At 34.8% G+C, this 114,550-nt stretch overlaps 6 protein-coding genes and 1 long non-coding RNA gene across 18 annotated transcripts; 2 read left to right on the top strand and 5 right to left on the bottom strand.

Annotated features, from left to right (window-relative positions):
* Positions 1 to 2,718: 2,718 nt before the first annotated feature.
* Positions 2,719 to 5,534, top strand: POLD4 (polymerase delta 4). Its single transcript, XM_086437428.1, has 2 exons — positions 2,719 to 2,955; positions 5,148 to 5,534. The coding sequence occupies exons 1-2, from the start codon at positions 2,790 to 2,792 to the stop codon at positions 5,339 to 5,341; spliced, it is 360 nt and encodes a 119-aa protein (XP_086293554.1). The 5' UTR covers positions 2,719 to 2,789; the 3' UTR covers positions 5,342 to 5,534.
* Positions 5,535 to 8,281: 2,747 nt separating this feature from the next.
* On the bottom strand, positions 8,282 to 14,030 carry LOC147408419 (cleavage and polyadenylation specificity factor subunit 3-I-like). 3 transcript variants are annotated; one of them, XM_086437425.1, is made up of 5 exons: positions 13,708 to 14,030; positions 13,496 to 13,593; positions 11,124 to 11,169; positions 10,898 to 11,047; positions 8,282 to 10,178 (listed from the first exon to the last, which is right to left on the bottom strand). In XM_086437425.1, exons 1-5 carry the CDS (start codon positions 13,870 to 13,872, stop codon positions 8,544 to 8,546), a joined length of 2,094 nt encoding a protein of 697 aa, XP_086293551.1. In that variant the 5' UTR covers positions 13,873 to 14,030; the 3' UTR covers positions 8,282 to 8,543. The 3 variants fall into 3 exon arrangements, with proteins under 3 accessions (XP_086293551.1, XP_086293552.1, XP_086293553.1); XM_086437426.1 differs by having other exon boundaries at positions 13,496 to 13,571; positions 13,708 to 13,849; XM_086437427.1 differs by lacking the exon at positions 13,708 to 14,030 and having other exon boundaries at positions 11,124 to 11,186; positions 13,496 to 13,568.
* A 3,558-nt stretch (positions 14,031 to 17,588) lies between these two features.
* On the bottom strand, positions 17,589 to 23,142 carry LOC147408418 (cleavage and polyadenylation specificity factor subunit 3-I-like). Of its 2 annotated transcripts, XM_086437423.1 has the most exons (5): positions 22,841 to 23,142; positions 22,635 to 22,732; positions 20,574 to 20,619; positions 20,348 to 20,497; positions 17,589 to 19,624 (listed from the first exon to the last, which is right to left on the bottom strand). In XM_086437423.1, exons 1-5 carry the CDS (start codon positions 23,003 to 23,005, stop codon positions 17,990 to 17,992), a joined length of 2,094 nt encoding a protein of 697 aa, XP_086293549.1. In that variant the 5' UTR covers positions 23,006 to 23,142; the 3' UTR covers positions 17,589 to 17,989. The 2 variants fall into 2 exon arrangements, with proteins under 2 accessions (XP_086293549.1, XP_086293550.1); XM_086437424.1 differs by lacking the exons at positions 20,574 to 20,619; positions 22,841 to 23,142 and having other exon boundaries at positions 20,348 to 20,539.
* Positions 23,143 to 26,203: 3,061 nt separating this feature from the next.
* Positions 26,204 to 31,352, bottom strand: LOC147408417 (pectin acetylesterase 8-like). Of its 3 annotated transcripts, XM_086437419.1 has the most exons (14): positions 31,057 to 31,346; positions 29,935 to 30,056; positions 29,689 to 29,771; positions 29,158 to 29,287; positions 28,982 to 29,061; positions 28,792 to 28,878; positions 28,580 to 28,704; positions 28,431 to 28,491; positions 28,229 to 28,282; positions 28,055 to 28,132; positions 27,432 to 27,537; positions 27,138 to 27,283; positions 26,915 to 27,037; positions 26,204 to 26,392 (listed from the first exon to the last, which is right to left on the bottom strand). In XM_086437419.1, exons 2-14 carry the CDS (start codon positions 30,053 to 30,055, stop codon positions 26,306 to 26,308), a joined length of 1,281 nt encoding a protein of 426 aa, XP_086293545.1. In that variant the 5' UTR covers position 30,056; positions 31,057 to 31,346; the 3' UTR covers positions 26,204 to 26,305. The 3 variants fall into 3 exon arrangements, with proteins under 3 accessions (XP_086293545.1, XP_086293546.1, XP_086293547.1); XM_086437420.1 differs by lacking the exon at positions 28,055 to 28,132 and having other exon boundaries at positions 31,057 to 31,352; XM_086437421.1 differs by lacking the exon at positions 26,204 to 26,392 and having other exon boundaries at positions 26,664 to 27,037; positions 31,057 to 31,341.
* Positions 31,353 to 32,220: 868 nt separating this feature from the next.
* LOC147408416 (uncharacterized) lies at positions 32,221 to 32,656 on the top strand. The gene is made up of 2 exons (XR_015177087.1): positions 32,221 to 32,367; positions 32,479 to 32,656. It is a non-coding gene; the product is annotated as an uncharacterized LOC147408416 (long non-coding RNA).
* Positions 32,657 to 47,806: 15,150 nt separating this feature from the next.
* LOC147408415 (Major facilitator superfamily protein) lies at positions 47,807 to 53,855 on the bottom strand. Its single transcript, XM_086437418.1, has 2 exons — positions 53,470 to 53,855; positions 47,807 to 49,080 (listed from the first exon to the last, which is right to left on the bottom strand). The coding sequence occupies exons 1-2, from the start codon at positions 53,717 to 53,719 to the stop codon at positions 48,026 to 48,028; spliced, it is 1,305 nt and encodes a 434-aa protein (XP_086293544.1). The 5' UTR covers positions 53,720 to 53,855; the 3' UTR covers positions 47,807 to 48,025.
* A 3,222-nt stretch (positions 53,856 to 57,077) lies between these two features.
* Positions 57,078 to 97,563, bottom strand: LOC147408414 (uncharacterized). Of its 7 annotated transcripts, XM_086437412.1 has the most exons (27): positions 97,249 to 97,297; positions 95,414 to 95,494; positions 89,676 to 94,543; positions 89,288 to 89,425; positions 87,370 to 87,480; positions 87,228 to 87,278; positions 87,021 to 87,121; positions 81,295 to 81,385; positions 72,090 to 72,227; positions 71,718 to 71,981; positions 71,481 to 71,559; positions 70,923 to 71,014; positions 70,740 to 70,823; positions 70,442 to 70,516; positions 70,324 to 70,371; positions 69,609 to 69,704; positions 69,101 to 69,321; positions 65,141 to 68,667; positions 64,962 to 65,041; positions 64,660 to 64,743; positions 64,036 to 64,107; positions 63,840 to 63,948; positions 63,652 to 63,706; positions 60,649 to 60,777; positions 59,964 to 60,081; positions 58,728 to 58,810; positions 57,078 to 58,172 (listed from the first exon to the last, which is right to left on the bottom strand). In XM_086437412.1, exons 4-27 carry the CDS (start codon positions 89,372 to 89,374, stop codon positions 57,734 to 57,736), a joined length of 6,234 nt encoding a protein of 2,077 aa, XP_086293538.1. In that variant the 5' UTR covers positions 89,375 to 89,425; positions 89,676 to 94,543; positions 95,414 to 95,494; positions 97,249 to 97,297; the 3' UTR covers positions 57,078 to 57,733. The 7 variants fall into 7 exon arrangements, with proteins under 7 accessions (XP_086293538.1, XP_086293536.1, XP_086293537.1 ...); XM_086437410.1 differs by lacking the exon at positions 89,676 to 94,543 and having other exon boundaries at positions 97,249 to 97,560; XM_086437411.1 differs by lacking the exon at positions 89,676 to 94,543 and having other exon boundaries at positions 57,078 to 58,169; positions 97,249 to 97,560.
* Between the last annotated feature and the right edge of the window lie 16,987 nt (positions 97,564 to 114,550).

Genomic DNA, 114,550 nt, shown 5'->3' with positions numbered 1-114,550 from the left:
TCACATACATTTTTTTAAAGTATGTCATAGTTACAAATATAACTATTGTTAAATAATTATGAGTTCCGTAGAAACAAAATATACACAACGATTTAAATCCTTTATCATATAAAAAAAGAGAAATTCTAATGTTGAATACTTCATGAAAACATTAGCATCCTCCACACCTTTTATCTTTTAGAAATGTTAGACGTAAAACATTCTCTTATAAATTAATGTAAAGAATATACTATTGCCACACCATTATTGTATAATTGAAATCTAAATTAATAATCTACGTATCAATTATAAAATCACACAATAAGTGAAATTACGTGTATACATATGTGCATGGAATGACGTTAACTTCCAATGCTTAATGGGATGGTAACATTTTTCACAACATCGATTTTTAAAAATATTATTATTTTAATTTTTAGTAAAAATTTAAAATATTTTAATATTCTTTAATAAAAAAATTCAATGACATTTTTCATATATATATATATATATATTTTAAAATATATATTATATTTTTAAAATAATATTATAGGTCATTTTTTAATCAATTTATACCAATAATTCCGTTGTCCCTCACGTGGGTTGTGATTCCCCCTACCCTAGGCAATTGTTGATAGAAGTTGTAGGAGGGTATCTATGTTTCATCATCAAATAAGTGCAAGACTAAGAGGGCCCACACTCTCTTTCCTCCACGTGGTATCGACATGCATTCTCTCCCTTCAAAAGTGCTACGTCAACACTACTATTCTCTTTTTTCCATCAACGTTAACTCTTTCAAAAAGTTAAAGTTGTCAAATAGATCCAAAATAATCCGCCACGTGTCAAGAAAAGAAGCATGGAATCGATTAATGTAACACGACAACTAGATTAAAGGAGGATCTACACCCTTGTCAGAAATTAGGAACACGGCAAAATTCGATTCGTGAAAAATCTTTGTTCTATTCAATGTTAGATTGCAAAAATCTAATGTAAAATTCGGTCAAAAATTCGATAAATACAAAATATACAATATGTGTTTCATACGTGTATTATTCGCTTAATTTCAAGATTTTAAAAATAAAAAATTTGACCATATGATGATAATGATAATGAGGACATTAAGATTATTATTTTATTGATTTTTAAAAGAAAATCAAAATTAAAAGACAAATCATCAATTTGAAAAAATTAAGTTGTAATTTCAAATACATGTAGAAGGTCATGTCATTAACTTTTTTTACAGATAAAATGAACATTTATCACATAAAAATATGGATTATTCTAAAATTTTGAAGCATAACCACTTCAAAGTCAACTTGTGTTACGTATCACAACTTACAAATTTATACTTTGCAACATACAACAAGTTATAAGAGGGGGTGTATTTTTTTTTACTGAGTTTTATAAAAATTCTAAAAATTTGTAAAAAAATTGCATTTAATTTTTTTAACTTAAAATCCATGAATTATTCAAATAATACAATAATCTAGAGAATAATACTTTCATTGAAAAAAAGAAAGAAAAATTCATGAATTTTTTCAAAAATTAAACAGGAGATTACTAACAAGGATTTACATTCTATTTGACTTACTTGCTCTACATTCAAATTCATTTACGATGATTTTGGCATTGCTTCCCACTTTTTGGTAAATATTAGAAATAATCCAACCTTTTCAAATTGATAACAAATCTCTTGTCCTGACTTACTCTATTTTGATAAACTAACATAAATGGCCTAAATATCTTCATCTTCCACTCTAGAACAATAACAAAAACAAAAAACCTATATCTCCTAAAAAATAACTCATTCTCAAGTTGTTTAACCTATTCAACATCATCCCCACCAATGATTTTTTTTTTAATTGAGATTTATGTGAAATTGTCAAATAACAAAATTTTCGAAAAATGAATAAGAAGGTGCCATGTGACATCTTTTTAAAATGATAAAAGATCCACAAGCCAAATTGATATACTTTTAAACTTTTCAAGATAAATCCCCAAAGCTCGTAAAAGGGGTTGAGATTTATATAATAAAACAAAATGGTGGTCTCTAGACTATTTGTCGCCCATAAAAAGGGTTGAGATTTAATATCACTATGAATTTCAAGTAAAACGTCTGCACATCACATGCATTAAGTAAGTGAATGAACATCTTCACGGGTGGCCTTGAGGAAATATTGTTCATATTGGATATCGAACACACAAACTACAAATTCTCATTGCTTATTGAATTTATAATTGACATTGAGCCATCTCTTTGAGATTTTATTACCTTTCGTTTTCCCCCTCTTTCAATAATATCCCTTCAACTTTATTATATTTTTCTCTTCTACATGCTTCCAAAAAAATTATTTAACTTTATATATTATCTTTCTCTTTCTGCCCCGTTAATAACAAAATGATTCCCAATAGGGAAAAACTTTAATTTTCTCATAATTGTCATTTTTTTATTCATCTGATCTAAATCACAATGCTAGCATAATCCAATAGATATTCTTAAAATCGGATTGATAACTGATTGTCGATTCAATTCTAAAACATCACTGTTTTACAAGAGCTTTATTGTCACGTCAACTTTTACTAAGAACACCCCAAGATGTGTGCTAATTAATTTCATATGAATTGGAGTGCTTTTAGAAAAAGTTGGTGTGGCAATAGAATCACTCTCATAAAAATACAACCGAACTACGGTTAAAATAAAGTAACTTAAGGTTAAATCCTGATTCCTTCCTTCCCACTATTTCCTCTTCCCAAATAAATAGCTATCTCGCATAGAAAGAAATTCAAATTTTGAAATTTAGAAAGTGAAGATGGCATCGAGAGGAGGCATCAAGGGTTTCTACAAACAGAGGAAGAGTGGTGGCATCTCCAAGTCTAAGTCCAAAGCCACTCCTTCTTCATCCAAGAAAGCAAGTGATGGCTCTGATCTTGCACAACCGACGGCTCTGATCTCTCATGGGTCTCTTGATCTCGAAGGTCATCTTCCCCTCTCTCTCTCATGTGCATCATACGGCTGATTGTTAGGGTTATTTTTGCTACAGTTTGTACTTGCGAGGTCTAGGGTTTGTTGTTTTTCAGGGTTGTTTTCTTATAGATTGCAAGATTCAAAATCTGATTGAAATTTCTTAACTTTTTATTTATTATTATTATTTACAATTGAAGCACTTTTTTCCTCGTTTTTTAATATCAATCTTGACTTCAATCGAAGTGTGAAATCTTAAGTTCAATGTCAGGTTCTTCTCGTTTCCTTCGTAGATGAGACCGAGATGTCTCCGACGAGATAAACCATTCAACACGGTTTACAATTATTTATTTCTCTCTCTATATATTTATAAATGAAGGTGGTATGTAGAAATGCACGTGTATCCGAAGGATTTATTTGTTACTTAAAATATTAATCAAAAGGGTGATTTTGAATAAGGGCGCCCATGAACTATTGAAAACTTAAGTTTTACCATAATTAGAGCACCCTAACCCATGTCGACATGCCTCTAAAAGATTTTTTTTTTGCCTATGTCGACATGTTCATGTTGAAAAAAACAAAAACAAGGTGCTTTGATCAGCTGAGGTGCCCTGATCCTCAAAAAATTTGTTGGGTGCCGTAATTAATAATTGGGTTGCGTATAACATGGGCCTGAGTTTAAATGTTATAGTAGGGGCATTTTTGGAATCCCAATTTTGGTGTTGAACCACTTCTATCACGCCTTCTCTCATTATATATTATAAAACAAGGTAGATTAGAAGATGTTTAGCCATAAAATTGTATTTTGTTTAGATAATAAATATTTAATTTAAAAAAAAAATTAATTATTTTAATATACAAAATCCCGGTGACTTGACTGAGTTTGATTGACTTGTTCAAGATTTTCAAAATAGCATCTGAGTCATTTTGTTTATCCCGTAAGATGGTGTGAAGCCTGAGACACGGGCGGATTTACAGTGGGGGCACTTGCCCCCACAAGATTTTTCAGAGTCTATGGATTGGTGAGGCCATGGTGACAAATTTTAGTGGCGGATAAAAATTCTGCCTCTATTGCCCCACAATTTTATGTTTTTCACTCTTAATTGCCCCCACAACTATTTTTTTCATCTCGTTGGTGAATGATATTGAGATGACTCGGTCTCGGACAAGGTTTGAAACCATGACTCATACTTCTTTTGAATAATCTATCAATACCCATTACTGTCCAGTTCTTGCTAATGCAGAAGATTGCAACATTTTTGTGTGTGTAGCCCATTTTTTGTTTTCTGAGATGCTTCTTTTTTATGCTCAGTCAAAAGAGAATGCACAGTATCGTAGTGTTAGTTTAGTTTTTTGATGTTTTCAATCTTCTACTTGTGTTAGCATCACACCTTGAAATTTGAATTGTCATAAAATTAATTACAGGAGTTAATATCATGAAAGCTATGGATTTTGGTTCAATGGAGTGGACTTTTCTCCATTTAATTGTTATGTTAAATATCACTTTTGTTGGTTGGGGGCAAGCACAGTGCTTGGAATTTAAGGAACTGAATGGTCTTTGAAATATGACCACAATGTTGTATCATTTTCATATATTGTTCACACTATCGTTGCATTCATAGATTGTTCACACTATCATTGCATCTCGTTCACATTCATCTTCTTTCGCTCTTTTTGTTCAAATTATATCGTTGCTTCTTGTTGTTGTAGTTGTCGTTACTATTATTTTATAGAAATAACATTGCTTTGTTTTGGAAATATGGTCAAAAGTATTATTTTATATCGGCCTCGGGGTGATCAGGACACTTTGGAGATTTATATTGATTTTGTTTTTGTTTTGAGTTGGGTTGTCTCACCATCATTTCAACAAACAAGGACATTTAGAGACTTGGATTTTAAACCATGTTTGGGATGATGGTTAGCTATGAAAATCAAGTTTCCCATATTGTTTGAGATTTTATGTGATGTTTAGATGATCCATATTTTCTCCCTTAAATTATAATTATATACTACTGACACTGTAGGTGCATTCTGTATTCGTTGTTTTTTGAAATGTTGCAAATTCTTACACTCTTAACTGAAAATCAGTCTGATCAAATGAGATTAACATTTGATGGCTAGACAATTGAATTGGGCTGATGTTGTGGGATCTATGATTGGTGTTCTCTTGATGATACCTGCTAATTTGATTTTTGATTCCTGGTAGGTGATTATGATGAACACGAGAACATGCTGAGACAATTTGACATGAACATGGCATATGGGCCATGCATCGGGATGACTAGGTTGGATCGATGGAAGCGTGCGAATCAGTTAGGTTTGAACCCACCAAAACATGTGGAAGATCTTTTGAAGGGAAGTAAGGTTGGATTGGAAAGCTTATGGGATGGCCGTATTTAGAACTTATGTTGACAAATTAGCAAATTTGGTATGTTTTGTGTTCATGACATGTACAGTCACTAGCTGTACTGCGCTTTGTATTTGAACTCTTGGACCTACTTTATGGTTCAACGACACTTCTAAATGTATGGTTGTTTGCTACTTCCTACCTACTAATCTTGTTAATCCAATAATTGAACTTGGTTTACATTAAGTTTTTATTGAATTAGAACTTTTAATTGAGTTATTCTAAAATGCTCATGTCCTTGCTTGATGCAGTTGAATTAGTTTATAACTTTAATTTTCTCACTGACAAAGTTTAAAGTTTACATCTTAAGGCAATGCTTTGATTGGAAGAGAAATCGAGATGGTTTTGACCTAAACATTCCGAGACATTTTGATAGTCTAAAACATTGAATGTTTTTGAGTCAATGATTCGGTTAGGTCTCATAAAAAAATATCAGAATGTTTTGCTGAAACATCTCAAAGTAAAACAGAACTTTAAATCTTGCACACTAATATCAACAAGAAGCCAAAGTGGGTATCATATTTATCTAGTTTCAAAGATTGTCGTGTGTGGCTTTTCTAACTCAAATCTTTGGTAGCATTGTCGATTTACATCTAAAACATCATCATTTTGCATCAAAGTTCATCAACGTAAGGAATAAGAAGGGTGTGTTGCGTTTGATTAGGTGGAAAATGGGTGGGAAATTCATTTTTCATGTGTTTAATTGGATTTTTACATGGAGATGAATTTTCACCCTCATCCCAGATCTAGAAAAGGTTGGATTTCATTTTCTCTTCTCCTATACATGTACCTGTGGAAAAATGACATCCACCCCCAATTCTCACCTCCCTAATTAAAACCCTAACTCTAACAATAATCTTCTCCTTATTCATCTTCCCAACCACTATTACCACTGCCACCGATCATCCACCCTCTCTCTCTCTTCTTCTTCTTCTTCTTCCCCCGCTGCTCTGTTGTTGTTGTCTCCCCTGCTCCGCCTCCTTCCTCAGCTACTCTGTCGTCGTCGTCTTCGTTGCTCCACCTCCCTCTTCTACTTCACCCCTCTCTCTCTCCTCCACTTTCTCTTTGATTTTTTTTCCAGGTTTTTTTTAGATGTAATCAAATACCATCTTTTTATTTTTTTAGATTATAAATGCTCATGGGAAAATGAATTCCACAATTCAATTACACCTAGGTAAATGTCATCATAAAAAGAGTTAGTTTTAGCTTAATTGATCAATTGACATGAAACTTGATGGATTTAACTCAACTTAATAAGATTTTGAGGTGATTTGACCTCAATTTAATGGAATCTACTTGATGAGTCAAATTATCAACTCGATTAAGTTAACTTAAATTGAATCAAGTTGAATTAGAAACTTAACTGAATTATTGAATAATGTATAATATTTTTTATAGAGAAATATAATATATTTCATCTATTCTAAAATACAAAAGAATATTTTTTTGAGTCTTTTCTAAGAAAAATATTTTTCACCATTTTTTTTTGGAAATGTGTAGTGGATGGAATCTGGTTGAAGAGTAAGGTTTTGCGTAGGGGTGGCAATGGGTCGGGTCTTGTCGTGTTGAGGTAAGGGTATTATGAAAATTTACCAAACCCAAACTCAACCCATTTAAACTGTTTGAAAATATAAACTGTTTGAAAAAATTCTTATCTTTATTAGAAAAAATAAGTTACATTTCCACCACCGAAAATGAAATACCATAACTAAAAATAAAGTCACACAATCGTAAACTAAGTTCAATGGTAAAAATAACTTTCCTTTGATTTTTTTTTTCAAACTTCATAAAGTTTGTCCTTTACAACCATGCGGCATCAGATCATGTTTCGACTGCCATAAGGTGATGTGGTTAGAAAACTTTCCTTACTAACTTAGTAAGGAAAGTGTTTTTCATTATTATTATGTTTTGCTAAGAAAAGTGTATTTCATTATCACATAGACATAATAGCCCTACTTAGTAAGGGTCATTTTGCTTACAGGCATCACCATATTAGAAATCAAACACTACATGCCTCTGTATGTCAATAAAAAAAACATATTAAAAAAAATATAAATAAATAACTTAGTAAGTAATTTTTTTCTCTCCCAAACTAAAAGCTTAATCATTAATTATTTAAAAAATATCTTAAAACAACCTATATATTTTATAGAATTAAAAAAAATAAAATGTACTATAAAAAAGTTCAAGGAAATTTATGTAAAAAAATGGATAAATTAAAAAATTCTTAAATAATTATTGATATATTTAAAACTACGTGTTAATGACAAAATAGCTAAAATAATTAAACGTATAAAAATGGGTTAAGCAGGTTGTGCCTCTAATCCAAATCCAACCATTTAATAATCATGTTAGACTCGTTGACACTAATCATGACCTAAACCCAATTAGACTTGACTCAAACCCACTAATTTCATGTTGTTCACAAATAGTGTTAAGATTGCCACCTCTAGTTTTGAGCACCTGAAAAAGTCCAACTAAATAATGATTTTAACAATATTATATATTGTGTTAAGAGTCTTTGTTACTTCGAAATTAGAAATGAATTAGAAATAAATAAAAATTAATTTGAAAGAAATCCTACCATTAATAGGAAGTATCCCAATTTATTAAAAACGAAAACAGCACACTTGGTGGCTTTTTCAATCTATCTAAAGGATGGTTGGTTTTTGTGGAAGAGAGTCCAGTAATTTCATTACTAATCCTCTTACCATACAAGGGCTGTAACAACAATTGGATTTCCGGGTTATGGAAATTGGTAAAGAGTATCTTACTCTGGATTGTCACGGTGGAACCACTCCCTAAGGCCTAAAAGATGTGAAATCCTTTTAGATCTTCTTGTCCAAAAATCCTACTCTCAAAGATTATGTTGCGATGAGATATGGAGAAACTGGCCTTTGTAGAGCAGGAGATAAGAAGTGGACTACCGCGCCTACGACAACATCATATATTATAATGGGCAATTCTATGCTGTTGATTGCCTTAGAGAAGTTTTTGTTCGTGATATTACAGATCCTTCACCAAAAATAATTACAATCAGTCTCTCTCTCTCTAAGATTGTCAACCGAATACTCCCAACATATATGCATATATACATTTTTTGCTGATAGCAGGGTTTGCTCTTGTCTATTAAAACAACAAATCCTCTTCCCTCCTGAAAATTTTGGCCCCAAAATTGAAGATAATAGAGCAAGGCTATGATGCAGAGAGTGGGATAGGATTCATGGCACTCTGGATACGCTGAAATGCTGTCTTCACCCTCTCCTTAAGACTATCGTTTTCACTTTCAATGTCTCCATTCTGAACATCAAGATATGCTACATTCCCATCGACACTGATCACAAGCTTACCATGCTCATTGATTTTAACATCACCGAATAGCGAAACCAACAATGAGTGGAGCACTTTCTTAGTTGTCTTTCCATTTTCTTCCTCTGTTTCGACTGCCTCTATTGTTACTTTAGGCATTTCTCGGCTGATGTTCAAAACCAAAGCAACAATGGAGTCTGAAACCATGTCACTAATTGGGTCCGAAGCCCACGTTACGGAAATGTGCTTCTCTGACTCCTGTTTCACCGTAGCCCGTTCGTGCACCAACAATGTAGGGACTTCCAAGTCAACAACCGGGGGAGACTCTACACTCTCATAGATCTGTCTAAGCTGATGCTTTATCACAGTGAAGGCACCAGAATAAGGGATAGAAATCTTCTGAGTGATGTTTCCTGTTGATAGCTGTGAGAAGACGGGGAGATCATCGGGTGCCATTGTCTGATAAGTGAAACCTTTCTTCACCAACAAGCCACTAACTGTATTCCCAACTTCGGGGGTCTTTTCGGCAAGTCTTCCAACTGTTTTGGCCATTTTCTCAGAGTTGAAGTACATTTCAACAGATTGACAATTCTTTGGAGTGATAATATTGGTGTTCCCATCAGCAAACAAGGTGATGAGCTTCTGTTTAAGCCTCCCCATTTCATTGGCTGCTCCGTGAACAAGGATTATGTTAGGGGGCATTAGCTCTTTCAAGAACGAACTCGTTTGTGAATAATCGGCATGGGCTGAGAAGGAAATGTAATGGACTTGCATGTTGAGAGGGGCAGTGAGGCCATTCATGAGTGTGACTTCCTTAGGTTCGCTGATGATGGTCTTAGCCAACGTTCCTTCAACTATGTACCCGGGTAGGACACATGAGTTCTTCTTATCAGAACACCACTTATCGAATAGTTGACGTGATAGCCCACTCTGGAGCCCACCTGGACTTGCCATAACAACCGATGGGCCTACATCATCAAAATTCTCGATGCTCTTCAGTGGTGAAATGTGCTTGAAGTCAAAGGGGTTTGAGTTTGCAAACTGATTCCGGATCCTATCGTTCATGGCATTGATGTAGGTTTGGTAGACCGCCATACACCTCTTGGCGAGAGGGGATGCATAGTAGATTGGGAAGTTGTGGAGCTCAGGGTGGTTTGACCAATATTCATCGAGAATGAGGAGGAGCTCTTGTGCCCGTCCGAGGGCGTATGCTGGGATGAGGACACGACCCCCTTGAGAGATGGTTGAGTGGATAACATCGGTGAATCGTTTCTCTCGAACGAGCCGGGGCTGATGGATTTGGACACCATAGGTGGATTCAATTATGCAGATATCAGGGGAAAACTGTGGAGTCTCCGCAGCACGAAGGTGTCGGTCTTCTTCACGAGAGTAGTCTCCTGTGTAGAGCACACGAACTCCAGCAATGTCAACCATGAACATGGCAGCACCAAGCACATGACCTGCGGTGTAACACCAGAAGCGTATTCCATTCACTTCTAATGTTTGGTGGAAGTCAATAACCTGCATAGGATAAATCACATGCAGTCAATTGTTTGGAGACAATAGAATACGAGAGCTGCTATTGGCACCCCAACTTTTACTTATTACACCCCCTGTTAAAAATTTAAAAAAATTAAGTGAATAATTGAGACTAAGTAAAAGTTGGGGTGCCAATAGTCTCTATCTCTTACATCACCAATTAAAATTAAGTGAATAATTGAGAATAAGTACAAGTTGGTGTGCCAATAGCCTACCTCCCTCTCTTTGTTAGATTTCTATTTTTAAGGTTTAGGGTCTTATATGATCCAAATCCTAATTGTAAACAACTACTGAAATTGTTTGAATACGTATTACAATGTTTTGTAATCTTGATTAATAACTTGAGTCAAATCTTTGTAATGTTTGAATATTGTGTTTTAATCTTTCATAGGGGTGTAATAAATAGAGTTGGGGTGCCAATAGCAGATCTCTAGAATAATGTTAAAGGGAAAAAAGGGACTTCAGATGTTTAGAGAAGGTAATAAACACAAATTTTAAAACCACATCCCCACGACTTCAAGTTACATATGTTATATGGTGCAATCCAATATTTGGCAGAGAAAAATGGAAAGAGAGAACCATTAGCATCATACTTGACATGACTGGCCACCAGCCATGTAGAAAAATTTAATGTATGCTGCACTAGTTAACTTAAATGGATAATTGTGCAAGATATATTAATGACAATAGCAAGCACACACCTCGATTTTGTCCATGGACCGAAGAATGTCTTGCTCATCGTATAACATATCTTCGACTGAAACTTTGCTCACTTTTACATAATCAGATAAAAGCAACTTGTAGATGGCCTTTGTCGCATGAGTCATAAAAACACGGCCTTTGAAGGTTGTCTGACATGCATTATCCATACATCAGTTTATGGGGCAAGGTCACTACCAAAAACATTCATTGAATGAAGTTACAAACCTTCTCCAGAAAATATGGAAGTGATGCAGCATGATCCAGGTGAAAGCTGCACATAAACAGGAACTTTTTTGCGATGAATCTCATAAACCAAAACATTGAGAAATTTTTTTTTTGATCAGTAAAGATAATTTTATTGAAAAGAAAAACGAGGGGGGTCGAGGGGACCAACCCAATACAAGAAAATTCTTTTGAATTAACATAAATATATTAGAATTATATATATAGTATATAATTAGGATAAAACAACCTTTCATATTCAAAAAAAAAAAAAAAAAACACGAAAAATACTGGTTTTGAAAAGAGTGGAAGGGCACTGTTACATATTCATCAGTACCATGAGTGAAGCCTTCGATCGAGGTTCAATTAACATATATCAATATTAAGCTGGCCCATTAATAATTCAAAAAAGAAAGGAAAAAAAAAAATCAAAGAATGTTGATTGCCTAAGTAAGCAGGAGCGCACTGGAGTTTTCTATACAAGTTAAAAGCATGGTCCCCTATGCTAGTTAGCGCCTATCAGTAGGGCTACTACAAAGCCGAAGCATGCATGTGACTATCTATTTTTATTGTGGCTGGTCCACTGTGTTGGAAATGCAGCGTAGATGATTTGAAATGGAGCTATGGGTCCTCGTGTTAATTGGCGGTACAAGTAAGGTTCATCAACAAATTACGGGCAAAATACAAATCATGCAAGTTGGAAGAAAAGTGTTAAACAATAAGAGATCCATTTCACACATTTCTGTCCCCAAAATGTATCAGAGACATCCAGTCGGATACCCATGTGGGCACCACAAGCAGAGTTACAAATATTCGTAACAAACTCATATATGGAATTAGACATTCTTGTACATTGTTCTTAGTTTTCCTCATCATAGAGATCATTGTGACAAAAGTGTCAGTCATCAATTTTGACATTACTAATTATGTAAAAAAATTTATCCCTAAGGGCCAAATTAAGTGAAAAGACTAAAATATTTCCATAATATTAGGAATGCTAGGATGAACTGACTTTTGCGATATGGCCCTTATGCTGGGAAGCTCTAGCAAGCCCTAATTAACGAAAGTATGAATGTGGATTAGGGCACCAAAAGCACCTATGTGTTAGCGGTGCGGAGCCCATATCATTTTGGGCGTCATTCTCTATGGCTGACATCTGCGGTGGTCCACTCTGTGCTGGCTTTCACTCATCTCTTACCCTTAAGTGCTCCCCCCCCCCTCCCGCAAACACATGCTCACTCTATGGCAGCTTTCACGGCTAAGGTATCCTTTTAGCCCTCCCCACCCAGCACATGTCCACTCTGTGGCAACTTTTACTCCTATGGTACCCTTTTGTCCCCCCCCCCCCCCCTTTTTTCATTTTGGGCATCATTCTCTGTAATCGATATCCGCAGTGGTCCACTCTGTGATGGCTTTCACTCATCTGTTACCCTTATGTTGCCCCCCTCCTGCAAACACATGCTCACTCTATGGCAGCTTTCATTGCACTGGTATCCTTTGCTCCTCCCCACCCAACAGATGTCCACTTTGTGGCAAACTTTCACTCCTATTGTACCCTTCTTTTGCTCCCCTCCCCTCCAAACACATGTCCACTCTGTGGGGGTTTTCACTCTTATGGTGCCCTTCTTCCCCAACCAGGAAAAAAAAAAACATATATGTCCACTCTGCTTTCACTCCTATTACCCTTCTTTTGGCCCCCTCCCCTCCAAACACATGACCACTCTGTAGCGGCTTTCCGTCCTATGGAACCCTTCTTTTTATCCACAACCCCCCCCCCCCCCCCCCAACCAACCAAAAAATAATAACAACAACAATAATAAATAAATACATGCCCACTCTATGTTGGCTTTCACTCTGATACCCTTATTTTGCCCCCCCTCCCTCCAAGAAAAAAAAACACATACCCACTCCATAGTGGTTTTCAATCCTCTGGCACCCTTCTTTCACACCCACCTTCCCAAACCCACCCACTCACCCCCACAGATGCCCCGTTAGCCCTTTCCCCAGGTAGCTTCTTCTAAGAGAACTTGAGCCGTAGTGCTGGCAATAACACCGAGTTACAAACCCAACCAATACATCAAAATCACCTAAGTGTTAGTGATGCGGAAAGTTAAAACCCATAGGCCATATCTCTTGGGGGTTGCAACAAGTAAGCTCTTCAAAAACATGCTCCCAGTTAGAACATTTCACCATATAGACTATCCAACCCACAATGCTCTAAATTTCAATTGCAATAAACACACACATATACATTTATATATATATATGAATATGTAATTGATTAATATATGCAAAAGGGCACCAAATAAAAAATAATAATAATTAAAAAAAGAAAAGAAAAAAGAGAAGTAATGAGAGTTAAAAAAGACACATACTGGGTAACAAGAAGGACATCAATGGTTGATGGATCGATCTCATCGAAGTACGGCAACGCAGACATACCCGAGTATGCTGGGTGTATCCCACAATCAAACTATCAAACCCAATAATAATAATAATAAAACACAGCAAATTAAATATAAAAAATCCAGCATAAAACCCTAAACCCTAATAATTGAATTATTAAGGAAAGAAAGAGAAAACAGACCAAAACAGTTTTGGCTTTATAAGACATGTAGACGCAAGAGCGACCCACTTCATTGCCAGCCCCCAACGGTGTGATGATGAGCTGATCCCCAACTTCTCTTGTTATAGAAGAATCCCTTCTCTTCAGTGTCTGTGACGATAGCGCTTCTTCTCCTTTCGAACCCATCTCTCTCTCACACACACACACACACACACCCCCCTCAACAATGGTGATTGGTTAGTTGAACTGATAACCGAACCCTAACTAGATTTCAAGACGTTTCCTCCACCCAGGCTCTGCTCTCCAGCAGTGTTTTAAAATCCAATGATACGTATCGGAAGAGTCAAACCATTTAAATCGATTTTAAATGAGTCTGACTAGTCTTTACTAAGATGGGGTTGGCCATGCGGGGCCTCCAAGGGAGATTAATCTGTCACGCTTACGTGAGAGTGTTGATGGGATACTCCCTCGGTTAAATAATAAAAAATAAAAAAAATAAAATAAAATAAAATAAAAAAGATGGTAAGAAGGATGGCGCATCTTGTAGGATCCAAAAACATGAATTTTGAAAAGATAAAAAATTTAAAAAAAGAAGAAAATATTTTTCACCCTTGGATTTTAATTTTAAGTTTGATACTTATGTGAAAGTTCTATAGTCATTAATTATAAAAACCTTGAATCAAACACAAAAGAAATTGTTCTTTTTAAAAAAAAATTTAGAAGATACTTAAAGAGATGCGGTGTTATTGAATTGTTGATGTGGTAATCCATTTTAGTAAAATGACCCTAGTAAGGTTTAAAATCTTACTATGTTAATAAGAGAAGTGTTTTTCAAAATGCGAAACACTTCCTTCACTAGGGGTCATTTTTTTCAAATGCATTACGACATTAACAATCCAACACCATAAACTTTTAAGTTTCATAAAAAAACTTAAATAAAAAAAATTACATTGAATTTAATCCAAGGTTTTGAAAATGAATGACTATATTTTTTGTTATGGTGGATTGCTCGTACCATTCCACTTAGCACGTATATAATATTAAATAACTATCATTTTGATGGAAGGACATGTAGAGATTTGAAAACATGATTTGGGAGTAAACCCAGTCAATTTTGTGATCTCAACTAATCTTAGGTGGTGAAAATGGTTGATTATCGAACTTGCATATAATTGACAAACTTAAAATTGAAATTCAACTTGCATATAATTGTCAAACTTAAAATTGAAATTCAACGTTAAAAAATAACTTTTTAATTTTTTTTATTTAAAGTTTATAAAAAATTTTCATCTACAACCTTGAAGCATCATATCAAATTTTTGGATGCCACAAGGTGAGCCCAAGGATCCTTTGTAAGGATGAAATTCTAACTAAATTAGTAAGGTTTGTGGGACTCTTTTAAATTAGGAGTGTCAATGGTTACCCATTGAATAGGAACCGAAAACCCTGTTTCTAGATCCTTATTTTCACTGTCGGATTAGAGTTGAGTCTAAAGGAAATAGAACTAAATAGGAACTAGGACCGATAGATTCTACCTGATGAGTACCCGCGGGCACTTGGAGTCAATTTGTTTTACCCTTCTTTTCATGTTATAAATGGTCGAAGGTTTTCATATCTTCTAAAGTTAATCGATATTACACTCTTATTTTAAATGGTTTATTAATTAATTAATATATTTAAATAATTATTATTATTTTATACCAAGGGGCATTACTAGAGTTCCATTATAAATCTTGTTATCCATAGAGAACAAACATTTAAATCATTAAAGAATTAATAATATTATTAAAAGAAACAGTTAATCTGCTTAACTCTACCAAAATTTTTAAAAAACTTGATCTATATTTTAATAATATCATACAAGTAATTTAATATCTTGGACAAGCCAATGTGATAGACCATTAACATTTTTTAACTCGCCCTTTGCAATCACGACTGGGATGACTTGCACGAATCATGTGGATCTCCGTTCTTGATGGTCCTAGGATTCTTTAACTATGGCTAATAGTTAGGGCTGCAACTCAGGCGGGTTAGGGATCAATCCGAGCCCAACTAAAACTTGACAAACATCAACCCGTTCCTCGTGCCCAACCCAACCTTGGGTATGAAATGCTCGACCGAACCCAACCTAAGCGGTTTGTTCGGGTTAATTCATTCTCCATTAATACTAGATAATTTAGTTACGATAAGCGGGCTTATATCAAGGTAAGTGATATGTAAAAGAACTTAAAATTTATAATTATTTTTTCTAAAAATGTGTTTCAAAATTTACACACATAAAAATTATAAGAAAATTTAACGAAGAAGAAAATAATGATTAACTAAACAAATATTTGAAGTTGTAACATAATCATTTAATGGAAATATAAAATTACATAAAAAAAAAGAAGAGCAAAATACTGAAATACAAAATGTAAACAGGAAAAATCAATATATAATAAATGTTTTTTAATTATAACCATATTAAGTTCGGGTTTGAGCAAATCAATTGCCTGATGCCTTTGCCCAAATCCAACCTGATTTAAGTCATGATTTTTTTTTTGTTGCTCAAATTGGAGACCGAACCCAAGCTAACTATGCCTAGACTTGTCCAAGAACTAGTTCCGGGGAACATGCAACGCCCACACATTACACCCAATAGGTAAGTGACATGTGCCCTCACTGGTGGCCTTTGAGGAATTAATGCTCATACTAGATATCGAACTCACGATCTACTGACATTAACTGCTTATTAGTCCAAAATTGCCATTGAGCCAACCTCTCGGGGTTCGAATTGAATGTTTATAGATATTACATCAATCATGATATAAATGGGTTGACACTATCAGGACCTAAACCCAATTAGACTTGACACAAACCCACTAATTTCGTGTTGTTAGTGAATAGTGTTAAGATTGCCACCTCTAATTTTGAGCATTTGAAAAAATCCAACTAAATCATGATTTTAACAATATTATATATTGTGTTAAGAGTCTTCGTTAATTAGAGAGGAATAAAAAAAAAAATTAATTTGAAAGAAATCCTACCATTAATAGGAAGCTTTGCAACGTTATCAATATCCCAATTTCATTGGTTAGAGTTACCCGAGGCTCGTGGCAAACACTGCTGCGGATCCTCTGAAGGATGGCTGGTTTTTGTGGAAGAGAGTCAAGTAATTTCATTACTAAATCCTCTTACAATACAGGGGCTGTGACAACAATTCCAAACATATTTTGTAGAGCAGGAGATACTGCCCTTAGCCTAAAAGATGTGAAATCCTTTTACATCTTCTTGTCCAAAAATCCTACTCTTAATGATTATATTGCAATGGCAATATTCGGAGATATGGAGAAATTGGCCTTCTGTAGAGCAGGAGATAAGAAGTGGACTACCGCGCCTATGATGACATCATATATTATAATGGGCAATTCTATGCCGTCGATTGCCTTAGAGGAGTTTTTGTTTGTGATATTACAGATCCTTCTCCAAAAATAATTACAATCACTCTTTCTCTAAGATTGTCAGCCGAACGCTCCCCATATGTATATATACATTTTTCCATGGATTTCAAATTCCATGAAATTTGAATTTTCATTAAATCAAACACCCTAAAGGGAAAAAGCAGTTATAGGATATTTCCTCATTCTCATTAATATCAATGTGTAGCCATCAAAATTTTAATTGAGCCAAGGTCCAATTGAAACCTAAGATTTTGACAGGAGAAAAGGCATCAACAATGTGCACCAAATCTGTTATCATTTGATATCAAAGCATCGATTAGCAGATCAAGCATCAAGACTACCATTGATCTCTCCACCCTTGTACAGGATTCTTATATGGTTTTTCACATCTTTTTTCCTTTTTTTTTAAGTGACAGGAAGCTAAACAATGTAGTGATCACCACAAAATTTCAGAACAAGTCATAGAGGATGATAAAATATCAGATTCAGAAAGAGTTTTGTTTCTAAAGATAATTTCCTCAAGGGAAGTGTTTTTCACATCTTTTATCCTATTTTAAGTGCATTGAGGAAAGACAAAGTTTGCTCTCATTGCAATGACCAACCAACGGTGAAGACATCCAGTTTCATTCACAAACCTGTCAACAATTTCCTCAAAAGAAAAGCTAAGAACCTCTTTAAGCTCAAACATGAAAAAAATAAAACATTTTACTTTCAAAACACTACACTGGAGAAATGTGGGGACTTCAGCCCACTGGAAGAGCCTACAAAGCCGATTGCAGGGTTTGCTCTTATCTATTAAAACTACAAATCCTCTTCCCTCTTTCTGAAGATTTGGCCCAAAAATTGAAGATAATAGAGCAATGCTATGATGCAGAGAGTGGGATAGGCTTCATGGCACTCTGGATCCGCCGAAATGCTGTCTTCACCCTCTCCTTAAGACTATCGTTTTCACTTTCAACATCTCCATTCTGAACATCAAGATATGCTACATTCCCATCGACATTGATCACAAGCTTACCGTGCTCATTGATTTTAACATCACCGAATAGCGAAACCAACAATGAGTGGAGCACTTTCTCAGTCGTCTTTCCATTTTCTTCCTCTGTTTTGATTGTCTCTATTGTTACTTTAGGCATTTCTCGGCTGATGTTCAAAACCAAAGCAACAATGGAGTCTGAAACCATGTCACTAATTGGGTCCGAAGCCCACGTTACGGAAATGTGCTTCTCTGACTCCTGTTTCACCGTAACCCGTTCGTGCACCAACAATGTAGGGCCTTCCAAGTCACCAACAGGGGGAGACTCTACACTCTCGTAGATCTGTCTAAGCCGGTGTTTTATCACGGTGAAGGCACCAGAATAAGGGATAGAAATCCTCTGGGTGATGTTTCCTGTTGATAGCTGTGAGAAGACAGGGAGATCATCGGGTGTCATTATCTGATAAGTGAAACCTTTCTTCACCAACAAGCCACTAACTGTATTCCCAACTTCGGGGGTCTTTTCGGCAAGTCTTCCAACTGTTTTGGCCATTTTCTCAGAGTTGAAGTACATTTCAACAGATTGACAATTCTTTGGAGTGATAATTTTGGTGTTACCATCAGCAAACAAGGTGATGAGCTTCTGTTTAAGCCTCCCCATTTCATTGGCTTCTCCATGAACAAGGATTATGTTAGGAGGCATTAACTCTTTCAAGAACGAACTCGTTTGTGAATAATCGGCATGGGCCGAGAAGGAAATGTAATGGACTTGCATGTTGAGAGGGGCAGTGAGGCCATTCATGAGTGTGACTTCCTTCGGTTCGTTGATGATGGTCTTAGCCAACGTTCCTTCAACTACATACCCGGGTATGACACATGCGTTCTTCTTATCAGAACACCACATATCGAATAGTTGACGTGATAGCCCACTCTGGAGCCCACTTGGACTTGCCATAACAACCGATGGGCCTACATCATCAAAATTCTCGATGCTCTTCAGTGGTGAAATGTGCTTGAAGTCAAAGGGGTTTGAGTTTGCAAACTGATTCCTGATCCTATCGTTCATGGCATTGATGTAGGTTTGGTAGACCGCCATACACCTCTTGGCAAGAGGGGACGCATAGTAGATTGGGATGTTGTGGAGCTCAGGGTGGTTTGACCAATATTCATCGAGAATGAGGAGGAGCTCTTGTGCCCGTCCGAGGGCGAATGCTGGGATGAGGACACGACCCCCTTGAGAGATGGTTGAATGGATAACATCGGTGAAGCGTTTCTCTCGAACGAGCCGGGGCTGATGGATTTGGACACCATAGGTGGATTCAATAATGCAGATATCAGGGGAAAACTGTGGAGTCTCCGCAGCACGAAGGTGTCGGTCTTCTTCACGAGAGTAGTCTCCTGTGTAGAGCACACGAACTCCAGCAATGTCAACCATGAACATGGCAGCACCAAGTACATGACCTGCTGTGTAACACCAGAAGCGTATTCCATTCACTTCTAATGTTTGGTGGAAGTCAATAACCTGCATAGGGTAATTCACATGCAGTCAATTGTTTGGAGACAATAGAATACGAGAGCTGCTATTGGCACCACCAACTTTTACTTATTACACCCCCTGTTAAAAATTAAAAAAAAATTAAGTGAATAATTGAGACTAAGTAAAAGTTGGGGTGCCGATAGTCTCTATCTCTTACATCACCAATTAAAATTAAGTGAATAATTGAGAATAAGTACAAGTTGGTGTGCCAATAGCCTACCTCCCTCTCTTTGTTAGATTTCTATTTTTAAGGTTTAGGGTCTTATATGAACCAAATCCTAATAGTAAACAACTACTGAAATTGTTTGAATACGTGTTACAATGTTTTGTAATCTTGATTAATAACTTGAGTCAAATCTTTGTAATGTTTGAATATTGTGTTTTAATCTTTGATAGGGGTGTAATAAATAAAGTTGGGGTGCCAATAGCAGATCTCTAGAATAATGTTAAAGGGAAAAAAGGGACTTGCAGATGTTTAGAGAAGTTAATAAACACAAATTTTAAAACCACATCCTCACGACTTCAAGTTACATATGTTATATGGTGCAATCCAAAATTTGGTAGAGAAAATATGGAAAGAGAGATCCATTAGCATCATACTTGACATGACTGGCTACCAGCCATGTAGAAAAATTTAATGTATGCTGCACTACTTAACTTAAAAGGATAATTGTGCAAGATATATTAATAAAATTAGCAAGCACACACCTCAATTTTGTCCATGGACCGAAGAATGTCTTGTTCATCGTATAACATGTCTTCGACTGAAACTTTGCTCACTTTAACATAATCAGATAAAAGCAACTTGTAGATGGCCTTTGTTGCATGAGTCATAAAAACACGGCCTTTGAAGGTTGTCTGACATGCATTATCCATACATCAGTTTATGGGGCAAGGTCACTACACAAAACATTCATTGAATGAAGTTACAAACCTTCTCCAGAAAATATGGAAGTGATGCAGCATGATCCAGGTGAAAGCTGCACATAAACAGAATTTTTTTTGCAATGAATCTCATAAACCAAAACATTGAGAAATTCTTTTGAATTAACATAAATATATTGGAATTATATACATAGTATATGATTAGGATAAAACTACCTTTTCATATTCAAAAAAAGAAAAACAACGAAAAATTAGAAAAATACTGGTTTTGAAAAGAGTGGAAGGGCACTGTTACATATTCATCAGTTCCATGAGTGAAGCCTTCGATCGAGGTTCAATTAACATATATCAATATTAAGCTGGCCCATTAATAATTCAAAAAAGAAAAAGAAAAAAAAAATCAAAGAATGTTGATTGCCTAAGAAAGGAGTGCACTGGAGTTTTCTACACAAGTTAAAAGCATGGTCCCCTATGCTAGTTAGCGCCTATCAATGGGCTACTACAAAGCCGAAGCATGCATGTGATTATCTATTTTTATTGTGGCTGGTCCATTGTGTTGCAAATGCAGTGTAGATGGTTTGAAATGGAGCTATGGGTACTCGTATTTATTGGCGGTACAAGTAAGGTTCATCAACAAATTACGGGCAAAATACAAATGATGCATGTTGGAAGAAAATTATTTAACAATAAGAGATCCATTTCACACATTTCTGTCCCCAAAATGTATCAGAGACATCCAATACCCATGTGGGCTCCACAAGCAGAATTACAAATATTCATAGACAGACTCATATAAGGAATTAGACATTCTTGTACATTGTTCTTAGTTTTCCTCATCATAGAGATCATTGTGACAAAAGTGACAGTCATCAATTTTGACATTACTAATTATGTAAAAAAATTATCCTGAAGGGACAAATTAAGTGGAAAGACTAAAATATTTCCATAATGTTGAATGCCAGGATGAACTGACTTTTGTGATATGGCCCTTATGCTAGGAAACTCTGTCAAGCCCCAATTAACGAAAGTATGAATGCGGATTAGGGCACAAAAAGCACCTCTTGTCAGTGGTGCGGAGCCCATATCATTTTGGGCGTCATTCTCTGTGGCCAACATCCGTGGTGGTCCACTCTGTGATGGCTTTCACTCATCTATTACCCTTATGTTGCTCCCCCTCCCGCAAACACATGCTCACTCTATCGCAGCTTTCACTGCTCTAGTATCCTTTTGGCCCTCCCCACCCAACACATGTCCACTCTGTGGCAACTTTCACTCCTATGGTACCGTTCTTTTGCGCCCCCCCCCCCCCCCCTCATTCTCTGTAGTCGACATCCGCGGTGGTCCACTCTGTGATGGCTTTCACTCATCTGTTACCCTTATGTTGCCCCCCTCCCGCAAACACATGCTCACTCTATGGAAGCTTTCACTGCTCTGGCATCCTTTGCCCCTCCCCACCCAACAGATGTCCACTTTGTGGCGACTTGCACTCCTATGGTACCCTTCTTTTGCTCCCCTCCCCCCTCCAAACACATGTCCACTCTGTGGCGGTTTTCGCTCCTATGGTGCCCCCCCTCCAAAATAATAATAATAATAATACTAACAATAAATAAATAAATGCCCACTCTATGGCAGCTTTCACTCCTCTGGTACCCTTATTTTGCCCCCCTCCGTCCAAGAAAAAAAAAACATATCCACTCCGTGGTGGCTTTCAATCCTCTGGCACCCTTCTTTCACACCCACCTCCCCAAACCCACCCACTCACCCCCACAGATGCCCTGTTAGCCCTTTCCCCAGGTAGCTTCTTCTAAGAGAACTTGAGACGTAGTGCTGGCAATAACACCGAATTACAAACCCAACCAATACATCAAAATCACCTAAGTGTTAGTGATGCGGAAAGTTAGGTTACAACAAGTAAGCTCTTCAAAAACAAGCTCCCAATTAGAACATTTCACCATATAGACTATCCAACCCACAATGCTCTAAATTTCAATTGAAACACACAGATATACATTTACATATATGAATATGTAATTGATTAATATATACAAAAGGGCACCAAATAAAAAATAAAATAAAAAGAGAAGTAATGAGAGTTAAAAAAGACACATACTGGGTAACAAGAAGGACATCAATGGTTGATGGATCGATCTCATCGAAGTACGGCAACGCAGACATACCCGAGTATGCTGGGTGTATCCCACAATCGAACTATCAAACCCAATAATATAAAAAAAAACGCAAATTAAGTATAAAAAATCCAGCATAAAACCCTAGACCCTAATAATTGAATTATTAAGGAAGAAAGAGAAAACAGACCAAAACAGTTTTGGCTTTATAAGACATGTAGACGCAGGAGCGACCCACTTCATTGCCAGCCCCCAACGGTGTGATGATGAGCTGATCCCCAACTTCTCTTGTTATAGAAGAATCCCTTCTCTTCAGTGTCTGTGACGATAGCGCTTCTTCTCCTTTCGAACCCATTTCTCTCTCTCTCTCTCACACAAACACCCCTCGACAATGGTGATTGGTTAGTTGAACTGAGAACCGAACCCTAACTAGATTTCAAGACGTTTCCCCCACCTCCACTCCAGTCTCCAGTCTCCAGCAGTGTTGGTTTTAAAATCCAATGATACATACTGAACCATCTCGTATCGGACGAGTCAAACCATTTAAATCGATTTTTAATGAGTCCGGCTAGTCTTACCAAGTTAGTAAGGATTTCACCCTCACTAAGGGTCCTTGGGCTCATCTTGTGGGATCCAAAAACATGATCTGATGCTTCAAGGTTGTAGAGGACGAACTTCTATGAACTTTGAAAAGATACAAAATTCTAAAAAGAAGAAAATATTTTTCACCCTTGAATTTCAATTTTAAGTTTGATGTTATGTCGAAGTTCTATAGCCACTCTTTTTCAAAACCTTGAATCAAAAACAAAAGAAATTGTATTTTTTTTTCCAGTTTTTAGAAGATACTTAAAGGGATGCGGTGTTGGATTGTTGATGTGGTAATCCATTTTTGCATAACAACCCTCAGCAAGGCTTAAAATCTTATTGAGTTAGTAAGGAAAATGTTTCTCATTTTGCAAAACACTTCCCTTACATAATAAGATTTTAAGCCTTACTAAGGGTCATTTTTATCAAATGCATTACTACATCGGCAATCTAACATCATAACCCCTTACGTTTCATAAAAAAATTCAGATAAAAGAAATTAAAAAAAAAATCTTTTGAATTTGATCAAGGTTTTGAAAATGGATGACTATTTTTTTGTTATAGTAGGCTGTTCATATCATCCCACTCGGCACGTGTACAACATTAAGTAACTATCTTTTTAGTAGAGGGACATATAGAGATTTAAAATAATGATCTACAGAATAAATCCAATCTAACCTTGGTGGTGAAAATGGATGATTATCAAACTTCTATATAACTCTCAAACTTAAAATTGAAATTTAACATTGAAAAATAACTTAAATTTTTATTTTTTTGAATTCATAGAATTTTGTCCTCTACAATTCTAAAGCCTCATATCAAGTTTTTGAATGCCACTAGGTGAGCCCAAGGACCTTGGGTGAAATCCTACTAAATTAGTAAGGTTTGTGGGACTCTTTTAAATTAGGAGTGTCAATGGATACCCATTGAATCGAATTGAAAACCCTGTTTCTAGATCCTTATTTTCACTGTCCGATTAGAGTCAAGTCTAAAGGGAACAAAATTGAATAGGAATTAGGACCGATAGATTCTTATTATAACCATATTAAGTTCGGGTTGAGCAAATCGATTGCCTGATGCCTGATGCCTTTGCCCAAATCCAACCCTATTTGAGTCAGGTTTTTTTTTTGTTACTCGAACCAGAGATTGAACCCAAGCTAACTATGTTTAGACTTGACACAAGGTCGGGTTCAACCCAACAAGTTCAGGTTTAGTCTACCCAAGTTGCAGCCCTATTGGCTAGATATGGACTATTCTAGATCTATATATAAAAAATGAACTTTATTGATAATTTTTTGGATGATTATTACACAATACCTACTTGGATTTTCTTTTTTTGATAATTGGGAATGCTTCTAGACAGCGGACTGGATTCATATATGGGATTTGCCCAATCCATGGACCATGGTCTTGTCCAAAAACTAGTCCCGAGGCACAGGTAACGCCCACACATCACACCTATTAGGTAAGTGAGGTGCGCCCTCACGGGTGGCCTTTGAGGAGTTAATGCACATATTGGGTATTGAACTCACGACCTATAGGCATTATCCATTTATTGGTCTAAAATTGCCATTGAGCCAATCCCTCGGGGTTCGAATTGGATGTTTATAGATATTACATCAATCAAGATATAGAAAGTAGTCTCATGTAAAGATGTTAATTATTAATGATAGTGCTAAATATATCATTCTCTTCGGGGTTCGAATTGGATGTTTATAGATATTACATCAATCAAGATATAGAAAGTAGTCTCATGTAAAGATGTTAATTATTAATGATAGTGCTAAATATATCATTCTCTACCACAACCTCTCATCTGTGATAAAATAAATTGACATGACGATACAATGTATCTCATGTACTTAATGGTTAATACAACGCATCTTATTCTCTAAAATTGTATGGCCAAGGAGCTGAGTTTAAGTGACTAAGATCTCTTTCTCGCGCTGGCATGGCATATTGTTTTGGGTCGACTGAGCCAATAATACTTGCTCCTGCCCAAAACTTGATTAGTCTAGGCGTTAAAAATTGGCCTCATTGGTGATATCTAATAGTTGGATTTAAGCATATTCACTAGAGACCATGAGCCCATGGTGGATTTCAAGATTTCAAATGTACACATCTACGCGATTAGGGGGGACGGGGGTGGTTCATTGTGATACATTGGTCAGGGCATCAAGGTCATCGATAAGATAGTAACACTTGATTTGGTCCGTTAGAACTGTAATTAATGAATAATCCAAAAATAATATGTTCATTGATAGAACGAAGCAGAGAAGAAGATGTTGGATAAATGGAAAGATTAAAAATGAATGTATTCCTAAAAAGTATAGGAGTTAGTCCCAAAGATGATAAATTAAGGAAAGTTGATTGAGATAATTTAGGCATGTGCAACAAGAATATTTTTGGTAAAGTGTACTTCAAAGGTTCTAAAAGAGTGAGACAAAAGATTGAAAAAGGAAGTAGATTTGGTATTTAGAGAGAAAAAGAACAAACTTGAACATTTGACACAATTTTCGACGTAATATAATACAAGAATGGGATTCAATCATCGGGACCAAACTTTTTGTGATTATGCTTTATGTGATTTGATTTAATGATGCGATAAACTCCAAAAGACCATTGACACTACATACATAAATGAGGAAACACATGAAACTTGCTCGTAGCTAAGTTCCGTACTAACAACTGCAAAGCTTTAACACAAACATTTGGGCTCGGCTAAATGAATCTTATTGCTTTTGTAACGGAGAGTGAGTTTATATTTGCTTTCACTATTTCTATCATCTTTCTTTTGAGTTCAGATTTGCTTTTACATAGGAATTCTTCACAGTATTTGAATCATCGATTTTGCCGTTGTTTTAGTGCACTTCAATTCATGATCTTTGGTGCAAAATAAATCCTTGATTTACATATAAACCTAAATGATCCGTTTTGGAACATTGGGCACTAGATTGGAGAGTGGCAATTGATAATAATCAGAAATTTGTATATTCGAGTTCTCTATCATTTACACCATTAAACAACTGAGACTGAGAATAATCAGAGCTTAGTATATCCGGAGTTCTTGCTAATTCACACCATTGAACAAGTATGTTACCGTATAGATGATGAGAAAGTGGGCAGAGATGGTTTTGAACGAACGTCGATTACATCCCTAGTAAAAAAGAAAAAGAAAAAAAGATTCAAGTTAAAAGTCCTAAAGAGCGAGGAGAGAGTCAAAATAACTTGGATGGAGACAGTGAAAGCAGATATGAACTCAGAATAACATAAAACTTGACTGGAGAGAGTGGAATGGAGGAACAAAATTCATTTAGCCGACCCCAAGTCTTCGGGATTAGGCTTTGTTGTTTGTTGTTACAATTGCTTGCATGATCACTCAACCCTGTTTTTTTCCTTGGATGAAGTAAAAGATGCTCAACCAACAATTCATAAAATAATATAATTTTATTGCGAGAATAATAATCGACTACAATAATATGATTTTATTGCGAGAATAATAATCAAATACATAACAGTAATGCAGAGACACCCAGCACATTATTCTAGTGCCGTGGTGGCCTTTGCTTATTTTGACAACTTGATCAATCATTGGTTGCTTCTCACTTGACTTTCAATAATCATATAATTATGAATCATGAATAATAAATATTGACCAATATATAAGAATTAGCTATACTTCGGATTGTTGTTGTGGGCTGAGGAGACGATTGCGACAAGATTTGTTGCAAGGGTAAGGACAATCGATCCTCTGGAAGGGACTTCTGTCGTAAAACCAATCACCAACTGCCCTTGCAATTGCCTGCCATTTTTTTTTTAATATGGACGATTAAAATTAGAGTTGTGTAATCTAGCAAAAAATTTATGTAAAAAAGAAAATTAAAAGAAACGGAGTTACTTACTGTCTTGTTCAGTACGGGAGAGTCATCCGTTAACCATGTCTCCTGCGTCTCGGATTGACAGTGTTGGTAGCATGAGTCAATGAACATGCCTCTTGCAGGATAGCGCCCTAGTGCTGACAAGGCACTTAGAAACTCCAACCTGAAACCTGTTTAAGTCACATTGCATAATTTTTTTTAATATTTTTTGATCTGTAAATCATTGATTAAAATTTTTTCTAATCCTTAAACCTTTTTCCTTTAAAGGTTACATCAAGATTCGTGAGACGGAGAGTGAGGGATCTTCAGAGTAGTAACCTTGTATGGTTTTGATTTGATTGAGAGAACAGTTATTGATATCGAGTTTGCAGTCGTTCCAGTAGCCATGGGGATCATTAACACCCGGTGCCAAAATATTCTTTATCTGAAAAAAAAAAAAACATAAGGACTTCCAACTCAACAATTCTTACATTTTCTAATTCTATTGAAGTAAAAGGGAGAGAAACCCATTACTGAATTGGAAGAAATGTACAAAAAGATGTTTGAACTTATATGTTGTGTTATTTATAATGTGCAAGGTCTAAGAAAACTCAATGAAAAACCCTAGATAATGTTATGTATTTCATGTCGTGATCATTGATAAGGGGTTTTTGATTGGCAAATATTAATTTTATGGTGAAATAAGATGCAGGGAGGGTCCCAAAACCAGCTTTAAACAACTTAGAAGACTCGGTAGGAATTGGTCCAATCATACTTGTTTTGGAGGCAATCAATTAGACTTCATGTATTGTGAGTCAATTAAAGTGAGGGAGAAGCCGGTGGTTCTCAATCCAAAATAACCTACCCCGTGTCTCGAAACCCTTGTATAAGAATATATTGGAAATGAATATATTGATGCATTGGGCATCAAAGCTTATGCATATAATGTTGGAAATGCTTACCTGCCACGAATCATAGGCCGAATTCAATATAAATAGTGGAGTGCGAATCAGTTGCATCAAGTATTGTGGGAAAAAGCACTGCAATGTTCAGATGTGTTGGTAGGAAGGTAGAGACAGTGCTCAAGTATGGATTTAAACAATGAACCAAAATAATATTAGAATCAATGTACTTACCATACTTGGTTTGATTCTTGAAGTGCAAGCCGCAGGCAAATTCTTTGCCGATCCCTGTATAGGATGTATAATGTATAAGCAAGGTTATAAGAGCAAAGTAAGGTCACTTGTCACACAAAATGAATAAATAATGAACATACAAAATTCATAGATATATAATTTTAATTTATGTTTTTTAGAAAAAAAGAAAAGAAAAACATACATGCAATGTCACCACATCATTAAAGTAGGTTTGAATGTGTTGTCCTCCATAAACATCCTTCCTGTCAAACCGTAGCAAATGATGTTAGCTATCCAAATAACAAAAGTAAGTCCAATTTGATTTAAAAATGGTCCTAATTAAGAGCTTACACATTTATAAAATAACCAGCATCTGAGAGACATTTTACTTTGGTACCCATTGGTAAGAGAGCACGGAAGCTATCACAGTGGAGAATGGAGGCTAAACCACCAGCCGAACAACCAGAAAGAAGAGCCTGTTAAAAAAAAAAATTGGGTTATCAAACATAAGAATACAACTTAAAAAAAGAAAAGGAAAAGATGGATATTTGAAAGGCCCATACATTTTCAGCATTTTTCATCCCTTTTGCTAATAAGTCCTCGATAACAGCAAGCCAAATCCTTGCTCCTCTGAAGTGAAGATTGGTAATCTGATCAGATTCATAGATACCCATATAGAAAATCATAGTAAATATTCATAGGTTTTTAGTTTTATTCATGAAATTAAGCTATAATAGTGATGGGAAAATTTACCGGATTTACAGCCTCCACATCTCCGGTAAATGATCCTCCATCACAGTACCGTATCTTCACCCTATTCCAATCATGGAAGTCTGCATATTGAAGTGTAGTTTTAGCTGCCTTGCAGAACATAGATTTGAAAACCAAGAACAAGAGGATAACCAATACGTTACAAGTCTCACTCTCACCCGGGTTAAATCTTCCCTTGCTGCTAAGAATCCCAGAGAAAGCAAGTTGCTTCGCCATTTGCTTAGAGGAACCTAAACGACTATTCTTGCGTGCAAGACAATTTGTGACATTGTTGCACCATCCTCCTCCCTAAAAAGGGAAAACGAAAAAATGAAAGAAAAAGGGTCCATCAAGCAACACCTTATACCCGTTGGCCGTTAAATAAATAGATCGTAGAAACATCAAGAAACATTTTATGTGTAAATGTAAAGGTCTAGATCAGTAAATATGTTTTCAACATTCACAAGTGACCAAATAGTGTCACAATTCATAATTTTAGTACTTTTAATGGGGTAAACGGTTAAGGTGATTCAGTTGCTCAAAATGTTTACATGAATTTGTGCCATTAGTAGCTAAAATTGGGATTCGATACCGAAATTTTGATCCTTGGAGCTTTAAGACACTAAAGATGAAACAAAAGTTCTATAAATGGTTGTTTAACATTAAGTTTTGAAAATGATATATAGATGTGTTGGATGAAAACAACTGACCTCAAGATGAATCAACCAATTGTTAATCCCCGCGCCGAATCCTTTGTCAAGATGGTAAGCTGGTGGGCTCCCATCCAAGCAAACTGCACGAAATTTTGAATTTCAAACATAGAAAATAGTCAACTAAAAGTGACTAAGTATTGAGAAATCTAAATTGCAAACAGTTGTTGCATAGGTACGCGTAAATTTATTAACGAAAAACAAAGAATAAAGAACGATCCAATTTAGAGTACTAAAAGTTCTTACCAGCACCATGCGCTACGGCATTTTGAACATAAGTAATCCCCACATAGAATCCATCTACTTTCACCATTATCAATAAACAGACGAAGACATTTAACAATCCACATGATCTTGCATCGATCATTCTGTATTGAAAAATATTACCAAAACATAAGGATTATAATAAAAGATAGACATAGAGTTTATTGAATTGCTGATATATAATATAAAACATAAAAATATTAAACTCTTCCCTTGAATCAGACAGAGAAGCAAACACCAATTATCAGGAATAAAATAAATAATAAAAATAAAAAAAATAAAGGGAAAAAAGAAGAAAATTGAAATAATTTTCTTCTCACATTTACTCTGTTTTTGCCAACAATTTTGCAAGACCCATTTCTCATCATTCTATCATCAAGCACTTTTAAGTTTTTATTTAAAAAAAAAAAACCAAAATATAAAATAAAAATGAACTAACTGAAATTACCAAACAATCCAAATTCTCACATTTACCTTGTTTTGTAAATAAAAATAAAAATAAAAATTGCACGACCCACTTCTCATCATTCTATCTTTAAGGTTATAACTACTTTTCAACTAAAAAAATATAAATAATGTTTCTAACCCAAAAAAAAATAAAATGAAATAAAAAAAATTCCCAACTTTAGACACACAACTCACACCATCCTCTGTAATTGAAACCCAAGAAATCTATTTAAAAATACTAAAATTTTCATTAAAGAATATTATTTTAACACCCATACAAACATTTTCTTGAAAATACCACACCCCATTACATCCAAAATCCACATTAAAAAATTATTAACAGTTTAGAAAGAAAAAAAAAAAAAAAATCAGTATTTGTCCAGTAAAACCAGGCTATCATCCACTCTTCGCCTAAAAAAAAAACCCAACAGAATATTTCTTCAAATTTAGCCAAAAAATCAGAAAACTAAAAAAAAACTAATACACCCCTAAAACCAGACAACCCAATCTTTCTTCCAATAAAAAATGCCGATAGAACATAAACTCAAATCCAAAATTCCCAATTTTTAAATAACTTTTTGCCAATCTTCGCCCATAAAATAGAAAAAAACATTCAAAGAAAAATTGTCCCCATTAAGTTAAAATCATTTGTTCTACCTGAAAATATTGAGAACAAATAGATTCTCTATTCTCCGGTGAATCGTTTCAGTCAACTTCACTGACCGGAATCTGACACTATGCCAAGTTCGCTTGCCAGTTTTTCAAGACGGTCTGACCCACACTTACTAGCTGGGACAGTTGTCACCGACAGTTATGAGCAGAGAACAGAACCCAAGAGCGAACAAAAAACTCATTCGCTTCGGTTTCTTAGATCGAAAAACCGATTGATTTACTTCGATATTTAAACTAAAACAAAAAACCGTTTTTATTGCTGTCCGAAACGCTACAAACAAATTTTATCGTCTTTATTAATTTGTAATAATGAACATTAAAGTATTTTCCTTAATAAAATGTTGCATGGAAAGAATAAAGTCTGTCCTATTAATGATGATGATGAGCTGAGAAAATGACACGCGTTCAGCGGTGATTTGATTTGGTAGGATGAGCTGTATCCAGTGAAACGTATCTAGCAGATAGATTTTGAGTAAACCTAGCCTGACTAACTTAGTAAGATTTCATATCTTACCAAGGGTAGGAAGCGCACATATGGGCATCTAAAAACATGATTCGATGCCACATGTTTGTATGGGAAATTAATTTGATTTTTCTTTTTTTTCTTTAAAAAACTCATTATTTGTCATGGTTGAATTTTAATTTTATATTTTGGGGGTTCTTAGCCATCAAATTTCAACACTTTGATTCAATTAAAAGAAAAAAATTTGAGCTATTTGTTTTTAATCTGAGTTTTTCATGAAATCTAGAAGGTTGCTATATTGGATTGCTAATTTGATAAACCATGCATGCCCAATGACTCTTAGTAAGATGTTAAATCCTATTAAATTAGTAAGGAAAGTGTTTTTCAGATGTGTGAATCAAAAGTTACGTATATTTTCTTTTTTTATTAGGACGGAAAGATACTTAGGTGGTGTTTGATTCCACTTTTAAACTGCGCTTTTGGTGGGTTTAAAATACACTTTTACGCGCGTGATTACCATTTGTTACGAAAAATAGGTAAAATTTTGACTTTTTCAAACACGGTTTGGTCAAGCAAGTATTAGGCACTTTCAAAATATGCATTTGCGCGAGAAGCAGACATCATAAAAACGATTTATGTAAATTGACAAAAATATCCTTGAACAATTAATGAAAATATGTTGGGCATCCAATATCTTATATCTCCCTCCTCAATCAAACTTATTCCTCGTCTCTTTTTATCAAAACACTACTAGATCTGTTCTCATTCCATTCATACCTTAGATCAATGGCAACAACCATCGTCGTCAACTTCAATCAAGTGTTGAACTATATGTAAGATGCATCTCAACTGTATTGAAGAACCCTAATATATTTTTCGATTTGAACCATCATGTATGTTGATTTAAGCATTCTAACTGTGGATTTTTCTTCAAAAATTGATAGATTGTATTTCCCATTAGATTCATGTCTTGGATCGACTACAACAACTAATGTCAACTTCGATCAATTGTTGAACTACAAGTTTGTTCTTCTTCAATGGTTTCTTGTCTATGAAATTTGAAATCTGGTGGTGGTTTCTTGTGTAAGAAATCTAAAATCTGAAATTTATTGGTTTATTTTAGTTATGTTCTTCTTCAATAGTTTCTTATGTATGAAATATGAAATTTATTAGTTTATTTTAGTTTAATTGATGAAAAAATCTAAAATTTGGTGGTTGATTATAGTTTGATTGACGAAAAAATCTAAGAATTTTAGTTTGATTAATGAAAAAAATTTGAAAATTTTAACTTGATTGATAAAAAAAAAAAATTGAAATTTGGTGGTTTATTTTAGTTTGAGTTATGGAAAAATCTGAAATTTGTTGGTACTCTTATCAAAAACTAAAATGAACCACCAATATTTGGTTTAATGTGTATTAATCTTGGTTTGATGATGAAAGAATCTGAAATTTGTTGACCTACTTATCAAACACCGAAATGAACCACTAATATTTGGTTTAATGTGTATTAATTTTGGTTCGATTGATGATTTTTTTAGAAATCTTGTGGTTTATTTAGTTTACAAACATAAATGAAATTTGGTGATTTATTTTGGTTTGATTGATGAAAAAATATGAAATTTGTTGGTTAATTTCCTTAAATATAAATGATCTCAATCTATTTTCATGTAATTGATTCTAAAATAAAATTTAATGAGGTTTTTTAGAGTTATTTTGTACCTTTGTTAGATGGAGGATAACACTTCAAAGGATGTGAAAGTAGATTGGACACTCAAACAACTTAAAATTTTGATCGAGATATGCTATGAATTAGTTAAGAAAAGAAGAAGACCATATAAAGTTCTTCACAAGATTGCCAATGGAATCCTAATGAGGGACTTCGAAAAAAAAATTGGTGTTTACTATGATAGAGGACAAATGAAGAACAAATGGGATAGATAAAAAGGCATTTAGGGATATTGGAATAAGATTTGCTCGAATATTGGCGTGGCTTATAATCCCAACATCAGCACATTAGATACAACTGAGTGATAGGATGGGTGGTTAGCGGTATACAATGTTAGTTTTTGTTAAGAATTTTGTGTCTTTACGTTTAAATGATGTCAGAATATAAATGAGATATTATGTAGATGTGTTATGTATATTATATATTATGTAGATGTTGGATTGTGTATTATGCAAGTATTTTCTTTATCAATAAAATTTTATATGTTCATTTTTAAGAGGAGATGCTGTCGAAATTTCGATAGAATTATAAAATTTATAAATTTATTTAAATTAAAATAATTATTTTTATAATTTTTAATATATATTTATTATATTTATATATATTTATTAGGATATTTTGGTCATTGTTTATGCATTTTGAGTGCATTATCAGCATTAAAGGTATTCTGATCATTTTATCATAATACAGTAGAATCCAGTAGTTATATCAAAAAATAATTGCCAAATTTTGGTAAACAACACAATACTTTTACAAGACTCTATCAAACAAACTTTTCAGTGTTCCAATTTTTTATAGTTGTTTCTAACAATTGTTTTTAGTCGTAAAATTTGATAGCAAAAGTTGATAGCGTTATCAAAGAACTTTCCTAAAATGATAATGTGATACACCATATCATTCATATATGGATATTTTAGACAAGATTACACTAAATAGATTAGATTAGGTTTCTTGAAGATCATTTTAATTTATTTAAGAATATTTTGTGTTTATCTATATAAATCTCATTAAGTTTCATTTAATTGAAACAAATAAATCCTATTTCTCATTATTTTATAAAAAGCAAAATGGTGAAGAAATTCATACCTAAACTTAAATTCAAATGTAATCTCAATCTAAATCGTGCAGTTGTATCCTACCTTAGTAAAGAGTTGGATTCCATTCACTTAAGAAATAACACACAATCCTAATTGTGTAAATGTGAAATCCATTATATCTGAATTTTATATTTATATGATAAAACACAATGGTGGATCCTATCATTGTCATAATAACAGAGGATAAACGTCATATTCAACTACAATTTGTGGCTCCACAAATCTCACTTTATTACTTTCCTCCTTCCCCTACAACTAGGGCTCCAACTTGGGTGAGCCTGGCTCGAGTTATGTAGAAAATGAGTTGAGCTTGGGTTGGAATATTTAAACCCGACCTCGAACCCAAACCTGATGATATATATTAATATATAAATAATTTTATATCAGTTATAGATTTTTTATTTAATTATTTTTATTCTATGTAGGCTTTGGTGTAGTATAGGGACGTACAAATTATCATTACTCGAAAATTGAATCAAAATCCATTTGGGTCGAATTGAAATCAAATTATTTCTGGGTTCAATTTCCACCCTTGGAAATCGGATCAAACCCAAACCAAGCTGAGAGCTAGAATTGAAATCAAACCGATTAAAACCTAAACACCCCCCCCCCCCTTCTATCTATATAATTATACAAATGGCAACAAAGTATCTATTTTACAATAGTAAATGGTTACCAATCAAAAGAAAGTTTCTTTCTATATATATGATTTGTACAAGGAACTATTTATTGTAATAAATAGTTACAAAATAGCAAACAAAATGTTTTTTATTTTATACTTTATACATACAATAGGCAATTGAAAAAAAATTCTATCTTTATATTTTGTATTATATACAAGTGGCAATAACAAAATAACTATTTTATGGTAATAATATATTTTAAAATATGAGTTATTGAAAATCATATATATATAATGTTTTATTAAAAAATTCAAAATTTTTAAAAAAAATTGATTTACCCGAAATTGAAATTGGACCCGAAAAAATCAATTTGGTTTTGGGTCTTGTCTTTGGAACAAAACCCGAACCCGAAATTTTCGGTTCGGTTCTACCTGAATGTACATCCCTAGTTTAGTATGAATTGTCTAAATATTTTCTCAATGATGGTTTTGAAGGTTGTATGCGATTTTATTTACTAGTTGTTTTCTTTTTGAAGTTGTATTCTTTTAAAATATAAAATTTATTTGTTAATCAAAATGAAATTGGGGTTATTCATCGAGCCCAACCCGACCAAATCCTCCAAATTACCTAATGCAGGCTAACCCGAACTCAACCCGATTTTAGAAGATCACGCTTGGGTTAGTGAGCTTTGGCCTGATGGTGGGGTTGAGTTACTATCTTTCCTTTTTTTACCCCTTAAATAGAAAGAGAATGTCTGTGTTGTAGGCACGGGCAAACTCTAGTATATATATGTTCATATTATACACCCCATTGTTACTTATCTAAAAAATAAGCTCCGATAGTTGAATTTTACGTGCACACACATAATCACTATTGTATGTTACTTCTTGAGTTATTATTTGTGAGTAAATGAAATCAATCTATAAAGAAAAAAATCTCATCTTCAACAAAGAAAAAACTATTTATCCCAAACATTTCTGTAGACACCCTAACTATTGAAATTCAATAGACAAGAATCCTTACCCAACAAATTTAATTGAACCTCAGAAATTCTATTGACTACCCCATAGTTTGAATCAATCGAGTTATTTTTCTCATTCAATTTTTTTGCTTGATTGTTCCAAATTAATTGAAAAGATACACAGAATATTAGTAAAGGAGTTTGAGCTTCCAAAGAACAAGTGTGACTTCCTTTTTTTTCATTGGAAAATAAAAATATTGGCTAGTAGGCCAATTTTTATTTGTTAAATAATAGTGGGTGGTAGGTACACTACATCATATTGCGTTTTTTGCGACGTCACAATTGCGCTAAAAACGATTGATGAAGACTATCGTTAATTGTGACAGTTTTTGACTATCGTTTAATCATCGTTTCAACCAACTAACGGTAACAAGTAAAAGTTGGGGCGCCAATAACCACTCTAAAAAAAAATTCCTCTCAGACAGAAGCTCGATCTCCGCCATTGTCGAGCTTCTTCTCTCTTCTCTCATTCACACTCTCTCTACTCATCTTTGTCTCTCCTCCTACCCTCTACTCGTCTCTGCAAATGAATAACACATTAACATTGTTTTTTTATAATTAATTTTAAAAAATTAAATAGATAGTTTAGATAAGGTGTTGTGTTACTTTAGGTAAAACAATGATATTTTTGTCATTTAAAAATTTAATTAAAATGAATTTATATGCAATGTTGATAATAAAGTAACAAAAGGTTATTTTTATAATTTAAAAAAATTAACTAACGACAACAAAACTCACCCTTCTTTCATTTCGTTGGTAAAGATTTAAAAAAATATGTATATGAATTATTACTTGTAAAATAAGCAATAGTTAGATTATGCAACATTTTCCTTCCTTATCTATGGAATGTCATAATCTCTTCAATGGTAAGATTACTTAGGATTAAAGATTTATTTTTAAATTATATAATCTCTTCGATAGTCATTTTCGCATCATAAAGTAAAATCTTATTCTCTCCTAAAAATCTAATTAATTTTGAACAAAAACAAAAGTCTTTCTAACTTTTCCTAGTGTAATTCGGTTCACAAAATCCTCATGGATCAATGTTATTCGACTATTCTACCATGTTAAATTTTTTAGATTTTTTTTTCTTCCATCCATTGTATCCAACCTATAGGAAACTAGAAAAATCCTTGGATTTGGTTTAACATAGTTAAAAAGGTTCTTTTTGGTCCAACGACGACGGACATAGTCATGTCTAATAACCAACGATTTTTGGGCATAGTGATCAGGACTTCCCTTCAACAAATGAGAGGTTTTGAGTTCAAGTCCCCTCATTGGCCACTCACATGGATTTATCTAATCTTATTTGATATATGTGATATTGCATGTATCCAGGAGGATATGGACAAGATATGATTGATAAATTTTGATAACTACGATTTGAAACAAGAAGTAAATGACAAAGTGTTCTTATGTTTCCAAGCAAAATGACTTACGTACCCAAAAAACAAGAAAAAGTAGGCCTTAGGTACCTTTCAACACTTACATCATCTTTATAAAAAAAAAGTTCATGTATTATGACCTATCATTAGTGGAGTGCCTGTGTAATGCATGTGAGTGACCAAATGAGCTCCTAATCGAGAAAGATAAAAGGAATATCATATCTTTTGAAGACTATAAAATTATATTTGATGATTAAGAGGGAGAAATCATAATTTGAAGGTAATTCTTTCATTATGATTTTGGTTGATCAAATTCGATCTTTTCCAAGGGATGTGGTTGATAGAGAGAACACCCATGAGAAAAGATCAAACTCTTTTAAAAAAATCCCAAATGTAATAAATTGATAGAAAATATTTTCACATATTTTAAAAGAAGAGTCGTGATAATCTGACACCGTAAATCCTTTGCCTAGGAAGCTCAAGAACAGACCTTTTTGATTTCGTTTGGTTCTATTAAGGGAGCGTACAAAAAAGTGAGACAAAAGATCATAACTCCTAAAAGAATCTAAAAAATGAAGTCGCATATGTTCTGCCACTACAATTTATCATTGATTAATGCGGGAATGGGGGACACACAGGGACATCTAGATGTGATGGTGTGCACATGCCCATAGATGTATTTCTTAGAGATGTGAGTAAAATACATCTACGAACAAACACGCGTCACCATATCAAGATGTCCCCCAATCATCCCCCACTAAGGTCACTCTAGCATGACTCTTTATCATTAATCTTCTATTTAAATATCCTAAAAATTGAAGATATGTAACGAAAGTAGATATGAACTCGTCAGACTCACCTTAACAACTATCAAATAAGAATTAAAATTGGGGTACTATTATGAGAAATAAATACTTTTATTTACAAAACCAAAATAAAAACCAATCCTTTATTTTTTATTTTTTAATTAGTCTTTTTCTCAATTTATTTATTTATTTATTATGCAACACGGAAACCCTGATAAAGAATGCGCCGCCCGCTTTAATTTTTTTTTTGTTCTCGGAGAATCTTGAATGTTATTAAAGTGCGCCTTTACACGTGAGCTGCACCAGAAAGGCACGACTCCTTTATGACCTTTCGATCAAAAGCATGTGTAGGTGGGACCTTGACCATAACAAGATGGCTAAGCCGTTTTTTGTGCCCAACTACAAGTGAAGTGATGGATTTGGACATTATGACTGTTTTACAAAAAAAGATTGAAGAAGGCCTTATTATTGGGTCAATTTGGAACCAATAAATTATGGGCCATATTTACATTATTGTGTGGGGCCCACTAACTGTTACGAGATTGGATTATACAGACCAAAGGACCATCTATCTTTATGGATCACATGTCAACGTGGTAGTCAAAAATACAATTGGGTGCCACATGTACATAGAACATTAAATTTAATAAACTCTCCCCCCAACCCCCATCAAAAAACAAAAAAACAAAAAATTTAATAAATTCTTAAATTTTAAATGAGAGTTCAATGGTGTATAGTTTTTTTCAAATCCATTTCAAACCACAAAATCAAGAGCGTTGAAGTGTCATTTGGATCAACATGAATGTCCACATTACCCAAATGAAGATCTCAATCACTCTAGGCTTGACATGGTCCTTGGGTCCATGCAACACTTACCATGGTCCATGAATATATAGTCACCTTAAGATTTGTTCTAAATGGGGTAGGGACATCCTAAGAGGGAAAATGGTACCTCAGGGTTAGATATGACCTCATATTAAATATATCCTTGTCCAATTAATAAATTGATTTGTATTTCTTGACAAGAATCCAACCTTGGGATGACCTGATCTTCAAGATAGGATAACAACCCAAAAGTGTATTCAACAACATAATTCACAAAAATAGATAATCATTAATCGATCATGGGAAGGACAAAATGGAAGGATATTGCCTAATTAGGATTCAAGATAAATAGTCCTATAAAGAGGTGGAAAATAATAAGCAAAAAGACTTTTGATGATTCACTAAATTTAAGTTCAATTCTTACTTAAGCGTGCAAGGTTATTTGGCAGGTACCACACCAATGTCTCACGATGACATTGACATTAAAAACAATATCTACTATAAGTTTGGATGTGGGACATTAATGATTTCAAGGTGTTTGTGATCGACAAAAAAACAAAAAAAATCACTACAGATATTATAGGTTTGAGACCATTCCAAACATAATCCATTATAATTATTGTAAACACCCCAAAATTACATATTCAAAGTATTATCTTCTTGACATTTGTCCCATTCAAGCTTGAGATTATTTCTTGTAGCACAGATAATGAGAAGACGTATGATAATCTGTGACATACTCCCCTCTTGACATGGCATGTATATAGAACCATAGATTTTTTTCTTCAGGATATACAACTGCACATATGTCTGAGGGGGAGTCAGAAAATCATTATTCTAATGAGAAGAATAATGTTAAAGTGGACTTTGGCTCGAACCTCATATCACACTTCTTGATGTGAAAGTGTATGAGAACTATAGATATTTTCATCGAGATACGAGTGAAAAACATATATGATTCGTATCCACTTTCACGTCAAGAAGTGCAATATGAAGTTCGAGCTTGAGATCACTCCAGGACGACTCTAATGAGAATACGATGAATGGGTAAAATGCCTTTAGTATGCACTAAACCAAGTGTAAGTGCATGATTTCTTTATTCCACCCTATGGCATGGTTCGATGAAGATGATAATTTTTTTTTTCTTTAGAATAAATAATATATCGTTAAAAATTTCAAATATTTTGTAAAGTTGGGCATGATTGATTATGAAATATGCCTAAATAGTACTTAAGATATAATTTTTGACCTTTTGAAAAATTAAATTTTAAGTCATGTGATGCATTTAATTTATAGCACATGTTTCCACTCTAGGCCAACAACAGAATGAGACTTCGGATGCATTATCCAAAAGTTCAACAAAACGACATGTAGGATGTTTTCCAAAAGAAGAAGATTGCGTGGGATATAGATCAAACGGCTAAGCTCATGAACTTGGTCAATTTTTATTAATGTGCAATGTACACACTCCACTAAAATTAGAGTGAATTATCTTATAGATAAATATGATATATTATTTATTTAGAGAGTTTCTATTGGCACGCCAATTTTTACTAATGCAACATCAACTTGTGCAATTTTTCTGTATAGGCATTGGTGTGGCATTAGTAAAAATTAGTATAGCAATAGTAGTTCTATTTATTTATTTAGTGATTATGATTGACGACTCCATTTTTATTTATTTATTGTAGTATGTGACTCATATTGAGTGGAACAGGTATATAGAGAAAGTAGGCGGATGCTAGAGTGAAGTGGAGGCAACGCCCTCGATAGAGTTTAGGATTTATGATGTAATTTACTATTTTATTATGAGGGACGATTAATAGGTTGGGAGTGCGGGGGTAACACCCCTGTGGTACAGTACAATGTAACCCTAATTTGATATATAGTGGAAATTCAGTTCCTCACTTTTATAAATGTAGGCACACCGTCGAATCACGTTAAATATGTGTGTTCTTATTACTTTCTTGTTTTTCTCTTTTTGTATTATTCATCATAATTACTGCATGTAGCACAACATTTTCTAAAATATACGGTTGTTATTATTAGCACTCCAATATATTCGAACTATACACCACTCTTCTTTTTCTTCTTCTACTTTTCTTACGATGACATTAACACTAAAAACAATATCTACTACAAGTTTGGATGTGGGACATTAATGATTTCAAGGTGTTTGTGATCGACAAAGAATAAAAATAAAAACCACTAAAGATATTATAGGTTTGAGACCATTCCGAACATAATCCATTATAATTATTGTAGACACCCCAAAATTACACATTCAAAGTATTATTTTCTTGACATTTGTCCCATTCAAGCTTGTGATTATTTCTTGTCGCACAGATAATGAGAAGACGTATGATAATCTGTGACATACTCCCCTCTTGACATGGCATGTATATAGAACCATATATTTTTTTCTTCAGGATATACAACTGCACATATGTCTGAGGGGGAGTCAGAAAATCATTATTCTAATGAGAAGAATAATGTTAAAGTGGACTTTGGCTCGAACCTCATATCACACTTCTTGATGTGAAAGTGTATGAGAACTATAGATATTTTCATCGAGATACGATTGAAAAAATATATATGATTCCTATCCACTTTCAGGTCAAGAAGTGCAATATGAAGTTCCAGCTTGAGGTCACTCCAGGACGACTCTAATGAGAATAAGATGGATGGGCAAAATGCCTTTAGTATGCACTAAACCAAGTGTAAGTGTATGATTTCTTTATTCCACCCCATGGCATGGTTCGATGAAATTGATAATTTTTTATTTTCTTTAGAATAAATAATATATCATTAAAAATTTCAAATATTTCATAAAGTTGGACATGATTGATTATGAAATATACCTAAATAATACTTAAAGATATAATTTAGAATCTTTTGAAAAATTAAATTTAAAGTCAAGTGATGCATTTAATTTCTAACATATGTTTCCATTCTAGACCCACATCAGAATGAGACTTCGGATGCATTATCCACAAGTTCAACAAAACGACATGATGGATGTTTTCCAACCATAATAAAAGAAAGAAGATTGCGTGGGATATATAGACCTAACGGGCTAAGTTCACCAACTTAGTCAATTTTAATTAATGTGCAATGTACACACTCCACTTAAATTAGAGTGAATTATCTTATAGATAAATGTGAAATATTATTTATTTAGAGAGATGCTATTGGCACACCAATTTTTACTAATACAACACCAACTTTATGCAATTAGTGATTGTGATTGACGATTCCACTTCTTTTCATTTTATTTTATTTTATTTTCTAAAAATACGGTTGTTATATTAGCACTCCAATATATTTGAACTATACACCACTCTTCTTCTTCGTGTTTTCTTAGGAGGATAAAAAAACAAACTAAAAATACACCCGGAGCCTTAAATGGATATAACTCTGAAGTACCCCTCAAAATTTGGTGAAATTATAAATACCTCTATATTATTTAATTTCAAAGGAATGATCAATCCTTAGACCTCAGTCTTACATGAGAGACTAATATAGTATTTCCGGAGCCTTTGTCTTCAACATGTAGTATATTTGTTTAGCCTATTGAACCTCTTCCACCTTTAAACCCATCTTCTTCCACTTCTTAACTAAAAAACCCTTTTTTCTTTTCTCTATCTCAAAACCTATTATCTTTATTTTTTGAAAAAGTAGAAGATGAGAGTATTTCAATTATTTTACATTAATCTCTCACGATAGATCAAAGTCAAAGGATATGTCATCAATTTGAAAGCACATGAATATCTCTAAGTTCCACCAAAATCTGGTGGGATTCTTCAAAATAACCCAAGAGGTGTGGTTACATAACAACAAAATGTCACTACATATAATTATGGGGTGGTCTACTTGCAACCACTTTTTTAGACTTTATGTACCCACTTACTCTTTGTGTCTTCCTAAAATTCCTCTAGTCTCAACATACCCACCACCACCCCAATTGAAACCTTTTTCTATATACTCTTTGCACTTATCTACCCTCCCGAACTTTCATCCTATGTTTCAAACGCACTTCCTTTTTTTTCGTGTTCGATTCTATCGGATGTCTCTATTTGGAAACCTGGGAGCTCAGGCCTCGCCAAACAACTGGTTCTTAATTGAAATTTGAATTCGGAAGTGCCAGATTGTTCTTCTCTCTCTCCTTTTTTTTGCATAAGGTTTCAATGAGGGTTTTAATATGCAAGATGCAATATCTTTAAAACTTACAAAGCAAGCTATAAATGATTATGAAAACTTCAACTCCTAACCTAGAGACTACTAGAAATTAATAAAAAATCAATCGAAGCTTCATTGGATAGTTTAGTACTAAATTCGATAAGATTCTATTGAGTCATAATAAATTTTTTTTTTTTTGTGTAGGTTCCTACCAAATAAAAAAGTTTAGCCTATTTTAAATTGTCTATGGAGAGCTTTTTGTTAGGGTCAATTTGATTATTATTTCACCATTTTTCATATTGTCTCTTATTCTCTTTATGTGAGTGCATAGAATCTAAATTATATGGTGTGGCAATATCAGTTCAAAATGAAGGGTAAAATTGTCAATAGAACCAGAATTTAAGCCACCTAAACGTGGTGCCCCCATCATGTAAACATCACAATTAGGCAATGAAAATGATGCACCACCCAATACCCATCTTATATTCTTATTAGGTTTATTTTCACATACGAAAATGATGATGTCATCCTCAGGAGGACCAACTCCCTGCAGCTTAGCAACCACCCAACAGTATGGACATTGGGAGTGTGGTGTGGTCCACCCGGGCTGATGATGGCAACTTTATTTGTCACCAATCACCATTATGTTATTTATAGGGATTAATCACGATTTTGACTTCTTATGGTCACTCACTTGATTGTAGAGGAAAGATAGGTGCTTTTTGGTTGTGTTCTCTTCCCAATAATGATGGATTAGAATATAAAAACAAACTTGTCTCTAAATAAACTCAAACAACCCCACAATTCTTATTCAATGGTGAGCTTTAATTTGTGGATCCCATGCACTATATATATATATATGATTAAACACTAGAACGTGAGTCAAGGTGTTTAATTGAAAATTTAAACTAATAAATAATATTAAAATATAAAAATAGAGAAGACAATAATAATAATTCATAATGTCTAAGATTCAAATATTTAAAATGGTATAATATATATTGATTAGCTTCTTCTGCAAATACAATTAAAAAAATGTTATTAAATGATCTTATTTTTGTTGGAATTTAGAGAGTTGAATTTGAAAATCCTTTAATATTGAATAGTTTTAAACTAATATTTAAATCACAGGGTAAATCAATCACAACTTTTCTTTCTGCTTTATGTTTTTTTTACTTTATTGCTTTAAATTTTAGTTGTTAATATTGATTTTTTTGCTTTGAGTAATTTTAATCCCACGTCGATTAGAAGAAGAATTGATTTGCAATTATGAAATAATTGTACTTCTAATAACTTTAAAATTGATAGAAGTAATGAGCGGGCTCACATGCGCACACAGGGGCCCAAGAGAAAATCCTAAAGTTTCAATTAGGATTTGGATCAACCGATTCGAAAATCTTAATGGTCATGGGAAAATGCATAGACTTTTCACTTAGGATGAATCGACTAGGTTGGAATTTGAATTGACTTGGCCCCAAAATTCAATGAACTTGTCGGTCATCAAGTCAACTCAGTCAAGTTGGATCAAAATGCATCTACTCAAGTATGAAACTCGAGCAAATTATTCGGTTATATATATAGTATTTTTGTGGGCAACAAAAATTAAATATTTATAAATTTAATATAATTTATTTGACTCATTCGAGTCAACTGATAAGTTCTCAATTTGACTCAATGGATATTGAAGTCGAGTTTTAAGACTACGGCTTTGAGTTTTGGAGTAAGGTAATCGTGAGCATACATTAGCATATAGTTGTATTTCCATCCATTTTCCTATCAAGGGTAAAAATCATTTTAGGCATGAAATTGAATTCAGGGTGTGCTCCTTAGTTCAAGACTTCGATTCTCTATATGCCCCTCCATATAAACGTGACTACTTACCCATCGTAACATGTAGCAATGTGGGATGGTGCATGCGGCCGAGTAGATTAGTCTTACCAAAAGGGCGATACTCCTTGAGTTAATGAAAAAAAAAAAAAAAAACACCTAAAACTTGTATTTTACATCCATTTCCCATGTGCAATTAAATAGTCCTTAAAGTGACTAAGAAGGAAAGTTGTAGGTAAGGTAGGTAGCCAGGACAAATAGGAATTGATGATAACTCTCGTTAAAATAAATGAGAGAGTGTTTGGTTGTCTTTTTTACGTACTTGGTCTTGAACCCCACATGTAGGGGTGTCAATGGGTACTCATTTACTCAAAATCGAATCAGAATCAAAAATCGAAAATCCTAATTTCGATTTTCTTTTTATTAGAACCTATTAGAGCCCGGTCTAATATGGAATCGAAACGAAAGGAACCGAAACCATTAGTTTCTACCCGATGGGTACCCGCAAATACCTGGAACCAATTTATTTTGTCATTTATTTTTTATATTATACATGATTGAAGGTTATTTTGTATTTTAAAATAAACATATATGTGATATAAAGTTCTTCATATTTCATATAAACTAAATATTTGAACTTAAAATGAGTCATTTCTTTTTAAATTTCTTACTTGTAAAGGAGATAAATTTTAATTTTTGAAAATAAAAGTCATTAAATCATCTTTTTAGTGGAATAAATTTGCTTCTTGTTTGATTTTTTTATTTTTTATTTACAAGAAAAATGTCCTAAAAATAAAAATTCTCATAATATTTTCATTTTGTTATATCACAAGTAATTACATTTGTGTCACTTATTTTATTAATTAACATTGTTCATAAATAATAATATATATCATTATACTATTCATATTTTTTATGGGATGATTTAATTAAAGAAATGACTTTTCGTTTTCGATAATAAAAATGACTTTTACTTAAAAAAAGAGAATACCACCATAACACTTATCTTTTAAGCATCTTCATATGGTTTTTCTTCTCTATTTTTTTTTTAAGATAAAAGGAAGAAGAAATCAATGGAGATGCTCTTAGCTTGGAATTGGATAAGTCTCCTAAAGAGATTGATGCGGTTCACATGTCGCATCAACGACCATTCCATTACAACTTTCTTTTTTTTTTTCCCTTTCTGAGAGAGAGTTTTAGATTCTCAGATAATTGGATGGAAGATGATTATCTATGCTAACGAATTTTGGTAATAGATGAGGTGGCTATTGTTGTGGGAGATCATTATCCCATTAAGATGTCTTCATAACTACTTCCTTGATAGGAAAAAGAGTATAAAAGTTGAGAATTATGATGTGGGTTCCTAATTTAGTACACACAATCTGTGATTTCCATCAAATCTCTAATATAGATATTTGCTTATGGTGGTGGTAATTCTAGATTTCCTCAGATATTTAATTTTGTTATTTTCTTGACAACGCTCACACTTACCACTTCAAGAAGTTCAACTTCCATATTTGAGTGCAAAACTTCCTAATGAACTTCTCTCAAATATATATATATAAGAAATGTTCAGCACCAAACATTTTGGCAAAACATGGGTTAATAGGCTGATTTTTGGTGAGGATGATCTCTACGGTGAGGAGATCATCATCATCAAAAATCAGCCCATTCCAAAACTTCTAACCCCATCAAAATTGATTTACAAAAAAATGGACGGTCCACAATTTTTCAACTTGTAAACATGGGGCTAGAAGTTTTGGAATGGGCTGATTTTTGGTGAGGATGATCTCTTCACCATAGAGATCATCTTCATCAAAAATCAGCCCATTTCAAAACTTCTAACCCATGTCGGACAAAAATGATTGGCTAAAATGTTGGCCAAAATGTTTGATGCTGAACGGAATCCTATATATCACCAAAAATCAGCCCATTCCAAAACTTTTAGTCCCATGTTTACAAATTGAAAAATCGTGGACCGTCCATTTTTTGTAAACCATTTTTGATGGGGTTAGAAATTTTGGAATGGGCTGATTTTTGGTGATGATGATCTCCTCACCGTAGAGATCGTCCTCACCAAAAATCAGCCCATTTCAAAACTTTTAACCCATGTTTTGAAAAATGTTTTGCCAAAATCCAAAATTATTAAAAACCAACTTCTTACAAATAAGGTAGAAAGACAGATATCATAATAACAAGTCGTGCTGGAGTGACCTCGAGGTACCATATATACTTTTTCACACGTTTCTCGAGGAAAAGCATTTATGATTCTCATGCACTTTCATGTCAAGGTGTGGGACATTAGGTCAAATCTTGAGGCCATTTCAGCATAATTCTATCATAGTTGAGTTGAATTCGTAAGGTCCCTATATTGAGTAATGCTTGGTTGCAAGCACCATACCACCACACTAACTGAAACTTACGGGTGCATTTTACTTCTCTTCTTTGGGTACTTGTGTCATTGTGTGCTCATGTGCAACTAGGGACACTAGTCTTATATAAACGCCCATGAGGGTTGCCCCTCAAGCTACTGTTAGAATGATGAACTTGCACTGAAAGCTTGACTTGATTTGGAATTGTTTGATAATATATAAAGAAACAATACAAACTATTCCACAAATTGCCAATCCAAATAGTGACCTTGGTTTACTCTCTCTGGTGAATGATCAATTGTATTGATCATTTTGAGCTTCATCTGGGACTGGATAGTATCCCGCCCATGATGGGCTTGGGCTCATGCCTTGGTTCTTGCACTAGAATTTAGTGATCAAAAACGGGTATCCTACTGGAAATGGGAACGTTCTCAAAAATTAGAAATTGAACTATTTTACGATGACTGATCATGAATGAATTTCCGAGCCTTGTATCTCTGCACAAGTCTTCCTGTCGACCAAAAAAATACTGATACATACTTGTACAAATGTGTAACAAATCTGAACTTTTGTTTCTAAATAAAATATACCATAGATGGATTGAGTCTACCCTTCTTAGGTTCTACTATGCTAGTCCTTCTTCTTGAGCTTAGTATTATCAGGGATCCATGAGGACCAAATGAGCGGCACAAGCGTGCAAGCCACCTGTATCATAATCCCATTTGGCAGGCCAGAGAAGTCATTCCCCGAGACCCCAAGATACGATGCAAGTGCAACACCTAGATAGCCACTCACAATGGAGGCAAAGGCCATGGTCGACATGAGGAATGCCATTAGAGATCCCTCACAGCCCTGTGGACAAAGCTGTGCCATGAGCACACTGAAAGGTAGCACCTTGAATATGAACAAAACCTCTAACAAACCTGAGAAGATCACAACATAGACAGAGTTTGGTATACCCATCTTCAGGTACACCCCCTTCACAAACAACACATCCGATAGCATGAACACGGCCATTGAGGCCTGCACTGCTGATATCAACTTTCTCGGTGGGATTGACTTCAGTCGTTGATTATATGTCACACTCCATAAAAGTAAAGCGGCCTGTCCAAAAACTTTAGAAATTCCTAATAACGACGAATCAATCTTCAAGTGTTGTGTTTGGTAGAAAAACATAGTGCCTGTCAAAACAGGGATTACTGCATAGGATGCGGCAAACCACATCATTGAGTAAGCAATCTCTGGCTTCCTTAATGCAACGGAGAGCTCCGAGAGTTGTTTTCGAATTCCGGTGTTTGATGTATTCTTGGGGAGGTTGAGGGTGTTCTCATGAATTGGTATGGTTGTAAAGAGTTGGATGACAAGGAGAAGACCAAATGCAAGGAACATTGCTCGAGGGGAGAATCGGACAATGAAGACTCCACCGAGGAGGTTGCCCAGGACTCCACCGATGGAAGTTGACATCCAAACAAATGATTGGAGTTCACCAGATGAAGATGATGATTGTGGATTTTGAGAAGATGAGGTGGGTTGTTTACCTGTCTCAGCGACGAGGGCATCGTTTGCGACCTCAACGATTGAAGCACCAAGGTTGCTGAGGAGGAGAAAGAGTGTGATGCTAAAGATGGAGATGCTTGAGGGGGGAAAGAGGGCAATTGCTAGCCATGACACTGCTTGCAATAACACTGCACGAGAAAAATAAATAGCATAAGAGAAAAAGATCAGATAATTTCTTCGTAAATTTACAGAAATCAAACATAGTTAGGCCCCAAACAGCCAACCATACAGTGCATTTCAAGGGAAAAAGTGGGAATAAGGTATATTGTGTAGAGAAATCGATCAAAGAACAAGAAATAAAGAAAAGTAAAACAAGATGCAGAACACAGGTAAAACACAGAGATTTTACATGGTTCCCTCAAGATTGAGGTACATCCACGGATCACACCGATTCCACTATGAAGAGAAAAATTTGAAGTTACAGATCACAACCTATCACCGAAAATATATATATATATATATATATATATATATGGGGACGTTAGCATTCTCTAATACTTTATTTTTCCAATAATACCCCTATTCGTTGTCTTTTAGTGAAAACAAATAGGGGTATGGTGGTCTTTTACACAAAAAATGCTTGTTTGCATTGATTGCCAAATCATTTATTGAAACAAGACATTAATTATAAAAATTAAATGCCTTTAGCATTTATTATGAAAAAGACAAGTATTAATTAAATAAATAAGCATTTATTGTGTATTGAAAAATAAAGTGTTGGAGAATGCTAACATCCCCACGAGGTCTTGGACGTTAGCTTTCCCATATATATATAACCCCAGGAAAGCTTAACTAGGGTATTACATAATACCAGTGAAATTACGAAAATACCCAAGGGCCAACCACTAGTGAGTTCAGTGCTGAGCTCGATCAATAGGACACGTGGCTTAATTAACAGTACCTTCTTATTGACCAGTACCATGATGCTCGACAAACCATAACATATTGTATAAAGTGATGTTTGTATAAATCTGGAGGTCTAGTTAATTAGGGCTCTCAATCGAAAAGATTCACCAAATTAGTTGATCAATTGGGCCACAGACTTTCTATACTGTTAAAACATGTTTCCTTGCCACTTTGATTGTTGTGGCATGGTATAAAATCTTGTTTCAATCCAATGTTTCGGTTTCTTAAAAAACCGAAATATATCAAAACATTTGATACACTCTAAACATTAAATTACCCTTTTAAGTAAAATCTTTCATAGATGACTGTGGTCAAAGGGGTATATTATCAGTTCGAAAACAGAGGATTCTTCAAATATTTACGAAAATATGAAGGGTTTTACTTAAATAGACTTAATCTTTCATAGAAGACTAAAGTCAAGGGATTCTTTAAAAAACTGACCTTTTTTTTTATTATAAAGAAAAGATAGTAAAATAAAAACTGAAGAAAAAGAAGATGAAGAGGAAGCCGAAGAGGAGGCGGAAGTGTGTAACTCCGACAACCTTGCCCAGGTTTCTCTCTCTCTCTCTCTCTCTCTCTTCCTTCTTCTTCTCTCCCCTTTTCTACTTTCTTCTTTGATTTCCAGATCTTTTTCTTCCTTTCTTTTTTTCTCTTTTTTCACTTTCTTCTCTGATTTTTTAGAAAAATGACCGGAATTTTAGATATTTTCGGATCAAACATGTTTTCTTGTTTTTTCAAAAACCCAAAATGTTTCGTACGAAACATTACGAGACAAACCAATATTTTAAACCATGCCTGTCGGTACCAACAGTAGGATTTGTGGCTATAAAATCCATTTGATTTCAATAATGTATCCATGTTGGATCGCATGCAACACTCTTCAGTTACATATTAGTAAAGGTTAAGGAACCTACCATATTTGCATCCCCATTTCTATAAAGGGATTGGATGTGTAGAAGGAAAATCCATGAGAATCTACAGACTTTCTCTAAGCTACTATGGTTAAACATTGAACCACTGGTATACATCCGTGTGTTCATCTTCTCCTCCAGAGATTGAGATAAGCTTTTTTTCCTTCACTAACCATGTGAAAAACGCCCTTTTCCACCACAGCTATGCCCTGCCATAGTGCCATGTCAACTGCAGTCAAATCTTTCTAAAGTTCTAAATATATAAATTGAAAAGAATGTCCTTCGTCATTTGACAATTGTGCTCAGCAAGGAACGAAGTTTGTTGTATCACCCCACGAGTAATCATGCACAAAAGATGATTTTCTACCAGGTTCTATCTATGAACTCTCTTAAGTATGCTATGCCTTATAAGTGCTCTATATTCTGTCCAGACATCTTCAAATCATTTATTACTACTACCTCAATCTATGCCATTTTTGGCAATTTCTTAGTTTTCCAAAGCCTACAACTCGTACTGAAGTAATTATTCTCACAAATAACATCATAATAGGTATTTATCTCCTATTAGGTTGACTCCCAAATTGCTTCAAATTGGACTATGTTGGTCAGAAAATGCTCAACAAACATATAAACACTTTAGCTACTCAACACTAATTCAATGTGTTACATCCCACAAGTCTTCAATTTTGGGAAATTGAAGAAATTTCCCAACTTTGTTTTAATAGTTACATCATATCAGCACTTGTTGAACATTTGAGATATTCCCAACTTTGTTTTCAAACTGATAACATACCCCCTTTGATCTCACATTGCACCTCCCCCTCAATGTTTTGAGTGATTTAGACACCCCTCCATCAAATTGGGATATCTTGTGTTTTAAAGTTGATGACATTCCCTCCTTGACATTTTCTTCTTTTGTAGACTTACAAGGAAAAAAAAAAGTAAATTACACTTTGACCCCCCGTAGTTTGGCATAATTCCATGTTGACCCCCAACATTTTGATAATTGCACTTACCTCCCCTTTCACTAACTGTGTTAAAAACTTAAAATTCAGATCTTGATTTACTATTTTACCCTTTCATATTACTTTTTATTACAAAAAAATAATTTTTAAAACGATAATAAAAAATTCCCCTGTATGAGCATTCCCACTCTTATGTATGAACCCATTTTTTTCAAAAGGATATTTTTGTTTATCTAGAAAAATAATATTTTAAAAAGGGTAAAATGGTCTTTCTAATAATAAAAATCATTTTTTTAACTGTTTGGTTGCCAGCAAGTAGAATGAAGGGGGGCAAACGAGCCCCCTTAGATTACTATAAGGGAGGTAAGTGCAATTATCAAAACATTAAGGGGTGAACATAGAATTATGCTAAACTACAAGGGATCAAAGTGTAATGTACCCCCAAAAAAACCAAAATACCCTCATTTTCAACTTGTAATAAAAAATCTCATTTTTTTTCTTCATAAAATTAGTCATCTTCAAGCACTTCAACCTCTATAGAAAATTAATTTAATATATTTCATCTTCAATCCTTCCTATTGAACATTGCCTTTATTTCTCACATATTACCTTAGAATTTTCTATAAAAAAATCTCATCATCTTCTGTTTCAAAAAGCCTATCTTGTTCTCTAGATTTAAAGGTTGAAATAGATTAAACTTGAGGTTGAGAATTAGGGTAAAAAAATTAATCTAAGAGCTTTAAGATGACTGATTTTAGGAAAAGAATTCAAAGGGTTTTTGATTTCAGGTCGAAGACAAGGGTTATGCGGTCATTTTGCATTTGTCTATTGGAGAAGACTGAGATATTTGAGATACCCAATGTTTTTAAACTAGGGTTATGTTAACCTATGCCCCATGGGTACATGTTAAGATGCATTATTAAATACACCTCCAAACATTATTTTCCTACGAAAAAAAATGCCCTTTTTTTTCTATCAATATCATGGTTTTAAAACTCGTCCTCGACCGAGAGGTATCGCCCGAGTTAACTCGGTATCGGAGCTGAACAAGACCAACTCACAAGTCACCTTTTTTACCGAGATTTAATACCTCACGTTCAATTTTTTGAATGAGATGTCTCAAACGTATAAGAAAACTCGTCCGAGAAAAATCAATAACGGGCTGGACGAGACAAGACGCGAAACCGAGTTTTAAAACCATGATCAATATACTCTCAATTGCTTATTTCCAAAGTGTATTAAATGAGTAACAAAACCCATCTAAACTGATGGACTTGGGTCTTCTCTAATAGACAAATGAAAAATGACCTAAATACCCTTTTTCTTTAACATTTAACCAAAATCACCTGAATTTCCCAGCTAATTATCGATCTCCAACTTTACTAATAATCCAGATCGATCAATCAATCATTGAAATGCCACGTGGACGGTTTTTATTCCCAAAAGAAAATCCCTCCCTACTTTACAGAACGATAAACAAAATGGTCCTAAAAGTAAAGTACGTGTCATTTTCCTAACAAAAAAAAAAAAAAAAAAAGCATCTCTATGACTTCTCATCCAAGATTTCTTCTACATTCTTCATTCTTTCTTGCTGTTGCTATTTTCGTTAATGTTGTACAAAACCACAAAACTAATGAATATTCAAGTATCATAGATTCAGATAAGCAGTTTTATATTTATTAATTATTATATCTAGAAAACCAAAAGCGGCTTAGGGTTTTTTGAGGATACGTACCTCCGATGACGATGTAAGGGATCCTGTGCTGGCCTCCAATGTAAAAAGCGTCGGAAACAACGCCGTAAAATGGTTTTCCGACCATCGGAATGTTGGCAGAGGTCTGCAAAATCTGAAGCGTTGAAGGATCGACGTTAAGTCCATCTTTGAGAAAGAAATTAACACCCATCCATGGAAAGCATCTTAATCCCTGAACCCAGAATCCCAATCCTAGAAGCGCCCGAAGCGGATTCCCCCCTGAAGACACCATTTTTTTAGGCGACTGGAAAATCCAGTCCGATTTCTACTAAGCAAACAGCTTCTCTCTTCTCTTCTCTTCTCTTCAAAATTCGAAATCGATTTTTCTGATTTTTTTTTTTTTTTTTTGGCTTTTTCGATTTGGAGGTTTTAAAGGAAAGCTAGTGCTGGTAGAGTGGCACTTTCTATGACACGTGGTGTATCTGTATTAAGATCCAGACTTTCAGAATTCACAGTGACCAGATATTTTGGGTTCAGGATTACGGGCTAGTGCCAGTTACTAAAGGCCTTTGCTACTGTGATGTAAAGGGAAGTACCGGTTAACCATTGTATTGACACGCGTACGGTTTTATATCTAACATGAGAGATTCTTATCTCAGAATTTCGATTGTGGGCCCACTTTATGATTAGTTTTGCCCCAAGTTGCCCGCCCAAGTCTAAGGGTTAAAATATATATATGGTCCCGTTCGCCACCCTTAGTTTTACCACACACTTTAACAAACGCATTTTGTCTTACATGGGTTAGAAGTTTTGGAATGAGCTGATTTTTGGTGAGGATGATCTCTATGGTGAGGAGATCATCCTCAACAAAAATCAGCTCATTCCAAAACTTCTAACCCCATCAAAATTGATTTACAAAAACTGGACGGTCCACGATTTTTCAACGTGTAAACATGGGGCTAAACATTTCGGAATGGGCTGATTTTTGGGGAGGATGATCTTCTAATCATAGAGATCATCCTCACCAAAAATCAGCTCATTCCAAAACTTCTAACCCATGTAGGACAAAAAACGTTTGTTAAAGTGTGTGGTAAAACTTAGGGTGCTGAACATTTCCCTATATATATATATATATATATATATATATATATATTGAAAAAATTACTTAAAGACGCTGATGGGTTAAAATATATATATATATATATATATATATATATATATATATCTATCTGATGATGGAGGTATTTCTTTCTAAATAATTCCTAAGTTACGGCTGATAGTTAGGTAGTCAATTTAGTAAATTTTTTAGCTCTTAACGGTCTCTCATTATTATCAAGCTCACCACTTTTTACCTGAGTCGTGATCTTCGGACAATAGAAATTGGGGTACTCGAAGTTGGTAAAATTCACTCATTTTCATTTTTCGATTTTTTTTTTTAAATTAAAATACATGGAATGATTGGCTAAAAACTTGACATAACGACTTGTCTAAATGATTTCAAATCGAAGAACTATTCTTGATCGATTTTCATCCAAAGATAAAAGTCTAATTTTTTTATATACATCTCAAAATGATTGAGAAAATTCGTGAAAATGACTTCTCCTTCTTTCTCAAATTCTTTATGTCGGAATGGAGTTGTTGAAACTCGATTGGGATGCTTAAAATTCAATTTTTATTTTTTTATTTTATGAAAACGTTGAGTTCAATTGTGACTAGTAAGAGAAATCCCAAAACTGAGAGAATAATAGAAAGAAATCCCTTCGCCAAGATTCTTTATATAATTTTTTCAAAAATATTTGACGAAGTTGGGTGTTTTCACAGAAATATCATTAAAATATCCAAAGAAAAATTTTAATTTAATGGTATTTGAGTGCAAAACAAATATAAATAGTGGGAAAAATAATTTTCCACGTGCATGGGATTTGTTTATGGAGACGGCAAATATTTTCTTACCCCTCCCCCTAAGAAAATGATTTGCCACGGCACCAAATTTGGAACTCAAATGCCGTAATTTTTCTACATTTAAACTTGATCTAAGCAATGTCACTTTGTTAAAAATCAATAAAATTACAACCACTGACCCTATGATCATGGTAGTTAGTTTTCAAAACTATAAATTACAAATAAACAATTTTTTGGTACATGTATGTTTTCTCATGCTACCTTCTAATTTAACAGTGAAAAACAGCTATTTTGAGCTTTTATTTTTTTAAAAATCATAGTTTGTTTCTCCAAAATGTAGTTGATAGAATTTTGTTCTCTACATCTAAGTGGCATTAGCTGGGGCAGAGCCAGGAATTTGCTCATGTAGGGGCAACCAAGAGAAGAAAAAAATTTGTAAGGACAATTAAGAGTGAAAATAAAATAAAATTGGGGGGACAATAATGACAAAAAAATTTATCCATCACTAAAATTTGTTGTGATAACTTACCAATCCATAAACTTTGAAAGTTCTTGTGGGGGGAAGTGCCCCCACTGTCAATCCATCCCTGTGCATCGGATCATGTTTTTGGATGCCATAAGGTGAGCTCGACGACCCTTGTATTATTTGAAATCTTACCAAATTAGTAAGGCTAAATTAAAAATTAAAAACCTATACATTCCAATTAAAATGAAGGAGTACAAAATGATTTTCCATGATGAGCTCAAATGGAGGAAAAGGATTCGCCAGTGCATAATTTGTCCGACAAGTGATTTGTAAGGTAAATATTTTCCATACAATCAAACACGCCCTAAGGATTTTTTCTAGGAACAATGACCACAAAGACCTATTTTTTGAAAATATAGACTCTTTAATATACTTTTTTTTTTTCAAATATTTGTCTGACTTTTGAAGCGAAAATACCGTAATTACCCTTTTAACCATTTTTGAACTTTAAAGAAGAGAGCTACTATGGCCACACCAAAATTTATTAATGCCACACCAATTCCAATGTAAATCACCAAAGAATTGCACACAATTGGTGTTGCATTAGTAACAGTTGGTGTGGCAATAGTAACTCCCTTAAATTTGAGAATATTTGAGGTACTTCTATGTTTTAAAATTATTGACAAGCCCCTTGACTATGGTCATATCTTATAGAACAATAAAAAAAAAGATTATAAATGAAAAAAAAAATCTTATTTTTTCTTTCAAAAAAATGTTTCACATCGCCTGTTTGAGAGTTGGGACTGAACATGTATTATACGTGGATCTCTATCAAGCTTGCACAACATAACATATATGAAAAAACAAATAGAACATTTTTAACATTTGTTATTTTCAGTTTGATTATTGTTTTCGTTTAATTCATATACTTGATCTGCTAGATTGTTTGGTATTATGTGTAGAAAAGTACTTTAAAAGATAGCTACTATTGGCTCCAACTTTTGCTTATTATTTTAAACACTTAAGACACACTCTCTTCAAAGTTCAATTGTTACAAAGGTTTGGATCAACTTATAATCTCAAAATTACAGAATAAGACCCTTTCAAACAATCATTTCAATAGTTGTTTACAATTATGAAGTTCATGGGTAATGATACCATAGACTTGGGTTCAAATCCCGTCATCACTGAATTACTAATCTCATTAAAAACAGGCTTATCGAATAAAAATCCAATGAAAAAGAGGATTTTAGTGAAAGCCACACTTCCAAGGTCAAAAAGAGAATCAAAATGATGGAGATGTTTGTAAAATATATAAAGATACACTGAGGCAGTAAGATTCATGTAATCTTGTTGTCCACCCAATATTTGGGATCACACAGGAGATGATAACAAACATTTATAAAAATTGGAGGGGTAAAAAGAAAAAGAAAAAGAAAAAGAAAAGGAGCTACTATTGCCACACCAAATCACCAAAGAATTGCACACAATTGGCGTAAGAAAAAGTTGGTGCGGCAATAGCAACTCCCAAAAACCAAGCCCTCTGCTCACCACACCCACACAAGCATGCACATATAAACATTGGGTATCATACAATTGAAGTGGGAGGCAAAGGTGCCGTCTCGATGAGGTGGTAAAGTCGGTAACAATAATACCAGATTTGGTATCAATGCCACTCTCACACTTAAATCTTTGCAAAAAACAAGCAGAAGTGTGAGGTGAAGATGCTGCAGTTTCCCCTTTGATCATCATCGATGAAACATTACAAATACAGGCATTTACAACAACAAAGGATTTTTAACATGTTCCAATGTCAGCCGCGTCTTCAGTGTGTGCTACAGAGGCTGATGTTCTTTCACATGTATATGTTCACTTTTCTTGCATATTTCTTCAAGAAAATTAACCAGAATCAAGACTGTATATTCCTCTGACCACTATTTATGAATGTTTCCTCTCCCATTTTCCTTCACGTCTCCCATCCCGCTCTCTCCGCTCCATTATCTGCCTTGACTTGCTACTTCGAGAACCTTGCCTTTGTGACGACCCAAAAGCACCAGGTTGTCCATCAAATACAGAAGCCAAGTCTGATTCACCAACACTACCTGTATCACCTGAGTCTTTACTTCCATCAAAATTTTCTTCGTAATTGCTTCCACGCTCATCTAGTCGGTCACGTGATTGTAGAATAGTTGGCTGCTGGCCTGAAAATGGTCGGGACCCACCCAAAACAACTGTTGGCATGGACATGGCCAAGCCCGCTGCCACGGTTGATGTTGGCTGTGTAGCACCACTCTCACGACCACTGCTACTTGGCCTTAAGCTGCCTTCTTGTCCCAATCTTCCATTTTCTCTCTCTCGATATCTGTCCCTAGGCCTACTGCACAATGAAACACCAAAAAAACCATGAGCTAGAATAGTTATGTGGAAGGATAGAAAAATTGTAATCAAGAATTTATTTATGTTTTATTGAAAAAGCAGGACTGTTGGATCACTGAATGTTGTTTGCTGATATTACCAAAAACCAAAAACAAAAGAACAAAAAAAAAATAGAGAATCCAAACAAGGATCAACTAGTTGTCATGCAACAACAAGACCCAGGGTTTGACCCTGACTTGACTACCAGATGTTGAAATTAAAGTTAAGTGGTAAGCACATATTCGGGAGGACTAGAAAAAGTATGTGGGAAAGAAAGAAAGATTGCACATTTACCAATCTTACAATTGTTCAATTTTTTTGTCTTTTTTGCTGTTGTACAGAATACAGATAAAAGGTAATTCATGTGGGGGTGTGGTGTGGTGTGGTGGGTGGGGGGCATGTTTATGGTAATAGCATGAAAGCCAACTTTTTGTCATTCAGGAACAAAACACTTGTTCGAGGATTTTTTTATCCTCTTTGGATTCATTAAATATTGCAGAAGGTACAAGAAACTTACCTACTAGGAGTAGAGGAAGAAAACTCCCGCCGTGATGGTCGGAGTCCAGATTCTGCCTGCTCCAGTTCTCGCTGAAGTTCTCTCTACAAGCAAAAGTGATTCTTTTAGACATAGTTACCATATCATTCTGATACTCAAAAAAGTTAAGCATATTGATTTAGCATTGGGGAATGAAGATCCAATCTTCAATTAGCTTTATTGAGATGAATTAAGCCTTTACAAAAGTATATAATAATGGAACTTCACAAAAGGAAAATGTGATTTTATAAATGTAATGCGATGCAAAGTATCGTATGTAAACTGGCAAGTCATTTATTTTTTTTTATAGGTAAATGCGGCAAGTCATTTTTTTGCAGGGATGATATTCCTTTGGAGAAAAATGTTTAACTACTTTAAAGGGTTTCTATTTTTTATGACTTTATGTTTAGATGAGAATTATTATGTTTGGATTGAGTGAGTTGTGCTTTTCTCCATCTTTTTTTTTTTTTGTGTGTGTTTCTTTGGTACCTTTGTAGAGTGGCTAGCTTGGCCACTCATTTTTTGTATCTTTTCTGTTCAGTTTTCAGGTTAATAAAATTTTAGCTTAAAAAAAAAAAAAGTAATTTCCCAGACCCCTGAATACTCCACTAATCAGAGCTCTGTGACAGTAACGGTCATTGCAGAAACCTAACTAAATTCACTTGTGCACATAAGCTAGTTTGATTTGAATGAAAAATTATGTGACTAAAACTGAAACATAGTTGGGCAAACAAGTAAACATCAAAGCTGGAATGAACCAATCAGAGCTCTGTGTCAGTAACGTTCACTGCAGAAACTTAACCAAATTCGCTTGTGTACATAAACTAGTTTGATTTGAATGAAAGATTATTTGATTAAAACTGAATTTTCACTGAAGAAACATAGTTGGGCAAACAACTAAAGATCAAAGCTGGAATGAACCAAGATCAAAATGTGCAAGTTGATTAATATGTAGTTCGTAAACTGTATCTGAGAAAGAATGTAATCCAAATAAATTGAAGGTCTACGCTCCTAACAGCTACCCAATGATGATCACTCAAGACAGGTTCATGTCAGTTAAAAGAGTTCATTCAGAGGCTGGTTTGGCTATCTGCCAATACACACTCTGGTACCCAGCAAAAGAAACACAAGAATTTTTTATTTTTAAATTAGCACTAAAGGATGTAATTTGAGCACTGGAACAAATGTTTTATGAGAGGAAGAGAACACTAATCTTACCTGCATTTGCTTCTCCTTCTCCATATCAAGATTGTGGCGCAACTCTCTGGTTTTTGCACGCTCAAGCTCCAACAGCCGTTGTCTCTCAATCTCGTGCACCACTTCACTTGTTCTCTCCCTAAGTTTCCATAACATGCACTCAGTACCAACAATACACAAACTTTATATCACAATTGCAGATATATATATATATATATATATATGGGTCCCTATCCATGGCCAACAGTTTGGCAAACATTTTGGCAAACACTTTTTCAAAACATGGGTTAGAGGTCTTGGAATGGGCTGATTTTTGGTGAGGATGATCTCTACGGTGAGGAGATCATCCTCACCAAAAATCAGCTCATTCCAAAACTTCTAGCCCCATTTTACAAGTTGAAAAATCATGAACCGTCCATTTTTTGTAAACCATTTTTGATGAGGTTAGAAGTTTTGGAATGGGCTGATTTTTGGTGATGATGATCTCCTCACCATAGAGATCATCCTCACCAAAAATCAGCCCATTCCAAGACCTCTAACCCATGTTTTGAAAAATGTGTTTGCCAAAATGTTTGCCAAACTGTTGGCCATTGAACGCTACTATATATATATATATATATATATATATATATATATATATATATATATAGTTCCAACTGTGAACAACTTGAGGAGTAAGACGAGCCTCTGATTTTGTAGGGAAAACCTGTCAAGTTCTTGGAGAAGCTCTGCTTCCCGTAAAGCTGCCTCTTCCAAATATTTCTGACGGGCACGTTTTACAATAAGTTTCTTTTGCCTGCGAGCTGCAATCTCTTCTCTGACTCTGGACTTCTCACTGATCATGAAAGACAGAAATGACTTAAATTCACAAATTATAGATGAACTGCAGCTGAATAAAAAAAAATAGGAAGGTATGGCAAAACACAAATTATAATTGACATAACTACCTTGGGGATTGAATACGATCATAGCAAGGAAGTTCAAGTATTACTGAACTACAAAAATACTATTCTATTATGGGGAACAGGAGAAAGATTACTCATCTAAACTCAAGCCAAACACAATAACTAATCGAGTCCAAGTCACCTCCCTACTCGGTAATTCTTTAATTTGTTTTCCCTTTGGAAACAAAACATTCCACCAATAAAGCTGCATGAGGGTCTGGGGACAACAAAAAAATAGAGGGTTGCAAATCTCGCGAGTATCATTCTTCAGAATGATTAATGGAATTGTGCTATTTGCGATCCTTGGACAGATAGGAGTTCAGTTGGAAATTGGAGTGTGTTAAAAGTGTTGCTCAAGTGATGAAGCCTAATAGTTATATTGCACGGGTTCTTCAAAAAGATGAAGTATCAAAGTCAGACACATGTCCAACTCTTCTAAAAGGGGGAAAGTAGTACCAGGGTAGGACAAGTCTTGGACTCTACAAAGAGATCTATTTTGGGAGTACTTACTGGAGTGAAGATTAAAAAAAAATTAGCTTAAATTTTTTCAAGAGACATTTGTGGGACAATAACAAGGACAGTAGAGTTTCGTTATAGGGAGGACAGTTGTCTCAAATCATGGTCCAAGTTATATCCCTCTTCACAGTGAAACAATGAAAACAAAGATGTAGAGTTTTTAAAGGGGAATGCTAAAGACTACATAAAGACGATCACATTATCATATGTTGTTTCTGGATGCACAATGATGTCAAGTTTGTGGATCAATGGATGAAAAAGGATACACATTAATTTGTTGGCATCTTGTCCTAAAGGGACTTTTTTATTTGAAATCTAAATGCATTATTGAGTAGAAGATGCAAATTACATTGCAAGTGAAGTTGCTCTAAAATTGAAGAGATTGGACAAAAAAATGTTGTCCAACTTATAACCAACTTGAATAGAAATTAGAACATCTTCAAGACATCATATGCAATACATTGCTTGGATCTCATCTTAGCGAATATAGATGAGCTTCCCAATGTAACGATCATCTTAGAAAGTGTACAGAATATGTTCTTCTATGCTCACCCTATTTTTTTGGTGTTGGGGAGTGTGGAAGGAAAGGAACTCATTAGTCATTGACGGATTAGATCACTCCATTCAGGAGGCCATCATCTCGGTCGTTGGAATCTTATTTTATTTTATTGTTGTGGTTCATTTCAAGGGGTTTTCTTTGAAGTCATGTTATTTAGGTAGGAGTTGGTTTGCTGTGATTCTGAATGAGTGAGTGGATTTTGGTGTAGTTGGGGCTGTGGTGCTCTTTTGCTTTTTATCATTTTACTTTTTTTCTTGTTCTAGTACAATTCACTTCTTTATTTGGAAGGTCTACTTGACCTTCGGAATTGACTAGGACAGCTTATGGAGTATCATTTCTAAAAAGTTTGGGAAGGATGATATGAGTTGGGAGAATAGGCTTGTGAGACTCTACTATGGTCGTGGAGTTTTGAAATGCATTCTGAAGATTCTCTTGAAACTCTGCCAAAAAAAAATTGCCTTCAAAGTGGGGAAAGGCTCAAGAAGCAATTTCCACCACTGTTTGCCTTATCAGACAAGAAGATGGTGACAGTCGCCGCTTTAATGTGATGTTTGGAATAGGAAAGGGGATGGGACTTCAGTTTCAGAAGAGGTTTTTTATGACCAGGAAGTTGATCTTATTTCCAGACTAGGATAGTGTATCTCCCACATCTCAATCAACCAGGAGGATGAGTGCCTTTGGGTTTGGGATGGCAGTCAGGATGAGGTCTTTCTATCATATCCTTCTATCAATTTTAATTTACCATTGCAGTATTCTCATTTCATTCAATTGCAATTTGGGGGCCGCAAGCCCTTCAAAAATAACTTTTTCTATCTGGTTGATCACCTGCAATGGAATTACAATGGATAATGCTATTGGTAGAAGCTTCATCTCAGCGAGCTTCTGCTCCTTACGTAAAAAAAAAAATGATGGGGGATCCATGGATAAGCTTCTCGTTCATTATCTTTTAGCTAGGGATCTATGATCAAACTTTCTTTTCTTCCAAATCGCATGTTGCTTTCCTAGAAAACCTGTATTTTTCAAGGGGTGTGAATACTCTATGCAAGAGATCAGCGTATCAGTACCTACTAATGTTGCTTTCCTAGAAAACCTGTATTTTTCAAGGGGTGTGAATACTCTTATGCAAGAGATCAGCATATTGGTTGTAGGCCCCTCCCTCTTTTTCTTTTTTTAGGGGGGGGGGGGGGTGTTGTAAAATCTTCAAGGAGTTTAGATGTGTCTTCTTTGAAGATTTCTTATTCAGTTGGAATGGTGTTTGTGACATTAGAGACCCATTCTTTCAATAGCCTATGGTAGCCCACAGTGGCTATTTGATTTTTTTTGTTTTTTTATTTTAGGTTTACTTGGATTGGTCATAAAAGTTTTGAGCATTCAAGAAAGACAAACGCAAATGCACCACTAGAAGGCCTGGTAATTTTTAACCCAGTTTCATGCATTATATTTGTGACAGATGACAACTTATAAAAAAAAAAGACAACACTCAAATGTTCTCTCTTGGACTTGAAATAGAACCTAGTTAATTGATGGATTGACACTACATTGTTGCTTGTTGGCCAAGTAAAGAATCAAAATGTTTAGGGGGGGGGGGGGGGGGGCATTCCCTAATTCAGCATCTGTTTTCTTCTTAGGTTTCAATGGTGTTCTAACAAATATAAATTTTTTTAAAAAAAGGGCATTAGACAATACTTACAGGCAGCGGATGTCATCTTTAATTTTCTGAAGACAGTGACCATCCATTGTATGAGCTGATTGATTCAAGAAAAAATGATATGAGCATAACAAAACAAAGATGAAGATCTACACAACATAATCCAAGATGTGCCTGACAACAATGCTCAAGACAATAAATCCGAAGATGATAAGGCCAGCAATTATTACCAGATAGAAAGGGAGACAGTTTTGTTTCTTCTCTAAAATCTCCAGATGACTCTTGCAAGGCTTGTTCTTTCTGAAGAAGGTCCATTTCTATTTCAGCCTCTTCTAGTTCCTACAGGAGTTTGAAGTTTCACAGATCTAACTCAACCCTAGAATGTTGGAAGTGAAAACCAAATTGAAACTAATCATCCGAACTCACCATAGCCTCTCTATCAATTCTCTTTGAGAACATATTGAAGTAGGTCTGAACAGAAGTCAGATTTGCGAGGACCTAAACATAAATAAATAAAGAATGACCAGAACTAAATCAAAGCCAATAGGAAAAGGAGCTTATCATCAAAATAATAAAACAATGAACATTTGAAAAAAAAAAAAAAAAAAAAAACATATGGGTCAAGGAAGAGATGTTAACAAAGATGACATAATAGCTGGCTGAATACGATAATGCATGTAAAAGCCAAGCTGTGAAGCCTACTGGTAAATGACAACTTATGGGACATGGAAAACGCATTTCTAAATTTTTACTGTGTCAAAAACATACTCACACAAATCTTAATATGTAATGTAGAGTTTTCCCATTAATTAATGCTTTTTTTGATAATCAATTTTTATTGGCCTTTCCTTTCTATGGGTGCCATCACTAAAGTCGCATTTTATATACTCTGTCTTGGTTCTACTTATCCTAAAGGCCTTGGACTCCAAACCAACTCTCCCAAGTTCTTTGCAGATAAATATTCTTTGAGATGAGAAAATAAAACTACTACTATATAACATTTGCATCTGATAATGCACTAAATTTAAGAATTTTTGCAATATTTGTCACCTGAAGTATTGATTCACGAGTACTTCCGAACTCCGGGTCACTTTGTTTTGAAGCAGAACTTGAAGAGAGGACGTCTTTCAGGACCTTACATGTGAAACTATGTTTCAGTGAATCTTTAAACATATTAATAAATAATAAATCGAGCAAATGCATTCCCTTATTGAAAAAAGAACATAGGTTGATATTTATAGCCAGAATCATTGACAGATTGATAAAGATGGATACCCTAAAATATTTTGGATGGTTGCAAGACCAATTTCTTATAATTCTTCTGTATGCAAGCTGAAAAATGTATCACATACCTCTTTAGCATCATCCTCTTCTGTTCTTAGTTTACATAAGGCTTGGCAGGCCTTCTTTTCCATATCTCCAAGCCTCCTTCCTACATTAAGGAAAATTCAAAAGCATATTTCAACAGTAATTGAACTCCATTAAACCCCTCCTTAAAACCAAAAAGTACCCAAAATATTAAATACTATACCAGAAGACATTCCAAAAGTCTCCAGATTTCTCCAAACAATTTGAGGTATCAAAGCAATATCCTCAGCTGTGGAATACAGGCAGGCGCTTGCAAGAAGAGCTAACGAAAGTCGTGTTAGTGGGCTCTCACATACCGAGTGTGCAAGTTTTCCCAAACAATGAAGAACACTGTCCGCTGCTCCCAGAAAAGACTGCAATTGGCCACGCTCAGCAAATGGGACGTAGTTTACTAGGAGTGCCATTGCATAAATCCTCAAAAGCATTGATGGATCGGATGATGCCAACAGAGCTACCCTATCCCAAGTTCTTGATACAAGGAGAGACAGAACTGACTCGGGAACAGAAAAGACCAAATCTGAATCAACTAATTTATATGTAAACTTCACCACTCCACTGGTTGCATCTTGGCCCACAAGTCTGCCAAGGTGTTGCAGTGCAACAGACCGCTGTTCAGGTTCTGTATGACCTAACATTGTATAAAACAAGTCAACTAATGAAACACCGTCATCGTGAAGGCTACCAATACCCCTTGTGAATAAGACTGACAGCCATTTATCAGTCTGAAGGCGCCAGGAAATTCTTGGTGCATGACAACAGAAATGTTTAATTGTAGAACATATAGTTCCAAGTACATTATCCAGACAAAAACATTGAGGCAAACCTAGTAGATAATCAAGCATAACAGATGCAACTTGCCAGCAATGGTTTTGTTGAAGTGTCACAACAGCTCCAGCAAGCCCATCCAGACCACTTCTCCAATATATTGAACTATGATCACTTAAGTTGGATGGAAGCACATTTTCACTGTCATTATCTGTATGAATAGGAATTTTTTGCACAATGGATGACAAACATTTGGAGTACATGTAACACCTGGCGGATGTACAAGTCAGTTTCTTTGCCAGTTGAGGATGCAGTTTCCAACAGAGCTCAGTGGTTGGATTAAGTTTGGAAATTAAAACCTGTAAACTTTCAGAAAATGCATCTATTTCTTCAGTAGTCAAAGCATGTGACCTTTGATTTGAGAGACCAGTATTATCTTCAGTACCTTCAAACTTCTCAGAAACTTTGGTTGGAGATTCATTCAGCAAACATGAGACTTCTGTACTACCATCAACAACTGGAAGAGAGCCCACTACAGATAAGTGGGGCTTGTCAACTGGGATAAGAATGCCAAATTCTTGTGAAGTCTGAACTAAAACGAGTCCACAACTTTCCATAACTTTCTGAAATGCACATAAGTAATCATAGAAAGAAGATGTTGGTTCAAAACTAACAAAATCGGCCCACAATAATAATGACTGTAAAATTTCCATCTTCCGTGAAAATGATATATCTGGGAAGAGATCACCCAAAATAAAAATTGTCAGTGCTCCCCGGCATAATCTTTCTGCAGTAGAATCCTGACACTCAATTCTGCTCCTCACGTTACTGAAAAGTTCATCAAAACATAAAGACTCGAAATTAAGACAAGAAGACTCGTCTGTCAGTAGTTTATCATCATTGGAGACCTTCCTTAAAGCATATGAGATAAGAGGCTTTAACAAACGCAAAATGGAATTGAGAAAAGCCACATCACAATATGACGTTTTACATAGTGATGCCAACACTTGCACCACTCTAGGTATCTCAGGTACCATAGCTTCCATGTGCTCAACTATAATAGCTTCAAGTATATATAGGATGATTACTTTGGTGTTCTTAGCAGCATAACCTTTTAAATGATCAGAAGTATTTCCATTACAATGTTTCTCCTTTCCTGTTTCTGGAAATGACCACAAGCATAGATCAGAAAACCAACACAAGACATCAGGAACGACACTGGAGGGAAGAGATCTCAACTGCAAGCCAACAGCCTCTAAAATAATCTCCCCAAAAGCTTCAAATTGCTTTTTCATATTTGGAAAGAATTTATACAGGTCAGGGTATATCACTTGAAAAGATCTGTCATCATGTGATTGATCAGAAAGCTCAAACCCTTGATTGACCTGAAAATCTTTTCTGCTCCCTGATTGTTCCAATTTCATAGCCTCATCTTTCGCTATATTATCTACAACGGCAAGCTCATCAGTAAATATGGACAATAGGCATGACAACTGTGACAGGTCCGAGGCAAGGAAAACCTTCTCCTTCAGATATTGTTTTGAATAACGAGATACCGCCATCCACCCCAGGAACCGAACAAGAGGACATGAACAAGAAGATAATTTAGGTATCCTCTGCATCCAAGATGAAGGTGGAATCAAACTTCTATACTGAAGTCCATTGTGAATGTTGATTGTGAAGTCTGGTTCTTCATCGCCAGTAGTTGAAGCAATAACCAATCTTTGAAGAATCACCCAGCGACGCTGTACTCCATGGACTTTCTCTGGATCCAACTGCAGATTGCCATCTTTCAGCTGATAATAGAAAGATGTAAGCAACCCATTCAGATATTCGGCGGATCCTAAAATGATGTCAATTACATTTTCGGGAGAGCAAAAAAGCTTAGTGGCTGAGTGCAACAGGAACAAAAGGCTTTGCATGAGAATTTCATGCATTGAGTGCTGTTCTCTCTGCAACCGCTGAATCAAAAAGTGGCACAGCAAAGCTTGATTCTGTCGAACTAAGGTGATTGTGTCTGCAGTGTATTCATCTACCGATGATATTTCTATGCCCTTTTCATTTCCTTCGGTATCATATGGGCATTGCTCTTCATTGCACACTCTTTTATGATACTCTCTGTCAAATTTGGCAGCTTCAAGGAGTATCTGGAGAACAGTTATGTCTCTTTTTCTTTCAAGATGACCTATCATCTCCAAGTCGTTATTCTTCTTTTCACAAACCCTTCTCAGCTCTGCAATTTCATAGTTTTGAGGAATCTGGGTTCCACTAAAATTCACTTGGTTAATAACCTTTGGATTAGCTCTGAAGGCCACCATAAAAAAGGGATTGACATAGCACTCCGCGGCTAAGAGCAAAGCATCAATAGCAGCGTCATGACCCTCTGGAGTAATTTCATGGTGTGAATGCAATTCCGAAGCTAAACGTTGGAATTCAGAAGCCCTAAGTTCACAGTCTCGATGGTTCATAAGTTGCAAAAAATCAGCCTGTAAGTTAAAATATTCAACAGAAAACCCAACATCCAAGACCAAGCCATTTTGTAGCTGGTTATTCAGATTTTTCTCAACCAGATGTTTCCCTTCTGCATTGACATCACTATGAATAGATTCGGGACTATTTTTATCTGGGTTTTGTCCTTCGAGAAAGTTAGCAAGGTTCCTCAGTGCAGTATTTTTCAATTCTGGTGGAGCAAACAAAAGACCAGCGTCTTCAAACACATCCATCTTCACAGGTGCTTCAATTACTTCAGGCTTCCCATCCGGTTCTTCTTGGACATTGGGTTTTGAAGAAGGGCCCCCATGGCGAAGGATAGGATAGTTGGATACAGTAGTAGAAGATTCTTGCTCTGCTGATTTAGAAACAGAACATTTCACGTCAATTTCAGGAGGCAATGGCATGTGTGGTCCCAAAATCGAGAGCAGAACACTGCATCAAGAAAATTGTATCACTTCAATACAAACCTGGCAGAAGAGCCAAAAAACGTTATTTTATTTTATTTGAGAATTGACGACATACTTTAATGATTACTATCATTTTTTTCAATTAATTACTTCAGCTTGCCAAAAAAATTAAAAATATTTCTCAAATGTTTATGAAATATGGTGACAGCTGGCAAACTTGCAGAAAAGAATAAAACGTAAATTCTAGCAACGAAGAATTTTAAATCTGACAGGTTTCACAAGATCATTATGGATTTTTTGGTGTATAATTTATTGAAAAACAAAGTGAATTACATAATGCTTATAGTTTCACATCTAGCACAGGGAAGACTTTCCCTAGGTTTTCCATATAATAAAAGAAAGACATGGAAAAAAAAAAGGATTTAATACCTTTACAAATAATTGGGAAAGACAATTACCTTGGTGCAACTGATCCACGCCTCCATTCAGATTCCAATGATGGAAGAACAGCGGGCTTCCTCACTGCGGTACGGATAACATTAAGGGCAATGGCACAAGTTTGTTCATGCTTCTCTAGAAAAATGGCAGAAACATCCCCAAAAGCTATCGTATTCTTCAAGGCAGGATCAAGAAAAGGTTCCAGCATTTCCACAAGAAAGAGTATTTTATGCTTAACTTCCTGAAATGGTGCATGCTAAAAAAGTTAAACAGAACAAAAGAACCTATAGTACATAGAAAACATGCTAAGCTAATTTCAAACCAGATCATCAAGAAGGCTTTTAGTGAGTGGCTGCAATTATAGAAAAGTTGAAGTTGTTGTCGACAACTCTTATCAAACAAAGCTATAACCTTTTTCTTGTAGTTTTCTTTACAAAAATTTTGGTAGGAACTAGGTAGAAACTAAGAAGCAGAGAACATGACAATTTGAAAATATAACATAAAAGGAACCAAAGTAGAATGTAGAACCTTATATCTTGGTAGGACATCATCCATATGCCCAGATAAAGCCAAAATAACGTATTTGAGTGCAACCCGAGCCCGAGTGATTGAATGATGAGCACCCTGAAACATGCAACAGAACAGCATAGGCACTTCAATTTAAGAGGAAAAGATCAAATATGATTAACAAGTCAAAGCGTCTGTGGGTCATATTTTCATCCATCGTAAACTACCTCATGATATTTGGAATTATTTATTTTTCTTTCATTAACATCCATGGGTATTTTCCAACATCACTTTATTCTATGCTTGAGGGTTGGCAATCTCTTGGTACTTCTTTTTCTGCCTCGAAAATGATATAATGGAGTCTAGCCCTCTTTGTCAAAAGTTGGGGGATCTAGAAGGTGAGGAATAGCCATGTCTTTGAGGGTTGGGAGTACTCCCTTCAGAAGATTATCGTTTCAATTGGGGTTTCTCTTCTTTTGGTGTAAAAATTTTAAGGAAGCTCAGTCTTTTTTGAGAATTTCTTGGGTAGATGGGATTTGGTTTTATAGCTTTAGAGGCAACTAGTGTGGTTTTATAGCTTTAAAAAAAATTGAGAATATTCTTAACATGTATGATGTTCTTCCCATGCCACAAATGGACAATGAAAGCACAAAATTTCTACATTACTTGAAAGTGAATAAGTAGATAATAAACAGCAATAATTGCAATAAAATAAATAAAAGAATGGTAAAGAAACCTGGATTGTGCCCAGAAGATCCTCAAGAAGCTCAATTGTTAGGTCAACCTGTATTGGAGTCAGCCTTGAGACTAAGAAAACGATAGGAAGCAAAAATAGGCATAAAGATGAAACAAACCTTTGCTATTACAGTAGATATCCATGGTGCCAGTGGCCCGGAACACAGATCAATCAGAACACATGCTGTCTTCGCCTGATGGTGCATTTCAAGTTAGAGCCATCTATTTCCAATTCCAAAAAAAGTCAACTCATTTCAATGAAAGCTACATTAGGTTTCAAATTGAACCTGAAATCCAAGTTAAAAAGTCCTAAAATTCAAAGAATGAATAATAAAATAACACTAAATCAGTGCAGAAATTATATAAAAAAGAGAATAATAGAACTGTAATAATTAGAAGGAAACAAAATTAACAAACATGTGATGGTGAAAACGATGATAAGTAACCAGCACAGGCATGAAGAAGAGGATGATAAACCGATGAAGATGATGTTGCCACAATCTGCAATAGCAATTTAATGATTAGCTAAATGTATAGATGGAGATAAGAGACATATGGCAAGCACAAAATAGAATTAACATCAGGTACCGATACGATGACCTGAGATAGGGCCTGCTGCACAAAGGGCTGTTTCCAATGAGAGAAACTATCATCAACATGGTCTGGAGGACTGCTAACTGGAGGACGAAGGGCTAAAATATGCCAATAATGAACATAATCAATTATTGATCTAATGCAACTAATTTTAAGAACAAGATGTCACTATTAGAAGAACAATGTGGCACTATTCACTAATACGATAAACCTTCACGAAAACAAAAATAGTTGTGTTTTTAAAAAAGAAATAACAACTCTACTTTTTCAAGGAAAATTAACAATGTTTACTTCCTTTAAGGAAAAGTTAGTTGTACAGAAGAAATATATATATATATATATTAAATTTCCTAGCAAAAATATCATGGCATTTTCACAAGATCTTGATGTTTCTAGTCTAAGAATGATCAAGAACATTGCTGCTTTGTAATAATATTAAGGGTTTGAATAAATACAGCTAACTGTTCCTTTTCCTAATCTAGCAAGAATTCCTTAACACATAAACCTTCCAATAACCTTATCAAAAAAAAAAAATAATAATGAGATCAATGAAGAAGGCAATACCAGGGAGTAGCGCTTGTACCAGTGGTAGTACAGACCAAAATTCAGAATTACTATCAGCCAACTTGCGACAGAGGAGGGGCTGAAAATTTAACAAAAATAACATGAAAAGAAATGAGTCAAATTTGTAATTCTGATAACCATAACTGTACACTCCAATAAAATATAAGAGAGTTTCTTCATATCACTCTTAAAACGTAGATACTCTAGAAATATTACATGCCAGATCACATAACCCACCTGTGATACACACGCATAAAGAACATGTAGAATCCCCTCCTCTACTGGCCCTACATCCAGGACATTAAGATAGTTGGAGTCCCATTGATCATCAGGAATCTTGAATTCTTCTCCAAACAAGCTTGAGTAATCAGCTAAAAGAAGATAATTAGATGATTCAGCGTTGGCTGTCTCTTCAGAAACAGAAGATGACAAGTCATTGGATGGGATTGGTGCTTCTGGTGATGCACCAGGCTCTACGAGTTTCTGCAGAACTCTGGAAGCCTGAAAAATAGTATAAGAATCCTCAGCAATCTAAACAGTCCAAGTATCCAGCAGAGGTAGGTGTAATCATAAGCCATAGTTGAAATAAGCGCAGGTTCCAAGACATACTGTTCGGCAAACAATTCCTAGTTGAGAATCCTTATACGCCCTTCTAAGCATCATGAAGACTATGTCTGGGCGAAACACTATGGAGCTTGAAGCAGGATGAACAAAAGTTGATGGGCTGCGTGTTCTCCTGGGCTGGGCCTGAACACAATTGAACTTCTGTTAATTTCCTGCCATTAACCATAAATAAATCTAGAACTGGGTAAATTCTCGCAAGAGATGATTTATTTATTTTTTTAATAACGTAGGGTGTCCCCACCCACTTTGGAAGTAGGACTAATCCCTTTGGATACACCCAGCCAACACAAACTGGCGTATCAGGTATAATGGGCAGGGGGAGCACACCTAAGATGCCCAACCACTGCTCCACCAACTGGGTGGTAAAATCTAACAAATTCAAATTGAAGGCCAATGCCAAACTCAAGATAGACAAGGTGCTCAACTTTCAATAAAATTTAAGCTATTGGAACGATGCACAACAGAATAAGAAGTATCTTATTTGCATTTTATTAGGAGTAATAAGTTATTATTAGTAGGGGTAGTATTGTCTTTTCTTTCTTTTGTTATTTTAGTTACGATATATATTGCATTGTCCGGCTAGGGTTGGAGTCAATTCGACTCCTCCCACATTTCTCCCATATCTTCTTCTATTCTCCTTCTCAAACTCTTAATCTACATGGTATCAAAGCACATCCTAAGAGTTTGAATCATTCTTTATTATTTTATTTTCTTATTTTTTCTGTTTCTCGGTTGACTCGTAAGAAAATCAGATTCTTCTTGATCTGATTAAGGGTTAACGAAGAGTTTGTATTTAATCCTCCACGTGGAAGTACGATTGTGGTTGCGCATAGATCCTTATGTGAGCGAATCTAAGAAGTCTTTCTTTAATGATTGGTACTGTTTCGGGTAAGTTTTGTGGTTCTTCCATGTGGTGAAAGGTATTCGTAGTGTGTTTGAGTTCTTTCTAGCCCTAAAATCAATTCCTCAATCTCTTATGGCCTATGTGATTTCATCAAGAGATTTTTCTACAATTTTTTGGGTCGTGCGATTTTACTGAGAGAGTTCTCTCTAGTTTTTTGGAGGTTTTCCGTAGATCTTGGCTATAAGGAATTCGTGACGAGGAGATTTTTCGCCAATAGAAAATCAGTCACGAAAATATTTGAAAACCCCCCAATCGTGCTCACGTTCCTCGAAAAAAATTGTGGGGGAAGCGCCAAAAAATTGTAAAGCAATTTTGCCGTATTCTCGTGGTTGATTGATAGAGCAGAAAATGAATATGGGGATTTCTCAAGATCTTGTAGGGCTTCAGATGACTACTTCCATCAAACTTAATTAAAGCAATTACATTCAGTGGTCTAAAGCAGTATAATGTTTTTGAAGGCAAAGGGAAAATGCAACCACTTGCTGACAAATAAGCCTACTTCCAAAGATCCAAATGTGATAAATGTGTGGGAACAAGAAGATGCTCAAATTGTGACATGGTTGTGGAAAAGTATGGGACCACAAATCAGTGCAAACTTTATGTTCCTTGACATTGCAAAGGATGTATGGTTACGGGTGAAACACATGTATTCTGGATCAAATCACATCACCTGGATTTATGAGCTCACACAAGAGTATTTTCCTTGCAGCAAGATAACAATAACATAGAGCAAATTTTTGCCTATAAGATGCGAATGCGTGAAGAACTTAATTAGTACCAACCTATTACTAGTGATATCCGCATGATGCAAAAATAGAGGGAAGATATAGACGTCAATCGATTCCTCTTTTCTCTCCAACCAGAGTATGAGGCAGTTAGATCTTAGATTCTTGGTAGACAAGATCTTCCATCTCTTGCAGAACTCTCGACTTAAGAGAGCCACAATATCAGATAGTAGCAATGTTAGTGGTGATCAATCAACTTTAACGATTCTTGAAGATCGTGCAAACCGTGGTCGTGGTGGTAGAGATTCAGGGGGAGGCCATGGAAGCCGTAAGTATACTCATTGTCGCCTTGATGGACATACAGTAGACTATTGCTGGGATTTACATGGCAAACCTTCTGCCTATCAGGTTTCATCATCAATTGAAGATTCAAATCATACACTTATTTCTATTACTTCTAACCAACTTGTAGAAAAAGAGTCCATTATTCTTTCTAGAGAATAGTGTGAAAAAATCATTGCTAGATCTACTCAACCTTCTTCCTTCACTGTTACTTTAGCCCAAACAGGTATAGCATCCACTTGTTTACTGTCCACATCTAAACCTTGGATCATTGACTCTGGTGCATCAAACCATATGACAGGTAACTCTAGTTTGTTGTCTTCTTTTCGTTCCTCTATCTGTCAAAATGTTAAATTGGTTGATGGTTCATATTTTAAAGGTGTTGAGTTGGGTACATCTCAACCTCATCCTAAGCTTTCTTTGTCTTTTATCTTCTATGTCCCTAAATTTCCTTTTAGTATTTTATATGTTAGTCAACTGACAAAGAAATTACAATGCTTAGTAACCTTTTTCCCCAACCATTGTGTTTTTCAAGATCTAGAGACGAAGAAGACGATTGGTGGCAAGCGTGAAGTGGGTGGTCTATATTATCTAGATCATGTTCCTGCTAATACAACATTCCCTTCATCTTTCAGCTGCTTTCAGTGGCATTGCAGGCTCGATCACCCATCTTCTTGGATTCTACGTAGTTTAATTCTTAGTTTGAGTCGTAAGTCTTTATTTGATTGTGAAGCGTGTTAGTTAAGTAAACATCATCATGTGTCTTTTCCACCTAGTGTAAATGGTAGAGTGTCTAGACCTTTTCGTTTAGTTCATTTTGATGTGTAGGGACGGGACCTGCAAGACTTTCATCATACCTTGATTTTAAGTATTTTGTTACTTTTGTGGATGATTTCTCAAGAATGACTTAGTTGTTTTTAATGAAAGATCATTCAGAATTGTTTACAATTTTTAAACAATTTCATATGGAAATAAAAACTCAATTTGGTATGCCTATTTGCATTTTGATAATGCCAAGGAGTATTTTCTTGGTCATTATGTTACATATCTTCACTCCCATGGAATTATTCATCAGTCTTCTTGTGTATATACCCCTCAACAAAATGGGATTGTTGAATGCAAGAATTGATATCTAATAGAAGTTGCCCGTGCTTTAATGTTCTAGATGAAAACTCTCACTACTTGCTATCTTATCAATAGAGTGCTTACTCCTATTCTCAAGAGTAAATCTTCACACAAGGTATTAATTCCTGATAGTCCGTCTTTTTATCTTACTCCACGTGTCTTTGGATGTTCTTGTTTTGTTCATTTTCTAGGACCTGGTCGAGATAAGTAAGATCCAAAAAGTTTAAAATGTGCATTCCTTGGCTATTCCCATACACGGAAGGGTTATAAATGTTATAGTCCTACTTCGCGTAAACATTTTGTATATGCGGATGTCACACTCTTTGGGTATGTTCCATATTTTTCTAGGACATCTTCTAATGAAATTGGTATTACTCCTATTACATTGCTTATTCCCATTTCTATTCCTACTGCTCCACCTCTTAAAGTGTACTACAGGAGGACTATTACAACACCAACAATGCCAACATCTTCTTCGTCTGCAAATCTAGTTCCTTCACCAAATCCAGCTCTACTTCCAGCTAACTCACCAATTGCTCAGCGTAAAGGTACTCGTTCTTGTGTTACTAAATATCCCATTGCTAACTTTGTGTCATATGCTTCACTATTTTCTTCTTTGTCCGTTTTTATTTCGTAGATGTCATCTATTTCTATTCCTAAGTGTCTTCAGGATGCCTTATTCCATCCAGGTTGGAGGACAGTAATGAAAAAGGAAATGACAGTCCTTCATAGCAATGATATGTGAAATCTCGTCTCTCTTCCTCCTGGAAAGAGGTGGTAGGATGTAGATGGGTTTATGTTGTTAAGTTCCACCCTGATGGCATAATTGATAGATTGAAGGTCAAACTAGTTCCAAAGAGTTATACACAGACGTATGGAATTGATTCTACGGAAACTTTTTCCCCAGTGACTTAAGATTGCTTCCATTCGTGTTATTATCTCTTTAGTTGTTATGTTTGGGTGACCCTTGTACCAACTTGATGTGAAGAAAGTTTTTTTACATGGTGATTTGTAGGAAGAGGTATATATATATATATATATATATGGAGCAACCACCTGCGTTTATTACTCAAGGGGAGGTTGGTAAAGTATGTAAGCTCAAAAAAGCACTTTACGGTTTGAAACAGTCCCCGCGAGCATGGTTTGGAAAATTCAACAATGCGATTCTTGAGTTTGGGATGTTGAGGTATCAGATAGACCACTTCGTTTTTCATTCCCACTCCACTAGTGGGTATGTTCTTCTAGTTATGTACGTAGATAATATTGTATTGACAGGGAGTAGTGCAGTTGGGATTGAAAAGTAAAGTCATTTTTACAACAAAAATTTCATACCAAGGATTTTGGTAAATTAAGATACTTTCTTGGTATTGAGGTTGCACATTCAACTGGTGGTATTAATCTCTCACAAAGAAAATATACCCTATATTTATTAGATGAGACTGATTTACTTGGGTCTAAACCTGTGGATTCTCCAATGGATCCAAAACAGAATTTGACTATTGATCAGGGAGATCTTTTTTATGATCCTGGTAAATATAGCTTATAGGAAACTTGTTGGGAAGTTGAACTACCTCACCATTACCAAGCCGAACATTTCATTTGTTGTGAGTATTCTTAGTCAGTTCATGGAAGCTCGTAAAGTACCACATTGGGTAGCATTGAAGCGTATTGTAGGGTATTTGAAGGGTTTCTCAGGACGTGATTTGTTATACAAGTCAAATGGTCATACTTGCATAGAAGAATACACGAATGCAGACTGGGAACCCTTCAAATACCCTACAATACGCTTGTCAGCTAGATCTAGTGCGGAGGTTGAGTATAGAGCTATGTCACACACATCTTATGAGCTAACCTGGTTGAGACACTTTCTTCAAGAGATAGGCATTACAGTAGATGCAATGGGCTACTTTTATGGAGCATGGAGGGCCTATTGGACCAAATTTTAGGGTTGGATTTTTTTGTTGTTTGTTTCATTAATTTCCAGCTAGGTACCTATTTGTGATTTATTTTCCAACCATTGGTTCATCTAATATTACGACATAGTTAGGGAGTTGTAATTAAATACTTGTTAGTTGGTCATATTATATTTTTTGAGTTAGAGAATGGATGGCGAGATTCCAAGGTAAATTTCTAATTTTTCTTCTTAATTTTTAGTTGGCAATTAATGAAACAAACAATAAAAACCTAGACAAGGCCAAAACTTTCCCTGAACCCTAAAACCCTATTGAAACCTACCCTCTAACCATCAAAACCCTAGCCGATTTAATTTATACCAACCTAAACCAAAGGCAATCCTTTCTAACCCCCTACAGCCTAGTTGCACCTATTTAAACCCAAGATCTACCCGACCTCTTTAAAACCTAGCCGAACCTACCTTATCCCCTGTATAACCCAACTGAACCATTCTAAGACCTATTACTACCCAGGCGAACCCCATAGATCCTATCAAATCCCAGTAGAAACCCTTCCAGCAATAAACCGTTAGCCCAAAACCTAATTCTGCTCTAATTCATCATCCCTAGCCTTGTAAGAACATTTTCTTTATCTAGATAGATCAGAATACTACTGCTGGAATTTATTCACTAAATCTCAATTTTAACCTAACTCAATTTGCACCTCATCACCATTAAATCTCACTATGTGGGCCAAAACTCCTCGTAATCCTTGAAAGGATTACAAAAAAATCCCATTGTTATCAGTTTGGAACCCTAAACTAGTGGAAGCGAAAGTCCTCCATTGCAACACACTCACTTTAATATTTTTGGGATCCAACATAAAATGGGACTACAATTCGATTGTCAATAGGATTATATTTGCTTATTAGATTCCCAAAGAACTTGGGATAAATTTAACTTCAATTTTATATGTAACATTGCTTCAGCAGGACAGACAATAATCACCATCATCTTTAAAGCCTTAACTCAAAGATTTGGGGTCAGATGAAGAACCTTGTTTCCCCATTTAATTTTATCCAGAGCCATATCTTCTGTTATTGAAATTGCATTGGGAACCATTGATTTGACTGTGTTCTAAAGATTCGGGCAATCAGCCGCTTGGGGAAGGGTCAAGGGAAGAGAGGTTCTCAATGCGCTCTATGTACCTTGCGGAATCCCTCACCAGGCTAATAGCTTCCCTGCTTCTTCTGTTTGGGTTAGGGTTGCAACTCAGGCGGGTTGGGTCGGGTTGGAGATCAACCCGCGCCTAACCCAAACTTGACAAACACCAACCCACGCTCTTGCCCAACCTGACCTAACCTCGGGCATGAAACGCTCAACCCGAACCCTACCTAAGTCGGGTTGGTCGGGCTAATACATTCCTAATTGATACTAGGTAATTTAGTACTGATAAGGGTTTATATAAAGATAAGTGGCATGTAAAATAACTTAAAATTTACAATTATTTTTCTTAAAAATGTGTTTCAAAAGTTTATATACATAAAATTATAAGCTAATTTAAAGAGAGAAGAAAAATAAGAAGATTAACTAAAATAATCATTTTTATTAATAATCACAATTTTTAAGAAAAGAAAAATATTTAAAGTTGTAATATAATCATTGTATGACAATATATACACTTAAAACAAAGCATTAATAATAAATATGTTATTTATCTAATGAAAATAATCACTCATTAATTTGGATATATGGATAAACAAAAGCATACATATTGAAATATGAATTATGAGTGTGAAAGAATCCAACATAAGAAATATTTTTAAATTATAATCATATTAAGTTCGGGTTCGGGTAAATCGAGTTGGCCAATACCTATGCCCGCACCCAACCTGATTTGAGTTAGGCATTTTTTTTTTGTTCCCCAAACCCATAGCCCAAGCTAACTATGCCCAGACATGACCCAAGCTCAGGTTCAACCCATCGGGTTTGGGTTTTGCCCGCCCAAGTTGCAGCCCTAATTTGGGTTGTCAAAGTGCCATTTAAAGTCTCGATTTTTCATTTGGGCTGCAACCTGTTAGGAAGGTTACCCATGCTGGATCAGATAATTATTAGAGGTATGAAAGTGGCAAACTACTGCGTTTTGTGCAAGTGAAATGATGAGTCAGCCGATCACATACTTATACACCACCTGTTAACTCATTAGGTGTGGTTTCTTTTTCTTTTTTTGATAAGTGTAATATATTGAATAAAGAGAAATAGCAAAGCACAAGGAGGCCGAGAAAGTCTCACAAAGAAAAGAAAAGGAAAATTACACCATCAATGGTTACATAAAGACTTACATCTAAAAACAAAGTCATCAAATTTAATCCTTGCGAACTCTATGTTCTGATTTGACCAAAGGTATAAAAAGCCCAAGATCTCCAAGAACCCTGCATGATAGCTTGTAACCTTACTGTTGAACACCCTGTTATTTCTCTCGTTCCAAATCCCCCAAGCAATAGCCGAGGGTAGCATAATCCACATGAGACGTTTTCTGGTGCGAAAAGCATTACTAGTCCACTCTTTTACCAACGAGGAGAACTTACGAGGAAAAACCCAATGAATACGGAATAAACTAAGGAAAGTTGACCAAATTTTATAAGCTAATGAGCAGAATTAAAATATGATCAACAGACTCCCCTTCCCCCATACAAAGGGGACAACAATTGGGGTTGATCCAACCCCGAGTAATCAAATTATCCATCGTAAGAATCCTCCCGAGGAAGGCCAACCAAACAAAAAAAGAGATTTTAGAGGGAACTGACTTGGACCAAATGATGGATCACGAGATTGATCGCTCTGTAGAAGGAGTGAGCCACTTATAGAATGACCTAACAGAGAATCTCAAATCCTTAGCCCTTGTCTATTCCCACCTATCTTGTTCGCTTTCGTTAAAATGAAACGTATGCAGGAGATCAAGGAAAGATGTAACCTCAGTTAGCTCCCAATCATTAAAATTTCTCCTAAACTCCAAATCCCAAGTAGGACTGGACTCATTGCGAATCAAACACTGCTGGATTGAGTGGTTCATCTTAATAGAACAATCAAGTGTGGTTTCATTTCATTGGCCTTTTCAATTTGGTGGGCTATTTTCTATCTTCAGTGCGAACGCACTTTTGAGTCTTGGTTGCCTTGGACTTTTTTTTCTACTTCTAAACAAATCTTGTGGACCCTTTTGCCTTTTGCCATTTGCTATAAATATGGAAAGAGAGGATTAAAAGTATTTTTTAAGAGAAAGAGCTTTCTACTCAAGATAGTATTTTATCTATTTTGGGCCTCTCTTTTTTTGGTGCGAAGTGTTCAAAATATTTAAGAGACTTTGAAGATTTTATTGTAAGATGGGAAAGGGAAGGGGCGGATTTACACTGGGGGCACTTGCCTTTGCAAGAATCTTAAAAATCAAGAAGGTTATGAGCTATTGCAACTTATATTCCCCCCCCCCCCCCCCAAAAAAAAATATATATATATATATATATATACCCTCTTAGTTGCCCCCACAAAAAACTTTTTCCTTCTTAATTGCCCCCAAATGGGCAAATTCCTTAAAACTCCACCCCTGGGAAAGGGTTTGTAGTTTGGCTATATCTTAATTGTTTTTTGTACTTCGGGCTGGTCACCTCGACCTCCCTTTTATTATAATTAATAAAATGTAACTATCAAAACAAAGTGCATTCATAAATATATTTCTATCAAAGAGATCAGTTGGACCAACAAACCTTGATTTGAAGCCCTAGTTTGAATAGGATTTCCATGATGGTACCATTCAAAATCACGATTGAGTAAGCTAAACATTTTAAAAGGTCACATCAATGTACCATATAAAACTAAACAAAATGCTTCCAAATTTACCTTACACATGGTGCAGCTAAATTTACCAATGAAGAATCCAATCATTAAAAGTGAAATGATCTCAATTATTATATTTAAAAAGAAAAAAACTGCAATAATTTATATTTTCAGTAAATTCTGGGATTCTGAGATATTCAACAAGCAACATCCAAAATAAAACAGTAATACCCCATTACTGCATGGACGCACTAGAGTGTGCATATGAGTAGGGTATCTAAGGATCTATACATAACACATCAAAACTCAAAAGGTAAGACATAACCGATAAGCAATGACAAAAAAAATAAAGTGAAAATAGGAAGAGTAGATACCTCAAAATTAGAGGAAACTGTTAAAGTTGAAGCCTGGGTGCTCCTTAAAGCATCTGAGTCAGAAAAGCTGCTCATGGCCCTTGCAGTTTCTCTATAATTTCAATATATGAACATTTGTTAGAAACCAAATATAAAAGATACTAAAGATGATCATCACAGAATATGCATCTGATGGTTATCCCTGAATTATCATTCCATCAAGTGCATATTCCATGGATCTAAAATTATCATTCAGTCAGTACAACATCAAGATCTTAATAATAGATAATCATCATCATCCAAGCTATCAAGGATGATTTGATGCTGGTGACTAAGGACTTTTTTTTCCGATAAGTACAAGATTTATTAGAATAATGACCAGCCCAGATTACAATAGCATAAGATGAAGCTATACTTAGACTGAATTCATGAGATCCCATTTAAATACAAACTCCTCAAAAAGAACACCTTTAAACTCAACAAATAACTTACACCACAAAAAAAACCACCCTAACACATCCAGAACCATCCCCAATTGATTAAATTGTCTACGGCCAGAAACTTTATTTAATGCACGTAGCCAAATGAAAAAAGATACCTTCAATGGTATTTTGAGGCCCAGATGGCTGAGGCTCAGAAAATTAAATAGTTTTGAGACATTATCGAAGAATAGGAGGATCTCATAGAGAAACATCTCTCCTGATTACCCATCCACTCCTGTCTATCTTCCTTTGTTGGCCCAATAGGAATGGTTACAAGCTGATTGATTAGGTTGGCTAAATTATGAATTACCCAATAATTGAAATCTCTTCTAAAGCTCATATCCCATGAAATGTCACTCCCACCATTATTCTTTATAAGTGATTCCACTGTTAAGTTCTTTTTCATTGATGATGCATACAATAATGGGAATTGTACAAATAGGGGTAATACACCGCACCACCTATCCTCCCAAAACCGAACCTTGTTTCCTCTACCCACCCTAAAAATAATCATCATATGAAACTGTAGTAAAACTCTTTAAATTCATTTCCATATGTTGCACCAATAAGATAAATTCAGGTCACCACTTTCCCAACATATGGGAGACTACTTGATTAAGAGTATGCTTTCGAGTATTCCGGTTTACTTCTTATCCTTATTCTCCATCCCGGCCATTGTGGAGGCAAAACAAAACAAGATGTTTAGGGACTTCTTGTGACATGACAAGGAGGGTAAAAGAAAATTTCACTTGGTAAGTTGGAAATGCAATTGTCGCCCAAAAAAATTGAGGTTTATAGATTCAAAATTTGAGATTTATGAATAAGGCGCTTTTTGGCCTTGGGAAGAAGTTGTGGAGATTCGGGTGAGAGACAAAGCTTATGAAGAAAGGTGATTGCGGAAAAGTTTGGTGAAAAGGGTCTTGGCCGCAAGAGTGGTAGGGTGAGTGTGTCGTATGATTGCGGAATTTGGAAAGGTATCCAACGCGCCCTTCCTTTCTTCCAAGGCAACATTTCCTTCACAATTGGGAGAGGTTCTTTGGTTCAGTAAGAGGATGTTTGGTGTGGTTCCTTAAGCCTTAAGGACCAGTTTCCCAATTTGTACTCCATTTCGTTGAAGAAAGAGGGTATTGTTGTTGATTTCTTTGCCCATTCCATTAGAGGGGCCAAGTTGGGATTTGGGCTTAAGAAGATCTCTAAATGACTGGGCATTGGAGGAAATCTCTGGCATTTTGGGAGTCCTTGATCCGTCTGGAGATTTAAAAAGAAGGGTTGTTTCTCAGTTCGTTCTTTCTACCTTGCTTTGTCTAACCCCTATAGTGATTTCCCTTTCAAAGGGGTTTGGGGGTCTCAAGTTCCTTCAAAGGTGGCTTTCTTCATTTGTGTGGGAGTCCAAGGGAAGTTGCTTAACTTGGATAATGTGATGAAGAGGGGTATTGCGTCAGTTAATTTATGTTGTCTGTGCAAATCCAATGGAGAATTTGTGAGTGACATTCTTCTCCATTGCTCAACTTCCTCCACAATTTGGTCTCATTTCTTTAGCTTGTTCGGAGTTTATGGTTGCCTTCCGAGGATACTTTGAAATGTGTTTGAAAGTTGGTCCCAATGGGGAGTGGGCTTAAAAGCTTTTAAGAGGAAGTTGTGGAATCTTACCCATTTTTCCATATGTTGGGGACTTTGGAGTGAGAGAAACACTAGATTGTTTGAAAACACATAACAAGAAAATGATGAGCTAATTATCGATATTATGGGCCTTTTGTTTCATTGGGGTTCGGTGTTTATTGAAGCAAAAGGGGTCTTTTTTGAAGACTTGGCGAGGTCGGATATGTTTGTAATCACTTGGGAATTCTTTAGTTTTTCTTCCGTTTTTGTTTGCTTTTGTAGTTCTTTTTTGGGGGTTTTAGGTCTTCTTTACCACCCCCTCTCAATAAATATATTTTTTACTCATCGAAAAAAGGTAGTCCAATGATTTCCTACTTGCATCTCATAGTTGATACTCTAGTATTTCTTGATACGTTCATGATCAGTTGAGGTTTTTAAGCGGTTCTCTATTGTTTTGAGGTAGTGGCTAGCTAGACAACTAATTTTCCCCATAAGTGTAAGGTCTTCAGTGTTGGTTTGGTCCACAACCTTGTTGAATCCCTCGGTTTTCAAGTCAGTTCGTTCTCATTCTCCTATATCCTTTAGAGCAGCTTACAATAGACAAGCCATGTGGGACCCAGTATTTGAAAGAGTAGGAAGGCATTTAGAATCCCAGAAATCGAGGTATCTTTCTAAAGAGTGAAAGATGACCTTAATCAAAAGTGCCTTTGCGACTTGAGAGCATTCCGGATTACTTCCTTTCATTATTTACTATGCTGTGGAATCGCAGCTTGATAAACAATTGGGAAAATTACTAAACGAGGGTTAAATATTTTAATATTTAGAAAAAAAGTTACTATTTTTTTTTAAATTACCAAAAACAAATTAAGTCATTGGACAGTCCAGCGTTTTAGTAACTCGCTGGACCGTCCAACGTTTTAAATGGAGCCTAAATTGTTGGGGTGTTAAAACAAGCTATTAAAACGCTGAACAGTCCATCGTTTTAAGCATTTGGAGGGCATTTTGGGTAAAACAATTTATTTTAACACATTAAAACGCTGGACAATCCAACGAGTTACTAAAACGCGGACTGTCGAACGACTTAATTCGTTTTTGGTAATTTTTGAAAAAATAGATTCTTTTTTGTAAATATTAAAATATTTAACCCTATTTTAGTAATTTTACCTAAACAATTTCGTGATTTCCTCTGGAATGGTAAGGGTGGAAGGCAGAAGTTCCATAGAATCTAATTTGTTCTCCTAAGAAACAAGCTTAGGTTTTCGTAGGCTAAGAACCATGAATTCAGCTTTGTTGGGCTAATGGTTGTCGAGGTTCAGTTCGTGTCAAAATAATTAGTTATATCTAAATCCTTGTTTTCCTTTAATCATAGTGTACTCAATCTCCTAGCCTGAATAATTGATTTTATCTTTTAATATGTATTAACATTTAAAAGTTAATATTTTGAACTAGAAAAAGAAACTGATTGGTTAAATGGATCAGCCTCCTACTACCATGGTTTAAAGTTTCGTACCATATCAGAATATTTTAGCTAAGACATTCCGATTTTGGTCAAGACTACAATGAAACATCGAAAGGTAAACTTCCAGTAGTTCAAAAATGTCTAAGAATGATTCAGTTGAGACAAACTTGATTTTTTCTACCAATCAAAACATTTCCTTGAGAAGATTTTTTAAACCTTCCTACAAAACATGTTTTTTTTTAATCTTTTGTTATTGATAGTGCATTGGTATGATCGCACCCTCCCTACAAAACATACTATTACATCCTAGGTTTCATAAGGAGGAAACAAGAAAAACTTGTGCATCTACCTTTACTTTACATCCAGCTTTTCTAGATCAAACCAATAGATAAAGAACATGTGATCAAAAATAAATAAATAGAAGAGAAATATTGAACGATTACGTTCAATATTTAAAAACTAAATTTCTTTTGACAAGTCAAACAATTTGCCTATCGCAGTTTTGATCTATCATAACACCCCTGGTCTAGCACCATGGTCATATTTTGGAAGATTTGGGTTCATATCACTATCTTAGGAATGATTATTATTAGCAATGTTTTTAGACGCTAAGGCGTGAGGCGAGGTGTTGGGATCTCCAGTGCCTCGAGGCGTGAGGCGTAAGCCTCATGCCCTTGAATTTTTTTTTAAAATAAATAGTATAAAATATATAAATAATTTAAATTAAAAATAAAACAATAATAATAAGATAACCAATATAGATTTCTAATTTTAAAATTTCAAGTTCCAATCCCCATACTTAAATTCAATTTCCAATCCCTTATAATTTAGAGTCAATAGCCAATACTCAATACTAAGCATGTCCACGGTCCACCATTATAATAAATAAATTAAAAAGTTCACGTCCCCACTAAAAAATAATCTCAAGGCCCAATCACTTTCAATCTTCTACAATATAAAATGCTTCTACAACATCCATAATCCATATCATCTTCTTCTTGATTTGATCATGTGGTATCATTTTCTACAACATCTATAACAACTTGTTTAGTGGTATTGAAAGTATAAGTGTTTAAAAATACTTGAATGAAATTCAAAGTAAATTTAAAAATAAAAAAATTGATTTACAACTGAGGCTTATGCCTCAGCAAAAATACTTGCGCCTTAGTTGAGGGCGTACGCCTTTTATAAGCCTCAACCACGCCTTGGATGTTTGGTTGCCTCACCCTAACGCCTCGGAACCCTTTTGGTGCGCCTCAAGGCTTATGCCTCAAGCGCCACTGAAAACACTGATTATTAGAACACGTAAGAGACTAAAATTGGTTAATAATATTTCTATAGCTTTTAAAGCATTGCTAACATTAATTAGCCTTGGTGTTCCGTGAGGGTTTACTTGCTGAGAGACTTTGGGGGTATCTCTTGATTCAGTCACTTCAAAAGACTATTTCAATCTTATAGCAAGTTTTTCTAGTTTTGTATCTAAGTAGTCTATTTCTCTTACAGGACACCATCTTCCCCTACATCAAGAGGAGACAAAGGAAGAGTGATTTCTTAGAAAGAAAGAAAGAAAACACGGGAAGAAAATGAAGAAAAGAAGATGGAGTTAACAAGAAATGAGGGGGAAGTTTTGAACTCGAAGACTTCTTTCATCAGACCAATAGAGTGGCAATAAGACATTTAAATTGCGTGGGAACTAACATTATTAGAATGACAAGAATTAACATAGATATAATAAGCTTAGAAATTGTCGTTGAAAGCCTTTGAGGAGGGACTATTTGTTTGGCTACAACAAAAAAGAAAGCAATCATTGAATTACAAAAATTAGAGTCTGAGGTTAGGTATGAGACTGGAAGGGACAAAATGCAAAGGGTTTAAGGGTGCACAAGGATCTCCAAAGTTCTTTCCTTGAGTGGAAGGCAGGTACCTTGGTGAGGTGGTAAAGTTTGTGTGGTACTACACAGACCTACGATCTAAACCACACCTTCACACTGACATCTCTATCAAAACAGAAGGAAAAAAGTTCTCTCCTAGAATAGCATGAGGGGTAACCGACTGGGTAGAATGCATCTGATATATGGTTATACAATATGCAATGGCCTGGAAAGCAAAGACCAGCATTTGGATTAAAGAACTAAGTACTGCAAAATCCTGAATGGTGAGTGGGCATGCATGAAAAAGTAATCAACAGGATTAAGGGAAAAACTGACCTTTCATTGACAATGCGAAGAATTGGATATAATGGGCCAGCAAGCATAGCAAGAAAACGGGTGCTCGATTCTGCTGCTTCTGGAAAATTGGTCAGATCTGCCTGTGCAATGACAATATATCATATTCAACGTGTAGGAAAGAATGAGACCACTAGACTGTTGGCTCCACTCTAGGACTACTAAATGAAGATCATAACACACGTATACCTCAAGTTGGGGAAGGAATACAACCAACCGGTTTGTCATGTCTTGAAGCAACTACAAACATAAAACTCACATCTATGATAATAACAAATAAGATACTTACAAAACAAAATAAAATTTAAATAACAGAAACGCTATAAACCACCTGAAGATGCATACTATGAGCCTCTTGTTTATGTGCAATGATGTGTGGCAGGAGGTAATTAACAACTGGTTGAAACTCTGGCTCCAGACCAATTACCGAAACTCCGATTAACTGAAGCAAAGGGTAAAATGGTAAAAGTGTCTTAATGCAGATTTGAAAATAAACCTCGAGAAACTTATTGCAAGGAGTTCAAGAACACAAAACCCTTTTTCCGGTTTATTTCTCAGGAAGGCATGATACAGTTGGTCAAGTTGCCCAACTAGTTTATTGCAGCCACAGCACAAATTATGAAAACTAAAGCAGATCCTTTTTTGATAACATAGGATATCCCACATCCCGTTTGGGGAGGGGCTAGTCCACATGGTTGCACACCACAACCCCGCGGGAGTTTCCCAAAAGGGTAAATCAAGAGGCCACCCAGTTTTGAACACAGGACCAAAGGGAGCAAACCCCTGTAGCTAGTTTTACCACTGACCCAACCCCCTGGAGGTAACTCAAGCAGATCCTTAATGTCCCAAGAATATAAAAAATCATTGAAAGCAAAGACATGGCTAATACTGTCATGACTCTATTCTTAGCATGATATCATGGGTCAATAGGGCACAAAATGGCGCTTAAGCAATTAACAGTATAACTGATCATAGTGGAGGCTTGACTGATAATTGCCAAGTCATATTTCACATTGTGACAGCTAAGAAGATCACCTGTTGCACAAAAATGGTGCAATTGTGCTATTTCAAAGAAAAATGTTTCCTCATTCTTTTCTATCCCTTTTAACAATATCTTTATTTATCAACATAATGCAACCCAGTTCACAAGGACATCATTTAAAGGGATCAAGCCAGTACCGAACTGCAATCATATGGCACAGATCAACCTAGCTTACCCACCCAAAGAGGGAGTTGAACATGCCCTTCCAAAAGCAGCATGGGTATTTGAAATTCCAGTTTGTTTTATGCATAAACATTTGGATTTCATTTGCTATAGGAGTAAAGAACAGACATCCCACTTGCTTCTCTCCAAGGAGTTTCACATGTCGTCAGCCATTTACCCCATTACAAGGCAATCTCCCTCCCCCATATTGGTCCTTAAACTCAATAAACAGATCAAAGCAACACAGGTTCCATCACTCGTATGCACTATGATTCTTATTCTTTTGAAGAGGTTTGAACTCCACACAATAGATAATTGACAGAAGTGCAAAGAGAAACCCACATTTCAATGTTGAACCATTGACAATGATCTTTTCCTTAGAGAATAAAAGGAATAGATTCTCCGTGTGGGAAAGAGACAAGGTTCATAGTTTTTGTGGGATAATAAGGGGATAAAGGGGGATTTAGAAATCTTGATTGATGAAGGATGGAAAGCTTGTGCATATAGAGTAGATAACTCAGTCCAGACTTAAAAGGCTTAAATGCCAAATAAGCATACGAAGTTTTACCATTATATAGCCAACCGCTAGAATATCTAACCTCTTGGTTCATGTGCGGAAATACGAAAGAGATAGTTTATCACTTGTTCATCCATTCTCCTTTGCTTTGGAGCTGCTTCTGAAAAACATTGTGTTATCTGAGATGCTTCCAGAAAAAGAGGTGGATTTTTAGAAGGGAGGGATATCATGACTTTGGATAACTACGGAGTGAGCCAGAATCATGGCGAAGACACGAGGAATTAATTGCTAACAAGTGATTATACTGATAAAACAATGTGTTTCCCTCAAACAAAATATCAGAGGAACTTACAATCAATGCAATAAATTCCTAATCCCTTCATAATCAGTATATGCCTTACAATAAATAATCACAAATACGCATCTATAGTAATACAAAACCAAAACTAACCCAACAAAATTTCTTTAGGTGAAATGAAATCACTTCTTCAAAAACCAAAATAAATGTAATATATTCCAGAATATCACCTGAATGAAAAATATAGCTATAGGATTTCCCCGCAAACAAGATATTCGCACATAGCGGCATGGAGAGTAGTTTGTAGGGTACATCATGTCACGTCGAGGTGCTTCACAGCGGGGACGAACTTTTACAAATGCCTCAGGCTGCAAAACAAAGCATTCACTAGGAAATATGACAGAGAGAAATTCCAACATGAGCATGCCACCAAACCATATATTCATTTCACAAAGAGATAGCTTCAAATGAAGAACAAAAGTAATCAGGGCCAGTGGGGCCATTAAATACTAGAGTAACACCAATGTTTAGTATGCCTTCAAGTAGAAAAAGGAAAGGATAATATTATGGCATAATTAACAGAGAGATTTATTAAAATGAAGATAAACCATTTCACACCTTTGGAGGCCCATTACTTTTTGAAAAGACTAAGCTTGTATTGCTTCTAGGAGAAGAATTTGAGAAGAATCAAGTCGGGTCTCAATCTGAGATCTTGGCAGGAATTTATAATAATAATAAAAAGAATAAAAAGATAAAACTACCCTTACATAAAAATAAATAAAAAAACTATTACTAGAAAACAATTAAAACTAAAATAACAACTAAATTATTTCCAATACTCCCCCTCAAACTGAAGAAAATGTATCAACTAAACCCAGTTTGACCATATGAGAATTACTGATAGAATGACCAACAGACTTTGTAAGCATGTCGGTAAGCTGATCTGAAGTAGGTACGAAGACTGTTTAAAGATCACCAAATCAAACTTTCTCCCTGAGAAAGTGAATATCAACTTCAATATGCTTAGTTCTTTCGTGAAGAACTAAATCAGAAACAAGTATGATAGCAGACTTGTTGTCACAGAACAAAGTAGAAGAGTGAGAAACAGGAAACCCCAACTTTGTCAGCAAAGATGAAAGCCAAAGTAACTAACATGTGCCAAGGGCTACAGCACGATACTCAACTTCTACAGAAGAACGAGAAACCACATTATGTTTCTTACTCTTCCATGAGATAAGGTTATCACCATAAAAAGTACAGAAACCACATTTTGTGAGAGAACTAGCATAATCAACATCTGTAAAACAAGACAGATGCGGCTGAGCAATGGAAGAATAGAAAAGGCCAAGACTAGAACGCGATTTCAAGTAGCGAAGTATACGATAAACAGAAAAAAGATGATAAGCACGCGGAGTATGCATGAACTGACTAACCACACTAACCGCAAAGGATAATTCCGATCTAGTGTTAAGCAAATAAATCAGATGACCTACAAGTCTCTGATAAGAAGAAGGATCCGATAAAAGATCATCAAAATCAGTTTAAAGACGATAATACTGATTCATAGGGGACGAAACAGGAAAACAACTAAGCATCCCAGTGTCTTGAAGAAAATCAAATGTGTATTTACACTGAGATAGCGAAATACCACGACGAGAGTGAATCACTTCTATCCCCAATAAGTACTTGAGTGGACCCAAGTCCTTAACCTCAAAAACACGACCCAATAATATCTTAATTCTATCAATCCGATGTGCATCATCACCAGTCATAATAATATCATCCACATAAACCAAGACAATGGTACAACGACCATCCACTCCTAGACAAATAAAACAAGTATGATCTACGCGGCATCTAGAAAACTCCATCGATAAAATAACCTCAGAAAAAACGCTAAAACTAGGCTCGCTAGAACTGTTTCAAGCCATACAAAGATTTAAAAAAATGACATACATTCCCAGAATACTCCCCCTGATGACGAAATCCAGGAGGGGAATCTATATAAATAACCTTAGTCAAATCACCATTTAGAAAGGTATTTTTCACATCAAGTTGGTGAATAGGCTAGGAATGACATGCAGCTAAAGAGATAAGAAGTCAAACAGTGGAAAGTTTGGCAATTGGAGTAAACATGGCACTAAAATCTTTTTCAGAAGTCTGTGTAAACCCTTTGGCAACGAGACGTGCCTTATACCGATCAACAGTCCCATCGACGAGATATTTCACAGTAAATACCCATTTACAACCAACAGTCCACTCCCCAGATGGAAGGGTGACAATCTCCAAGGTATTATTTTTCTGCACAACATCCATCTTAGCCGTCATAGCTCTAATCCACTGAGGGTCTCGCAAAGCTTCTAATATGGACCGAACAATGCGGATAAAATCAGTGGCTGAAAGGTAGGCCTAATAAGAGAAAGAAAGACCCTGATAAGAAACAAACTAGCCAATAAGGTGATCAGTCACACACCCCTGCTTACCTATATGAAGGGCAATATGCAAGTGAGTATCAGAAACAGAAGGGGTAAGGACAGGTATATGTGTAAAAGTAGAAGGGGATATACCTGAATCCAATGAGAAGGTTGGCAAAGGTTGAAGAGGGCAAGGGCGAGAATGACAAGTGTAGACCTTGAGCGTTGGTGATGATGAAGAAAAGACGGGAGAAGAGAGTAACCCAAGAAAACGCACTAAATAACTTTGTCATCCAATTTCATGCGATTGGGAATTTTGTCCTAAACAAAGTACGTACACCCAAAGACTCGAGATGTAATGGGAAGATTGAAGGACATGAAGGGGCACTTGTCTCTCTAAGGTGTGACTGGGGACACGTTTAATAAGAAAAGTCGCAATAAGGACTGTCATATTCTAATATGCCTTAAGAACTTGCATCCCTCAAAGAAAACATCGAACAACGTTCATGAGATAGCAGTTTTTACGTTCCGCCACCCCATTCTGCTCAGAAGTATAAGGATAAGTCAACTGATAAAGCATACCATGCCCATGAAGATGGAAGGGAATCCCATCAGATATATAAATTTCCCTCCATTATCGGACTTAACAAATTTAACAATAATATTGTACTAAGTCTAAATCATTTTAAGAACATTGACAAGGATAGGAAGCACCTCAGAGCGAGAACGCATCAAATAAACCCAAGTACAACGAGAATAGTCATTAATAAACGTAACATAATATCTATGACCATTAATAGCAGTAACGGGGGAAGACTCCCAAACATCAAAATGAATTAAATCAAGCATTGCATTAAATCGATGTATACGAGGAATATAAAAAATACGTATATGTTTAGAAAGTTCACACACAAAGCACTGAAATTTATGGCCACTTTAAGCAGTTTTTAAAAAAGGAAACAAAAAACATAAGTCTTGAAAATTGGCATATCCTAAGCGACCATGCTATAAGTCTAGAGTCTAAGATGAAAACGTGTGATTCCCAAAGGAAGAAAGCACATAAGCCAGAGCAACAATAGGCTGAGATCCAAACAAGTACAACCCATCCCTCTCATACTCCTTGCCAAAAATCTTCATCGAAGTCAGATCCAGAAAAATATAATGAGTAGGAAAAAAAGTAACTGAGCAATTTAGCGATTTAGTAATACTACTCACAGACAAAAGATTGAGAGATAGGTGAAGGACATAAAGCACAGAATCTAGTGAAATCTCAAAGGATAAAGGGATGATACCCTAAGTGTGGATAGGTGTAAGGGATCCATCAGCAAAGTGAACCTCCTTATGAGCGATGAGAAAAATAAAAGTAACATGACTAGACTCATCGGTCATGTGATTAGAGGCACCATAATCAATAACCCATTTCAAAGGAACAGAGTCAAACTAAATGACATGGAAAGTAGTAAATGTACCTAGAGGCATAGTAACAGAGACTACAGTCAAAGAGGGGTGATTGTGAACATGAAGCTGATCCCGGACAATAGTGGCAATCTGAGTTTGTAGTTGTTGTAAGTCAATCGTGTCAAGTGAAGAAGGAGGATCAGTAAGAGGAATAGATGACTCCACTATAGTAGCACAAGGAGCAGTTTGTCCCAAAGACAAAGAGGAGTAAGATCAAGGTATTAGATGAGGATAGAATTGAAAGCAACGAGCCTTCTCATGGCTGTTCTTCCCATAGTAACTGCATATAAGGCCACTCCCTTTACCATGACCACGATTCCCTGTTCCAGGGATACGAAAGTCGAAGAAACTCGTGTTTGCAGCTAAGGCCATCTGATCTGTACCTGAAATAGAAAAAATACCAAGGACCTAAATCTGAGGAGGAGCAATACGACGACGACGTTCATCACTGTTAATAGCCGCAAATATCTCCAATAAAAAAGGTAAAGGAGTGGTGTTGAGGATCTGTATTTGAAATGCCACAAACTCTAGACGTAGACCCATAAGAAACTAGTAGGCTTGATGTCGAGCAATCCTCTTAACCACATAACCGATTACCTCTGAAGACAACTCAACCATAAACTCATAATGAGAAAGTTCCTCCCAACGTGACTGAATGAATCCAAAGTAATAAACGATACTCTGAGTCCCTTGGGTAACCTGAGCAATGTCTCGATTCAACTCATAAATCTTTGACTCATTCTTGTCATGTGCGTATGTCTGAGTAAGTGTTGACCATAAAGATGGAACTGTCTCATGATACATGAACATGATATAGATGCGCTGCTCCATGGAATTAAATAGCCACCCAAGGATGGTGCAGTTGTCGATCTCCCATGATTCAAATTTATGATCAGTACGTGGTGGTTCAGTAACAATTCCAGAGAACCATCCAGATTTTCCTCTACTACCTAGATAGAGTCGCACAGATCGGGACCAGGACTGAAAGTTCCGACCATCAAGAAGAGTAGTGGTGATACATTGGGCTGAAAAGTTAGGCCCAAAGGCTATAGCAAAAGTTGTAATTCCTTATTCTGAAGACATTGTTTTGGTTTGAAGGGAGATCCGAAGAAAGTTGAAAGACCAAAAAAGAAAAACTTTACAGGCACCCTAAGCGCAATAGCAAGCCTTCCAGGGTTGTGAAGATGTTGCCATAGGTCTTCCAACACTTCAAAGAACTGAAGCAAGATGAAAAACACGCCTAATAGGGACTGTTGCAGGGCTGTTGATCCTCCCAACAGCACTCCTAATGCCCACTTGACAGAGGATTGCTAAAAATTGGTGTCACAGAGTTGTAAAGCTCCCAACAGCACCCCAAGTGCTGTCGCAGAGCTGTAAAGGGCCTGGGGGCTGTGAGTCTCCCCTACAGCACTCCTAGTGCTGTCGCAAGGTAGGACGGAAGGAGAAGGGTTGTCGCATGGCTATTGAACCTCTCAACAGCACTCCCAGTGCTGCCGCACATCTCAAAAACAGCAAAAAAGGAACAGCAACTGCTGTGGCAGGGCTGTCGCAAGGCAGGATTGAAAGAGAGGGGTTGTCGCAGGGCTGTGGATCCTCTCGACGACACTCCCAGCGCTGCCACACACCCCAAAAACAGTAAAACAGAACAGCAACTGTTGTTATTATTATAATAATAAAAAATAAAAAAATAGTCAAAGGAACAAACCCTAACATAGGGTATAAACACAATGTAGAAAAAGTTAACGCAACATGTGATAAAAGAAAAAGAAGATTAAAAGACCCCTGAAGGGGAGAAAATCGAATAAGGCTGCTCTAAGTTAGGTTTAATGAATAAAGAGAAGAAGAAGGAGAGGAGGAAGGGGGGGAAGGAGAATTTCTTGGCTTTGATACCAAGAAGAATTTGAGAAGAATCAAGTCAAGTCTCAATCTGAGATCTTGGAAGGAATTTATAATAATAATAAAAAGAGTAAAAAGACAAAACTGCCCTTCATAAAAATAAATAAAAAAAACTATTACTAGAAAACAACTAGAACTAAAATAACAACTAGATTATTTCCAATACTAGGAACAACTGTGTATTTAAAGCGCTTGACTTAAAGGAGAATATTCATCTCTTTTGACAAATTATAGTTCAATTTCTTTTAGAGAGGAGGAGCGGTGGGGGAAAGAAACTTAAACGGATGGAAAAGCACCAGAACATAACAAAAGAAACAAAACTACTATGAATCAAAAGAATTTGGCACCTTGAATATTGTTTGACATGGAAATTTGTGAATGAATACATCTATACCATAATATTAGCAATAATGTGTATCATCTTCAACTACAAGATTAACATATGAGCGTTAATTTAGTTATAATAAAAGCTAAAATAACAAACTTAACTTCTAAGCATTAATGCAATTATAATCAAGGCTAATCTTTCATAATTTAAAAAGAAAATGAAATTCTTCCATTATAAGTCAATCAATCCCATTCTCTAACCTTGTAACGCAAGCCAACTGCAATTTCCCATTCAAGTACAGACTTATTATAAATCCTTATGTGTGATAGTAGGCAAGGTTCCTGCAGAGAAAAGATATCTCAAAAATGTAACTAAGTATCCAATTGCTTAAGTGGTTGAATGTACAAAAGCTCATACAATAGGAAACTAAGAAATCTTCCTTAGTCAAAAAGCCAATAGTAAGAACAGCCACTCACAAACACCTAAAGCAATAGAGATGGAACGCTAAAACCATACTATCATTCATGATCATCATAAGTCTTACATCAAAAAAATTCCCATCTCCTAACAACCATAGATACAATTATTTGTTGATCAGGGACTGTTGTTCATTGCCAGGGAAGAAATAAGAATATAAGTTAGCTAAAACTACTCACTTCACGGAAAACTTTCAACAATAAGAATTAATCATAACTCTATAATACTAACCTCTAAAATCCAAATTGTTTTTATGAGTGAGGACAATTAGGATTGGGATGTTAGTAGGGACAAAGAATTATCTATGAACTTTTTTTATAAGTTTTTGACCTATCGAACACAATTCTTTTCCTTTATCTATCCAAGATTTCATTTTTCATTTGGGCAGCTTCTCTTGGGAAAATTCCGACTCTTGACATCATTATGACAAGGGATGTTACCTCCGTCAACTTCAACTATTTATGTAAATCATGTGGAGAACAATCAGTCATCTTCTGATTCATTTTCCTTCTTTAGGATGGTATGGACTCACTTTCCATCGATATTCCAAATATCTTGGTGTTTTTCTCCTTTAGTCTTAGCTTTGTTTTAAAGTTGGCACCTAAACGCAATTCCTCTAAAAAAGAATCCCCTTTTTTTAGATGAATGGGATTCTTTTTTAGAGGAATTGCGTTTAGGTGCCAACTTTAAAACAAAGCTAAGACTAACCTCGTTTTCCATGTGTTGGGGAATTTGGATAAAGTGAAATAATCTTTAAAGAATTTAGCATATCCTTTTTTGAAGACTTCATGTTTAAGTGGGACCTTTTATGTGATGCTTGAGCTTTTTGTCTTGATGTATTTCTTGTTTTTTCTGCTTTGTAAGCTTGTTTTGGGCAGCCTCCCTGCTATTTTTTCTTAATAAGTTCTTTATCATTACCTATCACATACCTTATAGCACGTCATGATCCCTGACATGGTTGGTGTATCCAGTTGCTCGCACTCCAAAATCGCTCAGGTCACCAGGAGATGATGAGTCCTTACTTTTTCACTGCCACATCGTTAACAGTTCTTTGATAGTACTGTTGTCGGGGATCTCGTGAGACGCCTCCTACTTATTGACATTCTTGATTGTGCTTCTTCCTCGGCGCCGGGCGGCTCAGTCCATGTCATCCCAATTCCCAACCAACACGTCATGTCATTCCTTCCATGATAGATTTATTCCAGCCAGATGGATGCTAGCACTAAACGCTACTATCAACAACGATAATCACTCCAGTTTCAACTAGTTATGGGTGTGTGGGATCAGCAGTTATTTGTTCATCGTTTTTTGTTTTTTTTCTTTTTTCTCGGACATGTGTGATCATCTGTTTTTCTATAACGGTGTACTGGTGTCGAACACACTGCCAAATCATATAATTTTATCCATTCGAATCGTGAAAACACCCCCAAAGACACAATTTTTTATGAAATTCTACAATTTGAGCTAACAACTACCACAAAATACAAAACATACTTCAATTCAACCATTTTAGTCAAAGGGGCATTAACTTAATTGAAGCACAACTGAAGTTCGAAGCAGAAACGGAAGAAATCGATCAAAAACAAATGGTATATTAAAGATAGAGAGAGAGAATTACGTCGAGCTCGAGTAAGATCCATTCTTTGGTATTAGTTCCAGTAGACCAGTGAGAGCGAAGGTCTGTGTCGAGGACATGAAGTGACTTCTGCGAGGGAGATTCACGAGACATGCCCTTGATTTTGTAGGGCAAGGGCTTCACCCTCGGCTCCAACTCCATTTCCATCTCTGTTTCCACCTTTTTGGTTTGAGTTTAGGGTTTAGGAATTTCTGCTCTGCAACAAAAGCACCTCATGTGAGAGAGAAAGAGAAACGTTTGGTTTCACCGTTTTATAAGTTTTCTGGTCTGGTCTGAAGGCTTTTCCAACTTCCATCCATTTTCAGCTCCACAACTAAGGACACCGAGTTGACTCTTCCAAATGTCTCGTGCGAGTCAATCTCTGTAAACCGGCAAACGTTTTAAACAAGGAAAAATTACTTAAAAGACCCTGGCATAGGGATTTCTTTCTAATTAATCCATAAGTTTTAGGGCTTCCCTTAATAGTCTTTAGTAAAGCTTTTAATTCTCCCTGAAGCACACTCGATGCATCTCTTACTATTGAAATGTCATAACTGCTCTAACCATTCGAAACCACTATTTGCATCCAAAAAAATGGATTTACGGCATCTTAATCAAATTTCGGAGTCTTTATTTTGATGGAAAAGATTTGAGAAAGAATAATGAGCTATTTTCAAGGATTTTTTTAAATGTTTTGAGGATGTATGTAAAAAGTTAAGACTTCTTTTTAATTTTTTGTTTCGTTTTTGAATGAAAATTGATCAATGAACGTTGTTTTAGTTTGAAATCATCTATAACAGGTTGTTATGTCAAGTTTTTAGTTGATCTTTTTCATGTATTTAGTCGGAAAATGAAATACAAGTAGATTTCACCAGAGTTGACTTCACTACTTTTTTTTATTTTCGAGTTCAATATTTTTATTGTCAAACTCAACAATAAAATTTGGTGAGTTCGACAATAAATAAAGGGGTACATATCTAAAAGATTAAATATTTTAATATTTATAACAAAAAATATGTATTTTTTTAATTACCAATAATGAATTAAGTCGTTGGACAGTAAATCGTTTTTTGTAACATGTTGGACTGTCCAATGTTTTAAATAGAGGTCAAATTGTTGTGGAGTTAAAGCAAGTTAGAGTCCAGCATTTTAATCATTTTGAAAGAATTGTTAGTAATTCAATGTATTTTAACACATTAATACGTTGGATTGACCAGCAACTTAATTCATTTTTAGTAATTTAAAAAAAAAATTGAATTACTTTTTGTAAATATTAAAATATTTAATCCTCTTTTAATATTTTTTCCTTAATAAAACTGGTGAGGTAAACAATAAATAAAAATTGGTGAGCTCAACAATAAAAAAATGGCAAACTCAACAGTAAAAATGTTTTTATTCTTCATTTTTTGTTAGAAATTATTGAAAAAAAAATACATATAAATATTCATAATTAGAAATATATTATTTTCATTCGTCATTCACGATAAAAAAATAATCATCGAAAATGATTGTAATTGCCATTGGAAAATTTAAGTACGTGAAGAAGATAGGGAAAAAAAAAGAAGGATAGTTTCAGTATTTAAAAAATATTATAAGGTGGGATGGGGTTGAAGGACCATTAAAAAATTAAAATAAAAAGTTTTCTAAATGGACTATCAAGCAACCACTCAAACCTCGGGGATTAATAATAAAAAGATCCCTTCACTAGGGTCCTTTCAGTAATTTTCTCTTTAAACAAGTATTATGTCATTATATTACGAGGGTAGGCTGGCAGTTCGATGTTCCACTAAAAAGTATTATCTGTTTTCTTTTTCTTTTTTTCCTTTTTCATATAAATCTCAAACATCTATCTAGATTGTTAAAAAAGGCAAGTCTTTATTATGATAGTGAGATAAGACTATGCCAAATAGTTGTATGTTTACAATCCCAAAGGGGTGGCCTAGTGGCAAGCCCAACCTTGATAAACTCCTCATGAAGAGTTCAAAATCCCGTGAAGCAATGAATTTCTTGAGGCCACTCTCTAGGGTTAGGTTGACCCTCAACTCAACTAGTTGCACGTAAGAATTTTTGAGGGGGCGATGCGTATGATTGTAAGACAAGTCTCACCCAAAGAGTGGGGATACCACGATAAATCGGACAAAAAAAAAAAGTGTTTGTTTACTCCAAAATTTAGAAGATACAAAAAATGCCTAGCTTTTCTATTACTTTATCTACAAAACAATTTATTTAATATTTAAAATAAACAAAAAAGTTATAATCTACTAAAATAATGAGAGAAATCGGAGTAGAAGTGGTTTGACACCAAAATTTGAGTGGCCATAAATGCCCCCACTTTTATATTTCAATTTAAATTAAATATAATCAAGGTCAATTTGGTCCAAGAAATAGGAGAAAATTGCAATCCACTGCTACATAATCTTGTTGCTTAGTTTTCGAAATTACAAACACATCAATTTTACCATGTAATTTTTTAAAAAACCTTAAATAAATATTTAAAACTACAAATAAGCCCTTTTGACACATGTATGCACATGCTACCAGTATAATAAATGATAATAGTGATAACTCACATTGAATACCCCAATTGTCCCTGGACAATATTTAGATGACTTGGGTGAGACATTTCGGTTTGAGACCAAATTTGATTTCATTCTCTTTTGTGCTTCTTATTCCCTTTCTTTTTATAATTCATTTTAACATATTTTTTATTCATTTTTTTGTAATGTCACGTTTACATTGGGGCGGATGTATGATTTTCTTGTAGTGGAGGTAGGATTGCCTCGAGGCAAACTATAGTTAATGGTACAGATGAAGAGCTTAAAGATGAATGGTTTTGTGGAATAATTCAGATGTTTTTAATTGGAAGTTGAAGAAAACGATATTTAGGTCATTTCCAACTAATTAATGAGAGAAGGTCCAATCAAATGAGAAAAGGTGACATAATCTTCAAAAAATTGAAGGGGGGAGCAAATGGGACGTGTAACTAGTTGAAAATACATGGGTATCTCAAAGTTTTGTGGGGGCAAACCCACTGTGTCCTTACTAGCTCCGCCCTTGGATGCTAGCCGTGATATCAACTTCATAAAGTTTAACACTTTATTCTGGTCATGAAAGTAAGCGTTATATTTAAGTATACTAAGTAGGTGGCATGTGCAAACCCACGTGCGTTACAAAAAAATAGGATCTACGCATGATTTTATTTTTTATAATTATTTAAAATTCTAAAAGAGATGATCTAATTTTATATCATAACTTTATTATTTAATATACTACAAGGTGTTTTTTTATTTTTTGTTTTTTTTAACCAAATTAAAGTGACGAGAAGATGTGTCTGAGACGAGATGACTCATATGGGTCAACTTAGGTATCACTATGTGAAAAAAAAGGGGTGAATTCGACGTGACCCTTTTAAACATTATGCCAAATTTAGTCCTTTTTTTCACGTAGTGTATCGAGGGATACAAATTTTAAAACCATGCAAGAGAGTGCAGTATTTTCAAACATTTAGATAGTTAAAAAAATGGACTATTTTATATCAAAAACACAAAATCGAGTTGACCGAGATTTTCAAAATATCAATAATCTAAGATCTTAACAAGTCAATGTGTGGAGCGATTCACATTGACACTCGCTTGAGTTCATGTGAGACGAGATGACTCGCCAGGTTCGTATCTTCTTCACCTTTTAAAACCATGCGTTCATGATTCATTAATATAATATGAGATGGACTTCGCTCTGGTCCCAGGTATGGTTTTGGTCCTAGGCATAGTATTGGGCTTGAGCTTGGACTTTGAGAGCTTTTCTCTAGCATCTTATAAGCCAACACAGTGGGCCAGCCCAATATTTTTTGAGAAAATTAATAGCATAATATTGCCATATACGTACACGTGCAAGTCCCAAAGCCATGACCAAGGATGATCATAATAACTTGATGAACCATGGGGCTTAGATGATTAGATCCATAGCTGGATTAGTTTGACACATTGCAAGGCAAGGTTGAGGTCGTGGGTTCAAATCCAGCTTACCCATAAAATAATAATAAAAAATGCTGAACCAGCCATTTATGGAGTTGAAATCGGGTGATCAAGAAAAAACAAGTGGATGAAATGGGCATATCCGATATGGGGATGTTAAATTGGATGGATGATAAGATTTGAAAAGATAAAATAAAGGCGAGTGAGAAAAAAACGTAAGAATAATTAGAACCAAAGATGAAATAAATGAAAATCCTTTGAAACTTTGGAAAATATGGATTTCCACTTAGGAAGGTATATGTAGATGCACTACTTCGAGATCGCAACCTTTTTTTTTTTTTTTCCAATTCTCCCTTTGGTTTGGAGACGGGTGCAATAATGTGCTTCTTCATGACCTTGTCCTTGAGGATGGCTTTGAGGACAGGAGCAGGACGGGGTTTCCAGTCCTTCGGGGAAATGCAATACTAAAAAGGAAGGAATGAAAGGGAAAAGAAATAGGATGAGAGTACTCTTATCTATATTAATGTAGTTGTTATTTAGAGGGGGAACGATGTCCTTGAGTCCGCTCTACCAAGAGTGCATCAGTTGGATGAAGTGAAAAAAAAAAAAAACCATTCCTTGTCTGAATCTGAGAGCTGTATCAACATATCTCTCCTCGTCCTCTTCAGAAAGTAATAGTACCCTGGTCTCTTGGGGGCTTGTCAGAAGTGAAATTGGGTTCAAGTGTCTATGAGCCCGAGGGGAAAATCTTAACAAAATAAGGTTACTAAAAGGGGGAATTCCCATCCCTATCTCTATAAAAGGGGTACAACAATGCAAATCAAAGGTACTCAAATTCTTTACACTGAAAACTCTATCTAAATTGTTATGTGGCTAACTTAGGCGTTAGAGACTTTGTGGTGAAGGTACACCCAAGAGGATTTACAAGAGTAAAGGGGAATCATCAAGGAAGTCATAGATCTCGAAGGAGTGCTAGATTCTTGCACCTGCAGTGTCCTATGACATTAGCTCAAGATTAAAAATGTTCACAACTATTGATTTCATTTTATGTAATTCAAGATTAGTCAAAACCATTAAAAAAGACCAAGTTTTATGTAACCAACAACAGGTGGGAAGAATGGGGTTCTTAAAACATTTTCACATTTTGAATCAAATCCCCTTAAATTACTTGATTATTTGTATTAAACCAATAGGCCAAACAAGGATGGTAGGGACAATTGACCTCTCAAAACACTATAGCTTGTTCACATCCCCCCGATACATGCAATACCCCACTATTAACTTGATATACACGATAATTTATTTTTATTATTCAATATAATTAATGAAAAATTGATTGATTATTGGAAAGATCTTTGGATGGCAATGCTGGTAGTGTTGGCCAGATTGCAGTAGTGGTGCTGGATATTTAATATGATAGATTATTCTAATTTATTTTTTATTTAAATTTTTTTTTAATAATAATATTATTATAATTGTTGGCTGTCAAATATATATATATATATATTTATCGACGAATTTCCCCGTGGTTTATAACACTTTTTGATGTAATAATGAAGATTCTAAGAAAGTAAGAAGAAAACCAAAACAAAACAAAAGGTAGTTTGAAATGATAAAAGTAGATATTACGTACTTTAATAATATAAAAGAGAGAAATTTAATGAAAGAAAAAAATTCAGAATTTATGGGATCCATTCATCAACCAATCACATCTAAGATATTTATCATGACAAGGAGGAATAGAGGATACCCATGTGGGCCCACAAGGTAGAGTACAAGTTAAGAGTGTGAAGTGGGTACTTCTAGAAAGAGCTATTATTGGTGTCATATAATAGAGGTGATTTGGTGGGATACGGTTTCAAGCATGAATGCTTTCTGATCCAAAGTCTTTGGTGATCTATAATCCTGAAACTCTATGGTCTCTGTTCAAAAAAGTCTGTTCATGTGGTGGTCATTAAAAGTTAAAACAAAAAAAGAAATAAAAAAAAGGAAATTGCTGAAATGACAAAAAGCATTTACTGCGATTCTCACAAGTCTGACGTGGGATGTTCACATAATCATAGATGTGTTTCCTCACGATATGAGTAAAAATTATCTACGATTATATATGCATGTCCATGTCAGAATTGTGAGAATCACAGTAAATACTGTGTCACCTCAGTATGACTCAATTTTTTTTTAATCCTGACCGTTGGCTGCACTTGGCATAATAGAGTGAGGAATTATGATTCTACTTATTTAAGGGACTCCACCACTCATTACTCACCACGTGGCACATTTCACCACTTTTGGAAGTCCCCGCATTAATAATCACCAATCAACATGTTTTTTTTCTAAATTGAGAAATATCATTTGAAGATTCGTTTTACACTATAAAATATTCAATCCTGTTCATAATTAAATCTAAGGCGAATGGTTATGACCTATATCGTATAGTAGTGTTTTAATAATCGGACCGGTCGGACCAGCCCTGCTGGTTTATACAGGTCAAGTCAATTGATAAAACTCAATTCTATTAAAATCAATTGACCTGTCCGATTCAAGTTTCGTCCTGATTTTTAAAAGGAAATTTTTTGGTGATTTTTAACACACCCCTTAATAATCTGGTGACTAATATCTCATTTTGGATCCAACTAGTTTGACCCGTCGGTTCAATCAATTTGGACCAACCCAGTCAATCTTACGGGTCAATGATCGGTCCAATTTTAAAACATTATTATCAATGAACAAATGAATTATCCATGTTTGGGAACATGGATAGGGACCCCCTTCCTTGCATCCGAAAGCAAGTTTGCTCTATTCCAAAATGAACATTTGGTGAATAATATAATTTTAATGTCCCACCATTGCCAGAATTGATTTCATATATATACATATTAATTTTTTTATAATGCCCAATGTAACCCATTCAAATGTCTAGCCGATGAAAAGTTTACAAATTTCTAAAATTACCTCTTATGATCATTGTAGAAAATTTACAATTTTATGATATTTGTAGTAGGATTTTTTTTTCCTTCCAGACCCAAATTAGATATCATATGATATTTATCCAAATCATTTGTACATCAATGTAATTTAAACCAAACTAAAGTCAAAAAATCCAAGTAAGATTTTATATTTTTAGGTACAATTTCAAAAGATTACAAATAAAACTAAACCTCAATTATGTCTTTCTCAACATGATGCGATTGTGGTACCTATCACATTAGAGTCAAAATTGGGTTCAGCGCTTCAGCCCCACTTCCACACCAAATGTTTGGGGGGCAGAGTCCAAACTTTTCGGAATAATAGAGAGAGACGTACCCCTCCACATTTTGGTAAATATTTAAAATAACCTTATGTTTTCAAACTAAACACATTGCCCTTGGACCTTATTGTTCTCTTATATACAAATGAAAAATGACTTTACCCTAATGTTTTTCCCCAAATATAAATCACTTTTGATAGAGTTAGAAGATTCATATTGAACTGATTTTTAGCGAGGATGATCTTCTCATCATAAAGATCATCCTCACACAAAATCAGCTCAATTCGAAACTTCTTACTCATATTTTGAAAAATAATTATTTTATACTTATATCCCTTCAACACTACCCTTAGATATTATATAATGGGAAATGTTTGGCACCAAACATTTTGACAAAACATTTTTTAAAACATGGGTTAAAAGTTTTGGAATTGACTGATTTTTTGTGAGGATGATCTCTACGGTGAGGAGATCATCATCACCAAAAATCAGTCCATTCCAAAACTTCTAACCCCATAAAAAATGGTTTACAAAAAATAGACAGTACACGATTTTTCAACTTGTAAACATGGGGCTAAAAGTTTTTGAATCGGCTGATTTTTGGTGAAGATGATCTCCTCACCGTAGAGATCATCCTCACCAAAAATCAGCCCATTCCAAAACTTCTAACCCATGAAAGAAAAAAATGGTTGGCTAAAATGTTTGGTGCTGAACACGACCCTTATATAATAGGATTTTGCTAACTTGTGTTTTAAGGTTACATGTTAAAGTACAATAAGTACATATTGGGAATAAGCATTTGAGGGTATTTCGATAAAAATACTTTTCTTGAAGGCATTTTTTATATGAAATTTAATTTCGCAGATGTATTTATTGCACTTTAACGTGTGCCCTAACAAGACTCTATATAGTATGGGTGATCTGGTGAGGTGCAGTTTAAGGCATGAATGCCCTATTACATCATCGTCTACAAAGTCTTTGGTGATAACATGCCGCATAGAAATTATTAGAAATATCTAAAATGTGACCAACTTTCTAATTAAGGAAAGAAATATCTTATATCCGTCATGCCCATCATTAGAAAAATTCATTTGTTTACACTTGGCAGTTGGTACTTATGTAAGACCCCTTTTTAGGAATCCAATTTTGTGAAGTAAACCTTCTTCATTAAAAGATATGTGGCATTTTGAATTTATTTCAAATCCCTACATTTTTACCAAAATTTGAAATATCTCCTTGAAAATTCCACGAGTAATCCAATGCAGAGGGTTCCTCCAAAATTTTGAAACGGACTGCCGACTTCAAAGTCTTTTCCCTCTATCTAGGACGCGACTACACTTTCTTTTCTCTAGTCTGACCATGAAGAGTGCAGTTCGGTTCAAAACTTCGGTAGAACCCCCTCTACATCAGGACAAGTGACATGTTATATTTATTTTACATAGAAATTCTGCCTGATTGGTGTGTTTAAGTTATTTATGGGCTTTAATGACAAGTACCTATGGATTCGTAAAAGTTGATAATGAAAACACACAAACCCAGATAAAGTATCACCAATCAAACTGTTTTTTTCCATTTTTTGGATACAATTTCAATAGATTACAAATAAGGATATTTTGATTATTTACATCAATCAAGAAGACAAAGACCATTCTTTCTCTCTATTTTTTTTCCCCACCGTACTTAATGGAGTGATTGATTGTTCTAATTGGCTCAAAATATCAGCTCACAAGACATTATGTTTTGGTGATAGTGATGGAGTCAATTGAATTTCAATGAACATGTGGTCAGCAAATAATTACTACTATTACTTACTATCGTATTAGTGGTTGAGCATTCTCCCTTTTATGTGGGGATGTTTGTACCATGGAGTTCTTCGTTCCTATTGTTTCGTTTCTTTTTGGCCACACATTTTTAAATTGTTATTTGATGACTTAGCGTATTTAGGATCTTTATGAAAAACAAATCAGTGGCATGTGAATTTGATACACTTTTGAGCTGCAACATATTATTTACATTAGAAAATTAATATTGGGTAAATTACACTTTGACCCTTCTAATTTGGCATAATTCCATTTTGACTCTCTTAATGTTTTGATAATTGTACTTACCTCTCTTTCATTAAAGAGGTTAAAATGAAGATGTTATTTTACTATTTTACCTTTTTATTTTATATTATTTTTTATTTTAAATTAAAATTAAAATTCCCCCATTCATTGAACCCATTTTTTCAAAGGCATATTTTCTTTTATAAAAAGGAATCACATTTTAAAAAAGATGAAATGATCTTTTATAAAAGGAACTTAACAATTAGGTTGATAGTGAGTGAACCCTTTAGATCACCATAAGGGAGGTAAGTACAATTATCAAAACATTAGGGAGTCAAAATGAAAGTGCACCAAACTATAAAACGTGAAAGTGTAATTTACCCTTTAATATTTATAATTTAATTTTCTTTCCCTAAGATTCTATTGGAAATCAAACTCACATATACAAAATAAATATTGGTCCCTAAGAAACTTACATTTCTCATACCATTTAGTCATTTTGGTATATATATCATAAAAAACTTCTTCATTTAAAATTGGAAATGTTACAACCAAACCTATAGGGTCGATTAATTTTTGATAATTCTTTTAAGACAACTTGCCAAATCATGATTTGAAATTATTCATCTTTTTTGCAAGACAACACACATTCCAAACTATTTGCAAAGCTGGTAAAAAGGTGATTTTTATAAATAAGTTGTTTTAATTAAAAATTATAAACTATTTACAAAGTTGGTAAAAAAAGGTGATTTTGATAAATAAGTTGTTTTTTAATTAAGAGTTATAGGGTAAAATACCAATATTTTCCCTTATAGGGAGTCTTTTTGAAGTAGAAATAAATACTGTTTTAAAAGAATTATATATTTACCCCAATAGTATAATTGTGATTGAGTCCAACTAGCCTGAGTAAGAGAGTATGGATTTTACCCTCACTAAGGATCCTTGGGCTCAACTCGTGGCATCCAAAAGCACGATCCAATGCTTCAGGGTTGTATAGGATAAAATTTTATGAACTTTGAAAAAAAAAATTATTTTCTACTTTTGAATTTCAATTTTAAATTTGAGAGTTTGGTAACTGGCCATTTTCAAAACCTTGGATAAAGTTTAAAAGAAAAAAAAAACATTTTTTCGAATTTTTTTTTTTTTAATCTAAATTTTCTAAAGCAACTTAAAGGATTGTAATTTTGGATTGTTGAGGTGGTAATCCATTTGAACAAAACAACGCTCAATAAGGATCAAATCTTTGCTAAGATAATTAGGAAAATACCTCTCAATTAGATTTGGTAAATAATCTGAAACAGTAATAACTATAATCATAATCTTTTTGACATTAATTTTCACATTAGGATTCGCTAATAGCAACATTACTTTGCATTTTCAATATTTTTACTTTCCAAATATTGTTTTTGTTTCAACTTTCGTCACGCTACCCATTCGTTTTTATTATTGTTTTTTCTTGGCCATAAGGGCCATTAATTCCAAACGTCTACACTTTTGTTTTTGTTTTCTCTTTCCATCTCATATTTTGCATGGGAGCTGTAAAGTTGAATTTTTAAGCAACATTGACAACTCCCACAAGAATCATTATTTCATTCATATTTAAAGATATTTTTTTTGTGATATAAAATAATGTTTTTGAAAACAATTCTACGAAAGTCTTTACTCTTTGATGGTAAAAATGTCATTTTTATAATAATAATAATCATCGAGTGATTGGCTCAATGTCAATTTCAACCGATAAGTGCTTTAGGCATGTGGACTGTGAGTTCGATGGGGGCCACCCACAAGGGTACTTACCTGGTGCGTGTGATATACGAGTGTTATAGGTACCTCAAGACTAGTCTATGGACTTGACATAGCCTAGATATGAGCCGGATCATCTTCTAAAAAGATACTCGATTATCAAAAAAATAAGATAAAATAATTATAGTAATAGCCTAAGTATGGATGTCTCCGTTCAAAATAATAATAATAATAACAATAAAACCTTCATTTTTGTATTATATATATATATATATATATATATATATTTGAAGATATTTACAAAAGATGTATGAAAATGATCGAAAGATTTACTCTCTTGTTGTAATAGAAACAAAAAATGTCATCGTATATTAATAATAAAAATTCACTTTCTATATTAAAAGTTAAAATATGAATATTTTTAAAAGATATTTACATTAACACGTGATTTGGACTTCTTTCATTTAAAAATAATAATGATTGTATTTTTTTCTTAAACAAAGAAAAAGAAAAAATATATATATATTAATAGGGCAAATTACACTTTAACCCCCTCTAATTTGACATAATTTCATTTGATCCCCTAATATTTTGATATTTGCACTTACCTCCTTTTTCACTAACAAGGTTAAAATTCAAATGTTATTTTACTATCTTAACCTCTTATTTATATTATTTTTTATTTAAAAAAACATGAAACAAAAATAAAATGCCCTCGTCTAATTAGTCACTCAACCCATTTTTTCATAGACATATTTTTATTTATTAAAAGATAATTATAATGGAAGTAAGTTCAATTATCAAAACATTAGGGTTCAAAATGGAATTATATTAAATTACAGGGGTCAAAGTGTAATTTACCCTAATAAATAAGAAGAAAGAACATGTTCTCTTTCCACCCTCACTCCGACGTGTAGATGAATTGACTCGCTGCATCAACTCGCCAAGTTAGCAGAGTCAGACAAGAAATTTTTTGGAGTTATAATTATATTTTCTTAATGAAAAAATTATAATTGTAAATTAAAATTAAAATTTCTTAATATAATTGATTTGAGAAGAACATACGTAGGCCCGAAGCTTGAAACATCCAACTCCAAGCACTTGGCTGAGAAATTGTTTTTAAAATTTTAATCATTTTAAAGTTCTATTTGGATCGGTAACTCATGAAAAAATTACATGATCTAGATCATATAAACATCAAATCCAAGGGTCAACATTTATTCATCTCCTGATTATGCTATCCCATTGATGCTTATCTTGATGATAAAAGTTGGCCATTGGATTTTGTAGTGAGTCCTGATAATACTATCCCAAGGATAGATCCTGATCATTGAATTAAGTGCTAATATATATGATTGCATAATGTAAATTTTCATGAGTTACCAGAATCGACGTTAAATTTAATATGTACGTATTTGACCCGGTATGAGTCAATATAGAGCCATTGAATCGACACATGGTCGGGTTTCACAAACTTGAGTATTATCGAGATATGTAGTTTTTGAGATACACATAAAATCACAATCATTGGATTTTATTTTTACGTGGTCAAGATCTTGAGTCATAAATTTCGAGTCAATGGAACCTCACCCTATATATATATCACTGAACAATTGAAATAAAATAGATAAATTTTTTACATCCATTGGCAATTTAGAATAAGTTTAAAATATAAGGATGTGTTTTGTGTCACTTAGCACTCAACAAAGGAGATATTTTAGTTGGATGGCTCTCTCTTTTAACAATTTCACACAAGTTGACGCTACGAATGTAGGACGTGGGAATCATTCCATATATGTTAGTATTTTGTCATTTTCAATAGAAGTGGAAATATTTACATGTCCAACGAACATGACCCGAAAACGACACAAAGATGGTGGATTAGGGTTAAGCCTACTTGTGTTTGGGTCATGATAGTGTCAACCGTCTAATTTTTTTATTAAATGAGTCGTGTTTGGCTTGGGGATGTTGACCTACTTAACCCGTTTTGACTTGTTTATGTTATCGTTACTTTTTTTTTCTCAAAGCATGAGTTTGGAGTAGTGATGGTGACAACGATAGAGATATTTTTTGTGATGGAAATGAAAATTATTTTTTCCACTTAATTATAATGTAATTTTATTGAATGGGTTACTTGTGATGGGTTAGGTTACTTATTTAATAAATGTGTCTAGTTCGAGTTTAAGTTTTTGATACGATCGTCAAATGGGTTAGGTTTGGATTGGGTAAATTTTCAAATTACTCGTACCTTGAAACAACACAACACAAATTGACCCATTGCCACTCCAATTTTCAATAGAGTCGTGATATTCTGACACCCCCACCCCATACACTCTTAACATGACATGTGCCGGAGACATAATTTGTTCATTGAGATACACAACTGCACAATCCCATAAATATGTATAGTTGTGTATCCCGAGAAAAAAAATCTATGGTTCTTACACATGCCATGCTAGGGGTGTATTTTGGACATGGTGTCAAATTATCATTTTTCTTTTCAATATCATTATAGAATATGATATGATTATAAAATAATTCACATTAAATTAATGACTGGAAGTTAGGGCTGCAACTCGGGCAACACTAGCCTGTGCTCTCGCTCAACCCAACCTCAAGCGTGAAATGCTCAACCCAAACCCTTCCAAGTCGGTCTAGTTGGATTAATACATTGCTCATTAATGCTAAGTAATTTAGTACTAGTAAAGGTTTATATAAAGATAAATGACGTGTAAAAGAACTTGAAATTTACAAATTTTTCCTTGAAAATGTATTTCAAAAGTTTATATTCATAAAATTATAAGCTAATTTAATGAGAGAGAGAAAAAAAAGATTAACTAAAATATTAATTTTTATTAATATTCATAATGTTTAAAAAAAGAAAAATATTTTAAGTTGTGATATAATCATTGTATGTCAATATAGAATTACACTTAGAACATAGCATTAGTAACAAAGATGATTATTTATCCAATGAAAATAATCACATATAGTTTGGATATAAAGATAAACAAAAGCATATATATTGAAATATGATTTATGGGTGTGAAAGAAATCAAGATAAGAATTTGTTTGTAAATTATAATCATATTAAGTTTGGATTCTGGCAAATCGAGTTGGAAGACACCTATGCCCATGCTCAACCTGATTTGAGTCAGGATTTATTTTTTTGTTTCTCGAAAAGGCGAAGCCAAGCTAACTATGCCTAAACATGACCTAAGACCAGATTCGGGTTTTACCCTCCCAAGTTGCAGCCCTACTCAAAGTGATGGAAGCTCTAAAAGTGGCTTGGCATCTCACATTTAAAAAATATTTATTCAATTTTTTTTTTTTTTTTTTTGTCATTTCTTAACTCACTTATGTTTTGCATGGGAGATATTATGCTAACTTTCGTTGCAATCATTATTTCCTAAATACTTCTAAAAAAAAGAAATATGTTTATATTGTAAATTGTAATGTTAAAAAACGATGTTATAGTAATTATATAGAATTATATTTTTTGAAAATGTTTTTATCAAAATATTATTTCATATATTATATATATTAAAAGATAAAATATGAATACTTTTGAGAATATCTAGGTAGTTTAAAAGTCCCTGTCTGTCTCTCTCTCTCTCTCTCTCTCTCTCTCTATCTCTCTCAATGATAATGATCCCTAACAGCATTTTAAAAATCGGATCATATTGACAATCTGATTGGAATTTTCACATGAAATGATCGGATTTTCTAAGAATCGTTATTTGTTAAAATCGGTTACAACTACGAATCGATTTTGATTTGATTTTTTTAATCTTAAATTGCAACTTTTCTTTCTCTCTTTCTAACAATATTATAAACAAATAAAATCTAAAAAATTTGATTTAAATTACAAAAATTATTTTTTCTCTTACAAACATATCAATTCTTTTCAAAGTTCTTAGAAATCCTGTAGTATATGGATCATGTTCTTAAATTATAAAATGTGAGGTCACGACTCTTATTAAGATTTGAGTCAATTTTCAATAAATGAAAGTTTCTGACAAAATCTGCCATTTATTGTAAATAGCATTCTTAGAAATGCTCTAAGGTTGAATGCCAAGATAATAAACTTTACCCCCAGAAGACAAAGTTGAAGTTGTTTGCAGCAGTCTTGGAGGAGAAATCAGGGGATTTTAGTTAAATGTTGGAAATGAGGGTATTTAGATAATTTACATTAGTCTGTAAGAGTTGACCTAGGTCAAGAGACATGGAATCAGTTTTAAAACACAAGAGGACATCTCTTATATTGACTAAAAGTCCAAAACACCCTTGTTAATGTTATAGCTCATGAGGAAACCCACATACCACCACCTAATACACTATAATAAGATCTTATAAAAGATGATTTCCACATCTCGCAAAAGAGGGACTATGAAACATTAATCATGAGAGCCAGACAAAGACACCATAGATTTGCCAACTTGGATCCCACCATTCAAAAATATTATTAAAATAAGTCTTGTTGAAGTACAAATAACAGAACTTTTTGATGGCTTACCACCCAAAAAAAAAAAAAAAAAAAGAATCTTTTTTAAAAAACTGTACCTTCTGAAGTTCCGATTCGTTTTGATATGGTTACTAGAGACATAAATTTTTACTATGTTCTTAAACATAAAATATTGATTTTTATTGTTTTATGAAATAATACAACTGTGGGGGATGTTTTGGTGGATCTCAACATAATTACATAAACAGTCAATTTAGGTTGATGAGTGTTAATTTCTGATCATTAGATTTCATAATTTTTCATTATTGATCCTTATTTAAGGAAACAAATTAAGGACAAGAGAACTTGAACAACATTGGCATATAACCATAGTCACACAGTTTGGATTTTTATTTTTATTTTTTATTGAAAGGAGATATTGAGAAATTTGATAATTAATTCTCATAGGTCGTGAGTTCGATATCCAATATGAGCATTAATCCCTTAGGGGCCACTCATTAGAGCGCACCCTCAGTTGGTGTGTGTGATGCGCGGGTGTTGCACGTATCCTAGGACTAGTAATTGGACAAAACTATGATGTATGGACTGGACAAAGGCCACATCCGATTATTATAAAAAAAATGATGATTATTTTAAAAATTGTCAATTTTTTAGAAAAGTGATGATTTTATTTTTTATCTAAACCTTATTTGATTTTAGAGGCATTTTCTCGGATCCTTTTTTCTTCTAATTTTTATTTTATTTTATTTAATCGAACCCCAAAAATACAAATTTGAATTTCAAATGAAATTTAAAAGTTTACCTAAGCTACTTACAACTACAAAAGTAAACGCAAGTAAAAACCTTTGCATAAAATACTAATTATGGATTCAAATTCGATATCTCATTCATCTACATCTCTGGAAGAAATCATTCCTACTTCACCAATTTTAAATTCCTTCCCAAAAGATTGGTCAGAGCTCTTATTTTTTACTCAATTTGCTCTTCTTAGATCTTAAGATTGGCAATTTTTAAAATTGATTGAAGGAGTTGGCTTTTAGCTTTCTTTTACAACATTTATGTTTCTATTCTACAAATTCCAAAACCCCAAATGGATTTTGTTCAATCTCACATGCCTGATGTCTCAATTGAGTATTCAAATAAATATTTACAAGAGAAAACACATAAAACGTTTTTATTTGAGAAAAAACAAATTCGATCATCAATTACGTGTTGGCCTCTGCAACCATCCATATCAAATTCGTTTTCACGTGGGTCTGTGGTCCCATCGTTAATGCAATTCCTTGTATGCCACGTTGTAACTTTTTCGTTGTAAAATCTTCAATTTATCATTATTTTCTGACGCGAAATCCTCCCTCCCAGATGTTTCAGTAATAAATAAAAATAATGCAAAATAAGAGACTGTTATTGGCACCCCAACTCTTTCTTATTACACCTAATAAAAAATAGAGAAAATAATTAAGAATTTTCCCCAAAACGTGCTAAACTTATGTCCAAATTACGATTTCAGTATCTTGTTTATTTTAATTCCCAAAGCATGCATTTCAAGTGAATTCATCACTTTTATAAGTAATGAATTCATTGGTATATTTATTAATTCGTAATTATTAAAAGTGATGAAGTCGTAAGTTTGTTGGCTATAAAAGGTATGAATATATGTTTTGAGAATAAAAATGAACAATGTACAAAATTTGAAATTTCTTCATATTCGACACACGAAAGAGAGATTCACCAAATTAGTAAATGATTGAGAAATAAGAATTGGAGTGTGAATAAAAGCACTTTATGTTTTGGGTTTTGAATTTTATATTAGTCTAATCATAATTATAGA

Source organism: Akebia trifoliata, chromosome 3 (assembly GCF_017979445.1).
Source record: "Akebia trifoliata isolate Shusen 1 chromosome 3, ASM1797944v1, whole genome shotgun sequence".
NCBI classification, from domain to species: Eukaryota; Viridiplantae; Streptophyta; class Magnoliopsida; order Ranunculales; family Lardizabalaceae; genus Akebia; species Akebia trifoliata.
The sequence above is the reverse complement of the archived record's forward strand: the minus strand, read 5'-3'. Positions and strand labels throughout refer to the sequence as shown.

Bases quoted from the DNA above. Each gene is read 5' to 3' on its own strand.
- LOC147408418 (XM_086437423.1), bottom strand. From the start codon at position 23,005: ATGGGTTCGAAAGGAGAAGAAGCGCTATCGTCACAGACACTGAAGAGA. The intron at 20,498-20,573 runs GTTTGTAACTTC...AATGCATGTCAG, and splicing joins TTCCATATTTTCTGGAGAAG to ACAACCTTCAAAGGCCGTGT. The intron at 19,625-20,347 runs GTGTGTGCTTGC...TACCCTATGCAG, and splicing joins GGTCCATGGACAAAATTGAG to GTTATTGACTTCCACCAAAC.
- LOC147408419 (XM_086437425.1), bottom strand. From the start codon at position 13,872: ATGGGTTCGAAAGGAGAAGAAGCGCTATCGTCACAGACACTGAAGAGA. The intron at 13,594-13,707 runs GTCTGTTTTCTC...TGGGTTTGATAG, and splicing joins ATAAAGCCAAAACTGTTTTG to TTTGATTGTGGGATACACCC. The intron at 11,170-13,495 runs GTATGTGTCTTT...GTTTATGTGCAG, and splicing joins GATGTCCTTCTTGTTACCCA to CTTTCACCTGGATCATGCTG.
- POLD4 (XM_086437428.1), top strand. From the start codon at position 2,790: ATGGCATCGAGAGGAGGCATCAAGGGTTTCTACAAACAGAGGAAGAGT. The intron at 2,956-5,147 runs GTCATCTTCCCC...GATTCCTGGTAG, and splicing joins TGGGTCTCTTGATCTCGAAG to GTGATTATGATGAACACGAG.
- LOC147408414 (XM_086437410.1), bottom strand. From the start codon at position 97,413: ATGGAAATGGAGTTGGAGCCGAGGGTGAAGCCCTTGCCCTACAAAATC. The intron at 64,108-64,659 runs GTGACAAATATT...ATTTATGTTTAG, and splicing joins CTCGTGAATCAATACTTCAG to GTCCTCGCAAATCTGACTTC. The intron at 58,811-59,963 runs GTAAGATTAGTG...TTTTGCTTGTAG, and splicing joins AGAAGGAGAAGCAAATGCAG to AGAGAACTTCAGCGAGAACT.
- LOC147408415 (XM_086437418.1), bottom strand. From the start codon at position 53,719: ATGGTGTCTTCAGGGGGGAATCCGCTTCGGGCGCTTCTAGGATTGGGA. The intron at 49,081-53,469 runs GTACGTATCCTC...TTTCTCGTGCAG, and splicing joins CCCTTACATCGTCATCGGAG to TGTTATTGCAAGCAGTGTCA.
- LOC147408417 (XM_086437419.1), bottom strand. From the start codon at position 30,055: ATGATCGATGCAAGATCATGTGGATTGTTAAATGTCTTCGTCTGTTTA. The intron at 29,062-29,157 runs GTGAGAGTGAGA...TTCAATATGCAG, and splicing joins CAAGGGAAGATTTAACCCGG to ACTTCCATGATTGGAATAGG. The intron at 28,283-28,430 runs GTATGTTTTTCT...CATCCTATACAG, and splicing joins ATGATGTGGTGACATTGCAT to GGATCGGCAAAGAATTTGCC.